Source organism: Polypterus senegalus, chromosome 9 (assembly GCF_016835505.1).
Source record: "Polypterus senegalus isolate Bchr_013 chromosome 9, ASM1683550v1, whole genome shotgun sequence".
In the NCBI taxonomy this organism is placed as follows: Eukaryota; Metazoa; Chordata; class Cladistia; order Polypteriformes; family Polypteridae; genus Polypterus; species Polypterus senegalus.
In genome coordinates this window covers 169,677,461-169,787,870 of record NC_053162.1, presented here as the reverse complement: position 1 = coordinate 169,787,870, position 110,410 = coordinate 169,677,461, and the positions used below count along the sequence as shown (strand labels likewise).

Sequence of the window (110,410 nt, the reverse complement as noted above, 5' to 3'; positions counted from 1 at the left end):
TATATGGCCAAAAGTATTTTGACACCCCTCTAAATGACTGAGTTGGGCGCTTCATTGTTAACAGGTGCATAAGCACAAGCACACAGCCATGCATCCTCCATTGTCAAACATTGGCAGCAGAATGAAGCTCTCAGTGACTTTAAATGTGTCCCTTTCATAAGATGCCAGCTTTGCCACAGGTCAATACATTAAATTTCTACTCTGCTAGATCTACCCTGTTCAATTCTAAGTGCCATTATTATGAAGTGAAAACATTGACGAGCAACAGAAACTCAGCTGTGAAGAGGCAGACCATGCAGACTCGCAGAGTGGGGTTTCTGAGTGCATAAAACTGGTCAATCCTCTGTGGCATCACTCACAACAGAGCTCCAAACTGCCTCTGGAAGTAACACTGGCACAAGAATTGTGTGTCGCGGACTTCATGGAATGGGTTTTCATGGTTGAGCAGCTGCACCCAAGCCTAAAATAACTATGCACAATGGCAAGCATTGACTAGAGTGGTGTAAAGCATGCCGCCATTGGAGTCTGGATCTGTGACAACATGTGGAGTGAAGAATCATGCTTCATTATCTGGCAGTCTAATGGATGAATCTGGGTTTGATGGATGCTACTTCTGGACTGCATAGCCTTCTGTAGAGTTTGGTAGAGGACACATAATGGGCTATCTGTCAGGGTCTGAGGGAGGCCTATTGGTTTTGATAAAGGGTATTTCTAACACTACAGCATACAAAGACATTTTACACAATTGTGTGCTTACCAGCTTGGTGGCAACAGTTTGTTGAAGGCCCTTGTATGTGCCAGGATGACTGAGCCCCTGTGCACAAAGCCAGTCCCATAAAGACATGGAGGAACTCAAGTGGCCTGCACAAAGCCCTGACCTGACCCCTACTGACCACCTCTGAGATTATTTGGAACACCAATCATGTGCCAGGTCTTCTCGTCCAACATCAGCACTTGACCTCACAAATACTCTTCGGGCTTAACGGGCACAAATTCAAATGGATAACATTCCAAACCCTGTGGAACGCCTTCCCTGTTATAGAGGTGACCAACTCCATATTAAACATCAATGGTTTTGGATTTAAATGTCCAACAAGTACATATAGATGTGGTGTCCACCAACCTTTGGCCATATAGTATACTCTCCACAACATGAGTGTAGTCTTTGAGTCACCAGCGTTAGTCTGTGGTATGCCTGCTCTCGTAACTTTACTTAAGCCATGCCTCTCTTGCACAACAAGAGAACCTTCACCCTGGGGTGGGTTTGTACAAATCTCACCTAAAATGGACCAGCCATGCCCAAAAACGTATTAACTAAGAAATTGTACTGTTATCCACACAATGACCATTTTAAGACCCAGTGTGTGATGGACGGATGGATTGCCTTCAGTTTTTAGGTCTCATACTTTACTAATATAGAGTGTAGCCTGTTGATTAGCACATTCAAGTAATAACTGAACTCTGTAAGTGACAATGACTCAATGAACCTCTCTGTCTAGTTGGATCTTTTGGGTGGTGTGGCCCCCTAGTGGCTAAAGCGATGCACTGCAGATAACAAGGTTTGCTGATCTAGTCAACAGAGTGTAATTGCAGACAACAGTACCTATGAGGTCAGTCTTGTAATGCCCCAACGTCATGAAACGCCCTCAACGTTAGTCACGTAACACCCATCAAGTTAGACTATGATTAGCATTAGGGCCCTGTTACACTATGGTTAAGATCAGGGATGTGGGAAGGTTATCCGAGTCAATGGGCATTTTGTGACTGACGTTGTGGGCATTACCTGATCTATGTCATAGGTATTGCAAGCTGCAGCTATGCCCTTCTCAATCTAGTGCTCACTTTGCAGAAATGTTGAAAGAGCTGCTCCTTTGTGGTCTTAAAGTCACTTTAATATATAGCATGGCCCAGGAATCAAAGTGTAAAATACAAAGGGGTACATTCAAAATGCTGATTGACTGGTGGACTCATCTTGAACATTTTCAGTGGCAAGGGTTTTTTAGTTACTCTAATTTGAAAATAATGAAATCATTAGAGTATGAAAAGCAGAGGTGAGGGAACCTGGGTGCTTACTGCATGCAAGTGGTCCATGTGAGAGCCTCGTCCCACATCCAGAGAGCAGAGTTCTGCCTGGATGGGCCATGACCCTGAATGATATTAAAGAGATTAAATGCTTAAGGACAGTGGGCTGATGAAACAGTGAGTAACAGTGCGCTACATGCTGGGGTTTTCCTTCATTTTCCCTCTCATGGTTTTTGAAGACATGCAGTTTAGGTTAACTAGCATTCCTGAAATGGTCAGAGTGAGTGCGGATGTATGCATGAGCCTGGCCAGGGCCGTCTCCTGCCTTGTGCCCAGTGCTGCTCGGTCAGACCCTGGTCCCCAATGACCCAGAATTGGATTAAGTGGGTTTGGAAATGCTGTGCTACTTTGGTAGACCTTGAGGCCTCCTATTGGCTAAAGCACTGAACTTTAAACCACAAAACTGCAGGCTCTCTGTGCAAAATACAATGGATTCATTTTCTGCACAATTTATTGTGTTGTTGATTTAGCTTTCAAGGGATACATTTACTATTTTTGACCAAAATCTGTACTTAATAATCCATAATGTCAAAGAGAAAAACAGTTTTAAAAAGGTTTTCAAATTTATTTAAATAAATAAATAACTGGAATCCATTAATTCAGTATTTTGTACAGAGCATTTGGATGCACTTACATCTTTTTGTCTAAGTCTCTATAAGCTTTGCACACCTGGATTTTGGTAGTTTCCCCATCTTTCTTCCTGACACATCATTTCAAATGCCATTAGATTGGATGGGACACATCGTTAAACTGCCACCTTCAGGTCTCACCACAGGTGTTTAATGAGGTTTAAATCTGGGCCACTCATAGACAGCCAGTGACTTGTCCAGAGGCCACTCGAGTGTATGCTTCTGGTCATTTTTATACCTAAATGTGAACTGTCACCCCAGTTGGAGGTGGTGTGCACTCTGGAGGAGGTTTTCTTAAAGGACCTTTCTGTATTTGGCTGCATTCATCTCTCCTTCAATTCTGACCAGTCTCCCTATTCCTGCACCCTCATAGAATGATGATGCCACCACCAGAGATGGTATTAAGCAGGTGATGAGCAGTACCTGGTCTTCACCAGACATAGTGCTTGGAGGTCTGCCCAAAGAGTAAATGTGTTGTCTCAATGGACCAGAGACTCTTTTCTTCATGCTCCCAGAGTCCTTTAAACTGTCTGTTACTTAAGGGTGGCTTCCATCTAGCCAAGCTACCGTAAACACCTGATTGATGGAGTGCTGCTGATGTGGTCGTCCTTCCGACAGGTTCTCCGATCTCAGCAGGAGACCTCCTGAAGCTCTGTTAGAGTGACCATTGGGTTCCTGATCACCTCCCTCACCAAAGCCCTGCTTGCCTGGTTGCTCAGTTTAGCCACACAGTCAACACTAGGAAGAGTCTTTGTGGCTCCAAACATCTTCAGTTTCACAATTCTTGAAGCTTCTGGGAACACTCCAAGTTTTAGAAATGGTTTTATCTCATTGCCCTGAGGTTTGTCTCACCACAGTTTGCTCATGGAGACGTAGAGTCCCTTGGAGTTCATGTTTTGAATATATCCCAACATTCAGTGTGAATTGTGGACCTTCTATACACCGGTAAACGTGTGCCTTGCTAAATGATGACCAATCAATTCAGTTTACCAAAAGTGGACTCCCATCAAATTTTCGACACATCTCAGGAAGAATTAAAGCAAACAGGAGGCACTTGAGCCCAACTTGGAGTGTCACAACCAAGGGTCTGAATGCTTACATGTAGCAGAGATTTCAGTATTTGCTTCTTAATAAATTTGCAAGCCTTTCTGAAAACCGGCTTTCAGTGTGTCAATTATGAAGTGTAGATTGATGGGCAAAAATGGCTAATACATCCATTTAAAAGGAGACCTACAACACAAGTGAGCCCACTGTAGACAAATAATTCTGTCAATGTGTTTTGCAGGTCACTTTGAAAGAAGGGTCTGCTCTCCATGTGTAGGGTGCAAGACTGTCAAGCTGAAGGGTCACAGGTTTAGCACCACTAGTGACCCTATTGACTCACTCACCGACTCTGACCAATCTGTGAGAGAAATATGTCGTTTTCTATCTCGATTAACCCAGACAAGGGTTGGGGTTTGGGGGGCTGGCATCCCAGCTAGCATAGGGGGCAAGGCAGGAACAAGCTAGCTGAACACACACACACGCCAATTTAGCACCACCAGTTCACCTAATTTGCCCATCTTTGGACAGTGGGAAGAAACCAAAGTACCCTGAGGAAACCCATGCAGACATGGGGAGAACATACAAGTTTTACGCAGGATGCCACTGTGACAGAAATATGAACACAATTAAACCTTTGCTGTCTGAATGTCATTTTTCTCAAGAGGGTGGCATTGTGGTTAGCATTATCAGCCACATAGCTTTAGGGTGATGGATCCTAATTCCGCACCAGTCCTGCTCTGTTTGAATTTCTCCATTATTTAAGCCCCCACATAGGATTGGTTTCTGCAGTTTCCTTCCATAAGAAGGTTAGGTTAGGTTAGGTTAACTGCCACTCAAGGCTGTTATGGACTGCAGTCGTGTTCAGGTTGGTTTGTTTTTTGGCAGCTGATCAGTAAGCCTTCTTATTCCGTATAGGGCAGTTGCAGGCTAAGTAGGTGACATTGAGTTTAAGGATGGTGCACACTCATGCAGCTGTCTACGTCTATGGTGGGTCCATGCTGAGCTTTTATTTGAGCCTTGTGGACAAAGCAAGACCCAAACAGTGTCGAAGCTTGGATTTGAACCTCCAAAAGGACTTTGCACCTGTAAGGCAGTCATGCTGACAACTGCATCAATCTTTCTACAACCATGAAACAAAAAAGGCATGTTCAGAAAATAGCTGAGAATTTGCAAACTGTATGCACCTACTGTGGTACAGGCACAGGACTAGAAAAATAATAAAACAAAAATCACAGGCTGGCCATCACAGACTCACTATCCTGTTAGTGATCGCTTTATCAGCGTATGCAATTGTGGTTTGAAAGCTGGTTTGGCAAACTGGGGAGCCCCCTAGTGGCAAACACATTAAGCAGTAAACAGCTGAAGCTTCTTGTCGTATAACAATGCTTAGACATGCATTAAGTTCTTGTTAGCTTATTGAATTCAGGTTGGCAAGGAAGGAGGCAACAATACCAGAATTGCTGTGTGCCAAGGCAGGAGGAAATGGATGGCACACCAGCCCATTACAGGCTTACTAATACACTCACACAATTTCAAATTGCCAATCAAGTTAACGTGCTCATCTTTGGGAGTACGCAGGGTAAGGCGCACACACAGGCATTGCACGAGCCAGAACTCTGGAGCTGTGGCAACCAAAAGGGCGGATGAATGGCTGAAATTACATGGAGCTTTCTAAGCCAGATAAGCTGCTCGCTCCTATGACTAGACAGGCCTCTTCACAGAGTTAATATAGCGGGCTGAACGAGCGATTTTGCCTAATCAGGTTCCAGTTTTTAAAAACATTTATGGTTTCGCGTTTTAATAACTGCTTGGAATAAATGGTTGCTTATTATTTAATACCAGTAACGGTGTGAATACACTTGACTTGACCATTCCTAGTTTTCACACTCTTTCTCAGTCTGTGTTTACCATTCGTTTGCTCAGAGGTTGATGCGCTTGCCACTTCCTGAGCAGCTCTTCTTTTCTCCACCCTAGCGGCCCGCTGCTTCTCTTCTTTCATGGGCATCTTTTCGCGTTAAAACGGGTTAAGTCAGTGTTTGTGTTGCAAATGCTTAGTACGTTTTCTTTCATTTTTCACTTAAGCTGGAACTTGAGGCAGATTGAAGACTTTGGAATGATTTAAGATATGAAGAGGTAGGAGAAGTGACGGCGAAGGCGGTAGGGAATGAGCATGGCGCCCGTACACATGCGATGCACGGCTGCCATGCTGGCCACTGCTGAGAGTTGATTCTACAATAAAATAAAATAAGAATAAAAAGAGGAATAACCTTGGAGGTCAATCCTCACCCTGAAAGCGGATAGTAGACGTCACGTAGTATATGTGTGCCAAATTTCAGGTCAATAGGTCAAACGGTTTGTGAGCTACAGGTGATTTAAAATCTGGGACAGACAACCGAACAGCCACGGTAGCGTATTATATAAGAAGATTTGGTGATTTGCGCACATTTTCCGCCCTCTGGCAAAGTGGGCACCACCTCTCATTGTTCCTGACTGAATTAGCATTAAAGATCAAAAACTTGACACTACTTGAATTAAACGACTTTGCCAGAACCTGAAAGAATGTGGGATGTGCAGCTTACCAAATATCTGTTGGCAGCGGGCTCTGAAATCTGCAGGCTTCATGGAGTTGCCCACGACAGCTGAGCTCTCAGAGCTATGGGGTCAACCGTAGTGCCTTCAGAAAGAATTCAGACCCCTTTGACTTCTTTCCCATTTTGCTAAGCTGCAGGCGTGTGCTAAAACCATTTAAAGTTATTTTTCCCCCTTTGTTAAATCACACACTTAACCTTTGAAAGTTTATTAAAAATAAATAAAATATACTGACACAAGTATTCAGACCCAATGCCATGTCACTTGAAATATGGCTCAGGTGCATCCCATTCCACAGTTAATCATGGAGATATTTCTACACCTTTGGAGTTCACCTCAAAATCGGTCAATTCAATTTACGGCGCAGTGGGTAGCGCTGCTGCCTCGCAGTTAGGAGACCCGGGTTCGCTTCCTGGGTCCTCCCTGCGTGTAGTTTGCATGGAGCTTGCATGTTCTCCCTGTGTCTGCGTGGATTTCCTGCATTGATGATTCTAAATTGTCCCTAGTGTGTGCTTGGTGTGTGGGTGTGCGCCCTGCTTGGGGTTTGTTTCCTACCTTGTGCTCTGTGTTGGCTGGGATTGGCTCCAGCAGACCCCCGTGACCCTGTAGTTAGGATGTAGCGAGTTGGATAATGGATGGATGGACTAGGAAATGCACACCACCAATCTATACAGAATCTAAGCCACAAGGTCAAAGGAACTGCCTGCTGAGCTTAGAGACAGAACTATGGTGAGTCACAGATCTTGGGAAGGTGACCAAAAGGTTTGTGCACCACTGAAGGTGCCCAGGAGCGCAGTGGTCCCCATAAGTCTATAATGAAAGAAGTTTAGAACAACCACGACTCCTCCTTTGCCTGCTCAACCAAACTGAGCAGCTGATAGAGAAGGACCTTAGTAAGGGAAGTGACCAACACTCCAATAGTCACTCTGGCTGAGCTCCTGAGAACCATTGTGGTAACGGGAAAAAAAAATTCCAGGAGGACAACCAGCATTGCAACACTCCACGAGTTTTGGGCTTTATGGTATCTACAGGACTCTCAGACTACGAGAAACTATTCTCTGGTCTGATGAAACCAATACAGAACCGAGACCGAGCAGTTCATAGTGTCATGTCTGGAGGAAACCAGGTACTGTCCATCTCCTGTCCAAGGCAATACCATTCCAACAATGAAACACAGTAGTGGCAGAATCAGGGACTAAGAGACTACCAGGGGTGGGCAAAGTCAGTCCTGGAGGGCTGCAGTGGCTGGAGGTTTTTGACCCAACCCAGTTGCTTAATTAGAAAACAATTCTTGCCAATAATTCAATTTTATGGCTTCTTGGTGCTTTAACTCTGCCATGTCTGTTCATCCGAGATTTTTTTTTCCTTTCTTCTTTTTGAAGTCTAAAATGGAGGAGTAATTCTCAGTCCTTCACCTTTTTCTCTACAGTCTCCTTCCAAGTATTTAATTAAACCAAATAGCGCAAGATAAATACACACAGGTGTAAATGGTAACAAGCTAAATGGAGAAACACTGCTTTCCTTTGTCATTTGCATCTTATTGCTAATAAGCAGCCATTAAAAACCAAGAATCCAGCTGTTTAAGACTAAAATAAGAAATAAGGGTTCAAAATCTTAACAAGCGAGACAACTAAAATGAAGCAGAAGTGTCACTTGAGCAATAAGTACTTCTTATTAAGTAACTGGGTTGGGTCAAAAACGTGCAGCCACTGCGGCCCCCCAGGAATAACTTTGCCCACCCCTGGGAGTCGAAGGAAAGCTGAATGGAGCAAAAGGACAGAGATGTACTTAACGGATATCTGCTCCAGGTTTCCACTCTGGACTTCAGACTACACCAATGGTTCACCTTTCAATTTGGCAAAACTAAGACAACACAGGAATGGCAGTGGCAATGTGGCATAGTGGTTAATGCTTTGGCCACCAAACCCTGAGGCTGTGGGTTCAGATCCCACTAGTGATACGGTGTGTGATCATGAGCAAGTCATTTCACTTGCCTGTGCTCCAGTGGGAATACCAAAAGAAATGTTAAATGAAATTATATCTCAGATATTGCAAGTCACCAGCCAAACAAGTGTGTGTTATATATCTCTCTATACATAAAATCCAATGTCTGTCTGTATGTCTGTCCACTTGTCACGAGAGAACTACTTAACGGATTTAGATTGGGTGTTTTCTAGAATTTGCTTGAACATTCTGGTTGATTTTGCTAAGTATCATAGTTCACTTGCTGTACCGGTTTATTTGCACGAATCTGAGAAAGACGCAGCAGACAGAGGAGAAGAGGGACGGGACCCTCCTCAATCACGTGCCAGCCTCGGGGTGTATCTTACATCCGCTTAATGGATTTAGATCGGGTTTATTTCTAGCATTTGCTTGCACATTCCAGTTGATTTTGTGACTGCTCTTATCACGCTAAGAATCATAGTTCACTTCCATCCATCCATTATCCAACCCGCTATATCCTAACTACAGGGTCACAGGGGTCTGCTGGAGCCAATCCCAGCTAGCACATGGTGCAAGGCAGGAAACAAACCCCGGGCAGGGTGCCAGCCCACCTCAGGGCACACACACACACACATTAGGGACAATTTAGGATTGCCAATACACCTAATCAGCATGTCTTTGGACTGTGGGAGGAAATCCATGCAGACACGGGGAGAACATGCAAACTCCACGTAGGGAGGACCCGGGAAGCGAATCCACGTCTCCTTACTGCGAGGGAGCAGCGTTACCTACTGTGGCACCGTGCCACCCATAGTTCACTTGCACGAGTGATATATTCACGCAAATCCGAGACAGAGGCTGTACACCAAGGGGAGGGGGAAACGTGATGTCAGGAGTGGGGAGCCACTCCTTCACTAATTTCACTAATACGCGGGCCGAGCCACAGGGGACAGCTAGTATATAATGTAAATATAGTGGCTTAGAGCAATCTATGTGAATGTCCTTCAACTGCCAAGCCTGGACTTGCACCCAATCGAGCATCTCTGGAGAGACCTGAAGACAGCTGTCTGCCGAGGGTCTCCATCCAACGTAGCACAGTCCAAAAGGATCCACAGAATAGAATGGCAGAAAATCCTCAAATCCAGATGTGTGAAGCTTATTGTGTCAAACTCATGAAAACTCCAGGCTGGCACCACTGCCAGAGGTGCTCAAATGAAGTCCTGAGTAAAGGGTCTCAATGGGATATTTCAGTTTTCTTACTTTAAAAAAAAAGAAAACTAAATATTTTCTAAAATGTTATTTTTGATTTGCCATTCTTGGGAATTGAGTGTTGCTTCATGAGCGAAAACAATGAACTTCAACGATTTTTAGCACAAAGGCTGAAATACAATAAAATATGTAAAAAGTAAAAGCATGGTATGTTATTGAAACAAAATGCTGTTTAATAATATATATGAAATATAAATACACATGTTCCCATTAATACAGTGTAGCAAACAAATCTGTAAATATATCGAGCATAAGGAATGCAAGCTAGTGTGATCTCGCCAAGACCGTTTATTCATGTCCAATCTTTTTACCTGGAAAAAGTGAAGGCCAGCCTTCTCAATAAGTTCAGCTTATTTTGAACTCCTTGTGACTCACAATAAGAAGAAGTTCAAGCAGGTAACTGCACAGGCTTGCATGGCCTTCAATTTCCATTCAGATGACTTACATATTAGTACTGTGCTGGTAATCAGTTCGTAACTTGTACGGTTTGGTCTATAAAAGAAAAAAACAAAACTTTAGAAACACCCAAGAGATGTCTACTGGGCAACACTTTCAATGGCAGGTTAACGTATCATTAAAATATACTGCAATACACAAAATTGACAAATATCATTGTAACTTAAACTAAAATATGTTGTAAAATATATTAGAACTCGAATTTACAGTACAGGTGAGGTTTTCTAAATTGTATCTTATAGTATATCCCTGCTAGAATTTTAAAAGATATTAAGAAGTATATGTTTTTGGAAAATGTGTTGCAATATTCAAAAATGGCCAATAATTTAGATTTCAGTATATTGCAAGATATTTTAATATATTTATTCTTGACATACTTAACAGCATCATTTAAAATGTTTTCACAGTAGCAATATATTTAAAAAGAATCAATTTTAACATGCATTTCAGTTTTCTAAGGACCACCAACATAAAACCACTAGCAAAGCTCTGAAGGCAAAAACCTCCTAAACAGTCTAACATGTCTAACAATGGCTAACACAATCCTAAAGGGTGGTCCAGATCTAATAATGCAATTTTCATTACGTTATAACTTATTAAGTTTATTATATAGAAAATCATCCAAAAAAATCCCGGACCATCGAGAAGTGTGTGAACTGACGACATAAAGAATCGTCTTCGCGCCGAACTGGAATCATCCTCGCTTAAATCAAAGTCATCCAGACGATGTGGTTCTGCATAATTAGATCTGGACCACCCAGGGATGCTCAACTCTGGTCCAGGAGGTCCACAGTGGCTACAGGTTTCCATTCTAAGAAGTTTTGTAATTAGAAGTCGGGCCTATCAGGTAATGAGACTTGATATTTAATTCTATGGTGGTTTGCGCTCTCGTTCTTCCAAGACAAATCTGTCTCGCAGAGTAGACTGTCCTTTTCCGAGGCTCATTATCCATACGTCTTGTGGTTCTCGGCAGATTTGTACCTCTTGGTCCATCCCAACTCTCTCATTTATTTCTAAACATTATATAAACAATACATACTGTGACAGATAGGGTGCGCTGTCGTCCCCTTGAACCCTCAGACCAGACACCAGATAAAAGTCCAATAATTTGATTTATTAGGACAATAAAGTGCACAAAGCACCCTACACTCCACAATACTCATACAATAACCAATCAATACAATAACAATAAATCCTCCACTCCCCAGACACGCTGCCACCCTTCCTCCCGACTCAGCTCGTCTGTCTGGGATTTCCCATAGTCCTTTATACTCCATGACCCAGAAGTGCTTCTGAACCTTCAGTCCATGTGACTTCCTAGCACTTCCGGGTTTTATCAAAACTCTTCTTTTTCATCCCGGAAGTACGTCATTTCCTACGTTCCTGTGACCAAGACGTACTTCCGGGTTATAGGGCAAATAAAAGTCTCAGAGCCTCCCTGCAGTGTCCCCATGGCATCCAGCAGGGCTGTGAAGGAAAACTCCAATGTCCATGATGCCCTGCTGGAATTCGGGGCACCTCCATGCTACCGGAAGGGCTCCATCTAGCGGCGTGGGGTTATTGGCCGGAATAAACGGCTGGCCATATCTCTCAATACATTATATAAATATCAGATACTTCATGATGCACATACACAGGTTTAAATGGAAGCAGATTCACTGGAGAGCTGGTGGCCCTTTTGTCATTTGCACCTCATTATTAGCTGATGGCTGATGAAGAAAGCAGGCAATTAAACCCCAAATGAAGCCGTTTGAAACTATAATAGGCAATTCAATTAATATGCAATAAAACAAAAATTTGTTGTATGTTAATTCTTGTGAACCTTTACTTAACTGACAAAAATGCAAATAAATATTTTCAATAGTTTAACTGACTAACTTAATTGTATTTTGTAAATACACACAAATTAAGAATTTGATGGCTGCAACAAACTCAACAAAAGTTAGGGCCGAGGCCTGTTTACCATTGTAATACATTACCTTTCCTTTTAATAATACTTTACAATCATTTTGGAACGCAGGATACTAGCTGTAGTAGTTTTGCTGCTAAATTCTAACAAAGAGACTGAGGTCCAAGTCCTGAGTGCTTAATGCCTGGAGTTTGCATATTCACCGCATGTCCATGTGGGTTTCTTCCCAAAGTCTAAAGACATGCAGATCAGGTGGACTGGCATTGCTAAACTGTTCCCCTATTGCGCGAGTATTCACCCTTGTGAAGGGTTGGCACCTGGTCCAGGGATTGTTCCTGCCTGGTGTCCAATGCTTACTGGGAATGGTTGAAGCTTCCCCATGACCCTGCTCCAGATAAGCTGGTTTAGAAAGTGGATGGATCGAGATGCATATTGTATGTTGGGGGTATTTTCAGGGCTCTTCTGAAAGCATTATTGCCAAGTCCTTCTCTCTTTCATCTATAACAACATGAACCACCACCAGAAGATGACTGACATCACTTCCTGTTCCAGCCTGTAAGCCCCACCTCTTCTGCCTCCACCAGCATATAAATACAAGACAACTTAGAATTTGCTATTCAGTTAAGAACCTGCATCTGTAAGAGAGACACTACTCATTGACAGACCCCCGACAGTCCACTACTTCTTCTGCTCTCTTTCATTTCTTTGAATTTTGCATCTTTTTACCCTCCTTGGCAGTAACACCGAGTGTCTCTCAGGCTTGGAGTTCTGTGTAAATATGGGTAATCCAGAGCAGGACTTTTATTATATTTTGTGGTTCTCTATAAGCCACAGCTGTACTTTAAGTTGCTAGTTGTGTGAGATTTAGCTCTTATTAGAGTCTTTCCCTTACACATGTCTGTTTCCTTCATAATCTGCGTCTGCACTGCTTCCCCAATGTCCAACACCAACTATCAGCGCTGTAACTTTTTAAATATGCTCTTTACCTTCCTCATACTGCCAATGCTCATTGGCTTGCATGAAATGTACCAGAGTTCACTAGTATTCCTTTACTTCTTTCCTTCCTGAGAAACCCACTCATTTATTTACCATTAAAGCAGATGTCATGTTATGTGACTTCCAGTCATTGGCTACATCATATTTGTCAACTGCAGTTGCTGATCTTGTCGCCAAACCATGTTAATTTATCCATCCATCCATTATCCAATCCACTATATCCTAACTACAGGGTCATGGGGGTCTCGTTCTGAGCCAATCTCAGCCAACACAAGGCACAAGGCAGGAAACAAACCCCGGGCAGGGTGCCAGCCCACCGCAGAGCGCGCACACACACACACACTCACCAAGCACACACTAGGGACAATTTAGAATCGCCAATGCACTGAACCTGCATGTCTTTGGACTGTGGGAGGAAACTGGAGTACCTGGAGACATGGGGAGAACTTGTAAAGTCCACACAGGGCGGACCCGGGAAGCGTACACAGGTCTCCTAACTACGAGGCAGCAGCGCTACCCACTGCACCACCGTGCCGCCCATGTTAATTTACTTGATGCAAAAATAAATAAATAAATAAATCATTGGCTGCGGTGGGTTGGCGCCCTGCCCGGGGTTTGTTTTCTGCCTTGCACCCTGTGATGGCTGGGATTGGCTGCAGCAGACCCCTGTGACCCTGTACTTAGGATCTAGCGGGTTGGATAATGGATGGATGGATGGATAAATCATTGGGCATGTCACATTTAGCAACAGTGCGTCAGCCTTTCAGCGCAGTCGGTCTCACCCCTTTTTGTGAAAGCCAATAGCATGCTGCCTGATGGAGCCGTTGCTGTAAGAAGGGTTAACAGATTCAGCCCTCTTTTTCCAATCTGTTGTGATGCATAGAACATCAGACAGATGAGTTTCTTTTCCGTTTGCGAAGTCCAAAACACCTGCATTCCTTATTCCTTGTCACTGCATTTCATGAATTGTACTTCTGGAAGAGCATTTATTGGTTATCAGCTCTCATGCGCACACAGCATGTGCCTATGACTAAAGACAAAAACCAAACCAGTTTGATTTTGTCGCGGACTAGTTTGAATGAGCTGCTGGGCAATTCAACTGGTTTCACGGGAGAATGCCACCGCGTGACTCTGACTTGCAACAATTATGTAAATGAAGAATATGACCGTGGGGGAGACAAAAACAAATCGTTGGAAAAGTCACCAGATGTGACATAGTCTTAACGGATACAGTGCCAGCTAATAATTTACTTCCTGTCCAACTTCTGATCTGCACTATGCCAAAATAAAATTTTAAAGGGAACACTGCTGTAAAAAGCCCTGCCTGGCTCTTTAGTGAAAACCAAATGCAAAGCTTTAGGAGCAAATGTATTTTAATAAAAGTTTCACACACAAGCCACACACAGAACCCAGCTCTCTCAATACAGTCCACCAGTAAGGATGACATCAGCATGCAGCACTTGCTCTGGACCTCAGCAAAACTCCAACCAATTTTAAGTGAGCCTCTTATAGATTTATTCCTTAAAATCTGAACAGGTGACACACACCTCTACCATCTAAACCCTAACCCAGCTAAGTACCAGTGCCCCATGGCTATTGACCTAATCGTTTAACCTTAACAGATCTTAATTCTTTGGTCCCCTGGGATTCTTTATCTGATCAGAGTTGAGCCTCATAAGAGCTTTTCGTCCTCCTTGCAGGCTGATGCTGCCAGATTTCCGAATCCTGCAGTGCTGCTGCTTCTGATCTGCTCAAACCATGTGACCTTATCTAGTCAAATATTTTAATTGTTGTGTCTGTCCCCTTATAATTTGACTGAGCGCAGCATTCAGTTCTACCCTCTAGAGCCTAATTCAGCCTGGAGTCTGTGTAATTTGCCACATTCCATTTGAAGTGGGAAGTTGGAATTTCTGAGTTCCTAGTCGGAATGTTAACTGGAACAGGCGCTTAAGTCAGATTTTCAACTCAGAAATTCAGGGCTGGTCTTTCACGTCCAAGTTGGTCCAACTTCATATAATGACGTCAATCCAAAATGGTGATGTACGCCACAGACTTTATTGAAAGCCGTAGTATTATATGGTTTATTAGCACTTCTGTCTTTTTGTATCTCATTAAATCAGCCCTTCACACAATACTGTCCAACTTCGATCTGTGGAGATATTGCTACGGTGTTTGGATGCATAAAATACAGTGTAAAGCGTTGTTATCATCTGCTATCTATTCCGATGGAGCAACCACACCAAAGGTTTTCCTGAACGTGTCCATATTGGTTTTCTAAATGTTTTACTGGAATGCAGTCAACTCAAGTGCAATGTCATTAACGGCTCCGACATCCAGCTTCTGAGTTAAATAAAATACAGCATTTAATTTGGGGTTCCTTATCTGGTTTAATTTCATTGTCATATTTTTTTCCCCGTTGGATTGATCCAGTCGGATTTCCATCCCCTACACTTAATCTCTTATGACGAGATCCTACCGGATCTCAGTAGTATTTCTAACCTATGAATTATTATCTATTCAGAGTCTGCTCTCAATTAGATTTACTCTTTACTATCTGTATTACTCATCTAAGATGGGTTGAAATCTAAGCAATTAACATAGAAATCAGTATTAACATTTGCTGGCCACTATCCAATGCATGTGTCTCTGTTATATGCTATTTGGTATGTGGTATTCATAAAAGAAGTGTTCATGTTTGTGAAGCGCCATCTGTTGGAATGACAAATGCAGTGCCTTTTATTACTAAAAATGTGAGGTGCCATCTTTTGGCATGACAGACACATAGCAACAGAATGAACACACAGACACTTATCCTTTTATTAAGGTGGATAGTCTGAACTTTCGTCTCACATGCCTAAAGCCTGCACAAGCCAGATGCTGGTGTCCTAGGACCTTAGGCCCGGCAGTCAGATACAAACAGATATTTGTAGCATTTTCTTTGGCTGGTTACTTTTCAGTATTACGTAACTTTTCTCCCTCTTTGTAGGCTGATGCCAGTTCTCTATATCCTACAGCTTTACTCCTTGTGATCCAACCCAAAACCAAAATCTGTTATCTTGAACCCTTTGGGACATCACCAAGTCAAGTTTCTTCTCTGGTCAGATTTTGGCCTTCTGCAGTTTTGTAGAAGTTTTAGTTCAATCAGCACAACTGCTATTAAGAGCCTGTTTCAGGCAGATGACCTTAACCCCTGCAGGTTGGCCCAACTACAACTCCGTAAATCCAAATTTGATTTGGCTGTCAGACTCCAGTGGTCTTATTTTGAGAAACTATAATGGCCTGCCTCTCTGTGACTTGTGCCTGTCAGATGTCATGTCTAGTGGAGCTTTTGTCATTCTTTGTGATCCTGTCTCAGTGTCTTGTAGGCACCAACCATGCAGTCCCAGGCTGGATGTCCAGGATCCTGGTAAAGCATATGGAGATGTGGTGCCTGTAAACCTTTTCTTTGCCTCATTTAGGACCAGTTAGACTCATGCTACTTATGAACTCTGCTGGAAATCAGGAATACAACCGCAGACAGTTTCTGAAGGTTCATAGTGTAATGGCAGAAAGCAAAAGGAATGAAGGCAGATTGACGTTTTGAAGTGATGGACACTATTTCAGCTCTGCAGCCGTTAGGAGAACGTAATATTTGCCTTATTTTTAGGCACTTGATTTAGTCCAGGAAGAAATGAATCATCACCCAGTGGAGAGAAACTGTTAAAACGTCCGGGCTTCTTACCTGTGGGCCTTGTACTAATATATTGAGACCCTAATTGTAAATGCATTCCCTTCAAATCGGACAGCAAGCTCGGCCCCATCAAGGGTTGTGTAAAAGGAGGCTTCCACGGTGTTTGGGAAGAGCTGGGAAGCTCGCCCACTGTCCGATCAAGAAAATGAAATTCTGGCAGGTTGTTGACACACCCTGTTCTGTCGCCATCAATCAACCTCAGGGCAGGCTGCCCATGCAAACAGGGCTGATTTGCATACAGAGCCTCGGAGGAGCAAGTGGTAGCAGACAGGGATGGAGTCACCGACAATGCTGTCACACTGGTTGAATTTGCATGGCCTACAGCCCTTGTTAGCCTTCGGGGCCTTTGAGCAGCACTTGGCAATGCCAGCCCTCCAGAAGATGGTGCAATGTACACACTTACAGAAGAGTGCACGGTTTTCTTTTTAAATTGGAGATCTTTCATCTTTGTGTTGTATTACATGTTAATGTAATTATTTATCTGAAAAAGTGAGTTCTGCTGACATTTCAGTATGAGGGTCATAACAAGTACACCGCTGCTGCTCCCCCACTCTGACTATACTGCCAAACGATCAGGCCGAGCTCCTCAACACAGAGGTGTGTATGGCTAGAAACCAGCAGGAGGCAGTCTAGAGTTACATCCAAATATATAAAACTCTGTCAGAATACAAGATGGGTCTAAATACAGCCTGTAATATCTATGGTGTAGGTCAAGTAGTGCCCACAATGTCAGTCACAAATTGACCTTTGCATCAGATAACCCTCACACAACCCTAAACTTAACCACAGTGTTAAGGGGCATGCGTTTTGTGACTGACGTTGAGGGCATTTCTTGATGATGGGCCATTATGTGACTGACCTCATAGGTGCTGCTGTCTGCAATTGCACTGTGCTGCAAAATACTGGGCCTGTAAAAAGTCTTCACCCCCCCCTTTGGAAGTCTCCACATTTTCTTGTTATGCAACATTGAATCACAGTTTGGCATTTTTGACAGCAATCAACAGAAAAAAAAAAAGTTTAATGTCAAAGTGACAACAGATCTCTGCAAACTGGTCTACCATTAACTGCAAATATAAAACACAAAAGAACTGACCACAAAATTATTTGTTCTTTTTAACAGGAAACCTCTAAATTCTCACTAGAGAATTATTTCAGTGGAGGTCACCTGTCTGGGTTCTCATATGCTTGTCATCTAAATGCTCCTGTATGTGACAGGACCAACCTGTGGTAAGCGAGGATGGTGGGCTAACCAGCACAATAAAGGCAAAAGACCACTTCAAACAACTTCATGAAAAGCACAAGTCAAGTTATGGAGATGAGAAAATATCCAAGTCACTGAATATCTATAGGGTGGTCCAGATCTAATTACACAATTTTCATTACGCTATAACTTATTAAGTTTATTACATAGGAAATCACCCCGAAAAATCCCGGACCATCGAGAAGTATGCAAACTGACGACATGAAGAATCGTCTTCACGCCAAAATGAAATCATCCCTGCATAAATCAATGTGATCTAGACAATCTGGACCTGCATAATTAGATCTGGACCACCCTGTAGTTAAATTGACCATTAAGAAATGGAGACCATGGCACATCTGAAATTCTGCCAGAGGAGGCTTCAGTGTGCGATCTGCTGTTCCTCAGCATCAAGATCCTTTCATGTGGCTCCCTTCGCCACCATAGCTTTGTGTCTTTCTTATTTAAACACACCCAGTCATAAGTGAACATCCCTCCTGAACCCAAATCAGTTAAAGACAACACCTCCAGACTAAAAAGAGATCAGTACTGATGGGCAAAAAGATTCACATGAAAGTGAATTATCAGCAAAACCTAGGGTTTGCTACAAAAAAAATCATTTGTCAAAGAAGTGGTGCTTTGCAACCAGCCAAATGTATCTTATCCTCCTTAGAACTCCGGCCTTCACTAACAGAACGTGTAATAGTTTCTTCCCACAAGCCATAAGACTCCTAAACACTCAGACTGATAACACATACACACCTTCCACTCAACTGCATCATGTCTTTATATTGATTATTACACTGTTACCTTGTTCCTACTTCCAGTGTCATGTTCTATTAAGATATTGTCACATTTTGGAACAACCTGCTGATATTTTGTACTTGTAGATCTCATCAATGTGAACTGGTCGGTGCTGCACTGTCTTTGTACTGTCCTGTAACGTTTGCACATACATACACTTTATGTTAAAAGGTGTAGATTTTCTGTAGTCCCGTGTTCTGTGTAGCATGGTGGTCCCGGAGGAGCATTGTTTCATTTCACTTTGGAGTGTACTAACTGTATATGGTTGAAATGACAATAAAAAACTACTACTAGAATGGCATAAGGTGGGATGTGGATGGGTTCCTTTCTCTCTTATTGTTTATGGTTATACAGGATACAATATTTTGTATATAATAAAGTTGTAATATTTTGTTGTTGATTTAATACTAATTAATTTAATTTTAGGAGGCCCAGGCCCCTCATGGACCCCGTGATCATCAGAGGTGACTGTGTGCAGAGGGTGCAGACCTATAAATATCTGGGATTGCAGCTGGATGATCAATCAGACTGGACTGGCAATACTGATGCTCTGTGCAAGAAAGGACAGAGCCGACTATACTTCCTTAGAAGACTGGCGTCCTTCAACATCTGCAATAAGATGCTGCAGATGTTCTACCAGACGGTTGTGGTGAGCGCCCTGTTCTACACGGTGGTGTGCTGGGGAGGCAGCATAAAGATGAAGGACGCCTCACACCTGGACAAACTGATGAAGAAGGCAGGCTCTATTGTAGGCACGGAGCTGGACAGTTTGACATCCATGGCAGAGCGATGGGCGCTGAGCAGACTCCTGTCAATCATGGAGAATCCACTGCTTCCACTGAACAGGATCATCTCCAGACAGAGGAGCAGCTTCAGCGACAGACTGCTGTCACCATCCTGCTCCACTGACAGACTGAGGAGATCATTCCTCCCCCACACTATGTGACTCTTCAGTTCCACCTTAAACGTGAACATTATATAAAGGTATTGTCTGTTCTACCTGCATTTTTATCATTCTTTAATTTAATATTGTTTTTTATCAGTATGATGCTGCTGGAGTATTTAAATTTCCCCTTGGGATTAATAAAGTATCTATCTATCTATCTATCTATCTATCTATCTATCTATCTATCTATCTATCTATCTATCTATCTATCTATCTATCTATCATCTATCTATCTATCTATCTATCTATCTAATACAATATTAATCCCCCAAAAAACACAACACAGTCTCAAAGCACTTTATACACAGAGAGATTTAGTTAGAACTATCTACGTATTTCTTATCTCATCTATCTATCTATCTATCTATCTATCTATCTATCTATCTATCTATCTATCTATCTATCTATCTATCTATCTATCTATCTATCTATCTATCTATCTATCTATCTATCTATCTATCTATCTATCTATCTATCTATCTATCTATCTATCTATCTAATACAATATTAATCCCCCAAAAAACACAACACAGTCTCAAAGCACTTTATACACAGAGAGATTTAGTTAGAACTATCTACGTATTTCTTAACTAGTAGAGCCCACATAGGATAAACAACACAACTTTTAAAAATTGCCTTTTCATAGTTAGCACCATTTCAAAACACTTTTCTTAGAAAGAGTAATGTATTTGTTGTTTTCTGTAAGGAAATATGACCCAGAAACAGGAACAGATGATCACCAACCTTTGTTCTAAAAGAATGCCTTACTTTAGTTAGCACTACCCCAAGGGGTCTTACAAGTACAGAGCTGTTGCACAATTTAAATAGTTCAGTTGTCCTCCCAGATTCCCAAAAAAGTGCTGCTTCGGTTGAATGGCAATTTCAAATTAGCACTGGTATGTGTGTGTGTGTGTGTGTGTGTGTGTGTATGTGTGTGTACGTGTCAGAGTTCGGGCCCTGTGATGAAGTGGCCCTCTGTCCAGGGTTTCTTCCTGCCTAGCACCCACCGCTGCAGGGGTTGACTTTGACCTCTTACACAACCCTTTCTTAGGGTTTTGAAATTCCTAGGACATTTCTGTCCAGGGATTGTTCCTGCCTTTCACCTCTGCTTGCTGGGATAGCCAGCCCCCTTTGGTTCCCGTCAGGATTAGGCAGGCTTAGAACATGGTATGGTTTCAGTTTCCAAAGCCCCGAGATGCTTTGCAAGTCCAAAGCTACAATATAATTTATACAGTTCTTTACAAAAGGAGCACATGTGCACTAAGCAAGTTGCTCAGGGCCACACTATGACACAGATAAGAAGACTTTCGTAGCACTCATGAGGTTTTGAGTCACAGAGTTTAAAGCACTAGTAGGCCACCCTGCCTGTAACACAAAACAGAAGCAAACTGTTGATGGGGTGCCATTGCCACATAGACAGAACTCACTTAGTCAAACTAACCTGCATGTCTAAGATGTGGCAGAAAAGCCAGGGTCTTGTGAAAAGCCAACCCATACATGTGCACAGGAGGAATGTGCCAACCCCACGCAGACAGCTACCAGCACAGCAATCAAATCACGAGGCAGTGAGGCTGATGACTACAGTGTAGTGCCATCCACGTGTTAATGACGTCATTTCAAAACAAGAAGAACTAGACTATAGAAAATATTAACCTTTCACGTTCCATCTTGGAGGACTGTCTCCAGGTTTTTCAATTTGTTATTCTTCAATCCTTACTCCACCCTTGGCAAAGATATTTTTTAGTGTATTGTTTCCATTCAAATGTAGCAGACAGAATAAAAATGTAAGCTGTTATAAATTCACTTTGCATTTTAAATTATACAGCTTGAGAGGCTTCACTCTCTTTAACTTACAGCTACTTGTGACTGAAGCCATTTTATTTAGGATGCAGTCAGTTCAGTTTTTGACACAGAGTGGCTAATAATATGACAATGTGACTTCCATTTCTTCACAGATAACACACTGCCATTTACTGTATATGCTTCTCTCTTTCTGATAGGATTATCTGTTTCTAGAACTATAGCTAGTCTTGTTTTTGACAAACCGTTTAAACAGATGGTATAAAACAGGGGTTCCCAATGCGTCGATCGCGATCGACCGGTAGATCGCAAAGATAGTGCAGGCAGATCGCGTCGCATTAAAAAAAAAAATAAATGTAAACGTTAGTCTATCATATATCTTCCCTGTGGCATTTGTCACTTGATTAACATACAGGGCGGCAGTCTGAGATCTCTTTTCTTCTGTCATCCCGCACGCACGATCAAACACGCGATCTTCTGCAAAACTCCGGCTATCTCAGTGATTTAGTTAACCTTCCAATTTATATCGACTAAAGGAGGGATTTAAAAAAAAATGTTTGGGGAGGGTATGGGCTGGATGTGGAGTTGGAAGAGGATTTTTTTTTCTCACAATGTCACAATCAAAGTGCGTTTGTCTGATCTGGCAATCTATCATGGCCATGCCAAAGACGGAAAATGTGGAAAGGCACTTTCGAACTGTTCATAAAAACTACGAAACTGACGTCCTTCCAAAAAGTGATCTGAGAAAGAGAAAGGAGAGGAAACTAAAATTGCAGTTAATTGGACATCATTTTTCACTCGGCTGAATACAAAAGCTTCCTGGCTGCATTATTCGGCTCTACTTATTTTTGCGAGTCAGCCTTTTCCCACATGACGATTATTAAATCCAAATACTGTAGTGACCATAAATGTATTGAATTGTTATTGTGCCATGAAGGTTATTCAGTTATGCAAGGTACGACAGCATACATTTATTGTATAAAGTATACTCTCTCTCTCTCTCTCTCTATGTATATATATATATATATATATATATATATATATATATATATATATATATATATATATATATATATATATATATATATATATATATATATATGTAATTTTAATGTAGGTACATGATTTCGACCTGGTCATTTTAAAAGTAGCTCGCAAGCCGAAAAAGTGTGTGCACCCCTGGTATAAAACAATAAAACACAAGTCAGATCCTAAAGGACACGGATGTCAAACTCCGGTCCTGGAGGGCCCAAGTGGCTGCAGGTTTTCATTCTAACCATCTTCTTAATTAGTGATCTGTTCTTGCTGCTAATTAACTTCTTTTGCCTTAATTTTAATTAACTTGACTCAGGCCCCTTAGTTGTTTCTTATTTACTTAATCCGCAGCCAAACAATAATGAGACACAAAACAAGCCGCCACATGGCCAGCTCACCCGTACCCATCACACAATATCTGAATATAAAGAAAGGTGGTGGTCTCGGCAAGGCTGATCTCTCAGTCTCTCGGGTCACCAAAACATTTTGATGGTGTTCTTAGTAAAAACAGTTTTGGAAATATCTGCTGTGGGAAAATGAGAGCAGCAACGAGCCATGGAATTAAATAACAAGTTTAATTAACGGCAAGATTAGGCTTCTCATTAATAAAGTGGTTGGAGTGAAATTAGTTAAGAGTTTGACGTTCCAATTTAGTTGGTAAACTGTTGGCTTGTTTCACGTCTCATTTCTGTCTGAATCAATTCAGAGCACTGAATCCTTAAAAACAGGGCTCTTAAAATGAAAGGAAAAAGAAGTTAATTAGCAGTGAAATCTGGTCACTGATTAGGAAAAGAGTTAGAATGAAAACCTGCAGCCACTGGGTGTGTCCAGAGCCTATTTTGGCAGTACTGGGTGCAAGACAAGAAATAGCCCTGTACATAGTGCCAATCCATGGCAGGAATGAGGCCAATTTAGAGTGGTCAAGTAAGCTAACTTGCATGTCTTTGGGGAAATGGGAGAAAAAACAGACTGTTCAAAGCCGAATTAAGACCCCCATATGCCCCTTGTCAATTTAATGAATACAGCTCCCTAACGGGGACTTGATTTCACTTTTAGAAATTCATTTCAGCGCACAGTCCCCTCTTGATGTTAGCATGTAGATCGTTATTTCAACAAATGGGGACCTTGGGGGTTGGGGGCTCCCTTGGTGATTTAGACACGGGGCACTACTGGACCATTTCATAGAGCTCAGGGTGGAGTTAAGTTGAAAAGGCCCTTAAGCATCCACCCGAAATGCCCTGATGGTATGTCTGCCCCTGAGAGTACCCAAAGGAAATCCCACAGAGAAACAGGTCAGAACATGAAAAACATGGAATTTGAACTCGGGCACTGGATCCGTGAAGCGGGAGTGCAATGCACTGTACCACCATGCTGCCACTTCTCCCTCTTTAGTAATTTTACTCAGTGTTACTGTCAGAATCCATTAGGCACAAAACATTAGCTACTGTGCTACCCCAAATCAAATCAGTGTTATATTTAGAATCATATCACATCCCACTTTCAGCTCCTACTACAGCATAGAAATCTCAAAAAGAAAATAATGTATTTATAAAAGACACACTTTTAGACGCAGGATAAACAATAAACTACAGCTACTGTGGAGCTCCACAAGCAAACCCAGAGTAACATGTAGAGGCCACACAAAAAAGAGGCTAACAGCCTTCAAATGACACAGAGGTCTTATGAGTTACGAGGTTCTGCAAGCACAGAATAAGATGATACTGTGTAAAATGAGACCATGCTGGAATGAATACTTTATAGGCTGCTTATGTCATAAAACACACACACACCAGATTAATAACTCTTTGAATCCCCACTAAGTGTTTTGTTATCTAAAGGGATTACGTGTGGGACAAGGTTTATTTGTAAAATAATCTTTTACTAAGGATCTCAGAAACAAGATCATTAGTAGACAGGCGTGGACTCCTAAATAACGCCACCTGTCACCAGTGGAATATGAGAGAATTGAAATAAAGAGGAACGTGTAAGTAGTGTAATGTAACAAGACATTTAAGTAGATTATAAGATTTTATATTTGCTTTTACATATAGAGATGCAACAAGCTATACTAGCAATTAAAAAAAAATGAATCAAAAAGCATTCGTTATTACGTACCCAACTGATGACTCAATTTACGGGCAGGTTTCACTTAACATCGTACAAACATTAAATGCATTTAAAGATGAATTTGTATTTTAGAAGTGAAAAACTAAAATAAATTCAAGATTATTATAAAGATTATCACGTTGAAAAAAAAAAGAATAACGGATCCTTACGTGCTCCCAAAATCCACGTGTAGAGCCCAGCCTCCTAGAAGATAGAGCAAGTAAGATATCGCGTCTTCCATTTTTCTGAACCCGCCTTTTCCGTTTCGCTAAAGCGGTGAGACAACGACTCGGGCCAGGAGGAAGCGCCAGCTCTAAAAACACCGGGACAACTTACAGTCGTCGATTTTATCAGCATTTCTGAAGAAGGAGATGGGACTAACATGGAACAATGTACGAGTTACTGCTTCGGGCCTGGACTTGAACCCAGGTTTCGCGTTTAAGATGAAAAATGCACCCTTAGAGAGTTTGACTAATACGAAGTAGTGCATTGGGGCATCGTCACTGGGCAAATTAAGACGCGAACGGTAACATAAAAGACACTGCGATCGGATGTCTGTTTCAGTCTCTGTGTCCAGTGCGTGCGGCATAAGCTGCATGGGCTCCACGCGATACAGGATTTAATTTTGTGGGTTTGACAACTAGAGAACAATTATTGAAATGCTTAGCATACATGTTTTCTATATGCATCTAGAGAGAGAGAGAGAGAGAGAGAGAGAGAGAGACGTTAGGAGCACACGCTGATACAGCGCATTGCCGCACATCACATAACAAACCAACTCAGGATCCCCAGATTAGGACCCGACTGCAGCCATGAGGTGACACCTCAGAACCACACAAGTTCAAATTGAGTGGAACAGTTTGAGTTGTTAATAGTGGCTGGAGTGCCAATTTTGCCACCAACCCCCAAGTTTTCCCCTGCAGATTGGAGGACCTACATGCAGGGATGGATGCAGATAAACGTCATACCCAGGACGGAGCAATTGCAGGTTATGGCAGTTTCGTTATTGGGAACTCCACGCAATTGCCCAATACAAAAATATAATTTTTCTCATATTTTTTAAGTGAGATTTAAGACCTGGAGACAGGACCTGGGACACCGAAGTATTTAGGATCTTGAATTCACAATTTGAGGATGTCGAGTTACAGCAACGTCTGTACAAGACTTAGAAAAATAGACGCTTGAGGGGTGCCACATCAGAAAATAAGTAGGAATCGGACGGTATTATTATTTATTGCTTTTAACGTTTTTCTAAACAAAATGGAGACATACTCAGACTATTGCTGAACCTGCAAAATGTTTTCCGTGGTTAACTATTTAAACCACCAGCTAAACGCGTGTTTTGTGATGATGGTGACACACTTTTTTTTTCCACTAAGACTTTGCCGCAACATATACATGTCGTTAATAAAATAATTTGAAAACATAGCCTAATGACAACATTCTGTGAAACTGATAATACAATTACTATCTTTAAATCTGAATCTTTACTCACAATTCCTATATACCGTATGTTCATGTATGCACACAATGCAATCTACCTATCCAAAAAAAAAAACACACAGCTACTTTAGCGCGCACAGAGCGAATCTCACACATGGTGGTGAGCAGCATGGGAGGACCATATTTGCTAAGTTTTTAAATAAGTTCTAATGTATGTGCATTTGGGAGACGATCATAGTTTGGGTTAAATCAGCTTTCAGCAATTCACTCCTGTTGCTGTTTTGATCCTGTCATTTACTTCGCAATATCTGTCTCTTCTATGCTACAGTTTATGGCTTATTGCTATTGGCATAATTATCATTGTTGCTGTTCGTGTTATTGTTGGATTGTGCAAGTCGTCAGACGTCAAGACCAAACATCGCTAGTATGTGAAAATAACAATAAACAATATAATCGGACATATAATCGGAGTGTTCATAGGTCTGTGTGGTTTAAAAAAAATGTCGCGTCGCCTAGGGTTGTTTCATATATCTGCCCAGTCTTCTGAGGCACACAACAAAAACATTTGTGTTCCGGTCCGGGCAATTTTTTCTAATCAAAATAAAGATAGGCATTTCTGCATTGGGCCTCAGTAATGCGCCCTGAGTACTAAAGGGCGTCCTAGCCGCTTACCTAGATCGCCTATGCCCAGAAACTGCCCTGTTCACGGGGTCATTTATAATCAATTGCAACAGTTATGTTGGGCGGCACTGCGGCGCAGTGGTAGCGCTGCTGCCTCGCAGTAAGGAGACCTAGGTTCGCGTGGAGTTTGCATGTTCTCCCCGTGTCTGCATGGGTTTCCACCGTGTCCTCCGGTTTCCTCCCACGGTCCAAAGACATGCAGGTTAGGTGCATTGGCGATCCTAAGTTCTCCCTAGTGTGTGTGAACCTGCGGTGGCGCTTGCCCGGGATTTGTTCCTGCCTTACGCCCTGTGCTGGCTGGGATTGGCTCCAGCAGACCCCTGTGACCCTGTGTTAGGCTATAGCGGGTTGACTGACAGTTAGGGGTTGGGGATGGGTCATTTGTCAGCTAGATTCAGAAGCAAAAAGCGAGCTTCTCTATTCCCAAAAAATCTTGGAGACGACAAGTCAATGGCATAGAAAAATTAAAGTGCATCATATTTATAAAACATTTTATACTGGTTAGACATACTGTACAGATATGAATATCACCGTACTGGGATAATAAACCTGCCCCTAAATTATTTGGATTTCAAAAATATTAAAGGGAAACTAAAAGTTGCTACACATTAACAACTTCATATTACGATGTGGTTTGCTTTGAAAAACAATACCACTTTAAAAGGGTGCGATCGTGAAGAGCGTAGCCATTAAGACAGGTAAAATAAAGGAATAAAACTTATTACCATTCACACCAATCTAAAAAAAAAAATAAACCCAGCAAAGTGGTTCTTTCGAGCAATGCAAGGGACAAAACAACCACATTGTAACTTTTTAATTGTCTTTGGCTCAAATCCTCTTTTGTATTTTGCTTGAACCCTCTCAAAGCAAATTACTTTGTCTTGGTACTCTGAGAGCCAAATTAATTCTTGCACCCGTGTCTATTACTGCGGACAATTGGCAGTCTTTCTTCCACAATTTACTTCTTCTTGATTAATCTGCATTCCGGATTAACGCGTAGCAATTCGATTAAAACGTGGGATGCTCTCTTAAAAATGGCCCCGCTTTCAGAAGGCATTCATGAAATGCGTATACTATGCAGCTTTAAAACGAGCAAGACATTTAAGAAGAAAAAATAGCTGTTAAATCCATTGTAAAACATAAATCTACCAAAGTGGTTCTTTCGAGCGATGACATAAGGGGACCATTTTAATTCCTAGAAGAATCATCCACACGAAGTGGCCAGAAATAACCTTTATTTAGATTTAGAACAGGTTCCAAATAGGAGTTAATAACAGACTTGTGAAAAACGAATTTGTTCGTCATTTTTAAAGGACAATCTCACTAGCTAAATTCAGTTTTTTTTTTTTTACATTGGTTCTATGTTAGGTACCCTTTTATACATTAAAGAGTTTTGTAATCCACATATTAGGAATCTCCTCAGACCTCGAAAAAACAATTTACATACAAAGAGCTCTTCCTGAAATTAAATTGTTCCTTGTCAAGATGGAGCCACATAACCCAGCAAAGTGCCATTACAGAACTGGTGTTTTTTTGAGTTTGTTTGATGCTTGGTTTCCTTATCAGTACTTTATAATAACTTTTTTACATACAAGAAATTCGACAAACTAATAGGGACCCGCTATTATCGTAAAAGACGTCACATCCTCTGCATTGAGAATCACTCTTCAGCAAACATTAAAATGCAAATTAAACAAAGGAATGCGCACAGCGCAACTCCATGAAAATCATTAAAAAACAGAAAAGGTGTCTTCCTAAGTGGAGATGATTAGGAAGCAAAATAGCAGCTGACGGCTTGATTAGTAAGGAGAAATGTCAGCCCTCTGTCACCTGCTTTATTTCGATCACCTATGAGATATTAGCTAGAAATGAAAAACAAGTTAATAAAAATGTTTAAATAATAATTACACATAGTATACACTTTTAATTACACAGCTATAAATTAACTTTAATTAATTCATTTATTTCGCTTTCATTCGGTAGGCATCAAGCCTAAAGGCTGGTTCGGCGACAACAATGACGTCAGACATGGGAGGCTCGCCACCGTGTGAGGCTTGGGCGTGTAGAGTTTGACGCGCACTGCGCACGTACGTTTTTCAATATACGCTGTAGTCATAAAAATTAATTTCGAGCAAAAGCTGGTTACGCGGGTGCCAGAATGATGAACGAAGGGTCTGAATATGACGCAACGGGCCATTAAAACGAAAGGTCACACAACCCACTTACAAGAGTATTATTAAACTTCCTTCACCGATTTCGGGTATTCTACTTTATCTTTTTTCACAAACGCAACTCTTCTGCCATTAGAGTCTCACTTCCTCAGCTGTGGCATTGTTTAGTATGCGACACTGAAGACAAACTGTTTCTTACCAACTAGGAGTATGTCAACACGCTGATCGAACGGACCGCCAACAAGTATGCAGTGTTTCGGTCGCTGACTACGCTCTTAAAAATACTGGTCCTTAAATGGCATTTTATGGGTGTTTACTGGATTGTGTGGTTCTTAGACACTGAGTGGTGCCGTAACTCTAAGAGCCCGTGAATCCCCGGGAAATGAGGAGGACAACTACCCTCCAGCCTCCTACGCCCGATAACACTTTGACTGGCACGACACTCCGCACACAATTAATTCCACATCAGCACGCGTTGATTAAGAGTTTGTCTCTACACAACTTCTAAACTCAAGGGGACGCGCGCTTCAGTCAAAGCTCCAAATCGCTCGCGACAGATTACAAAACGTCATGGAGGCTGTGTTTGGACAAAGGTGACCGGAACATGATCTATAACATCCAGCGGGTCGAATGCCAAGTTAATGTCTCCGTGAGTTATCTCAATGCGGTGCTGCCCCCACGTGTTCTCACTGAGGTGCACTTTTAAAAATCCTGGTTCTTTATTGGCACTGTATGGTTCTTTAATGGGTTGCGTGGTTCCTTGCAAAACTATTGCTTGACAAAGCACCATTTCATTCTGGAAGCGTCTTTATATATGAAGTAAGTTCTTTGTGCTTTAAAAAAAACCAATTAAATATCAAGAAAACATGAGTCTAGCCAGAAGTAGTGTATGAAGCAAAAGTTATTTTAAAGTCGTGACCTATTGGTATTTCAAAAATCTGTTATGAATACATGATTATTTACTATATGGAGCCTGCTAAATTAATAAAGGGTCTCTCTGCAACCATCATGAAGATGGGTATTTTGGCAACCAACCAATGGCATTGCTCTGAAGAACCACTCTGGCAATTTTATTTTTTAGTGTATTTCACATTATTTGAAGTAAATGATCGAGCCGAGACTTTCACTTAAAATGAAGTAAATTGACAAGTATACTGTGAAGTTTTGTGGTATTTTAGCCAGTGGAGTCCGCCATGACCGAGTAGGATTGTGCCCTGCGAAGGACTGGCGTCACATTCAGGGGCTGTTCTTTCTTGTGCCTGCTGCTACCAGGGTGGGTAACACTGACAGTCTCGTAATTTAACATAGCTTCTTGCTACAGTATATATAGAGAAAAGTTAAGCAAAATGACACCTTTTCTTGGCTAACTAAAAAGATTACAATATGCAAGCTTTCGAGGCAACTCAGGCCCCTTCTTCAGGCAAGTAATTGTAATCTTTTTAGTTTGCCAATCAAAGGTATCATTTTGCTTGACCTTTCATTCATACATACATACATATATATATATATATATATACATATATATATATATATATACATAATATATATACAGTGGAGGAAATAATTATTTGACCCCTCACTGATTTTGTAAGTTTGTCCAATGACAAAGAAATGAAAAGTCTCAGAACAGTATCATTTCAATGGTAGGTTTATTTCAACAGTGGCAGATTGCACATCAAAAGGAAAATCGAAAAAATAACTTTAAATAAAAGATAGAAATTGATTTGCATTTCATTGAGGGAAATAAGTTTTGAACCCTCTAACAAAAAAGACTTAATACTTAGTGGAAAAACCCTTGTTTGCAAGCACAGAGGTCAAACGTTTCTTGTAATTGATGACCAAGTTTGCGCACATTTTAGGAGGAATGTTGGTCCACTCCTCTTTGCAGATCATCTCTAAATCCCTAAGGTTTCGAGGCTGTCTCTGTGCTACTCTGAGCTTGAGCTCCCTCCATAGGTTTTCTATTGGATTAAGGTCCGAGACTGACTAGGCCACTCCATGACCTTAATGTGCTTCTTCTTGAGCCACTCCTTTGTTGCCTTTGCTGTATGTTTTGGGTCATTGTCGTGCTGGAACACCCATCCACGACCCATTTTCAGTTTCCTGGCAGAGGGAAGGAGATTGTCGCTCAGGATTTCACGATACATGGCTCCGTCCATTTTCCGTTAATGCGATTAAGTTGTCCTGTGCCCTTAGCAGAAAAACACCCCAAAGCAAAATGTTTCCACCCCCATGCTTGACGGTGGGGACGGTGTTTTGGGGTCATAGGCAGCATTTTTCTTCCTCCAAACACAGCGAGTTGAGTTAATGCCAAAGAGCTCTATTTTGGTCTCATCAGACCACAGCACCTTCTCCCAGTCACTCTCTGAATCATTCAGGTGTTCATTGGCAAACTTCAGACGGGCCTGCACATGTGCCTTCTTGAGCAGGGGGACCTTGCGAGCCCTGCAGGATTTTAATCCATTGCGGTGTAATGTGTTTCCAATGGTTTTCTTGGTGACTGTGGTCCCTGCTAATTTGAGGTCATTAACTAACTCCTCCCGTGTAGTTCTAGGATTCTTTTTCACCTTTCTCAGAACCATTGACACCCCACGAGGTGAGATCTTGCGTGGAGCCCCAGAGCGAGGTCGATTGATGGTCATTTTGTGCTCCTTCCATTTTCGAACAATCGCACCAACAGTTGTCACCTTCTCTCCCAGCTTCTTGCTAATGGTTTTGTAGCCCATTCCAGCCTTGTGCAGGTCTACAATTTTGTCTCTGACATCCTTGGACAGCTCTTTGGTCTTTCCCATGTTGTAGAGTGTGGAGTCTGCTTGATTGATTGATTCTGTGGACAGGTGTCTTTTATACAGGTGACTAGTTAAGACAGGTGTCCTTAATGAGGGTGACTAATTGAGTAGAAGTGTCTAACCACTCTGTGGGAGCCAGAACTCTTAATGGTTGGTAGGGGTTCAAAACTTATTTCCCTCAATGAAATGCAAATCAATTTCTATCTTTTATTTAAAGTTATTTTTTCGATTTTCCTTTTGATGTGCAATCTGCCACTGTTGAAATAAACCTACCATTGAAATGATACTGTTCTGAGACTTTTCATTTCTTTGTCATTGGACAAACTTACAAAATCAGTGAGGGGTCAAATAATTATTTCCTCCACTGTATATATATATCCATCCATCCATCCATCGTCTAACCCGCTGAATCCGAATACAGGGTCACGGGGGTCTGCTGGAGCCAATCCCAGCCAACACAGGGCACACACACAAACACACCCACACCCATACACCAAGCACACACTAGGGCCAATCTAGAAACGCCAATCCACCTAACCTGCATGTCTTTGGATTGTGGGAGGAAACCGGAGCGCCCGGAGGAAACCCACGCAGACACGGGGAGAACATGCAAACTCCACGCAGGGAGGACCCGGGTCTCCTAACTGCGAGGCAGCAGCGCTACCACTGCGCCACCGTGCCGCCCTATATATATATATATATATATATATATATAGTCGGTTGTGCGCAGTTTGAACGTTGTTCACATGTGTGTTTGTGTGTTTTTTTTTTCTTAAGGTACGCCAGTTTTCCTCCCATATCCCCAAATCAGTGTGGCATACTTATTGGCGATTCCAACACTGACCCAGCGTGGTAGCTGTTTGTATACTTGAACTGACATAAATCGCTCAAGTGTCACAATAACACAAAACTTTGAAGCTGTAACAAAGCCATCGGGCTATTTTCTTTTAAACAGAGGCATGCCGTCTCAAGGACTGTTATCTTCATTCACTTATGTCAATTTTATAAATACTCAAAACAAATACGCCCATGTTCGTTTGAATTAATCAGGTTGAATTAAGCTGATTTAACCCAAAATGAACAAGCTTTAAGTACAGGACTATCAATTATTTGCATAAAGTGTGATATTTTGAATAAAGTACCGCCCCCTTTTTGCACTGAGGTCCAATGAATGTACTCCTATGTACAGATGAAAAACAGTTAAAGACTTCAAACGAGTTCTTTACTGAATGCCATGGATTTTGTGTGGCTGTATGTGGAAGATAATTTACGATATACTTTTTTTTTTATACTGGCAAACTTGTACCCCTGGACATCACAAAAGAATATTAATTTTGTTCCAATACAACGACCGGTAATTGTAAAATTATACAGAAAGTGCGATCAGTGAGTGCAAATTATAATCCCCTTACGCAGTAAAGCGTGAACTGGTTCACAGTTCTAATAAGACATTATAACTATTTGTGTTGATAGAATTCGTGTGTCACGTTTTAATGGAGTTATTGTAGTTGAACGTAAACATTTTCAGTTATCAAAGATTAACTATTTTCTTTAGATCTGAGTAAATCAAAGCAGGTTGCAGCTTCACAACAACACAAACTTGGGCTAACATGAGTTTATGTGTAAACCTGCAACAAAACCGTTGTTACAGAATAATTATGCTAGTTACGTGGAAACTGTTTGCAAAACTAAACTAAGTAATTCCAGCATTTTATTTTTATTGTTTAGTGTGTATCCAGACACACAAAGAAATGTGCTTAATTATCAATGTCAGTTCGGGACAGTGCCGCTCGAAGCCCATGTAAAGTTCTAGGCCGGGTGGACGTCGCCCCTCGTTATTCTTTTCGGGTAGTCGGTATTATTAGACATCAACAACCCTTCCTTGGGGGGGGAAGGGGGCTCACCCTCTGTGTTAGAAGACAAGGAGAAGAGCTGCGGCGTGCCTGATATGCTGAAGTCACGCATTAGTAACAACATGATTCGCTAAAATGGAATATGATTGAAATTTATCTCGCTCCCCCACAGATGCGCCCATTTTACTCCGGGCTGCAGCAATATCTAGTTGTGCCTCTGTGAGTATACACTGCGGACTAAGGAGTGCGCACCCATGGTCTACGGAGCATGCGCGCTTTTACTTTCATAAATGGCACCCTGCGGGTAACATCGCCCAGCCGCTGTTTTTAGAGCAGGGGCGCCCACACTTTTTCGGCTTGCGAGCTACTTTTAAAATGACCAAGTCGAAATGGTCTACCTACATTAAAAATGCTATATATAGACTGCAGTATACTTTATACATATAATATATGTTGTCGTACCTTGTATAACTGAATAACCTTTATGGCACAATAACAATTCAAGACATCACTGTCACTACAGTATTTAGATTTAATAATCTTCATGTGGGAAAAGGCTGACTCACATAAATAAGTAGAGCCGAATAATTCAGTCAAGGAGGCAGCACATTTCCTCATGTTTGGGTACTTTTCCTCATAAGTTCTAAAACTGTCCATGAGCCCCAGACTTCAGCTGAATGTCATCCTGTAGTGTCAAAATCTCATCCTCCACTGTAAAGGAGTTTTAGGTGAAACAGTGTTGCAATTTTTGATGTGGGTGAATCACTCTCAACATCTTCCCTAAATGGATAGCACTTAAATGTAGCGATTGGCTCAAGTAAAGCTGAATCTTGAAACCGTCTGTCAAAGTCTGATAGAAAGTTTTTAAATCTGCTCTGTAGCGGATGCTGTCAAGTTGCGCACACGCCTTCCATTGCGTCTCCAGCTCTGACGGGAATTTTTGCATGTTCCCCAAATCAAGGCGCTGCAGCTTTGAGGACAGATGTTGCATTTTTCGTTTGAAAGCATTAACTGAGCTAATCCTATTGACCATGGTTGTCTCTTTTCCTTGCAGCTGTAAATTAAGCTCATTCAACATGTTGGTCAGATCGGAAAAAAATGACAAGTCTAGCGGCCATTGATCGTTATTAAGTTGCTTGTATTCTGCATGTTTAATGACAAGGAGAAACTCCTTTTTCTCCGGTCAGGGCTCTTGAAATCCCAGCAGGAATTTATCCCTGGCCATCTGTCTCAAGGAAGGCATGTTTTATCATTTCTCCATCGTTGAAGGACGTCTTATGCTTAATGATCGAGTGACTCACCCGGAACGATGCTTCGGTGTTTCTGCCTTTGCTTTTGAATTCAGCCGAGTGAAAAATGTCCGACAACTGTCCGATTAACTGCGATTTTAGTTCCCTCTCCTTTGTCTTTCTCAGATCGATTTTCGGAAGGAATTCAGTTTTGAAGTTTTTATGAACAGTTTGAAAATGCCTTTCCACATTTTCCTTCTTTGGAAGAGCAATGATAGATTGACAGATCAGACAAACGCACTTCGATTGTGACATTGTGAGAGAGAAAAAACCCTCTTCCAACTCCACATCCAAATCAAAATTAAATCCTTTCTTTAGTCGATATAAATTGGAAGGCTAACTAGATCACAGCCGGAGGTCTGCAGTAGCTCGCGCGTTTGACCAGTGTGTTAGAAGAGAAGAGACCTCAGACTGGCCGTCCTGTATGTCAATCAAGTGGCAAATGCCATAGGAAGGATATATGATAGACTAACGTTTAAAAAAATTATTTGAATGCAACGCGATCTACCTGCACTACCTTTCCGATCTACCGGTCGATCGCGATCGATGGCTTGGGCACCCCTGCTTTATTAGAGTTTGACGAAAGTTGTTGAAAGTTAGGGTACCCTTCAGTGTCCGGAGTGCTCGCCCCTTAACTTTCATACACGTCACCCGTTAGAAACCAGTGCCCTAAGCGCATGTCTTCTAATGGATTGGCCGGCTCTGGTCCGGAAAAAATCGAGATGGACAATTTACGCTTTCATTTTCATCACTAGCTGCAAGTTCATCTTTCTCATGTCATTGCAGTTTTCCTCTGCATTCGTCACACAGTTTTCTGTGTTTTTAGTGCGGATGATCTCCTTCTCACTGTCCGTCGTTGCTTTACTCTTCTTTGTCCTTGTAGCTTGTGTGAACGGAACTGAACTTGAACTGTTTTTGCTGTTTTGTGCGCTCCCGCGCGGTTGGTGTGTGTTTAGCATGATAGCTCGATGTAACAGCCTTGTGGCGACGCGATGTGTCAAACTTCAGAACTGCAGTCAGCAATGCACAGTGCTTACAGAAGGTATAGTCCGACGCCTACTACGGTGTTCATTTCAGGACACTCCTCCAACTCATCAAACATCAGCATCGTCCTTCATTAAGCAACAATATTCCAGATTGACAAAGCTAAAACAGAAGTTTGGTATTTTTCAAACTGTATTAAAAGTATCACACTGACACAAGTACTCCAACCCTTTGCTATGACACTTGAAATTTGGCTGAGGTGCATGTCATTCTATTAATCATGGCTGAGATGTTTGTACAACCTGTTTGGAGTCCACCTGTGGTCATCTCAATTAACTGGACCTGATTAGGATGGGAAAGGAACACAGCTGTCTATCGAATGTCCCACAGTCGAACACAAACCAAGCCATTGTGTCAAATGAATTGCTTACAGAACTTACAGACAGGATTGTCAGAGGCACAGATCTGGGGAAGTTTACAAAAATTCTGCCGCATTGATGCTTCCCAAGAACACAGTGGTCTCCATAATTCTTAAATGGACAAAGTCTAAGTTGGAATGAAAACCTGCTCCCCGGACCAACTTTGCCGACCTCTGGTCTAAATGAATACCCCACATGCCTATGTTTGAGATGTATAATTTTTAACCTGCTTGATAGTGGTTCTTAGAGGGTTAGGACCACCAATAAATAATCAAATATCAAAACATTTTTATTTGTGATCATCCATCCATCCATTATCCAACCCGCTTTATCCTAACTACAAGGTCACAGGGGTCTGCTGGAGCCAATCCCAGTCAACACAGGGCGCAAGGCAGGAACAAAACCCGGGCAGGGTGCCAGCCACCGCAGGGCACACACACACACACCAAACACACACTAGGGCAGTGGTTCTCAACCTTTGGGGCGGGCCCCCCTAGGGGTGCGTGAAGTAGCAAAAAGGGGGGCGTGAAGATGTGAAAAAAGAAAACAAGAATTAAAAATATGAAAAAAAAACATCTGTTGAAACCAAAACAAATTAACTTAAACTACATTCTGATACTAGAACAATAAATATAGAGTTAGATAAATGCTGATAAAAGTTAAGTAGGTATGATAAAATTTTAAAAAATGTTAGTGGGGGCGCGATTAAAACTGTTATGAAAACTCGGGTTGCAAATACTTAAAGGTTGAGAAACGCTGCACTAGGGACAATTTAGAATCCAATGCACCTAACCTGCATGTCTTTGGACTGTGGGAGGAAACCCACGCAGACACGGGGAGAACATGCAAACTCCACGCAGGGAGGACCCGGGAAGTGAACCTGGGTCTCCTAACTGTGAGGCAGCAGCGCCACACTCTGCGCCACCCTATTTGTGATCAGGAACCCCAAAATATTATAAAATGAAACTGAGATGATTTGGTGTCCTGTTGCTAGGATGGACTCCATCTCCCTGCTTCTAAATAGAAATAGGCTTTTTTGGGAGAAAATTAAGGATTATAGCTGCTCCAGATACGAGGGTTCAAATCCGACCCTGTGCACAATCACTGCACAGTCTGGGCCTTTTCAAGTGTCCACATCTCAAAGAGTGTTGGGTGGTGACTTTAAATGTGAGTGTGTGTGTGTGTGTAATAGTGTGATAGTTACAGTTTAATGTCCTTTATAAATTGCATTAAGTAGGTTTGAGAATGTTAGATTGTTTTGCTTAAACAACAAAGTCATCTTAAGGTACATTACAATAAAAAACATACTTATAAAATACAATTTTTAATTTATATATATATATATATATATATATATATATATATATATATATATATATATATATATATATATATATATATATATATATATATATATATAAACAATGTATCTGCTATATAATAAGCTGCTGCTGTCTGTGTGTGTGTGTGTATGCATGTCCTGGTCCTTCTGATCAATCTAATTGGTCAGTTTATCTTTGGTCTGATTGGTCAGTTTGACTTTGACAAGAGCCATTGAGACACATAAGGAGGAGTAAAGGCGTAGGAGGCCCACTGATAGTCACCTTTAAAGATGGGAAGTATTCACAAGAAAATGAATGATGGTGCTTTCACAATGCGTAATGGGGCCCATGTCTACCATTGATGGTAGTCAAAAAGTGAACAGGAGGTGAGCAAAGCATTTTAAAATGACAGAGTCCTGACTCAGCAGGAAGCAGATAATTAATTTTTTGAGCTGAACCAAGAGATTCATGCAAAAAGGCAAAACAAAACAAATAAAATATAAATAAATCAAATGAAACATAGACAAAAAGCAAGAATAACATTCAAAACTCAGGCATGAAGTCAAAAACCAGGGAAGACATGAAAATCAATAGCAAAGAGAAAATTTCTATGAGTTTTAAAGCATTCATCCGGAGATCTTATACAGCTTAGTACAACTGCTGACATTTTATCCTGTCTTACTGATGAACTCGAGGTCATGACCCCAAAGACCACACCCCCTATAACTGCAAGATGGAACCCTAATGACAGTTACACAAAATGACATCTACAGAAAAAGGCTATAAGACCTCAAAATTCAGCCCTGATCACGACACGGGGTCTAAGAAGCAGGAACACAATTGAGAGAACAAGCGGGGACAAGAGAGGATGAGACACACAAGGATACTGAGGACAGATAGAAAGGTACGAGAGACTCTCTAAGGCAGGAGATATCAGATATCAAATATTTTGAAATATATTGTATCACCTGTCTTTGACAGGTAACATGACTAGTATATAAATAAAACAGAAAAATACTAACAATGGATATCATTATGAATTGTCAGATGCACGGCCATAAAATTGTTTCTCTAAAATTCTGTTCCATAGGTGGAGACCAGCAGAGCAAAGCACAGCTGCCCCTGTAGCTTCATCTAGGATGTAACAAACTGGCCGAAGATCCAGAATGGTCCAATCTTTTGGTGTATTTGTAGTGAGTAGGTTCTGGTGAATGGTGTCAAAACATTTTGTAAATAGGAAGAAGAGTCTAGGAATTGATCCACACACCTTATGGTTTCGGGATGAAAGTAACTGGTGGAAAAAAATATAGAATAACCTTGTAGATCCCGGAATGGTGGAGTTTGCCCTCTAATTGGATGGAGCCCAAAATGAATGAACCACCGGCCCATCACATGGCACCCCCAACACACAAATTCATTTTCAAATTGCCATTCAAAATAGGAAACAAACACATGGGGAATATGTAAGGAAAACCAAAGTACCCCAAAAAAATAAGAAAAGTACAAACTCCGAACAGGCATTTATTTACCTGGTTGAGATTTGAATCCTAGAAGTGTCATTATTTAAAAAAAAAAAAACTGTATACATTTCCGCTACCAGCAGATGGCAGAAGTGGACTAGGAGACTTCATACTTTGTGCACTTACCGGTTATTTTCAGGCTGTAATTGGCTTACATCTTCTTTTTCTTTCGGCTGCTCCTGTTAGCGGCTGCCACAGCGGATCAGCTTTTTCTATAATTTGCTGTCTTTGTCATTTTGCTCTGTCACACCCATCACCTGCATGTCCTCTCTCACCACATTCATAAACCTTCGCTTAGGCCTTCCTCTGCTCCTCTTACCTGGTAGCTCTATCCTTAGCATTCTTCTCCCAATATACCCAGCATCTCTCCTCTGCACATGTCCAAACCAACGCAATCTCACCTCTCTGACTTTGTCTTCCAACCATCTAACCTGAGCTGACCCTCTAATGTCCTCATTTCTAATCCTGTCCAGCCTCATCACACCCAGTGCAAACCCTAGCATCTTTAACTCTGCCACCTCCAGCTCTGTCCCTACATTCCAGATAGATTAACAACGGTCTTATCAGTGAAATACTGTGTAATGAATAATTAACACCAGAAGTTTCAGGTTATCAAATTTGTAGAAAGGTATTAGGTTAGAGTGGTGAAGAGGATGCCTTTGTTCAATCGAGTGGTAAAATCTGCCTATATGACGTCAGCTCCGTTATTGTGAAGTGAATCTGTGGAGGAGTTTACCAATAGGACTTCAATTCCCAGCAGCCAGCAGGAGATTGAAGGGGTTGATGGGAAGAAGCCTTCAGTGTGCAATTAATCAGCGTCCAGTTGGAGGAATGCATTCATGTGGAGCTGCTTTGCTCTTTCACACACATTTATCATAAAAAAGCAGAGGATCTGCTTGACGGTCACAAGTACAAGGTGTTATTGCTTTTGTTTGAAGAGTGCACATCCTGGTATGATGTGATTCATCTACTTAAGCATATCCTATGTAATAATTTTTACAGCTGATGTTTTTGTAAACTCTCTCAAATTCTTAGGGCTGCTGTCTTAATATTGGGTAGGGTCTCCTTTCACTCCTTTTTGTGGTGTGGATTCCACAACGTATCGTAAACATTCCTTTGAGATTCTGGTCCTTGTTGACATGATTACATCATGTGGATTGTACAGATCTGTCAAGTGCATATTCATGCTGGGAATCATCCATTCTACTTCATCCCAAAGGTGTTCTGTTGGACTGGAAAGGCCACCAAGGATCACTGAGCTCAATGTCCGGTTCATGAAGCCCGTTTGAGACAACATTTGCTTTGCGACATGGTGCATGACCATGCTGAAAGTAGCCATTAGAAGATTGGTAAATTTTTACCATGAAGGAATGTGTCTGGTCAGCAGTCATACCCAGATAGACTGTGGCATTCAAGTAATGATTGATTGGTGTTAACAGGCCCAAAGGGTGCAAGAAAACATCCACACTACCAAGTCTGGACTGTTGACACAAGACAAGTAGGGTGTATGGATTCATGCGGTCTGTGACCTACCATCTGGGTGTCTCAGCAGAAATCGAGACTCATCAGACCTGGCTACTTTTTTCCAGTTTTCAGCTGTCCAATTTTGGTGACTGTCCATTGCAGCCTCAGGTTTCTGTTCTTGGATGATAGGAGTAGAACCCAATGAGGTCTTCTGCTGTCGTTGCCCATGAGATTCAACATGTTGTGCAATCTGAGATGTGTTTCTGCTCACCACATTTGCACAGAGTGGTTATCTGAGTTACCATAGTCTTTCTATCAGCTTGAGCCAGTCTGGCCATTCTCCTCTGACCTCTTTAATCAACAATTCTAGAGACTATGGTGCATGAAAATCCCAGGAGATCAGTAGATGCAGAAATACTCAATACAGGCCTGCCTGGCACTACCAATCACACCATCGTTGAAATCACTTGGAATTTTATGCACTTTGCTGCTGCCACATGATTGGCCGATTAGATAATTGCATTGATAAGCAGGTGTTCCTACTATTTTGGTCAGTGAGTGTACATTCCACAGTAATAGAGTAATATCACAGTGTTAATTAAGCAATAACAGGACCCACTGATTACCATGGGGTATCATTGAAACTGCTCAGAATCCCATCATTTTAGGTATAATAAAGGAAATCATTGGATACACATTGCATTACCTGTATGGCTCCACCTCATAGTGTGAGGAAACCACACCCCTCCGCTGGCATCATTCATTCATCATTTGTGCATTTCACAGCAGCTTATTCCAGTTCAGCACAAACCCCCCCAGACTGGGCACAAGCAGCTCATCAGAGGGTCCACTGATACATGCCAGGCCAGAGATGTGCCATCAGCTGCTCTAGTTGGCTTGCCTATGATATTTGCTATTGTATATTAAATGGTCCTTCTTTAAGGTACATCAAGTAGGCTCCCTTGTGAGGATTTGCGCAATCCACCCACATCACAATGCAAAAGCACCATCTTGCAGTGCAAAACAATAGCTTTCTTTTTATTCTGGTTATAAATGATATACATATATATTTATATTTTACAAATTACTTCATTCTTTGAAATAAACCTTTTAATATATTTCACAATTTTTTGTACAAAAATAGTTCAGTTTGCAATCTGCTTTGTATCCAAGGCACTTTGCACAAAGACTGGTGCGAAGAGGCATGTGGGTGGGCAGGGGGAGGAATCCCATTACTGTTTACCTGTACAATATGGCGGACTGTGCGAGGGAGAAATCTTAGACATTGACGCTTTTGGGGGGCTTTATTCTAATCCTCCTTGTGGTGATCCTCTCCTCTATGCAGGCTGACTACAGAAGATGTCCAGATGTGGTGGAAGTGTTGGCACGTAGATGACAGTAATGTGGCGATCTGCACTGGAGCTCAAATCCATTGTGTGCTTCTGCTCTTTGTCATTTCCTTCCAAGTGAAAGGCACTTTATAGCATTTAAATGGTTACTTACTAAGGCACAATAAGGGCAGCTTTGGTCAGTTATTCAACACCCCCACAGGATCCAGAAATCGGTATCAGCAGACAGGTTGAGTATGACGGTGGTGTGTGAGAGCAACACGTAGTGAGTTGCATGAAGGCATCTAGGAAGGGGGTCTTATTATACTGTGAAGCATTATGGGGGCTATAAGTATCATGAGAACAGTAAGAGGTATTGTTGATATGGACACTCATACAAGTTCCTCATCTCCTCGCTTTCAGGAATACATCATGAAATCAAGAAGGTTACAAATTGATGACAAACATGAGACTGGCGTGCTGCTTAATGAGAGAGCAAACTTGAGGTCTGCCAGTGTGGTGACAGAAGGGAGCCTGAATAGATCATGACTGTGCTGAGGATGAGCCTAAACTGGTAATTGTCACATGAGAACAGGACACGCCCGATGGACCAAGAGGAAAGGGCCTCACATTGAGATGTGAGGGATTAAGACCAACGATCAGTTTTCTCATTTGACCTTTTGAGTATTTCACCCTAAGGGAAAGAGGATTACATATTTTAATATTAATATGAGGGGTCGCCCACATACTTAATGAGGAACTGCAGCAGGGGGCATGCTTATGTCATGAAGGGACAGAGGACTGGATAAACACAAAATAAGGGTGAAAAGGGTGGGGTTAAACATAAAATGGGGGAAAGGGAGGGGCCAAATATAACAAAGGAACACAGCCGGGGTAAAGGATAGGCTGCACATCACAGAATGGAACAAAGATGGGACAAATGAGAGGCCAAAGTGGGGCAAAGGATGGCTACTGTACCTAACACAGGGGTTGGTACAGACTTAAAAAAAAAAAAAAAAGGAAAACATGAACAGAGATTAAATGTGAGATATTGCAGGGGTAGGTGAGAGACATATTTGCTTTCATCATTTGTCCCTTCTTTACAGTCCTATCTACTCAAGCTGGAGAAGATCACATATATAAAAAAAAATCAGCAGAAGGCATGGCCGCTATACACTTAATAAGGGTGCAGAGGTGGAACTTCCTGTTGTCACGAGGGAGTGAAAGCGGAGCCAACTATCACAAACGGAAACAGGGTGGGACCTACTTTTGTAAAACTAGAGCACAGGTTACGTCACGATGCATCAGACAGGAACAGGCTGGCTAAAGTTATGCAAGAAGATCCTCAGATGAAGACAGGCACTTGCATTCGGTTTTTGTTCCTAGTTTCCAGTATTTCAACCCGTGGCAGCAAAACTGCGTCTATATAATTAGTTATAGATACACATATATATTGTGTATATATAAAAGTTGGCAGTAGAACTCCAGTTTCTTGCAATGCTTCCCCCATGCTAACTGCCGCCTTATTGTATAAGGTATGGTCTCCATACTGAATTAGGAAGAAGAAGAAGAGGAGCTTCCTGATATCATGAGGAAGCAAAGGCTGTGCTAAAAAATTACAAAAGAGTATACTGAAGGGGCCTAAAAAAAAAAAAAAAAATGTCCTGCATACTTACTGAGGGAGCAGATCTGGGGCTTCCTAATGTCATCAGAGAAAAAGAGGAAATGTTATAAAGAACAAAAGCGGAAAGAAGTCACTAAATGCATCACGAAGGAGCCAGAGAACCAGAGGAAGGGCCTACATTTGTACAACAGAACTACAGATAAGCTCATGATTTTTGACAAAGGGTGGCTACACAAAGAGGGCGACAGCCCAGTTGTGGAATGGACACTTGCTACATCTCATCATCTGCCCTTCCCTTCATGTAATATAACCTGAACTGGGGAAAATGTATAGTTGCTAAAATAAAATAATATAAGTAATTATGAGGAAAGGAATATCATTATGAGGGGGATCTGGATGGGTTAAATTGATCAAAATTGAGCAAAAGGAGAGGCACATCCATGAGAAGGAGCAGAGAAGAGCCTACATTGTAACATGGGAGCAGTGGCTAGCTCTACACATGGCGTCAGAAACTTGAGGACAACCCCAATTATATTAAGTGAAGGGGTCAGCATGGCCTGATGAAGTGGAGGAGGCTGGCAGAATTGCATTTTCAATTGCTAGGTGTCCTAACAGTCATGCACAGAGAAGTGGGATCAGCACCCAGTTCCATTTTCCCTGGTTTTCCAAAATGCTACTTTTGTGCTTATTGGCCAACCTTGGATCCTTTAAACTGTAAATAAAAAAAAAAAAATCAAAAAGAATCCTCAGGTAAAACCAGTTGTTCCCAAAGAGCTGTTATAGATGGCTGTTCCTGTTGGCTTGAAGCGGGAATTAAATAAAAAAAAAAAACAAATAAAATAATAAAAATAAAATTCCTCACATGTCACCTTTGGGATTTTGGACGTTTGAAAGTCTTGTGGCCAGTTAGCAAAAATAAGTTAAAAAAAAAAAAAGTAAAAACACAAGAATGAAAAATAGAGAGACAGATAAAGACAGAGGCACTTCATAAGAAATCACTGCCCAGCAGCAGTGAGGGTCACTCTTAAGTTTCCCCATCCCAGAAGCACAGCTGCTTCTGCGGTACATAATAGTCAAACTGGTAGCCCTTGCGGCAGCTTTTAATTCCACATTTGTACGGGCTGACCTTGCCCGAGTTGTCCCGACTGCGGCAGAACTTCAGGAGACAGGGGTACCACTCTAGTCTTAGGCTGTACTGGCAGGTGCACGGCCTCCAGAAGTCCTCGCTCGCCTGGCAGCTCTGTAGGCCAGGGAAGTCACTGGCCTTTGGTAGGATCTCAAACATGGAGCCATCAGCACCTGTGGAAGGCAATGACAGGAGAGTCAGAAAGAAAACTGGAGAACATCTGACATTAGACATTAACTTACATGTAGGAAAGAAAACAGAGCAGGGGCTTTGAAAATCTAAATTAGGCATCACAAATCTAGCCTCTGTAGTCAAGAAAGCTCACCAAAAGCTGTACTACTACCTAGTTGATGGAGACATCCGGGCTTTCCTTAATGCTCACCAACCTTTCACTACACAGTGCAGTCCATTCTGATTGGCAGCATTACACCTGGTGTGGCACCTGCTCTGCGGAGGACTGCAGTGCAGCAAAGCTGGCCTAGAATATCACTGGCACACGGATGCCATTTGCTCAGGACATACTGTACATAAGACCAGAGGCATAGTCAGGGAGGGATTTAGACTTTGGATGCCTCTAAAAATACAGTATATTTTATGACAGTTCAAATATGTGGTGGGCATTTCAGTTCACTTTACAGATTAGACTATTTTGAACCTCCTGATTAAGTAAATTGATCCAACTGATTCACCCATAATAAAAATTTTTAAAAATTCCTTTACTCCTTAAATGAATCTCAAATTAAGGATTTATTTAATGACATTTTTCAATTCTATTAAATTAAACATACTGGTAATTCAATAAAATAATTGAAAGGACAAAGCCTGACAATAAAGTAAAAATGCATAAAGTTTTGCTGTGTGACTCATTCTTGGGTAATGTTCTATGGATTCAGTTTGTGACTCATGAACTTGAATCGTGTGCTCCGCTCACAGCTAAATCGACATGAATAGCAACCCTGTTTGCAGCTCAAAAAGATGAGAATCGCGCCCACCCCAGGTGTGCAGCTCAAATCAATTAGATTCCTAACCCCGTTCTCGGCTCAATGGGTGAAAGCATTAAATGAGCCATAAAAAGTATAAGCTAAAGTAAAGTTGAAAGAAAATAATTGTTAGAAATTAAAATACTATTTAGGTTTGATTTTGTATGACTAAGTTATTGAATATAAATAGGGACATAAACATTGGCTGGTGAGCGCACAAACATGATATAAAACCAATTTATTAGGTACATCTGTTCAACTGCTTGTTAATGCAAATATCTAATCGGCCAATCCCATGGCAGCATCCATCCATCCATTATCCAACCCGCTATATCCTAACTACAGGTTCACGGGGGTCTGCCGGAAGCCAATCCCAGCCAACACAGGGTGCGAATCAGGAAACAAACCTCAGGCAGGGCACACGCACACATGCCAAGCAAACACTAGGGACGATTTTGAATCGCCAATGCACCTAACCAACTCAATGCAATTCGGCATGTAGACATTGTTGAGACGACCTGCTGAAGTTCAAACAGAATGGGGAGGAAGGGGGATTTAAGTGACTTTGAAGGTGGTGTGGTTGTTGGTGTCCAACAGGCTGGTCTGAGTATCTCAGAAACTGCTGATATACTAGGATTTTCACTCTCAACCATCTTTACTCTTTAAAGACAATAGTCAGAGAAAGGAAAATATCAAGTGAGTGGCAGTTATCTGGGCAAAAATGCCTTATGAATGCCACAGGAGAATGACCAGACTGGTTTGAGCTGAGAGAAAGGCAACGGTAACTCAAATTAGCACTCATTACAACTGAGGCGTGCAGAAGAGCATCTCTGAACAATCAACACTTTGAACCTTGAAGCAGATGGGTTACAGCAGCAGGAGACCACAGCAGGTGCCACTCTTGTTAATGAGACTACAATTCACACTGGCTCACCAAAATTGAATAACAGAAGATTGGAAAATTGTTGCCTGGTCTGATGAGTTTTGATTTCTGCTGCGACATTTGGATGGTGGGGTCAGAATGTGGCATCAACACCATGAAATCATGGATCCATCCAATAGACCACACCTTTGGGATGTGGTGGATGTGCAGCAGACAGATCTGCTGACACACAGATGGACACACATGCAGTGAGATGCTATCATGTCAATATGGACCAGAATCCCGGAGGAAAACTTCCAGCACCTTGTGGAATCTACCTGTATGCCATGAAGAATTAAGGCAGTTCTGAAGGCAAAAGGGGGTCCAATCTGGTACTAGCAAAGGTGTACCTAATAAAGTGGCTGGTGAGCATATATTGTGTTTAAAACAATTGTAACAATGAATTGTACAAAACAATGAAAACATTCTTCTATAAATGTGTTGTTACAGTATTGTACCTATATGATGTAACAAGAGAACGATCAATGATAATTCTTGTTTGACAATAATGATTTAGTTTTAACTACTGTCGCACACGTGCGAGTAGGAGGCAGCTAAAGGGTCTGAGTAAGTGTAATAAAACATCTGACTGGGGGGTGGCGGAGTGCGCTGACTGTCCATCTTTCTCAGGTCCCTACAGACCTTTCCCGGGAAACCCTGCAAGGTTTCAGAAGATGTCTCTTCCGAAGCCGGCCCCTTTGCTGACGTCACTTCCGAAGCCGGCCCCTTTGCTGAAGTCACTTCCTCTCCAGACCTTTAAAGCCTCCATCTTGGGCTACTATAGTCAGTTCTGTTTTGGACTCTGTGATATGCACATCGTGTTTTTGATACAAAAAACCCTTTTGCTGCTGGGAAAAACAATATATGGGTGGCTGCCCCAAACCTTTATCATGTCTTGGACTCTTAATTATGACACTACTAAGAATCATAAATGAAGAGAATGAAAATCAAGAATCAGGCAGGACTAGCACTTGCGTTTTAAACATTTAAACAAAAGAAGCCGACAGTTTCACGCATGCGCTTTAACACTCCTGTTGAGTTTTTCTGAATCGACTTGTTCGTACTCATGAACTGATTCAAGGATTCACTGAAAAGAGTTGTTCAAAAACAAGAAGTCGCCCATCACTAGCTCCAACTGTTAGATCATTAATAGATTTAGGGTTCACATACAGTACCTTCAAATCTGTCTTGAAATTAACTCCTGGCTCCACCGCTCTATAAGACACGCTGGACTAGAAAGGCCTTGTGTGTTATTAAAGACCCTCTGCTATCCTGCAGTCACTTTTCTCCCTCATCCATTCAAGGCCATTAGCACTCTGACCAGTAGATTTTATCTTTAGGTCAGTGAGGTTTAAACTAAACAACCACTGCATGAGAGTGCATGATGTGGGTTCTTGTATCTATCTGCTATAGTCTTTAGTGTATGATGTTGTATTCATTGCCTGTTGTTAGTATTGCACTACCATCACAAGTGTGTGGGAGTCATGAAAGGAAGATATGGACAGACGACAAACTTGAGCAACCACCGGGTGGAGCAGCAGTAACACCATTAAAAGGAACGATGCCTCAAGGTGTGTTTGTGGTTGCCGTAAATCTACTATTTTATTTAGTGTTCATTTTCTTTTCTTCATTTTCAACCAAATTACTCACAGGTTTTGTGAATCACCAGTACTACTCCTCCGCTTTCCTTGCCAGTCCCACTTTTCTTTTATATAGTGCCATGATCTTGATAGTAGAACATGCTATACTTAACTGCAGTGCCAGTGAACTCAAACAGAATGTAGTAATGCCCTCTTGAGCCAATTTGAGTTGGTCAGACTTTATGGTAAATGTATGAGTAGTTCAAGTAGAGACCTCCAGGGGGCAGCACAACACAGAGGCCGGAGAGGACCTTTGTTTACTCACTGGCTCTGAAAAGTCAAGTTTACTGGTAGCCCTGCTGGTAAAGACAGCCTTAGACCGGCTCAGCTTGGCTGTCAAGAATTTTCAAGCATAAAAAGGGACTTTCTAAAGCAATGCTTCCTCAGAAAAGAAAAAAAACACACCTTCCATTCAGCTAGGTATCTATACAAATAATCCGCAAGGAATTTCTTACACACATGTTGACAGATAATAGATGGAAACAAACACACAGAAAAGTGTACATGCCGGGAATGGACGGGCAGGCAGATGTGCAGATACACACACATTAAATCAGACAGACAGGCACATGAGCATACACACAGAAAAAATGGAGACACACTACAGGCTTAGCACAGTCACACACAGAATGACAGACAGATGCAGTCATGACACAAACACACTCACACCAAATCATAATGAATACAGAGAGACCAACATACGATCACAGTGAAGACAAACTGGCAGACTTGCAACCACAATTGAAACAGACAGATGAACAGACTACAGAGGACAGGCATTACACAAATACGCTGAGTGACACACAGATGGACACACATGCAGTCACATTACAGACACGCACAAACACAATAACAATGGAGACACACTGGCATACATACTGCCACAATGGAGACACACGGACAGATTACAGACAGACAGACAGACACACATGCAGTCACAGTGCAGACAAACACCTACACACACCCCAAATCACAACGAAGACAAACTGTCATGCACATAGCCACAATGGAGACAGACAGACTGATAGACTGACAGACCACAGATACCAGGCATTGCTCAAACATGCAGAGTAACAGACTGACACACAAACCAAACTACAATGGAGACAGACTGGCATACATGCATCCACAATTGAGACAGACAGATGGACACTGCACAAACACTGAGCGACATGCAGACACACACAAACAGACGCATATACATGTTTAAGTCCAACTTAAAAGTGTAAGAAACGCTTACAGATACCAAGAGCTACACTGATATTACACACAAACCAGTGTGTTTCTTCGTGCCGGTCCCAAGCCCAGATAAATGGGGAGGGTTACTTCAGGAAGGGCATCTGGTGTAAAATTTTGCCAAAGCAATATGCGGACAACAATATAAATTTCCATACTGGATCGGTCGAGACCCGGGTTAACAACAACCACCACCAGAACTGTTAGCCAACAGGGTGCTGGCGGAAATAAGCTACTGTTGGCCGAAGAAGAAGAAGGGGGAGACATGTCCGGAGCCAGGAGGAGAGGAGGAAAGTAAAGAGAGTGGAACTGAGGGTAGGAACTTTAAGTGTTGGCAGTATGACTGGTAAGTGGAGAGAGTTAGCAGATATGATGGAGAGAAGGAAGGTTGATATATTGTGTGCAAGAGACTAAATGGAAGGGGAAGTAAGGCCAGGTGGATTGGAGGTGGATTCAAATTGTTCTATCATGGTGTGGATGGGAGGAGAAATGGGGTAGGAGTTATTCTGAAGGAATAGTATGTCAAGAGTGTTTTGGAGGTGAAAAGAGTGTCAGGCACAGTAATGACTATGAAGCTGGAAACTGGAGATGTGATGATGAATGTTGTTATTGCACATGCGCAAGTTGGGTGTGCAATGGGTGAGAAAGAAGATTTTTGGAGTGAGTTGGATGAAGTGATGAACAGTGCCCAAGGGGCAGAAAGGAGCGGATTTCAATGGGCATGTTGGTGAAGGGAACAGTGGAGACAGGAGGTGATGGGTAGGTATGGTGTCAAGGAGAGGAATGAAGAAGGTCAGAGGATAGTGGATTTTGCCAAAAGGATGGACATGGCTGTGGTGAATACGTATTTTAAGAAGAGGGAGGAACATAGGGTTACGTACAAGAGTGGAGGAAGATGCACACAGGTAGATTACATCCTATGCAGAAGAGTTGATCTGAAGGAGATTGAAGACTGCAAAGTGGTGGCAGAAGAAAGTGTAGTTAAGCAGCATAGGATGGTGGTCTGTAGGATGACGTTGGAGATCAAGAAGAGGAAGAGAGTGAGGGCAGAGCCAAGGATCAAATGGTGGAAGTTGAAAAAGGAAGACTGCAAGGTTGAGTTTAGGGAGGAGGTGAGACAGGCACTGGGTGGCAGTGAAGAGTTGCCAGACAGCTGGGAAACTACAGCAGATGTAGTAAGGGTGACAGCAAGAAGGGTGCTTGGTGTGACATCTGGAAAGATGGAGGAAAAGGAAACCTGGAGGTGGAATGAGGAAATACAGGAGAGTATACAGAGGAAGAGGATGGCAAAGAAGAAGTGGGATAGTCAGAGAGATGCAGAAAGTAGACAAGAGTACAAGGAGATAAGGCAAGGTGAAGAGAGAGGTGGCAAGGCTAAAGAAAAGGCATATGATGAGTTGTATGAGAGGTTGGACACTAAGGAGGGAGAAAAGAACCAATTGGCTAGTCAGAGGGACCGAGCTGAGAAAGATGTGCAGCAGGTTAGGGTGATAAAGATGGAAACGTACTCATAAGCGAGAAGAGTGTGTTGAGCAGATGGAAAGAGTACTTTTAGAGGCTGATGAATGAAGAGAACGAGAGAGAAGAGGTTGGATGATGTGGAGATAGTGAATCAGGAAGTGCAATGGATTAGCAAGGAGGAAGTAAGGACAGCTATGAAGAGGATGAAAAATGGAAAGGCTGTTGGTCCAGATGACATACCTATGGAAGCATGGAGGTGTTTAGGAGAGATGGCAGTGGAGTTTTTAACCAGATTGTTTAATGGAATCTTGGAAAGTGAGAGGATGCCTGAGGAGTGGAGAAAAGTGTACTGGTGCCAATATTTAAGAATAAGGGGATGTGCAGGACTGCAGTAACTACAGTGGAATAAAATTGTTATGAGTCACAGCATGAAGTTATGGGAAAGAGTAGTGGAAGCTAGGTTAAGAAGTGAGGTGATGATTAGTGAGCAGCAGTATGGTTTCATGCCAAGAAAGAGCAACACAGATGCAATGTTTGCTCTGAGGATGTTGATGGAGAAGTTTAGAGAAGGCCAGAAGAGGTTGCATTGTGTCTTTGTGGACCTGGAGAAAGCACATGACAGGGTGCCTCAAGAGGAGCTGTGGTATTGTATGAAGTCGGGAGTGGCAGAGAAGTATGTAAGAGTTGTACAGGATATGTACGAGGGAAGTGTGACAGTGGTGAGGTCTGCGGTAGGAGTGACGGATGCATTCGAAGTAGAGGTGGGATTACATCAGGGATCAGCTCTGAGCCCTTTCTTATTTGCAATGGTGATGGACAGGTTGACAGACGAGATTAGACAGGAGTCCCCATGGACTATGATGTTTGCTGATGACATTGTGATCTGTAGATAGTAGGGAGCAGGTTGAGGAGACCCTGGAGAGGTGGAGATATGCTCTAGAGAGGAGAGGAATGAAGGTCAGTAGGAACAAGACAGAATACATGTGTGTAAATGAGAGGGAGGTCAGTGGAATGGTGAGGATGTAGGGAGTAGAGTTGGTGAAAGTGGATGAGATTAAATACTTGGGATCAGAGTAATGGGGCTTGTAGAAGAGAGGTGAAGAAGAGAGTACAGGCAGGGTGGAATGGGTGGAAAAGAGTGTCAGGAGTGATTTGTGACAGATGGGTATCAGCAAGAGTGAAAGGGAAGGTCTACAGGATGGTAGTGAGACCAGCTATGTTATATGGGTTGGAGATGGTGGCACTGACCAGAAAGCAGGAGACAGAGCTGGAGGTGGCAGAGTTAAAGATGCTAAGATTTGCATTGGGTGTGACGAGGATGAATAGGATTAGAAATGAGGACATTAGAGGGTCAGCTCAAGTTGGATGGTTGGAAGACAAAGTCAGAGAGGTGAGATTGTGTTGGTTTGGACATGTGCAGAGGAGGGATGCTGGGTATATTGGGAGAAGGATGCTAAGGATAGAGCTGCCAGGGAAGAGGAAAAGAGGAAGGCCTAAGCGAAGGTTTATGGATGTGGTGAGAGAGGACATGCAGGTGATGGGTGTAACAGAACAAGATGGAGAGGACAGAAAGATATGGAAGAAGATGATCCGCTGTGGCAACCCCTAACGGGTGCAGCCGAAAGAAGAAGGAGGCAGACAGACAGATTGAAATACACACACTCATTAACAAAGAGCTGCTCTGATACACACACACACACAAACACACTTAGACTGACAAACAACAGTGCAGTCACAGACACAAAAAACACACATGCAGACAGGCAGACAAAAAGAGACACAGTCTGTTCAAACAGAATAAATGACAGACACACACCCATGGAGAGACACACCTGTAATCACACACACCCTTAATTCAAACATGAAGAGACTGACAGACACAGAGCTACAAACACACACACAAATGGAGGTGGACAGATTCATATTCATGTGAAGCGTATGAGCCCATCAACCAGGTGCCCAGATGTTTACAGGCACAAAGATCATCAGGAGCAGAGACAGAGCAATTAAACACCCACTGACAACACACACACACTATAATATAGATATACAAATTATTATATATCATTATGTTATAGTCCTGCTGTCCACCACACTTCTTGGTCATTTATTCCATGTGTCTGAGGTTCTTTGCATGAAGAAAGTTAAAACAAACATTCTGTAAGGCTGCCTGTCTTTGCTCCTGATCATCATTGTGGCTATCAGCATCTCTGGACACCTGGTTGTTGGGCTCACTTACACTGTGTACCTCATCAGTCCATTTAAGTGTTCATCTCTGTGTGTTTGTGTGTGTTTATAGCTTTGCTATGACTGTCTGCAGAGGGGATATTTGTAGCTCTCTGTGTACGTGTGACACCAATGTTGTCTTTGTGTGGAGATCTGAAGGTCTCTATTTTGGACAATCTCAATGAATAGGATTGATGAGCTTTGCTGGGTTAATTGGTAAGTTCTCATATTAATTGTTCTAATGTTTAGGTCCTCACAAGGACAGAAGGACAGCCATACACACACACACACACACACACAAACGTAAACATGGATGTAAACACAGACAACCAAAACAATACAAACTTTTAACTGATTCAATGAAAGACAGCCATGGAGCGTGGAGAGCTACAGAGAGACACCATGACACATACAAAGCTACAACCAGCCTCTGCAAAGGACAAGAGACAGACAGATGAAAGTGCAGAGCTACAGAACATACAGATATGGAAGTGGACAGACTGTGTTTAAAAAGTATCAGCCCACCAAACAGGTGCCATCGACATTGACATGTGGAATAAATGACCAAGTAGTGTGGTGGAGTGTAGGACTTTAAGAAGGACCTTCATACATTGACTTGGCTATTTCTGAGAATGTTGGTGAACAGGATGGATGAGCTTGTTGGGTTGAATGGCCTGTTCACAGCCCCTCACATACACCTATACCAACATGGATTCAACACAACACAGACAATCAAGACAACACAAACTGTTAACTCAGAAACAAACAATGAGACACTCATGGAGAGTGGCAGTGAGACACACAGACACAAATGTGCAGCAACACACACAAAGCTACAACTATCCTCTGGAAAGGGGACAGACAGGTGATGGTGCAGAGCTGCAAACACACTCCACTCTCAGACAGACAAACAGACAGTCAGTCTCTCACAAACACACACACATACACACTCTTAGGCTTTTAGATTTGCCTGACACACAAGGCACATGTAGATACAAATACAGACAACCCGACAGACACAGCCAGCGCCTCTGACCGCCCTGATGGTGCCATTACCTCTGTCCAGCCAGTACTTGACATCCACCTCCCGGGTGTAGATAGCCTCCTGTGCCTCGGCACACACGTTGTGGATGTGGGCACTGAGCTGCGAGGCCTTGCTGAAGTTTACTGCCACATCCATGGTGAGAGGCTCCACTCCCCGCTGCTCCTCAGCGATTCGCACTGCTTGGGGATTTTTCTTTCAGTAGAAGAAAGAAAACACAAGTGAGATTCAAACAAACTGCTCATAAACTTCATGAAATGAAACAAGTTATGAAGGGACCACAGATGGTTTTAGGATGCCATTAGATTCACAAGTTTAGAAATTAGATTTACCTGCCGGAGCTTGGCCATGGACTCGCTGGGAATGATCTCATTGGGAAGGAGTCTTGTGAGGAAGCACAGCGCCTGGTACTGGTTCTGTCCTCGCTCCAGCTCCCCGAGGATCAATGCACGGAACAGCTTCACGTTCTGCAGAGAAAAAAAAAAAAAGAGAAAGGAAACATGAAGAAAGGGCCATCTAAATGAACGAGAAACAACAGTCAGAGGGCACAGACTGAGGAATTCCAGCAGACCAGACCACCTAGGGCTCAAGGATCACCTAACTGTCTTCCTTACTGGACCTAGCATGATACACTATCAGCACCCTTTCAAGTTTTCACGGACAGAAAGTGCCTGAGGCCACACCTGGCATCACAAGTGCCTCTGCCACCATATTAATGGCCACACTTAAATCAAAGCCACACCTGCAGCAAGGCTGCCTGCTAAGTATTACACATGCCAGCCTCCTCAGCTGGAATTCTGACCCACCCCTATGATCAGCGATGACAGGCAAGGAGATGACTGACACGGCTTATCTCCCTGGGTGCCACCAATTATGGCTGGAGAGCTTAGTGACAGACGCAAGCTTAGGCAAGTGCCGCGCTGACAGCCATGGGAACACAAGCCACCATTCACCTCAGTGGCTCATGAAGAAGTAACCCCAAGACGGCACCAGACCACTGTGGGGAAGTGACACTTTCTTTATCACACATAGACGCCATCCAGCCGCACAAACCACTGCGGTGCCAACCTCGCTTCCTGTGGCATCTGGCTTCTGCTCTCCAGAGGAAGCCCTCAGCCTATCAACTGTAACGGGTGGAGCTTTACAGTAAGGTGATTGTGCAGGTGTGCTGCACAGGCCAGTGTGTGAACACCCAACACAATATGTCACAAAGGGATGCACAATGCAGCACTCCCTCCCACTCGAACAAAAGGGCAACAGCGGGGCTTAAGATGTCCACAGACTGAGTGGGAGCAAAGTTAAGTGACGCCGACACCACAGCCCAAGAGCCGGCCTGATGAAAGCAGGAGCTCAATGAAAGGCCTGTTCTGCAAAACTCCCGGAGATGGGGCGTGAAAAAGCACACAAGAGCGAGCAGGAGAGCGGAAGCAAAATGAAAGGCTGGAGCCCATCCAAATCAACTCGCAGCGTGTCTACCAGGTAACTCGACTGCTGGTACAAAATGCGATAAGCAGCGGCAACCCGCAGATCCTGCGCCACTGGGATGGTGTCACGCACCACTGATTTCCATAATAAACTGCACCTGGCAGGTCTGCCTGATAGGAAATGGAATTCTCCAAAACAGCATCTTGGGGCAGGAATATTATAACAGCCTCAGCTGCCGCTGTCAAAATATGCCAGTCTTAGACTGAACCTCTGGGCCTAACCTACTGTTCAAAAAAACAAAAATAATAATAAACTCATCACGGCAGCATGAGACAATCAGACGTGTAGAAGGAAAAGGAGAAGACTGTCACGATATGACAGGATTAGACACCGGACAGGAGTGGTGGCTCTGAGGCTAGCGATCTGCACTGGCAATCAGAAGGTTGCTGGTTCGAATCCCGTAAAATGCCAATAGGGACTCTGCTCTGTTGGGCCCTTCAGCAAGGCCCTTAACCTGTTTTTGCTGAGCGCTTTGAGTAGTGAGAAAAACGCTATATAAATGCAAAGAATTATTATTATTATTATTATTATTAAAGGTTTAGAATTACTGACTCCCGGCCGAGGTGACAGAATGCAGATGACTGATATCTGACAGGATCAGAGTCTCACGAGGCAGAATGGGAGGATTTAAAGTCCAAACTGCCTCATTGATACAAAGGATAAATCTTGCAGGATATCATCTAAAATGTTGTAGGAACAGATTAACAAAAACCCAAACTATGAATTAAAGGGTAGCTGTGTATGTTATCAAGAACTTAAAAAAAGACATCTACAAAGATGAGAAATATAAATGAGTAGAAGGATGACATTCACCGACAGGAAAATTAACAACAGCTGTGCAAAAAATAATGCAGAGACGCCCCAAAACTCCAGGTACAAGTCACAAGGTGAAAAGACTGTGTTATTCGAAGGGAAATACGAGGGATGTTCAAAAAGTTTCCACACTATTAAGAATTTCAAAAACAAATGACATCACTTTTCTACCATGTCCCCTTCGTTTGGAATGCAAATTTTCCCAGCGTTGTACCAACCTTTTAAATGTCCAATTACTACTCCTCCCGCCATCACTGTTTCCAACAAAAATATAAAAGTGCGGAAACTTTTTGAACGTCCCTCGTACCTTCAATCAGCCTTCTATCTTCCATAAACAATACAATTCCTTTCTTTGCTGTTCTTTTCTCCTCCTCAGATGAGGCAGAGAAGCTCTTTTTCAGCTTGGGTCTGGAACTTCACTCACGGCAGCTACCCACGATGGCACCCACGTATCCCAAAAGGGCCACCCTTTGGTCCTGTTGGTGTACACATGGGAGTCCCACCAGAAGTTTTGTTTGAAATGTCACAATTAAGAAAAGGGATAGAATGAAAACCTGCAGCCACTGCGGCCCTCCAGGACTGGAGTTTGAGACCACTGTCCTAAATCCTTTTCAGAGGTTCCTTCCTGTATGACATGTTTTTCCCCCCATCTTGTATTTATAATTGGTGTTCCTTTCCACCATGTAGCACACTTCTGCACTAAACTCTATATCCCACGTGTTCATTCAGTTCTGAAGCTTGTCTTTCTTTGCTGCCTCCTCAGTGTCTGCCATTCCCCCAAGTTTAGTGCCGTCTGTGAATTTCACAAGCTTGCTAGCTGTAATGAAATGTATATCATTAATATTAAAGTAACAGACCATGGCCAGACCCCGAGGAATGCCACCTATGACCTTACTCCATGTGAGGTTTACATCACGAAGATTTGAAGGTTGCCCAAGATCTGCCTGGGTTAGTCTCACGGGGCTAAGGCTGTAAATGAGTGACATCTGAGAGCAATGAACTCCCATGAGGCAAAAGGTCAAATTACCAAGATCTGGTAGCTTCTTTATTTCCTGGCATTCTGCTGATCCTAATTGCCAGAATGAGACTCCCAGTATCTAATGGTATGGACCACCAAAGTATGTCAGGAACAGAGGTAAATATTGAGTTTTTCAAGGTCTCACACAAATAACAAAATACGTCAACCTAATGCAAGGTCTTTGAGATGTAGTAAGAAAACTGGACTACTGGAGAAGACCAACAAAGAAATGTTGATAGTGAAACTGATAGAATTCTAACTAAAGAAAACCTAACTTTGAGGTAAGGTTGTTATTTCAGATAAGGAGAACAGAAGTTTCAAGATAAGGTTGTTCTCCTCACTGATCATGGTGCCATGTAGATTACCACATGAAATAGAATTTCACTTGACCCCGGACACGTGACAGTAATGGCCCTGTGCTAAGAAGGAATGTCAAAAGTAACCAACATCTGAAAGGATCAAACTTGTAGGAGGTAAAGAAGCAGACTTCTGATATCCAACTGGATTGTGTTACAAAGTGGTAAACATGAGGACGACTGGAGATCTGACAGAACCAGATTCCACAGGAAGTAAATCAGTAGATCAGGTCTTATTACGGAGACGTGACAAGATTACAAGAATGCCAGAGTGTTAAGGGCACGTTAGCAGGATCTGAGTGCGCGAGACTCTCAAAAGTCACAGGTGGAGATTATCAAAAATGAAAACAGCAGGTAGAGCCCAGAGTAGTAAAGGAGCAAATGACGAAGATCTGACAGGATCAGACACCTAACAGATAAAGGTACAAATTACTGGCAGGACATAAATAAGTTCAGATTTCTTAATGGTCTCAGGCTCTGAAGAGGAAATCTGAAAGGAAAGAGATATGTGACATGATCAGACTCCCTTATAGTAAAGATGCTGATTACAGAGATCTGGCTGGAAGGTAAACTGATACTCTGGAAAGATCTAGCTGACGGAGAGCACAGAAGTCAAGGAGTGACAGGACTGACTTGCTTACAGTTCACGGAGAGGTCTCTACTCAAAGATTAAATCTACAGATGACCAAAATCTAACAGGATCACCCCTGAAAATGTAAATAGACCATGACTGGGAAGACAAGTCTCTCAAAAGGCAGAGCCGTACACCTACTGTAACCCGAGGCAAAACAACAGGAAACAGTAATGATTTGGGGGATTAACCTTACAGAAAGACAGCTAGACGTTATGGAGGTCTGGTGAGATCAGACTGAAAGGAGGCCTAAGATGAAAGACGGGGAATTTTGGACTGAAATCATTTAAGACTTAAAGATGCAGATTACCAAAACTGGACAGTTGCAGATTCTCAAACAGAATCTCTTTAGATTGTAAGGATCTCTCAGGATATAAAAATGGAAGGACACGGATGACCCATGAGTTCAGACGGTAATGCTTCAGGGTATTTACTCCTGATAAAAACCACAAACGGAGAGTAAATTTAAGGGAGGCCAAAGTAACACTGAATGGTTAAAATGGAAGGCTTGAAGAAAAAGCTGCAAACCCATCAAGATCAGCCTGCTCAAAAGAACACTGAAAAATACTAAGCTCAGGAGATTGCAAAGATCTCACCATTTTCCACAAACAACACAGATGGACAACATGACCTAACAGTATTGCGGTTCTTGGTGTTTAAGGTGCAGGAAACTGCAGTGTGATGGGATACATGTTTCACAACTGGAAGGTTCCACGTACAGAGATTCAGTTTTAAGGGAACAAAGCGCAGTTCTTCTTCCTGATCTCTCAGACTATCGTGGAAGGAAAGTCTGGCATAGAGCCCCGTGGGAAAACATAAGCTTTCAGAATCACACACCTACAAGTGAGCAGAGACACCTTGTTTGGCAACTCTATACTTTCTGCGGTTTGGACAGCATTGATGTGTAAGTGTTTATAGAGAAGAGATGGAGCCGCCACTTGTTTCTGCACTTCTGCGCCCTGATGGCTTGAGCGCATGACGAGAGAGGGCGAACAGTTGACAAGTTGCTAGGCCTACTCACAAAGACTCGAGTTTATTCAAGGAGTGACCAGCCAAAGAACTGAGCATCTACAAAATGAGGCACTTTGTCCCCTACAATACTTTTAATGCTGGATGAACCATCAGGCACCAGTGGCCATAAATGGGAAGCTGCTGAACTGGGTGTGAGACAGCACACCTTCAAATGCAAGTCCATGACTTACCACAGTGAGGCGCATTTCCATCTCTAGAGTATGCTGCTCCTGGTGGTACATTACACGACTTCTAGTCAAGAGGGGGTGCCAAACTTGATGACTGCAGTTGTTAACCTTGTTGTTGGAGTAGGTCAGATGACTCTGCGAGGTCTCCTCAGCACAGTTCCACATTTCCAAAGTATCGCAGGCTCACTCATTTTTCTGATCGCCAATAATGTATGGCCTAATGATGCCAGTGCTATACAAATGGTTTCTGGGCATGGTGAATTTAGCTGCAGTCTCCACATTTTTTTTTTTCCATTTTGTTGTTGTAGGTAAAACACAAGACATCAGATAGACGAGGGTCCAAAACACTCACATTTCTTATTCATCATACTGCATTATGTGCATTGTACGTCCATCTGAGTGCTCATTGGTTGTCAGTCCCCCAAACCTACGACTAAAGACAATATGGGCTGAGTCACAGACTGGTTGGAGCGAGTCACTGCATTGTTATGGGAGCATACGCGGACTGTTCATGACTCGCTAAAATTATATGAATAAAGTCTGCGACTGTCTGGAAAAGTCATGTGATGTGACAGGCCCTTTCCCCACTCAATCTAACATAAAGACATCTCAGGACTGAAGCTCTCAGCATGCTGTATATAATTGAAAAATGAAAGATTTCGCTCACAAATTGTTAGGTAAGGAAATCTCCCAATACAGTCTCTTACTCAGCCTGTGTGGTGTGAAGAGATCTCCGGTACAAGACTCTCATCTTCTCTGTACGTGTAAATGAGCACCTCTCTTACTTCTGCCCTATCAGCTTAACAAATCAATTTACGGGAGCAGGAGTTTCACCTTCAGATGGACACAAATCAAGGTTTTACTGCACTGACAAAAAATACATTTGAAAGGGTGTTAACTGCTCGGTTTGACTTGGAGTTCGAGGTTAACACAGAAGTGACATGACTGATGCATTAAAAATCATGATGAGAATTATTCAAGTGAATTGAGACAGTTACTTTAAAATGAGTTTAACAAAAACACAGGGGCACAGTTGGAAATTTGTTAACAGTACATTTTGCACAAACATTAGGATGTATTTCTTCACACAGAGAACTACGTCACCAAGAAGTGTGGTAGACAGTAGGACTTTAGGGGCCTTCAAAATAAGTAAATAGGACTGGTGAGCTTTGTTGGTCTGAATGGCCAGTTACCATCAAGAGTTTTCATGTTCTAAAATCAAAAACTTGTATCCAACAATGAATTCCAATAACCCATAATAACTAATGCAAAACTCTGCTCTAAAAAAGAGCATCACACAATTTGGAGACATCCACCTTAATAAAAGGACAAGTCTCACTGTGTGCATTTGGTTGCTATGTCTCTGTTATTCCAACAAATATTGCATCACAAACATGAACACTGCTTTTACAAATCCCATACCAAATGGCACAAGAGAGACATATGCATTGCATTTGTCATTCCAACAGATGGTACATCACAAACACGAACATTGCTTTTACAAATCTCATAGCAAAAGGCGTATAACAGAGATTTATGCATTGCATTTGTCATTCTAACAGACGACACATCACAAACATGAATACTGCTTTTACAAATCCCATACCAAATGGCATAACAGAGACATATGCATTTCAGCAGATTTTATATATTATATATACACACACATATATATCATATATATATACTGTACATATATCATTCCAACAGATGGTGTATCACAAACAGTAACACTGCTTGTAGAACTCCCATACCAAATGGCATATAACAGAGTCATCAGCATTTTCATTCCAAAAGATATGCAATGCATTTTAGTACTACAAATGTTTGTGATGTACCATCTGTTGGAATAACAAATGCAATGCATTTCATTACTAAATGCGTTATAAAAACACATTCCAATAGATGGTGCACTGCAAACGTTAATGTTGAAATCTACGTTGAACAGTGTAGCCAGTTTAGTAAATAAATGCGCACTGATGGATGGTTTTTTGTGTTTTTAGTGGCTGCAAAACAGAGTAGTGTGCAGAGCTGGTCCCTCACCCAGGCTAGTGATTGTCACTCAAAGCACCTGGGATGTAATCCAGCTCCAGAGAATTAAGACTAAATTACTTTGGCCAACAAATAGTTAGAAGTCCTCGAAAGAGTTTTCCAAGTCAAATTTCACCCAAAGTAAGATGAGGTGATTAAGTCCATTCTGTGCCACTGCCAACCGCATATTTAAATATGATGAATATCTTCTGGTAATTGAGCTCCAGGAATGTCAAGTGAATCTCCGGTTCGGTAAAGACATTTTATAATCCAGTTTGTAAACTTTGTGTGAAGATTTACAATCCAGAGAACTGCTTTCTTAACAGCCAAGCTAATGTTAATAAATGACACCTGAATTAAAGGAACAGCATTCACCGTAAAGCGTTTTATTTAATAGTCCATGTAACACATAATGGAGCGCCTTCACTCTAAACCAATAAGCTCCCCACTGAGCCATTTATATGATTCTGCACCACAAGACGGCTGGGCAGCACTTTGGTTGTCTGCCTTTTATGTTTTGGACAGGAACTGTCATTTGAATATGAAAATAATTCTATTACCTTACTTCGGTGATAGGGAGCACAGTGGCGCAGTGGTAGTGCTGTTGTCTTGTAGTAAGGAGGAAAACACTTCAGCGGATCGTAAAGACTGCCCAGCAGATCATCGGCTGTTCTTTACCCTCTCTGGATGAACTGCACAGCTCTCGCTGCCTCAGGAAAGCGGAAAGCATTTTAAAAGACTCCTCACACCCCACTCACGACATGTTCTAACTGTTGCCATCAGGCACAAGCTATAGGAGCATCAAAACAATGACTAATAGACTGAATAAGTTTCTACCCTGTTGCTATTCGGGCACTGAATGCCATCTAATCACCTCCAATGCAGCTTGTGCAATAGTGTTCACGTGCAATTAAGGTCTCATGTTGAATGTTCGTGTTCTACCTTATTTCTTCTTATCCTATTGTAATTATATTTATTTATATTTTGACACCGCAGGGACTGCACCTAATTTCGTTGTATTTGTTACAATGACAATAAAGATGTTCTGATTCGGACTGTGTGAAGGTTGCACAGTGTGCTCCAGTTTCTCCCACAGTGCAAAGACAGGCAGGTTTGGTGATCTGGTGATACTAAATTGTCCCAAGTGTGTGCGAGTGTGTTCATTGTGAAGATTTATTCCTGCCTTGTATTCTATCCTTTCTAAGATAGGATCCAGACCCCTGTAACCCTGCTCAGGATGACACAGGTTTAGAAAATGGTATGGGTATGGTATGGTACTCCGGTTAGTGGGCCTGGCACACAGACACATGAAGAATGTGCAAACTCCACAGAGGCAGCATCGCTAACCACTGACCCACTATATTACCCCCTTTTTTCCCCTTAGTGAAATCTGGTAAGGTGATGACATCTCCAGAAAGAGACCATCTCACCACTACCTTTACAGTCACGGTATTTCAAGAGGATGTACTTTGTTGAACAGCCTGTAGGGTGATGAAACATTCAGGCCAAGTCCTTCACACTACCAAATCTTGATTTGTGCATCTCACTGCCTGGTTTATCCTTATATATAATTTGATACTATTCGTATGTATGGTGTTCACGTCAATACCCCGTACGTATGGTGTTCGCATCCTCAATACCCCGTACGTATGGTGTTCGGATCAATTTGATACTATCCATATGTAAAGTGTTTGCGTCAATACCTCAATAACTCAATACAAGTTAGAACCATGCAATGGGACTCTGCCTCTGTAGTTAGAACATAACGTGGCAAACGCGGACGCAGTATTGCATGATTGGCTAAGAATGTTCGAATGCTTCAGTGACGCCGCTGGAAAGCCGAGTATAGTAAGTCGGTGTGGGTTCGAGCAGATAATAGTAAGTTCGATTGGTTTTTGGAATGTTGGTTTGGTGGGGCGTACTTTCCAGGACTAACATCATCGACTGACTTAAACCCTTCGACAGCTCCGGAACCGTAAGTAATTTAAAACGTATCGCCATTTGCTTGGTACGTCGAAATCTATCTTTGGGCCGTAGGGTTTTGGCATCCGTCCTTTTGACATGTATTGGCAAACTAAGTAATGACGGCTGGGTATTAACAACGGTCACTGTTTAAATTTTAGCCGATTTCAGATCTAAAATGACCACGCCAACATAATTATTACTCCGACTCTGATTAGAGGTGTAAAATCCGGTTTGTTTCGAAAATTTGTTTGCCAGAAAAAAATCAAATGAGGTGCGCTGAAGAGCCGAGTTCATGTCTCGCAGCCCCGTTTAAACAGCAAGCTCTTCATTACATCGGCCGAAAAAGGTCCATTTTAAGCACAAATCAGTGCCACGATAACAAAATCATTTCAAGGACTTAAAAAAACAAATTCTTTGCAGAGAATGTGTGGATTTCACAAACGTAGAATTTGCAGCCAGATTCGATCAGGCTCCCAGTCGCTAGTATAGTAAAGGAATATTAGTACAAATTTTATTTACCCACTCAGTCGTAGAGTAACACAAGCTGGACATTGCCTCTTGGCCAAACTGTTCTACTTTACGAGAACTATGACAACAAATGTCTCAGCTCAGACCGCTTGCAGAAATGGGAACTTAAGAACAAGCCTTGCTGGCAAAATCTAGGATAACAAAAATCTTCACAGATCGCATTCTTACCCTAACAAAATCTAAGCCTCTCTTCTAAAATCCACAGGATAATGACATCTTGACAGTCCCGTATGTATAGTAAATGTCCTTTATGAGCAGATTTGTGACAGGGTAGAAGAATCCTGACAGAACCTTTCATTTGATCTCTGGTGGGCGACGGGAATTTTAAGGACACATCTTATCTCAGGCCTGTCAGGGTTAGACAGAGAGAGAGGGAGAAAAAGGGGGGAAATTGAACAGTAAACCTCTCACCTCGGGCCTGTGAGGTAAAGCAATGATGACAAGAAGCACATCTTTAATCGAGCTCTTGATAAAAGCAAATCTTTCCCCATTTTTACTTGGAAGTCATTTGGGAAACTGGATCCTCCTTTTGCTTTCCAGTCGAGTTGTCTGGTAGAGATGAAGAGGTGTTGGAGAGGCCAGCAGGAGTCACTGACCCTGTGGCTGAACGTGGATCTCAATGCCCCAGTGGAGTGATAGGGACACAGTGTTGTAAATATAGAGCCGTCCTTCGGATGAGACATAAAACTGAGGTCTTGACACTCTGTGGTCATTAAAGAGATCTGAGCATCCTTTGTAAAGCGCAAGGTGTACCCCGATGCCCTGGCTCAACTGCCCGCCACGACCCAGTCATTCTGGCCCCCCAATCAACCCCTGTCTATAATTGTCTCTCTCTCTCTCTCACACCTTCACCCCTAACAGCTAATGTGTGGCGAGCATACCGGTGCTAAAACGTCCGCCGTCGCATCAGGTGGATGCTGCACATTGGTGGTGGTTGAAATGGCTCCTCACTCACTAAGTAAAGCGCTTTGAGTAGCGAGGAAAGCATTTTATATAAATGGAAAGAATTATTATTTTTATTATACCAGTACTGAAAAAGTACCAGAAAATGCACATTTTAAAACAGTACTGGTGCTGTTCCAGGATTTTCGGTACTGGAAGTAAACCTCAGCTTTCCTCTTAATCCACCTGCGTCTATTGGAGTTTTGAAAAAAAAAAAAATCTGTTTCATAGCCTTCACAAAAGTACACACTTTAACACAATCGGAAATTTACAGGGGACCCCCACCACCTTCCTTGCTTTCTCACAATTGGGACAGCACAGCTATCAAGAGGTAATCTATGCAGCACAATGGCGTGGCACACCAGGGAGGTTGGAGTAAGAAGGTAAGAAGGGGCAGTCACTTGCTTCAGAAACGTTTTGCTATGCTACCGGTACTGAGGCTCAAATCTGGTAACAATAGCAAAGTCAAAATTTTAACAGAATATCAAGATAGAGATTCACTCAGGTTTTTACAGGATTGACATTGAGAGTTAGTAAGGCATTAAGAATAATAAATATTAACAATGCAGCCTAGTAGTATTCTAGTCGGATTGACTACTGCAATGCGGTGTTCACTGGATGTTCAAACTGTTCTTTCTACAGCCTCCAGTTAATCCAAAATGTTGCTGTAAGAATTATTACAAGAACAAGAAAATACGAACACATAACTCCAGTTCTTAAATCCTTACACTGGCTCCCGGTTAAATTTAGGGCAGATTTCAAAATCCTCCTTTTAACATATAAAGCATTAAATGGCCAAGGGCCAGCTTACTTGTCTGAACTTATCATGACTTACAAACCTGAGCACACATTAAGATCTCAAGATGCCGGTCTGCTTTTGATTCCAAGGCTTAATAAAATAACTGTGGGAGGTCGAGCTTTTAGTTACAGGACCCCCTAAACCGTGAAATGGTCTGCCTGCTACTATAAGAGATGCCCCTTCGGTCTCAGCTTTTAAATCCCGGCTAAAGACTCACTACTTCAGTTTAACACACCCTGACTAGAGCTGCTGATTAACTGTACAGACTGTATCTCTGTTGTTAGTCATTAGCACTAAAACATAAGTAACATGGTAGTTAGAATTTGTTACTAACACTCACCTATTCCGTTTCTCTTATCAGTACTCAAATGTGGCACTTGGTGCCATGGCCAACCTGCCAAGTTGTTTTGCCTGCCTAAAGATAAAATCATCTCTGATGGAGGATCGCAGGAATAATGGGGTAGAGGGGTCCTTTCATCGGATTGGCTGGCCCAGCGCTGTTTCAGCTGTGGAATGGCCAATAGGCCGAGGCAGCTTGACGGCCGAGGTCTCCAGGACTCTGAACAAATCCAAATCATATTATGTGATATCATCTACTGTTAAATTCTCCTCCATACTTGTAATATTTTTATTTTTATATTGTATTGAGGATTACTTGTGTTATGGTCGATGTATTGTATTGACCCCCTTCTTTTTGACACCCACTGCATGGCCAACCTACCTGGAAAGGGGTCTCTCTTTGAACTGCGTTTCCCAAGGTTTCTTCCATTTTTTTTCCCTACAAGGGGGCCTGGCAAGAGGCAGGCTCTATAAAGCCCATTGTGGCACTACTTGTGTGATTTTGGGCGATGCAAAAATAAATTGTATTGTAAGTGGAGTCTTTCCCTTTCCCACTAAAATCGCAGTACGTGAACTTTACTCTTACAGTAATGGAAGGTGGGAGTCCTCACCCTCACCACCACATTGTTGAATGCCACCGTAAAGGGTGATGGGATGAGTAAGAGAGTTCCCAGGTAAATGCTTTCACAAGTTGGTCTGCAGCCAACAGGGGGCCTGTCCCGTCTTGAATATACCCATTTTCGAGCTCACTGCCTTCATCAAAACAAAGTTCCGCAAAGACTGATAAACGTAATCCATCATGAACAGATAAAGAGCAGTGGGACAGTTAAGAGGAACTGATCTCTCCCCAAAAAAAAAAAAAAAAATATCTCTAAAGTGGGTGTGGAGGTCCAAAGTCTGTTGAGGAAAGTTTATTGCAGAAGTTGGCAGGAGCCCAAGGCGACTTTATTTACATGGAAGAGGAAGACCTACAGCCGGCCATAAATTGAAATGACAAAGAGAGTACTATGTTAGCTGCTAATAAGGACAGACCTGCGCCTTCAAAGAGTCAACCTGTGCTTCGATTCAAAGCTATAAGAGCACAGCAGGGAGCGGACCTCCGTTTGATATGAGGGGTCATCCAGCTGGTAGAGAGTCATTAGGAGTGATGGCCCCACTTAAATGGTGATGAGCAGGACCTCCAGATATAGAACAGCAACACATATGTATTGTATTGACCCCCCCTTCTTTTGACACCCACTGCACGCCCAACCTACCCGGAAAGGGGTCTCTCTCTTTGAACTGCCGTTCCCAAGGTTTCTTCCATTTTTCCCTACAAAGTTTTTTTTTGGGAGTTTTTCCTTGTCTTCTCAGAGAGTCAAGGCTGGGGGGCTGTCAAGAGGCAGGGCCTGTTAAAGCCCATTGCGGAACTTCCTGTGCGATTTTGGGCGTTACAAAAATAAACTGTATTGTATATGACATGGTGTGGGAACGCCTGGACCACTAGGGGGTGCTATAACTTGTGCTTCAGAGAGACGGTGTGTCTTTAAGCTGCCGTTTTGTAAAAAGAAAAAAAAAAAAAAAAGCATGTGTCTTGCTAATTTCAGCAACAGTGGCCGGCTATTTCTATTTGACCACTCCATGGCACAGGTTTTGACCTTAACATTAAACTCTTGTGGTGTTTGGACCCCGGTGTCTTCAAGGGTACAGTAGTTTTGTCCTGGAATTGAAACACTGGATGCTGTTGCTTCACACCCCATGTCGAATACACACACACATACAAAGTGTGACCCTGGACAAGTCCTACGCTGCAGTCTCCTAGGAAAGCACAAAAAGAGCACAATCCCTGAACAAAGTTATCAGGAAAGCCTGGATGAACCCTGGACACATGCAAGCGGTTGTGTAAAAGAGAATGATGGAGAAATTGGATGCCAGCATGAAAATCACCACCAATCGCCTCCAGGAGGCGCTCTCCCTTTATTCACTTTTAGCTACAGGCTCATTCCGTTTGTGCCAAAGAGAGAGAAAGGCGGCCTGAATGGAAGATTGCAATGCTCCACAGGAGGTTAGTGGGAAGGATCCTGGGTTGTCTACTGAGAAAAAAAAAAAAATCAAAAAAAACACTGAGGCCTGGACTGAAGTGCCAGATGTGTCACAAACTTGATCATGAGCCATAGCAAGGTTTGGGGCAGCCACCATTATATTATTTGCAAGCAAAAAAAGATAGCACTGGTGTGAACTGAAGAACTGAAGGAGCAGGGGACATCAAAGGGGGCGGGATCGGAAGGGTCTTCAACCATAGGCTCGAGCCCGGACATGACATCAACGGGCTGGAAACGGAAAGTTCTTCATCTATAGCAGTGTTTCCCAAACTCGGTCCTGGGGACCCCCTGTGGCTGCAGGTTTTTGTTCCAACCGGATTCCTAATCAGTGACAACACCTGATAACACGGAGCTCATTTAATTAGCAGATATTTGTTTTTCTTTTATTTGACATTCAGAAAAGCATAGCAGCATGATTTTTACATTTAGGAGACATTTATAAATATTTCTGCTTTTGCTATAGAATTAAATGCTCAACTCTCTTTTGTTGATTTCATTATATTTTGCCCTTTCTCTGTGCAGTTTTCCCCTTCGTTGTATCTTAATAATGACAATTTAAAACGAGCACATCAGACATGCAGGCAAACAATAGTGAACAATCAAAGGCTGCAACTACTTTAGAGTCAGACCCACTAATTAGTAAATTATGGATTAAACAAACAATTAGAACACCTTGAAAAGTAGAATGCAAATCAAGGAGAAAATACTGTTAGAAAGAAAAAGAAATACATTATTCCTATATAACTGCTTGGTACATTTTTATTTATATATATATATATATATATATATATATATATATATATATATATATATATATATATATATAAGCAAACTTAGTTTACTAATTTCTATATTGTTCCCTAAACACAGAACTTGGGAAATATCAGTTCACTTAATTACCCAGGGGTTCAATTAAAATCAGAAGCTGGTTGGAACAAAAACCTGCAGCCACAGGGGGTCCGAGTTTGGGAAACACTGATCTATAGGTTTGCACCCGGAAGTGACGTCACCAGGGCCAGGTGGAATTTCCCTTGAATGGTCTGCAGGGATGCGAGAAAAAGAATCGGTGCACTCTGCCACATCCCGGTCTGCTTCGCCCTCACTGACGCCCTTTAGCTGCCTCCCATGCGCACGTGTGTGACAGCTGTTACAGTGCCTGAATGGCACCTATGGGACAGAGTGGTCTTGAAGGGCAACTGAAGGGTCATGAGATCTGACAAACCAGAAGATACTAAAGGTGAAAATCTTAACTGGAGTACTCAAAGCCAATGCAAGGCTGCCTCTCACACTGGATGTGATACTCTGGCTTGGTATGAAGTGACTCCATTACAGTTTCAAAGCCACCTCATGAGGAGGAGGAGGAGGAGGATAAATTGAGGACAACATGAAGAAGAGTGCAGGTGAACACTGAGCTGGCAGGCCGCAGAGAGAACAGGCTCTGGATAAGGAGAGAGCGTGAGATGGCGGGTGAGAGGGGTAGTGCTTCGGTGTGGTATTGTCATAGTGGACAAGCTGACCCTCCAGAAAGACAAAGGTTCTAAAGCCATGCAGGCAGCAATTTTGTCATCTCCCTTTTCACTTTTGTCCTCTCCCCGTAGTCAACCCTTCTGATGGTTTCTTTTCTATAATAAGGACACAGTGTTAATTGTTTACCTCTCTGGTGCTTTTCCACCAATCAGAGCACCTAACTGTTTGCTGCCAGGTAAGGAGAGGCCTTCTAGTGTCTTCACAGGCCTCAGGAAACAAAACCAGACAGACAGCAAAAGAGGCAGTCAGATGCTATAAAATGTAACTGCAGACTTCAACTGTGCGTGAAATCTGTCTGGGACCCACAGCACCACGCATATCCGCCCCCAATCCCCAACACTGCTGCCCCCATGCCTCCATGTAAGAAGACCGCAATTGGCTCAGATAATGGAAATAGCAAATCATTCAGAGCCAACATCTGCTTCATGTCTGTGGCCGAGCGCTAGGAATTCTGTGGAGAGCCAGGCGCCACGTTCTCACCCCCGAGACATGTGGAGGAGGCATGCTCAGTGCTTCAAGAAGAGACTTGAGCAAGCGCAACAATCTGTATGCCAAGCCAGTGAGAAAAACCTCATGGCAGCACGCCAACCCAGCACACTCAATCCTTGTCAGGGTCTTGGACCTGATCCCACAGTGTGGTGACAAACCAGTTCACAGAGGAATTCACAGTGACAAACCAGTGGATCAGCCCCAAGGCACCGTGACAGTACCATGCCAATGCACGGATCTCAAGTGCCCAGGCATGCCATTCACTTGTTTCTCATCCTGAAGCAAACCAACATTCAGACCCCTTCACTTTTTACACATTTGGTTATTTGCAACCTTGTGCTAAAATGATTTAAATTCACTTTCCCCCCTCATCCAGCAGCACTCAATAACCCAAAAACCAGGATTTTTATCATTATTTGCCAATTTATAAAAAAAGATAAACTGAACTGTCACATTGACACAATTGGACCCTTTGCTTAGCTGAGGTGCATCCCATTCGATTGACCATCACAGAGACGTTTGAAGTCCACCTGAATGGACCAGATTGGGGAGACACAAACCTGACTACAGAAGGCCCCACAGATGAGGTAAAACCAAGTCATGAGGTCAAAGGAACTGCTTGCAAAGCTGGAAGCCAGGATGGTGTCAAAGCACAAATCTAGGGAACGCTACACAAAAAAAAAAAACAATTCTACAGCATTAAAGGTTCCCCAAGAACACAGTGGTCCCCATAATTCTTAAAAGGAAGAGGTTTGGAACAACCATGACTGTTCCTGGAGCTGGCTAATATTAAACAATTGTGGCAGAGGGATCTTAATAAGAGATATGACCAAAAACTCAATGCACACTCAGGCTGAGATTCAGCAAACCTGTGTGGAGATAGAAGAAACTTCCAGAAGGGCAACCATCACAAACCTTGGCTTTACATCTGAGGGGGTCAGACAGAAGCCCTTCCTCAGTAAAAGACACGTGAAAGTAGTTTGGAACAACCACGACTCTTCCTAGCACTGGCTCAAACTGAGCAATGGTGGCTGAAGGGCCTTAACAAGAGGGTTGACTAAGAACCCAATGCTCATCTGACAGAGCTCCCGAAAACCTGCGCAGGAGAAACTTCCAGAAGGACAACCATCACTGCAACTCCACTGATCTCAGCTTTACGGCTGAGTGGACAGACGGAAGCCCCTCACCAGTAAAGGACACATGAATGGCTGCTTGGAGTTTGCAGAACTTCCATACTGTGAGAAACAAGACTGTCTGGTCTCATGAAACCAGGATTGGGCTATTTGGCCTCATTTCTAAATGTCATGTGTGGAGGAAGCCTGGCATCACTCATTTACCTGTGCAGTGCCACTGCAATTACAAAGCATGGTGCTGCCAGCATTAGGGACCGGGAGAATCGTCCAAGTCCAGGGAAAGCTGAATGAAGCAAATTACAGAGATATCCTTAATAAAAACCTTCCCCAGAGCACTCTGGACCTTACGCTGGGCAGAAGGTTCATCTTCCAACAGGACAAAGCAAAGACAACACAGGAGTGGCTTAGGGACAACTCGGGGAATGTCCTTGAGCAGCCCAGCCAGAGTTCAGACATAAACCCAATTGAACATGTCTGAAGAGGCCTGAAGACAGCAGTCTACTGATGGCGTCCATCTAACCCGGAGGGGATGTGCAGAGAAGAATGGCAGAAAATCCCCAAATCCAGGTGTGAGAAGCTTGTCCCATAAAATCAAGAAAACTCCAGGTTGGAATTGCTGCCACAGGGGCTTCAACAAAATACTGAGGAAAACCTCTGGATACTTGTGTAATTTTTTTATCGTTAATAAATTGGCATGAATGTCTAAAATCTTAATTTTTTTTTGCTTCGTAATTCACGGGTACCAAGTCTTTATTGATGAAAGTAAAAGAAATTAAACAAATTTAGCACAAGGCTGAAACATCACAAAATACAAACAAAGTGAAGGGTCTGAATGCTTCTGAATGTGCTGTGTGTGAACCTCACATCACCACACAAGTCCAGTAAACCAGCAGCATGCCTGCGTGAGGATCCAAATGTCCAAACCATTCAAGCATGCCATCTAGTCGCAAGTGTGCTGATGCCAGCCTAGTTCAGCTAGAGGTTTATAGGATTAAACCATGACATGAGCCCCATGTAACAGTGCATGCCAGTAAATGCATTCAATGCAGAGGCCTTACTTGCCAACATTCCAGTCTCTTGTTAGCTTGCTGGCTCATTGTGAGCCCCAGTTGTCTAGTGCCCCGGCAGTATGCCATCCTAATGTCTTTGTACCAGACGTGTAAACCCACTACAGTACTTTGGTGCCAAGACAATCGTAGTGCATCACACCCATGGCAGTACTCTAACACAGCACAACAAATCCATGCCATCATACCAGCCTTGACAGTACAACCACCTACTGCCAACCAATTGGACCCTTGCCACCACTCCAATCTCTTGGGGTCCATCAATGCTCTTTTTGAATCGTCAAGGCACCAGAAATAGCTGAATTAGAGGCAAGGCAGTAACTGGCACTGGATATTCCAGAAATGAAGCACCTAAACAAAATGAAGAACATGGCACTATACCCTCAGCACTTTAGGACCCAGCAGATGGCGGATCGAGAAGTCAGGGGGTCACAAGCAGCAAACAGTGCATGTGATAAGGTGGGCAGAAATGTCCACTGCAGAGCACAGTGACGGTTTGGACTGCAGCTGTCACAGGTCCTCAAACTAAACAAGCGAGACAGCCACTAAATGACAGGACACGGGCACTTCCTGCTGCCTGCGCACTCCAGTGCTGGGCAGAGTTGGTGCCAAGCAAAGCCATTCAATGCTCGCACAGTTTTGGACAACCAACTCATTAGGAAAATCCCAAAAACAAAGCTTGTGTAAAATGCCATGTCTGCTAAATCTCTGATCTAAAAGTAACAGAATGAGCCGTAAATGAAGAGGAACCTGCGGGGCATTAGACACGGAGGCTCATATCACAGGGAGAGCAGGCAGGATCGGGGCAATCACTGGTTATATAGCGCCTTTTTATTGTGGATACAAATGAAGCAAGACAGGTCAAGTCACTTAGATTTGATAAACTTTATTACTCCTATGGGGAAATTCAAATGCATACAGCAGCAGAAACACAGGCTTTGGGTGGAAGCACTGAATTGCCTGATCGCAGAGGGCAGTAAAAACCCCCAGAGGTTCTTCTTAACACATCATGGAGGAATGAGCCTGTAAGCAAAAAGTTCTCCAAGAGAGAGCACCTCCTGGAAAGGGTGAAGGAGATTCTTCCAATTTTGCCATCATTCTCTTTTCCAGACCAGCTTTGCGTGTGTCCAGGGTTCGTCCAGGCTTTCCTGATAATTTTGTTCAGGCATTGCACTCTTTGTGTTCAGGACACCACACTGGCTACTGTGGACTTGTCCAGGGTCACACGTCATGTCCGACATGGGGTATGAAGCAGCAGCATCCAATTTTTCAACCCCAGGGCGCAACTACTGTACCCTTGGAAACACAGAGGTCTAAACGCCACAAGATTGCAATATTAAGGACAAAACCTGGGCCATGAGGTGACCAGCATGCTGGTCAAATAGGAACAGCCAGCTACTGTGGGCGAAACTAGAAAGACACATGCTTTTTTTTAATTTTCATTTTGGAAAACAGCAGCTTAAAGACACAGAGTCTCCATCAGAACGTAAAACTCAAGCGAACAAGCACAATCGAACAGACTCAACGTCCTTTATTTATGTGGTGCCTTTCTTAGGCTAGCAGAAGACACTAAACAAGGACAACATGAACGCCAGGAATCGTACATAGCATGAGAATCCATCGATCCCGTTTAAATTTCGGGGGCCTTACAGGATATTCTAGTGGGTTCAAGACAGAATATGTGACTGCTCATTGTGGGGAACAACTGCTCCTTCTAGTCCAACATCGAGACTAGGGCTGCGCAGTATACTAGCACTTGACAGATTTTACAACAGTATCGTACCAGCATTTCCGGGTTTTCAGGACCAGAAGGAAGCGTCAGGTTTCTTTTCAATCCCTCCACACTCACCACTGCAGTTGTGGAAAAAACATCCATCTCGTAGACTTCACAAAATTAACTGATGGGACTGGAACTTCACAGGGGACCCCAATTACTGCTTCAACACAATCAGAACTTCGTGACTATCAAGAGGGAAGCGTTGCATAAAGTGTATTTTTACATTGCTGGTCTTTAAAGTTTTCTCTTGACAAGTTGGTTTTAACTTTGGAGCTTAATAGACTGCAGTTGTTTGTTCTTTTTTAATGTTGTCCCGTTTGCTGTAATACTGCATTGCTCTACACGGTACTATACTTCTGTTTCAGTGATGGTAAAGCTAGTAGATATGAACTGTTATACTGTAGTCTGCACTATGCAAGGAGCTATAAAGATGGCACACGAAGAGCACTCCGATATTTTCTACAGCTCCGTCCCATTCGTTTGCGATCTCAACAATCTGGCAATTGACGACCACTAAAAACTCAAAAGCTGCCAAGACCCTGTGCATTACCCTTGGCGACCATGTCACCTGCACCTAGTGTGCCAGGGGGCTCCACCCCTCCTTGACCATCCATGTTCAAGTGTGCCGTTCATCTCTCGACTGGACTGCCGCAGCTCCCTCCTGGCCGGCGTCCCAGACCGTGTTGTCAGGCAGTCCCAGCTCATTCAAATTTCAGCAGCCCATTTGATTTACAACGTTCCATCACCTTCTCGAGTTACACCACTCATCCCCCTGGCCAGCTACCAGCGTTAGTCTGCATCAAATTCACAGCCTTGGCAGTGGCTTATTAGGATATGAGCGGATTGGAAACCGGTGCACCTTTAAGGCCACAGCTACCCTGCACATGCTCTGCCTGCCAGGTCTCTGTGGTCAGCCTCCATTGGGAAGCCGTTGTTGAATGAATGCAATTCAACTGCTGGCCATTTCCCAGCATGCACTGCTGGCACAGCTTCATGTCATAAGCGGGACGGCTTACTTCAAATAACCAAGAAGAATGAAAAATCCACATGTAGCTGTTCAGACCTAACTTCTCAAGTTCATTTCCTAAATGTGGTGCATGTCGTGGGGAAGCTGGAGCCGATCTGAACAAGCATCGGGGGCAAGGTAGGAACGATCCCTGGACATCGCAGGGTGAACAAAACACACAGATCAGGGGCAAATTCACTTAACCTGCATCTTATCATTCATTATTGCTGTTCACTTATTTGGCTGACGCCTTCATCCAAGTGGACTTAGAACATCTGAGATACAATAGGAATACAGGCAGGTGACTCGGGTCACACAGTGTCAGTGGCGGGATTTAAACCCATGACCTCACTACGTCACAATGCCTCCGTGTCTTTGGACTGTGGGAGGAAACTGGAGCACCTGAAGCAAACCCACTGGAACACGGGGAGAACATGCAAACTCCAGACAGGGAGTACCTGAGACATGAACCCAGGCCTCTTAGTTGCCTGGCAGTCGCTCTACTACTGTGGCACTGTGCCACCGTGCCTCTTAAGTGCATCACCCTCACTGCTCCCAATCTTGTTCTCTTGTTTATCAGCGGCTTTGCCTTTTCATTTTTTCTTTCACTCAGGGCATCTCTTGTGCTTTTGCCCTGTGTTAGTAAGACTTAAAAAATTTTGATCTTACATAACAAATCGTGCGTTTTATGACCTGCTAGTCCAGGACAGGGAGGTCATGTCCAAGACGATATAAGAAAGCAAGATGGCAACAAACTCTGGACTGGCAGTTAGCACATTGTATGATGGCTTATGTGCGCCTGTGTCCCAAGGTTGTCAGGTAAGCAAACACTCAAGTCTTTGTTACGGTAGAGGGGGGGGCATGGGGGTCCCCCTCTAAAGAATAAACAAATCATCTACACCGCCACCGTGTAACTCCACACATCAGTTATTGACTAACGCACCGAGGTTTACTGCTTATTTGTACAGTTTGTTCCATCACGTTTGTCTCATCTTCATACACCCATCATTTATAAAAGCGTCCGCCAAATGACACAAAAAAATCTTGAAATTGCCAAGGAGGTCATTTGTCAAAACCCAGACATCTCTCAAAATGGGCACAAGTGAAGTATGAAAGAAACGGCCTCGCCAAGGGCAGCTCAGTCAGTCCACGCCACAGCTCTGACATTAAGAAGCCACTGTGAGTGTGGAAGGATTGGTGGAAAAAAGACTAAACGAGAATGCCAAATAATAGATTAAAGCATAACATGAAATCCGGTCTCGGAATCGGTCAAATCCAAGTGTGGAGCAGAGGAGTGAATGAAACACCACCTGCTCGCCTGTCTGGGTGTCAAGTTATAACACCACACTACACTTTGGAAAGCTCATGAACTGCTCAAGCAGGATCTGTTCAGTCACGGAAAAGAGAATGATACGATGAGGAAAAACCCGCCAACAGCCCCATGCTGCATCAGTGTCTTTAGGATGAGTTTGGCAAAGTACAACGTAGACAGACATCACTCTGCTCCACAGCGCCATGGTGCCATTCTGGGCTCGGTACTCCTGGGTGCTCAGACTCTGCTAAAGATGACAGATCTTTAATGGCAACATACAGCGTCATGTGGCGACTCACAGCAACCACTCCTCGACAATGAACCACTTCATACTGAGCAGGGGTCCTAGCTTTTGAAATGGTTTATGTGGGCTTTGGAAAGGCAGCTAAAACGTGGACAAAACAGAAACCAGGAAGGTCTTGAAGGCTACCTAACAGAATGTGACAGATCAAGACCACCTGAACTTCATTTGTGTGGCTGCATGCACCAGGTGGTCTTCTCATATCAGGAAGCCACTATTTAATTATCATTTATTCATGGGTATTTATGGAACCTGTTCTGGATATAAATAAATAAAAAGGTGTTTTTGGAACCTTCATGTGGATGGCTTCTTCTTTGGTTCCCCTATGGCATCACTCTGAAGAACCGCTTACAGCCCACACACAGACTGACCCATTGCCAGTTTGCATGCGGTGTGAATCTGCCGTGCAGTGGACCGAAGTTCTGGTCAGGATGTTTCACAATGCATGGGTGATGCGTGGGCAATGCCCACCCAATTAATAATAAAAAAAAAAGTCAGTAAAAATAAAGTTTCATGTTACTTTGACACTTAGTCGCTCTCCTTGGGTACCAAATACCCACCCAGGATGTCATCCTAGTAACACAACTGTGCTTCTACACCAACTGAATTATCACTTGGTGGGCATTTTCAAGTCTTACACTCTTAAAAGTAAACGTGTCAAAATGGTTCTCCACATGGATGTTATAGGAGAGCCTTCCCCATGAAGGTTTCAGAAAGATCTGTTTGTTTATTTAGAGGTTCCATAAATAACCATGGATGGGTGGCAACAAATTTGGGAAACGCCAGTGGGTTTACAATTTTAAATGGACTCTCGCTGCACACAGTCACACAGGCTGCATTCAGGTGTGCTTGATCTGCTGTATCCTGCCAGTCTAATACATATTACAGATTTTTATTTTCTCTCCTTATAAGGAAGCTTCCTAAATCCCAAAGGAGCCATTTTGATAGGGAAAGATCCCTTTCAGAGAATTAAAATGATTCAATAAGGAACAAAACTACCCAATGAAAAGTAATATTAAAGAGCCAGGATTTTTAAGAGTGCACTCAAGTCCTTGTGGTTCTCCTCAAATGTTTTAAAAGAAAAGAATATGCTGCTGGATTGAAGCACTGCTTAGATGTCCTCCAAACTGGGATGGCTCCTGCCTTTGTCCTATTTACTGCCAGGACAGGCTTAGCACCCTGCACCCCTGCAATGGACAAACGAGTTCGGTAAGCAAACTGATAGAACAATACAGCAAAAGCGAGTGAACTAAAATGTGGCCTATCATCCTGACTTGTGACCTCTGCTGTTGGAATCAAGAATTTTCCAAACCCTTTGCCGAATAAAGCAGGTCTTTTTTTTTTTTTAAAGGCAGATCAATACAGTGTATTTGCGCCCCATGATGAACCAACTGGTGAACTATGGACCTTGCAGAGCTGAAATGGATAAAACTGGCATGAGCTGATGATGGTGCAAGTAAGGCGTATGACGGGATGGCATGCATAACAGGGATGGTTCCGTTTTGTGTCCATGGCTGTCGGAAAACCTACAAGTGCCACAGTGTTCCTTCCGTGTGATACCAAAGGGACATCATTTTTGGTTCCCAAAAATAATCATCCCCATGAAGGCTCCAGAAAGAACCTTTACTTAAGTAGATCTACAGCATGCTCCAAAACTAATCATGTATAGACAACAGATTTGTGAAATATCAAAGATTTCATGATTTACTGCAGGCAGTCACAAAGGCTAAGTTCAGATTTTCTCAATCAGTTAGTATTCCCTTCTCAGAATTAAATGGTTCTTTATCAAGGAATGGATCTACAATAATAAGTTACATTTATAGAGTGCCTTTCACAAACCCAAGGTCGCTTTACATTCTAACTAAAAAAAAAAATTACACAGAAGACAAAAGTTTGTAGAAGAGGAAAGTTTTCAGTTGAGATTTAACGGTGCAGAGAGAGGAGCAATCTCGGAGGGACTGAGAAAGTGAGTGCCAGAGTTGAGGGGCCATAGCACTGAAGGAGCTGCCTGCCCACGGTACACAGTCTGGTGCGGGGGACCACTGAAAGTGACAAGGAGTGTAAGGGCTACCTTATACTTCACGCTCAGAATGCGAACGCACCCACATCGTGGCTGCCACGCGTTCCCAGCGTTCATTTGACGCGTCCTCTGAGCAGGTCTTCAGAAATTAACGTGACGCGTGCGTGAGTTGCAGTACCAGCAAAACGTTGGGGGGCGCAGTGTGCTAAAAGTTGGAATGTGACGTCAGGGTCTCGGTTTGCTATCTACATGTGACAGAAAGCTTTGCGTAACCCATGAGATCGGTGTGCACCCTTCGATGTTTGATGAATGGTTTAATATGGTGAAGCAAAATGCCGACATACAGATGTATTCGTGGTGCTTTTATATTCAAGCATCGCATATTCCCGATGGTAATGATACGATACGTTTTAAAAGTCTCACATACCATCTTCTGTGCCATCTTTTTTTTTCCCTGGGGCTTCCTGACAGTAGCAGCAAAACAGCAATAGATCGCCACACTGAGCACATTAAATGTATGATATTCCAACTCTCTGGACGTTTAGAATCCTTGCATTTATACCCGATATCACTTTCATGATGAAATGCATTCAAGTATTATGTTACACTTTACGGATAAATCGATAATTTCGTTTAAATAATGAATGCTGTTAATAATTACACACATCGGGGTGACACGGTGGCGGAGCGGTAGCGCTGCTGTCTCTCAGGGAGTCACGTTGCTGATATTCTCTGTCTGGAGTTTGCATGTTTTCCTGCTGGGTTTCCTTCCAAAAATATGCAGATTTGGTGACACTAAAATGACACTAGTGTATGTGCGTGCTTGTATTCATTCACCTTGTGACGAGCTGATGGATTGTTTCTGCCTCGTGCCCAACGCTTGCTGGAAAGGACACATCCCTGGGATTGATGGATTTAATCATTAAACATCCTTCTCAGGGATATTGCGGTAATGTGTCCTCGGAATTTAATGGATGTTCCAGGCAATTTTCAATACAGGGAAGCCGAACCTGTTTTCACCATGATAATATCTCGCACTGCCACCTGGTGGATTCCTCCAGATGTACGTAAAGAATTCGCGCAAGTATAAACAGTACAACACTTGCGTAGCAGGAGCGTCCGCTGGAGCATGCGTCGTGTCGCGTGAAGTATAAACCCGGCCTAAGGAGCGGAGTAATGTAGAGGGGGCAAAGTTAAGTAAGGCCTTGAAGGTGAGAAGCAGAATCTAGAATTTAATCTTTGATGGAACCCATAAACAGTGAAGCTGGGAGAGAACAGGGGAGATGTGAGCAAAACGCTTGTGTGGGTGAGGACTCTGGCTGCAGAGTTCTGAATGTACTGTAGCTCCTGTACAGATTTTGCAGGGAGGCCAATGAAGAGGGAATTACAATCAATGAGACATTATTAAACAATGAACCAGAGTTTGAGCATCATTAAAGGACAGAAATGGATGGAGGTGGGTGAAGTTATGGAGATGATAGAAATACATTATAGAAAGAGTCCTAATGTATAGGTCAAAGTTAAGTGATGAATCAAACAAAACACCAAGATTTCTGACAACAGGAGCAGGTTTGACAAGTGTACCATCAACAAAAACAGAGAAATTGGATGCCTTAGAAAGCTGGGATTTTTGACCTACTAGTAACACTTCAGTTTTATTGGCATCAAGTTTGAGAAAGTTATTCTCCATCCATAGCTTAAGATCTGTTATGCAGTCAGTTCCTCTACAAGGAACTCCACTAACCAGTAAAGTGCCGTTTTGGAACCAGCACTTTAAAGAATGTACACAAAGAATATTAAGAGTACAAAAAGGAATGACTGCAGTTAAAGCTTATTATATTTACCTCCCAGCTTTTTCAATGCTTGTGACATCGTGCTGACGCCAGCTAAACGAGGCGTGGCCGTTTCCAAACGCGTAGAAGGCGGGGCGTCACGCCCAGCTGTGATTGTTCCGTTTCAGCCTCAAGGTCTCATAAGGTGAGATTTAACGGACTTTACCAAAGCCACGCCCATATGAAGTTTAAAGACCTTCCCCTTTGGAAACGATCCATCTGGTCACACAAGGAAGGATTATTTTGGTTTCGACTCGCTTAGCTGGCACAAGAAATTGTATATTCCCGCACTATCGACGGGTGTCGGGAAACAACGAAATACAAAGTATTCCCTGTATTGTCACCATTCCTTAATTTCATTTATTTGCATATGGAAGGAAAAAAAACTGGCTTCTCAACACCCACGGCCAAATTCAGTGATTTAAAATAATCGGCCGCTTTCTCCTATCTGATAAGGTGATGAAGCGAAGCAGGCAAACAGCAGCCGCCGACTCGCTGAATTTGTAGGAATTCTATTTTCAATTTCAAAAGATTACGTGAAGCACTGCGCCGCCGCGTTTTGTTCGGCAGGAATTCATTCGTGAAGGAATTCTTTTTATAAAAAGGGAAAGAATTAACATAGGGGAGAAACAAAAAAGGTATTTTGACACATTTCTGGCAGCAGCAAAAAGGATGTTAAATATGAAAATGGCTGGTGCGCTCCCCATTTCCATAAAATGTTAATCACCATGGACTTTTAAGCAATTCCAGATCCCTTCCATTCGAGCTCACACGGATAACATTCTACGTTCATTAGCCGTAACCGTCTGCTGTCAATTGCGAAGTAACGGGTTCTGCTAGTCTGAGGTGCTCGCAGAGAACATCTTTCAACTCAAGCACACCCCGTGCCACATACAAGTCGGTCATCTGTAAACCAGTTTGTTTTGGTAGTACAGTCTCCCCACCATTAAATAAACCCCATATAAGCAGCATCAACATCAGACCAGACAGCATCATCTGCTTCAAGGCGATTGATTGCAAAATCATTTCACGCTCCGGCCTTGTTTCGACAGCCCTGACCACAACGACTTTTTAACGGGGTTTTACGCGCGTGCACTGCTAACCCACTGGGAATTTGAAGACAATGCCGCTGCTAATCCCCGCTCCTGTTGGAATTCAGAAAACTGCTGCGCTCTCATTCCTCGTTCAGACGCTCGCAGTGCCAAGAGACCATTGTCCAGTGCAAGCTGAACTTTGATAAGTTCTTTCCACTCTGGATTTCTACCAAATACCTTTGTACCAAACAGCAAACTTTCGTCATTCTGTCAACGTATTAATTTTCGCAATACACCGATTGTCTCACAAAGCAGAATCAATCCCGGGGAGGACGAACAAATACGTGTATAGAAGAACACTTAAAATATATCAGAAGATTACATGGGCACGGTAGACGTTTGGGTGTTTCTTTAATAACGACTCGCCACTCGAGTTATCTTCCAAACCATTCAGACAAACAAATGAACCGTCCTGACAATAACTGTCACTTTTTCACGCTAAAAAATGTGCCAGAGTGTTTCTTACAGAGCGATGCCATAAGGGAACCATTTTTTGGTTCCCAAAAGAGCCATCCACGTGAAGGATCCTGGAATAAGAATAATTTACAGTAGATCCGTAATAGATTATACATAATCAAGAATAAGATGTGTGAAATACTAGTGGCTGGTGATTTTAAGAGTCCACGTTTTCTTAATCTGGTGTTCTGCTGTAGCCTACCATACATTAAAGATTTTTTTTTCTTTATATTAGAACGTTTTCAAAACACAAAGAATCAGCTTCATACAGTGTAAAGAACCCGTCCCACTATGAAACGGTCTTTCTCAAGTCATAGTTCTAAGGAACCACGTATCCCAGTATAGAACCAGAAAATGCCACTAAAGAACTTGTGTACTTTTTAGGGTGTTCTTTTTCTTTTTCTTTGTCGGAAGGTTTGGAATTCTGAATAAAAGCCAAACCGCTGCGGGAAAATGACGCATATGTGTGGCTGACTGACAGACTGCAATCCATTGTAATAACTCTTTTCTTCTCGGTTTAAGTTGAGCATTTTGCTCTCATGCTGGAACAATTCAAAGGATTGGGCAAGAGCAGAAACGCGCTTCTATGCCGTTTGTCAGCTTTATTTTCATTCATTCATCATACTCGCTACCGGGAATTTTACGTGTCTGGGTATTCGTCAAGCTCTGCCAAACCCTCATTTACTCGGAAGGGCGCCTCGTCGGGGAGGCAATGGAGTGGGCGTCCCGGTCGGCATTGGTGCTTCATAATGTTCTCCAAATGCACTTCATAATGAAGACCTGAACTTGGCCCGTGTGACGCAGATGCTTTTGGGTGTCTGCAGCCAGGACTGGCTCAGCACCCTGGCTCTCTTGATAATAAATAATCTAAGATGGCACTTCGTTGCGCTTTCCCCCTAGAAATCTTTCTTGTCAAAGACACCGTTTAATTCTGGGAAAGAGTTTTTGCATAAAGTTGTGACCTGTTGGGGGCGCACCCAGAAGCAAGCAAACCACACAGTCACGGGTTCAAGGAAAGAACTTTTTATTCAAACAGAATGCCCTTTGCAGGTTTTGTTTTTGATCACCTAATAAATTAGTCACAACTCCATTTTGGTCCTTTCCTTTCCCACCTCCGCTCTCCTCCATGTAAACCTTGTCCACCTCCTTCCAGTTCTGACTGCTGGATGAGACAACGCGGCTGCTTTTCAATACGAACCCCAGAGTACTTCCAGTGCAACAGGATTACCCCCGTACTTCCAGGTCTGGTATCTCCTAGCAGCACCCCCTAGTGGCTCCTGGGGACCCCAACAGGGCTGTTTAGCAAAACTACAACTCCCATGCAGCCCTGCAGGTGTCCAAATGGATCAGAAGGCGACTGCCACCCGGCGTACTGAGGGAACACAAAGCCTTGGGAGGAAGTCACCCTCTGTCCTTAAGAACATCAGAACACTCGAGACGAGAACAGGCCATCCAGCCCAACAAAGCTCGCCAGTCCTATCCATTTATTTCTTCAAAAAAGAAAAAAAAAAACAAAACATCGAGTTGAGTTTTGAAAGTCCCTAAAGTCTTAGTGTCTACCACACTACTTGTTCTCTTATTCCAAGTGTCTATCATTCTTTGTGTAAAGAAAAACTTCCTAATGTTTGTGTGAAATTTACCCTTAACAAGCTTTCAACTGTGTCCCCATGTTCTTGATGAACTCATTTTAAAATACAAGTCTCGATCCACTGGACTCATTCCCTTCCTAATTTTAAACACTTCAGTCATGTCACCTTTTAATCTTCTTTTGTTTAAACTGTGAAGGCTCAGCTCTTTTCATCTTTCCTCAAACTCATCCCCTGTAGCCCCTCAATCAGCCCAGTCGCTCTTCTCTGGACCTTTTCTAGTGCTATTATGTCCTTTTTGTAGCCTGGAGACCAAAACTGCCACCAGTACTCCAGATGAGTCCTCACCAGTGTGTTATAAACCTTGAGCGTCACCTCCTGTGACTTGTACTCCACACATCAAGGCGCTATATAACCTGATATTCTGTTAGCCTTCTTAATGGCTTCTGAACACTGTTGGGAAGTCGATAGCTTAGAGTCCACAACGACTCCTAAATCCTTCTCATAAGGTGGACTCTCGATTTTCTGACCGCCCATTGTGTATTCAGACCTCACATTTTTACTTCCTATCTGTAATTCTTTACATTTACTGATATTAAATTTCATCTTCCACAAAACAAAACATCAGCCCTTCTGTCATGATGGCCTCCTAACCAGGACAGGTACCACTAACCAGCCTGGTTGGGATGCCCGTCCATCCACATCCTTAGTTATCACGGCTTCCTGACCAGTTTGGGGTGTCAGTCAGCCCATACCTTCTATGACAATCTCTAGTAGACTCCTGAACAGGATATGACAGATAAAGAACAAAACTTGGCCTTTGTGATCGCATGCAGTGAGTCATTTTAAAATCATGAAGCCATTGTTACCTCACAAATCTGTCATCATCTGTTCATGGTTATTTATCAAGCCTGTTAAAGATCTAAATAAAAGTTCCTTCTGGAATCTTCACGTGGAGGACCCTTTGGGAAAATCAAAGATGGCTCCCCTATGGCAAGGGGGTCAAACTCTAACCCTGGAGGGACGCAGTGGCTTTTTTTTTTCTTTTTTTTTTAAATAGTAAACTTCTTGGTTTTTTTTCTATGTAATTGAATTGCGCTTTAATTTTCAGAATTCTGATTGATTGTTGATTCCTTAACCAGCAGCCAAACAGAAATGAGACGTAAAGTGAGACATCAGGTGATCAGCTAAATGAACTTCATTTGCATCAGCGTGCTCAAACAGTACGTTTCAATAATATAATCAACCTAAAACACGCAAAGGTCTGGGAAATAGTAACTAAATCATTAATTACATCTCATCTGAGGGGTGGCACCATTGTTAACAGCACACAGTGCCCCCATCACTGCACTCAGACCACAGGGTAAGCGCCCCCCTGCTGGCCTCACCAACTCCCACCCTGGCTTTTTCTAGGTGGTCTCCCATCCAAGTACTGGCCATTCCTGAACATGCTTGTGAAGTGCAGTTGGTATATTGGCATGTCCTGGACAACAAAATAGTCAGAATGACGCCCTGAAAGTAAAGAACATGAACAGTCAGGCGTGGTGGAAAGACGTCACTTAGGAGCCACTGAATGAAATACTGTGTTTCATTAACAGAACTATGGTCTTCTAATAAAGAAATTGATTAGAGTGGAAATGGTGGCCCTCCTGAGTTAGCTGGTCACTTGTTGGCTCTCTTTCCTTCCAATTGTTGTTGGGCTGCAAGTTACGAAAGAAACTAAACAATGAAACGTTCCGAATCTTAAAAAGCCAATCTTTGAAAATGAAGAGAGAGAACGTCGGCACATGTGGTCACTAATGAAGACACTGCCTGGAAACACAACACAAAAAAAAAAAAAAAACCTGGACCCTTAAAAGTAAAAATGCCAAAGTGATCCTTTACAGTGATGCCATAGTAGAGGGGACCGTTTTGGGCTCTCACCATCCACCCAAAGGTTCCAGTAAGAACCCGTTCATCTGAATAACCAGGAATAGTTAACTGATTTGTGAAAAACTGCTGGGATCCCAATTTTGAAAGGACACTTAATGCATACAATCACACAGAATCAGTTCAGGTCGTCTTGATCTGGTGTATCCTGCTAGGTAGCCTACTGGACATTAAAGATTTGTACTTTGTCCACATATGAGGAACCAATCCAAAGCTCAACTTCATATGCACAAAACCCTTCCCAGAATGAATTGGTTCTTGATAACTCAATAAAGAGCCATCACAGAACCAGGATTTTTAACAGTGAACTGCAGCCCCGGTGGCACAGTGGTAGTGCTGCTGCCTCGCGGTAAGGAGACCTGGGTTCACTGCCAGTGTGGAGTTTGAATGTTCTCCTCTTGTCTGCGTGGGTTTCCTCCCACATGCAGGTTGGGTGCATTGGTGATCCTAAATTGTCCCTAGTGTGTGCGGACTGGCGCCCTACCTGGGGTTTGTTCCTGCCTTGCACCCTGTGTTGGCTGGGATTGGCTCCAGACCCCCGTGACCCTGTGTTAGGATGTAGCGAGTTGGAGAATGACTGACTGACTGAACTGCAGCCCTCCAGTATCGGAGAGTTTAACGGCCCCGCCCTGCCTTTATTTTTAAGAGGGCGTGGTTGGTGATCTGTTCAGTGCCGTTTCATGCCTTGTGCCCAGTGCTGTCAGGGTGGGCTCCACACCACTCCTAGTCCACCACCCTAAATTAGAATCCTGCTAGGTCATCTACTGTATATTAAAGATGTAAATGTTCCTAATATGTGGACAAAACAGACAAGGGCCATCTTAACAGCATCATAGGTCCCAGTAAAAGTACTGCGCTGGGGCCCCTGTTGTGATAGCAAAACAGAAACATACATGGGCATCAGAAACATTGTGAGTCCCAGGTCAGAGCCCATTGTGTGCCCACACGCTGAGACGACCAATGTCATATGCATAGTACACTTCACAGAATGAAATTGCTCTACTGGAAGCCACACATTCCATTAAGTTACGAGCATTTAAGAGTGGTGGCCAATTTGCAATCAGCGCTAATCTTTGACTTCCTATATGCGTTTATTCCAAGGAAAAATCAAATTCGATTAATAAAAAATAAAAAAAGCTACAGACCAGGTGTAGTCAACTCTGAACGTATGAAAGTAGTGGTTAATAGGAGAGTCTGTCTGCTTAATGAATTCCTTCTTATGGCAGTCTGACCATAAAAAAAAAAAACGTAATCAATCGTTTGGAAAAAAAGAAAAAAAAAAAAAAAAATCACTGCGCATCGGCCAAAGTCTAACGACATGCAGATCGACCTCTGGCTCGGGCGCCGCGTCGGGACTTTTAGACAAATAGTGTCAGGAGTTAAGCGAGTATTCAAAATTCATTTATTCACACTCTTTACATTTCTTTAATATGAAAATCATTAAAAACTCAACCACTTGTAAAAAACGAAAGGAATTTCAAAAAGAGACAGCAGTAATAAAGCTTCGCTTCGGCTCGTCAGCGAGACGCTAGCAGGTTGCTTTACTAGTTTAGGAAGCCCAAATTGCGAAGCAAAAAAATCAATTTCTGCAAAACTCTCTAACTAGCAGATAAGAAGCAGGGTGCCGAGTGTTTTTTGTTTTATTTTTCTGGATTGTGAATAGCACCGTTTCCTTTATTTGTGCCAATTCTGCTGGAATATGAGGAGAGGCAAGGTGGCGCAGGAGTTGGCACAGCCGCCTCTCAAAAACTGGACCCGGAGCGCTACTGAAATATCCGTGCGCATGCTCCCTGTTCATTCCAACAAATCCTGGTTCTTTAATGGCACTTTACTGGGTTAGTAGATCCATTGCTTAATAAGGTGCACGTTCATTCAGGGAAGAGTTCTTTCAGCTTTGAAATGGTTTCTCTATATGACATTACTCCTTGACCAAACCCCCCTTCAAGTGTGCACAAAGGATTGAGGGGTTACACATTACCAAAATCTACCTTTTATATTAAATGTAGGGTTGCTCCTACACTGAAGTGGAATTGCCGAATGTTCCTATATGTGTGTGTTCACCACGCGATGGCCTTTCCAACTGTTGTTACTGTCATGCGCCCCATGCCAGGGTGGGCACCAGCTGCTTTGTCACCCTACTCGGTTACAAGCGGGTTAAGAAGGAGGATGGATGAATGGGCAACATTTCGATAATGGTGCGCCAAAGTGTACTCCGATATGCAGTCTTAAAATGCTAATTCTTTAATGGCAGTTTATGGTTCTTTACTGGATTGTGTGGTTCTTCGTAGTGCCATCACTTGACCCTGCACCATTTGATTCTGGGACGGGTTCATTATATGAAGTTGGTTCTTTTGGTTTTTTTTTAATTTCTTACAAAAAAAGAAGAAATGTATAATGTATGGTAGGATTCCTAGAAGAACCCGAACGTAGTCTGTGTGCAGCGAAAATCCTTTCACGACATGACCCACAGAGATCTAAATTAATAAAGGTTTCGTCTGTAACCTTCATGAGGGTCTGGTCTTTTGGGAACCAAAGGTGGTTTCCCGTTCGGCATCGTTCTCAAGACCCACTCTGGCACCTTCATTTTTAAGACAGGACTTTTAATTATGAATCAGACCATCAGAAAACGCAGGGACGAGTGTGATGACGTATCCATAAGCGAGTAATTACCTCTATTGGGACTTCACCTTCATTTTTTTTTTTTTAAAGTTACACCAGAGAGGTTTTACATGTCTTTAGGAATGGCGATACTCGTGAATGGCGTCCCGTCCAAGAATAAGTGGCTCCCTTGCGGTCGCAACTGTCGAGCAGGTGTCTTCTCCTCGCACCCAAAAATTAGATGATAGAAAATGGACAGAAATGTGAATGAAAAAGACGAAATGAGACAAGGAGATGTACAGTGCATGAAGCATAACCAAAAAAAAAAGTTTAAAAACGAGGTTGAGCATTAAGGTACATTAACACCTTCTTCTTCGTTAGCTATTCACATAAATATAAACAGATTTAACTTGACTTGTTATTCTTTGAAATTCTATCCCTAATACACGGCTGCCTTTTATTTAACTCGAGTATAAATAAACAGAGAACAACTAATGGCCACTTTTTAAAACCTTTTAGAGTAACAAGCACGTTTTAAAAAGCCACAAACGCGCAGTTCAAGTCCGACACAACACCACAGCTCAGCTCAGCGCACTTTAAACACTTTATGGCCCCTAGACACACATCTTCTGAAAAGGACAGACGAGAAGGCAGACAAATAAAAGAGTCTGACTGACCCCCCCTTACAATCTTCTGTTGACGAGGCGGCTTGATTAACTGCTGCTAAAGTTTGTTGACTCCAAAAACCCCTGGACTAGCCGGGGTGGGGGGGCTAAGCCGCCCACCTTCTCGGCCCTTTTAAACGCTTACCTGTTTAAAATCTGCGATGAAAGTGATTAAGGTGCCGTCCCCTTCTTTGAACTCCAGACTGATAAAGTCCTTCTCGCTGTCCGCCTCCAGTATCTCCTCGGTGACCTGTCCATTGGTCAGCCGGACCCGCACTCTCAGTTCAGAACAATTCGCAGCCCAATTCAGGAGGCAAAACGCAGCCAAAAAGTAAACGAGCTGAACTGAAGGGGGTCGAGTCCGGGCAGTAGACATTCCGGGAATAAATTAAAAGAAAAGAAAAGAAAAAAGTGATGGTGGGGGGAAAAAATCTATGGGGGGAGGGCGAGCGAGAGCGTGAAAAGAGCGAGTCCTAGAGACACAAAGGGGGGCTGCGCGACTCCTAACTTCGTGGCCGTCTCCCACCAGCCGGGCCGCTCCGCTTCACGGCATGAACAAGAGGCTCCCACGCGTCCATCCCACCTCTGTGTGAGCGCACGGCGCTGCTTTCAGACAGGTCGTATCGCGCACAACACCCCCAAAGTTTTCACTCTTTGTGCCTCTCCGGAGGCTCGTCCCGGCGAAGCATTGAGGCTACCTCCACGTTGGACTTTTCTTCCTCGGGAGCTGATGCGCGACTCGCGGTGGTATCGCAGGTCCGCCGTTCTCACGTTCAGTTTCGATCTTTCTTGTTTCTCTCCTTTTTAATTCAATCCCGTCACTTCCTTCAGAAACACATCACAGCCCGCAGCTCCGACTTCCCAAGTTACAGGCGACAGCAGGACAGGCAGCGCTGCGCTTTTCTTAAAGGGACCGCGCATGTGAAGAAGACGCGGCGCCCGCGGCAACAGTGGGAACGGCGAGACCCTCGAGGGCACAGGCTAGTGGTCAGCGATAACGTGTTGTTAACACTGCCGGTTCAAAAAGACAATTTTAGGTGGGGAATGTGGTAACATTTTTAAGACGAGAAACTATTATTATATACATTTTATGCAGAAAGTACGGAGACCCCTTCGCTTAGTGCACGTTATTGTGCTGGAGATTTCATTTTAAATATGCCATCTACACTCAGTAATCCATAATGACGAAATGAAAACAGGCTTTCAGAAAAGTTTGCAAATAAAACATAAATCTCATTCCTATAAATATACACACCCTTTGCAGTGGCACTTTACATTCTTGTGTCAGAGTTGCTCTTTAAAAAATGACCCATCCGAATGAAGGTTCCAGAAAAAACCATTTATTTAGATCTGTAACCGGCTCCCTACAGTAAAAAACATGACCAGAAGGTAACAGATTTATGAAGTACAAATGGGTACTGATTTTTATTTTTGAATTTTCATTTTAAATGGATTCTCGCTGCATACAATAACACAGGCTAAAGTTTTCTTACTCCAATAGTGTCCTGCAGCCTACCATACATTAGATAGATAGATAGATAGATAGATAGATAGATAGATGTGAATGGCACTATATGATAGATAGATAGATAGATATGAAATGCACTATATGATCGATAGATAGATAGATAGATAGATAGATAGATAAATAGATAGATAGATTGATAGATAGATAGATGTGAAAGGCAATATAATAGATAGATAGATAGATAGATACTTTATTAATCCCAAGGGGAAATTTACATACTCCAGCAGCAGCATATTGATAAAAAAACAATTTAAAATTAAAGAGTGGTAACAATGCAGGTATAACAGACAATAACTTTGTATAATGTTAACGTTTATCCTCCCGGGTGGAACTGAAGAGTCACATAGTGTGGGGTCTCCTCAGTCTGTCAGTGGAGCAGGATGGTGGCAGCAGTCTGTCGCTGAAGCTGCTCCTCTGTCTGGAGATGATCCTGTTCAGTGGATGCAGTGGATTCTTCATGATTGACAGGAGCCTTCTCAGCGCCCGTCGCTCTGCCACAGATGTCAAACTGTCCAGCTCCATGCCTACAGTAGAGCCTGCCTTCCTCACCAGTTTGTCCAGGCGTGAGGCGTCCCTCTTCTTTATGCTGCCTCCCCAGCACATCACCGTGTAGAAGAGGGCGCTCACCACAACCGTCTGATAGAACATCTGTGGCATCTTATTGCAGATATTGAAGAACGGCAGTCTTCTAAGGAAGTATAGTCGGCTCTGTCCTCTCTTGCACAGAGCATCAGTATTGCCAGTCCAGTCCAATTTACCATCCAGCTGCACTCCCAGGTATTTATAGGTCTGTACCCTCTGCACACAGTCACCTCTCATAATCACGGGGTCCATGAGGGGCCTGGGCCTCCTAAAATCCACCACCAGCTCCTTGGTCTTGATGATGTTCAGCTGTAAGTGGTTTGAGTCGCACCATTTAACAAAGTCCTTGATTAGGTTCCTATACTCCTCCTCCTGCCCACTCCTGATGCAGCCCACGATAGCAGTGTCGTCAATGAACTTTTGCACATGGCAGGACTCCGAGTTGTATTGGAAGTCCGATGTATGTTGGCTGAACAGGACCGGAGAAAGTACAGTCCCCTGCGGCGCTCCTGTGTTGCCGACCACAATGTCAGACCTGTAGTTCCCAAGACGCACATATTGAGGTCTGTCTGTAAGATAGTCCACGATCCATGCCAGCAGGTGTGAATCTACTCCCATCTCAGTCAGCTTGTCTCTAGGGAGCAGAGGTTGGATGGTGTTGAAGGTGCTAGAGAAGTCCAGAAACATCATTCTTACAGCACCACTGCCTAAACATTTCAGTTTTTTTTCCTCTACATATAAGCATAAAGAACCTGTCCCAGAATGGAATGGTGCTCTGTCAATAAATGGTTCAATGAGGAACCACACAGCCCAATAAAGTACCCGTATGTGTGCAGATTGTGCTCTGGTGCATCCTGTTGGCTTTAATTCTCCTTGAAATGTGTCTAGAACGTGAATGGAGTCCACCTGTGGCAAACTGAATTGGTCATGGTTTAGAAACAAACACACACTTACTGTATGGAAGGAAGGTCCACAAATCACACGTCAGGACAAAAACCAAGTCATGTAGTCCAAGGAAGTGTCTCAAACTGTGGTGAGACATTGATCAGGGCAAGGAGATAAAACCTAAGCTCGGACTGTTCCCTGGAGCATAGAGGTCTCAATAATCAGGAAATGAAAGAGGTTTGGAACCCAACGGGACTCTTTCTAGAGCTGGCTGCTTGGCCAAGCTAAGTAACCAGGCAAGAAGGGACTTGGTCAGGGAAGGGAGGGAGGAAGATGTGGGGCCCTTTCTGTTTGGTATGTCGGATTCGCTGATCTCATCGGCAGACCCTGTTAATTTAAGGAACTGAAATTCACAGGTCATGTCACATTTAGTAACTGACCTTCCAGAAGAGTCGTGCTCGTTCCTTTTTGTGACAGCCAAACAGCGTGCTGCCTGACGGAGCCGGTGCTGTACGAAGGGTTAACAGGTACAGTGAGTTCAGTTGTAATCTCGGCCCTTGTCTCCATTCTGCTGTGGTACGTAAAACACGATAAATCAGACAGGCAGACAAGCTTCTCTTCTGTTTGTGAGGTCCACAACACCTGCGTTTCTAATTCTTCTTGCATTCTACACTTCCAAAGAAGCATTTATTGGTTGTCAGCTGCCAGGCCCACAGAGCCCATCTCTACGACTAAAGACAGAATCAATCCTACTAGAGGGGCGAGTCATGGATGATTTGGAGCGGATCACTGAGTGGGTCACATTAAGGGACCGGCTTCATGTGAGCACACCACCGACTGCCCGCAGCTCTGTAAGATTACGTAAATGAAGGTTATGACTGCATGAAAATCTCTGGAAAAGTCACATAATGTGACCTGGCGTTAAGCGGAGTCTGAATACTGTCACCATCTTGGGGGGCTCCTCTGGTGCAGCTCATTTTCTCAACCTTAGCCCGCAGGCACAATGTCAGATTGATTGTCTTGGCCCGCTGTACGAGAGTGCGGATGTGCGTTTGCCTGTGTCCTGTGACGGAATGGCCTTCCTCCCTACTGAGGCCTGAATTAAAGCTCTTCAACTCTCTGAAGGAAATTCATTTCTCCTCCTTGCACTTCAGTTTTCTTCGCACGTTTCAAAGCCGTGCCTTTCAGGTTCATTGGTGACACAGCACTGGCTGCAAATGCCTGAATGTGCCCTGTGCCACCCTGGCACTCCAATGTGACTGTGAACTGGATTACTCTGGATCAATAATGGACGGCGAAGACCTTGGGGAACACTTCACTTATTAAACCCCCCAAATGGAAGTAGCATTCCAGTCTTCTTGGATTCTGGTTCACTAATGACATTGATTGGAAAACATCTGCCATTTTTATTAATTATTTGCCCGTGTGTGTCTTTACGCTGTGATGGGCAGGCTTCTCCTCCTGGGGTTGTTCCTGCCTTGCACCTAATGCTTGCTGGACAGGCTCCAGCTGCCTCTCAACCCTGCCCTGGATCAGCAGGTTTAGAAAATGGATTGAAGGATTTCTTTTGGAAATGAATTTTAGCAAATTAACATTAAAACTAATATTGAAGCTGAAGCAGTAAATTCATAAGTTCACAAAAACCAAAACTTCAGCCTCCAGAGCATAGACTGAGGAACATGGGAATGGGACAGCCATCCATCCTTTATCTAACCCAATTATCCAGTTGAGAGTCACACCTGAACACAGTTTTCAGATCATTTAAAAGATCTTATATCGCGCCTTGCTGGCTGAAGAGTTTCGTACTTCCTAACTCCTATAAATCGGCTTGTTTACCCGGCAGGACTGTGATTTGAGGTCTTACAGGTGTCTGGTCAAGCCTCACTGATTGCAGCTTTCGGTGGGACCGCCATGTTTCTCAGCGGTTAATTAATGTCTTTCAATGACCCGTTTGGAGTAATTAGCCTTCCTTTTTTCCAGTTTCTTCATTCAGAAGGCCCCAGCGGAGTGAGTTCTTTTTTTCTGAACATGTTAGCGCAGATTGGCTTTGCTTTCCTTTCTTTTATTTTGGATCTCGGAATTGTGTGACCACTCACAGTTAATCTCCAATGCTGAAAAGACACAGAAACCGAACACAATGCACACTTCTTGGGAACAGACAGCGCATTGTTGTTGTCGCTTAACAGCCGGTCACTAAAAGTTGGCCACTTCTGTCTAAGAAAATTCAAAACAAGTCATCAGCCTGAAACTGAAGGAACTGAACAACGCCCTGCATGCGAGAGAAGCGCTGGAATCTGCGTCTGAGGAGGGTGTTTGTCGGACGAGCCCACTTCACGCCTACAGGTGTCTTGGAACTCGGAAAGAAGGCAAACCGAGTGAAGCAAATGATTTGATTAGTCATCCATCCACATGCCCATCCACTTTCTGAACTTGCTACTTCTATAAGGGGATGGGGGTCCCACAGGCGCCCACCCTGGATGGAATATCATGATGCATGGACACTCATTAACACTCAGCCGATTAAGATGGTGCATCAACCGGGCCCACTGCTGCACATATGTCCTATATAGCACCTTTCATATTGGGCACCAGCTAACATCTCGTACAATATTATACTTCACATATCTGCAAAAATGGTGGCAGGCAGATAATGTGACTGGAAAGCTTGGACTGGAGTAGTTGCTATAATCTGCAATATTCATTTTGGATAATAGGGGGCAAACCCCAAACTGAGACCACAACCACACCATCACAAGTCCTGGGCTCAAAAAAGATTTCTTATACCTTTTCACAGGCGTCTTCTTCACAAAGCAATCCACTACTAAATCCTCTGCCTTTTTCTCCTCCACTCCTCCACCAGCTCCCCTTCCAGGTCAGACTTGTCTGGTCGAGGAGGACAGGCTTCTTTTAATACTGGACTCACAGTGATGTTCTCATGATTAGGACCATCTGTCCACCTGCTCATCCTTGCCATTATCTAATCAGCCAATCATGTGGCAGCAATGCAGTGCATCAAATCCTGCAGATTCAGGTCAGGAGTTTCTGTTAATGTTCACATCAAACACCAGAATGTGTTCTCAATAATTTCAAATATGTCACGATTGTTGGTGCCAGACGGGCACCTATGTTCTATAGTTTACTCAGAATTGTTCAAAAACCAGAAAATATCCAGTGAGTGGCAGTTCTGTGGACAGAAATACCTTATTAATGAGAAAGATCAAATGGCCAGACTGTTTCAGGATGACAGAGAGGCGACAGTAACTCAGATCACCACTCTGAAAAACTTCTCAGAATGCACAACACATTGAACTTTGGGGTGGATGGGCTACAACAGCAGAAGACCACATTGGGTAACACTCACCAGCCAAGAACAAAAAAATCTGAGGCTACAGTAGTCACAGGCTCAACTGAAAACTGAATAGCTGAAGACCAGAAAAATGTAACCTGGTCTAAGAATCACAGTTTCTGCTGAGGCACTCAGAATTTGATGCCAACAGCAGGAATCCATGAACCCAGCCTGCCAGTTTAGTGTCACTGATAAATGTGACACACAAGTCTTTGAGTGTGAGAGGAAACTTGGAGAGCCATAAGAAAAAGTCATCTGGATAGTAGGATAGGGTACAAACTCCACATGGATTGTGACTGAGGCGGCACCCTAACCATGTGCCACTGTGCCCAAATTATGGAGCATAAATTTACTCTTCGTACATGCATACAGCTCTGTCAGCTCCTCACGTACACATTATTGATACAACATCACGGCTTTTTTTTGGGAAGTGATTATTTGCAAGTCATCTGCAGGAAGACTGCACGATCACTGCTTTAATAGTTATTTAAACACCTTAAAAATGCCCTTTGTTATCCATCCATTCCATCCATTCTCTTCCGCTTATCCGAGGTCGGTTCGCGGGGCAGCAGCAAGCAGAGGGCCCAGACTTCCCTCTCCCGGCCACTTCTTCCAGCTCTTCGGGAGAATCCCAAAGGCGTTCCCAGGCCAGCCGGGAGACATAGTCCCTCCAGCGTGTCCTGGGTCTTCCCGGGGCCTCCTCCCGGTTGGGCGTGCCGGAACCCCTCACCAGGGAGGCGTCCAGGAGTCATCCTGATCAGATGCCCGAGCCACCTCATCTGACTCCTCTCGATGCGGAGGAGCAGCGGCTCTACTCTGAGCCCCTCCCGGATGACTGAGCTTCTCACCCTATCTTTAAGGGAAAGCCCAGACACCCTGCGGAGGAAACTCATTTCAGCCGCTTGTATTACGCGATCTCGTTCTTTGGTCACTACCCATAGCTCATGACCATAGGTGAGGGTAGGAGGTAGATCGACTGGTAAATTGAGAGCTTTGCCTTACGGCTCAGCTCCTTTTCACCACGACAGACCGATGCAGAGCCCGCATCACTGCGGATGCCGCACCGATCCGCCTGTCGATCTCACGCTCCATTCTTCCCTCACTCGTGAACAAGACCCGAGATACTTGAACTCCTCCACTTGGGGCAGGATCTCTCCCCCAACCCTGAGAGGGCACTCCACCCTTTTCCGGCTGAGGACCATGCTCTCGGATTTGGAGGTGCTGATTCTCATCCCAGCCGCTTCACACTCAGCTGCGAACCGATCCAGAGAGCTGAAGATCACGGCCTGATGAAGCAAACAGGACAACATCATCTGCAAAAGCAGTGACCCAATCCTGAGTCCACCAAACCGGACCCCTTCAACACCCTGGCTGCGCCTAGAAATTCTGTCCATAAAAGTTATGAACAGAATGGTGACAAAGGGCAGCCCTGGCGAGTCCAACTCTCACTGGAAGCGGGCTCGACTTACTGCGGCAATGCGGACCAAGCTCTGACACGGTTGTACAGAGACCGAACAGCTCTTATCAGGGGTCCGGTACCCCATACTCCCGAGCACCCCCACAGGATTCCCGAGGGACACGGTCGAATGCCTTTTCCAAGTCCACAAAACACATGTAGACCGGTCGGGCAAACTCCCATGCACCCTCAGGACTCTGCTAAGGGTGAAGAGCTGGTCCACTGTTCGCGACCAGGGCCGAAAACCACACTGTTCCTCCTGAATCCGAGGTTCGACTATCCGGCGGACCCTCCTCTCCAGAACCCCGAATAGACTTTTCCAGGGAGGCTGAGGTGTGATCCCTCTATAGTTGGAACACACCCTCCGGTCCCCTTTTAAAGAGGGGACCACCACCCCGTCTGCCAATCCAGAGGCACTGTCCCGATGTCCATGCGATGTTGCAGAGGCGTGTCAACCAAGACAGTCCTACAACATCCAGAGCCTTAAGGAACTCGGTATCTCATCCACCCGGGGCCCTGCCACCAAGGAGTTTTGACCACCTCGGTGACTTCAGTCCCAGAGATGGGAGAGCCCACCTCAGAGTCCCCAGGCTCTGCTTCCTCGTGGAAGGCATGTTAGTGGGATTGAGGAGGTCTTGAAGTACTCCTCCCACCGACCCTAGCGTCAGTGAGGTCAGCAGCGCACCATCCCACCATATACGGTGTTGACACTGCACTGCTTCCCCTCCTGAGGCGCGGACGGTGGACCAGAATCTCCTCGAAGCCGTCCGAAGTGGTTCTCCATGGCCTCTCCAAACTCCTCCCATGCCCGAGTTTTGCCTCAGCAACAACGAAGCCGTTCGCTTGGCCTGCGGTACCTATCAGCTGCCTCCAGAGACCCACAGGACAAAAAGTCCTATAGGACTCCTTCTTCAGCTTGACGGCATCCCTCACGCGGTGTCCACCAGCGGGTTGGGGATTGCCGCCACGACAGGCACCGACCACCTTGCGGCCACAGCTCCGGTCAGCCGCCTCAACAATAGAGCGCGGAACATGGCCCATTGGACTCAATGTCCCCACCTCCCTCGGGGCGTGGTTGAAGTTCTGCGGAGGTGGGAGTTGAAGCTACTTCTGACAGGGGACTCTGCCAGCCGTTCCCAGCAGACCCTCACAACACGTTTGGGCCTACCAGGTCTGACCGGCATCTTCCCCACCATGAAGCCAACTCACCACCAGGTGGTGATCAGTTGACAGCTCCGCCCCTCTCTTCACCCGAGTGTCCAAGACATATGGCGCAAGTCCGGCGACACGACCACAAAGTCGATCATCGACCTGAGGCCTAGGGTGTCCTGGTGCCAAGTGCACATATGAACACCCTTATGCTTGAACATGGTGTTCGTTATGGACAATCCGTGGCGAGCACAGAAGTCCAATAACAAAACACGCTCGGGTTCAGATCGGGGCCATTCCTCCCAATCACGCCCTTCCAGGTCTCACTGTCATTGCCCACGTGAGCATTGAAGTCTCCCAGCAAAGCGAGGGAATCCCAGAAGGTATGCCCTCTAGCAACCCCTCAGAGACTCCAAAAGGGTGGATACTCCAAACTGCTGTTAGCATACGCACAAACAACAGTCAGGACCCTTCCCCACCCGAGGCGGAGGGAGGCCACCCTCTCGTCCACGGGGTAAACCCCAATGCACAGGCTCCAGTGGGGGCAATAAGTATGCCCACACCTGCTCGGCGCCTCTCACCGGGGGCAACTCCAGAGTGGTAGAGAGTCCAGCCCCTCTCAAGGAGATTGGTTCCAGAGTCCAAGCTGTGCGTCGAGGTGAGTCCGACTATATCTAGCCGGAACCTCTCGACCTCGCGCACTAGCTCAGGCTCCTTCCCCTTCAGAGAGTGACATTCCCGTCCCAAGAGCCAGTTTCTGTAGCCGAGGATCAGACCGCCAAGGTCCCCGCCTTCGGCCACCACCCAACTCACATTGCACCCAACCTCCTTGGCCCCTCCCATAGGTGGTGAGCCCATGGGGAGGGGGACCCACGTTACCTCTTGGGCTGTGCCCGGCAGCCCATGGGTGCAGGCCCGGCCACCAGGCGCTCGCCATCGAGCCCCACCTCCAGGCCTGGCTCCCGAGGGGGGCCCCGGTGACCCGCGTCGGGCAAGGGAAAGCGTTGTCCAGTTTTATTTTCATTGGAGGTTTATTGAACCGCTCTTTGTCTCATCCCTCACCTAGGACCAGTTTGCCTTGGGTGGCCCTACCAGGGGCATAAAGCCCCGGACAACATAGCTCCTAGGATCATTGGGACACGCAAACCCCTCCACCACGATAAGGTGACGGTTCAAGGAGGAGGCCCTTTGTTATGTGCGTCTTTATTCCTGTTACTAGCTGTATTACCCATCTAAGATGTGTTGTAACAGAAGTCATCACCGTAGACTTCAGCATTAATGTTTGCAGTACACAATGCAATGTGTTATTCTCTGTTATGGTTCTCCGTTATTTGGTATAAGACTCCTAAAAGCAGTGTTCAAAGTTTGTGATGCGCCATCTGTTGGAATGGAAAAAGCAATGCATTTTATTACTACAAATGTTTGTGGGGCACTATTTTTTTGGAATGACAGAGAAATGGCAACTGGACATACAAACAGACAGACACGCAGATGCTTGTCTTTTTATTAGGGTGGATTTGGGTCACCGTGCTGGTTGTGGGTTAAGTTGTCTCTTCTGACTGACTGTGTGGTCCTAAAAAAAGTCAAAGATATGCAAGGGATCTCACCTTAGCTCCGTACTCGTAATGTCCCTCAAGATGGTGTTCAGCATTCCAAGGCACTACATTAAAACATGGCTTGTTTTTAATTTATTTATCTTTTCACACGGGGCTGTCAGGTCATCAGCTCAGGTCCTGATCCCAACATGGCTTCTAGCTGCAGGGGATGTCAGACCTGACAAGTGTAATTGCTGATCTTGTTGATGGAGGATGTCAGATTGCACGACTAGAAATCACACAGCATGGCAAATGAGATGACTCTGCAATGACTTTCCAGCACAGCTTCACATTCCTAAAGTATCCCCCCGTGCTCCCCCTTTTCTTCTTACGGCCAGTAACGTGCTTTCTGACAGAGATGGTGCTATACAAAAGCATTTCAGTTATGGCAACTTCATTATCTTGGCCTTTTTTTTTATATCCAATGTGTTATGAACACGACGCATCACACAGATGAGCCGCTCTTCTTTATGCCAGGTCCAAAACACTCACATTCCTTATCCATCTTTGCGGCAGCGTACCTCTGGCCGAGCGCTCATTGGCTGTCAGCTCTCGTACGCACACAAGTCCACCCTTCGGCAAAATCTATCTTGTTTGATTCTGTTGGGGGTGAGCCTCAGACTGGTTGGTCTGAATCAATGGGCATGCCAGACTACAGTACATGACTGCTGGTCACAGGAGAGCACTGCCGACCGCCTCCGACCGGTTAAGATTATGTAAATGAAGTCAGTGACTGAAAATTGCTGGAAAAGTCGTGTAACGTGACAGAGCTGTTAGCTAGCGAAGTCAAAGCAGAGCTCCAGGCGCCCACGTGAGTAACCAGCCTCTGACTGTGAAGGGGGTCTCTTCTTCAAAGCAAACTTGTTCTTTTTGAGACCTTCACAACATCCATCCAATGGCAAAGAAGATAATCTTACAGGGATTTGGGCGAGGAGATTGAACAGAGAGTAGCACTACACAGGCAGGAAGAACAAAAGGACATAATCAACTGACAGCCACGACGCCGGCAAAGAGTCAAATCTGAAAGCTAAAAGCAGAATGAAGTCACTTGAGAAACTGGTTTTCTGTGGCCGTTGACATTTTCCTTTATGTGCAAAAATGTGCAGACAATCAAGAGAGTATGCGGCTAGCCCTTAAATACGATTTCCTCTACCCTTGCACACCTTCACGACGTCACCCAGCAGGGTGGATCCTCTTACCCCGAGGGGTTCCTCCATAGTGCCGTCAGCAGGTTCTTCAAGTGTTTATGTTGCTTGGCATTTCGATGTCTCCTTCTTCTTTTATCTTTTATCAGTTGGGTAACTGGCTAAGATGGGTAGGGTGTTCAGAAAGGTCTCCTTGGTCAACACTGTTTTCCTCAACTGTTAGGCAGAACATCAAAGACAACAGCAGACTGCTTACCGAAAACCTTCATTAAGTTTACCAACCCTCGGACATAAAGAACATTATATTTTATTTCCAAAGCTTCTACTCTTTATTATTTACCCGGTGTATGTTTGTAGAACGAGTTAAGGAAAGAAAGCAAAAACTGATGTGTTTTAAAAATGGTGACCCTGCTGTTAATGCTAGCTGTCCCACCCATCATCCACCCGGCCTCTCTATCAAAAGTCAGGGCTCTTGTGAGTCAAGGATTTGTTGTTTTTGGGTCGGATTGAATTCCAGAATTGCAGTAACTCCTCGTTGCGTTGTGACCTTGAAGGCTGTCATGTCTGACTCATCCTCTTAGTTCAAGGTGGACGGTTCGTAATGCTTAAATTAGGAAGAAAAGCCGGCAAAGTAGGAGTGAAAAAACAACCCTTTGATTCTCCCTCGTGTTACTCTGCACTTCGGCTCTTGATCAGGCCTCACCCAACAGCCCCCTACAAAAAGCACACGATACCCCTCTTTATATTACAGTAGATAGAAGCAGCATGTGGTGTTGTCCGGGTAAGTTAAATGAGAAGCTCTGGTCATTTGGTCTGCTAGTTTGGCTTTGGTCTGTTCAGATGTCTGAGCCAGTAGGAGCTACTGATGAGCAGACAGAAAAAAAAAAAAAAAAAAATACTGGGACCCCCAGAGTCAAAGTTTTTGGTTCCAAATAAATTACAGAGAGCCACTAGGCAAGATTTGGTGCAGGTCAGTCAAAGGGTGTAGCATTGAATAGAGAACACATAGACAAACAGACATTTCACTTCATATACTCTTCTTCTTCCTCCTCATCATCATTTGCCACTTCTATGTGCCTGATTAATCTTTTCCATACAGCTCAGGGCTACATCTCCTCCTTGGTCAGACCCTAACCCTTCTAATCTTCTTTTACTTTATCCATCCTGCTCCACTTTGGCCTTCCTCACTCTCTCATCGCCCATTCCCATCCCTCTCTTGTCCACATACAGTATCCATTGCCTCTCCTCCTCACATATCCATACCACTTTCCTCTACTTTCTTAACTATCTCTCCCATTGTTTTTGTACCTCTGATGGTCTCATTTCTTACTCTGTCCTTCTTCATAACTCCACACACCCATCTTCACCTTCTCATTTCTGCCACATCGAACTTCTCATGGATTATTATTGCTGTAACTTTATTGTTAACTCCCTTACCTTAAGTTATTTATTTATTATTTATTACAACCACATATTTAAAATTCTATTGATGATTATTGCTATTTCTAAAGTCATGTATTATTGTTATTGTCCTTTTATTCTTCTTCAAAGCACAATCAGTGGAGTTGAGCAACTAAGCATTTCACTGCACATTGCACTGCACATATAATTTGTATGTGATAAATGAAATTTGATTTATAACTGGACTCCAAAATTACAATTTTTGGTATCAGACAAAGTCTTAAAAATTAAAATGTCCATGAAACCGTAATGTCTTCCATACTGCAATATGAAGGCATCCTAGTTTCAGCACCATCATGTCCTTCTGATCGACGTGTTTCAGGATCTCCCCGTTCTCAGTGCCAAACATTGTTATAAAACAGATCTGCCAACTAATGAAGTGAAATATATGGCCAGGATATTTAACAGGCACTGCCATTTGACACTTACTATACACCGAGTCTGTGACACCGTGTCTCTTAGACTTGAAAAGTCAAGTTCTAATGCAGTTTTTTTTTTCCAGAATGCCACTTATATACTACTGGAGCTCTTAATGGGAGATCCCATTATCAACAGAAGTGACTTGACCTCAATTTATCAATCATTAACTATGTTAGATCTTTAATTTTTAAATCTTGCATGCTGTTATCTTATGAAAATACACCTTGAAAGTACTGAACTCATCACTACCAACTGCCAGACAGTGCGTAGAAGCCATTAAGAAGGCTAACAGAATGTTAGGTTATATAGCGCCTTGATCTGCTCAACCTTTATAATGCACTGGTGAGGCCTCATCTGGAGTACTGGGTGCAGTTTTGTTCTCCGGCCTACAAAAAGGACATAGCAGTGCTAGAAAATGTCCTGAGAAGAGCGATTGGGCTGATTGAGGAGCTACAGGGGATGAGTTATGAGGAAAGATGAAAAGAGCTGAGCCTTTACAGGAGATGAAGAGGAGACATGATTGAAGTGTTTAAAATTATGACATTATCAACTGCCAGACAGTGTTCATAAGCCTTTAAGAAGGCTAACAGAATGTCAGGTTATATAGCACCTTGATGTGTGGAGTACAAGTCACAGGAGGTGACGCTCAAGCCTTATGAAAAACTGGTGAGGCCTCATCTGGAGTACTGAGTACTGAGTTTTGATCTCCAGGCTACAAAAAGGACATAACAGCACCAGAAAAGGACCAGAGAAGAGCGACTGGGCTGATTGAGGGGCTACAGGGGATGAGTTATGAGGAAAGATTAAAAGAGCTGAGCCTTCACAGTTTAGGAAAAAGAAGATTAAGAGGTGACATGAGTGAATAGTTTAAAATTATGACACTATCAACATCCAGACAGCATTCAGAAGACATTAAGAAGGCTAACAGAATGTCAGGTTATATAGTGCCTTGATGTGTGGAGTTAAAGTCACAGGAGGTGATGTTCAAGTCTTTATAACACACTGGTGAGGCCTCATCTACAAAAAGGACATAACAGCACAAGAAAAGGCCCAGAGAAGAGTGACTGGGCTGATTGAGGGGCTACAGGGAATGAGTTATGAGGAAAAATTAAAAGAGCTGATCCTTTACAGTTTAAACAAAAGACGATTAAGAGGAGACATGAATAAAGTGTTTAAAGTTATGAAGGGAAATAGTCCAGTGGATTGAGACTGTGACTTTAAAATGAGTGCAACAAGAACTGCAGCCATCCCACTAGATAAGAAACGGTGTGACCTGAAGACATTCATTCATTACAATTTATCAGGCTGTCCAGAGAAGCAACTCAAATGAAACCCTCCTACACAGCTTTGTGTTCTTATTCCTTTTTCAGTTTTGTAGGTTTGCTGCTATTAAATGTGGATTTTGTTATGAAACCCAATGCTTATTTTTGTCCTGTGTCCTTTAGTTTCACAATATATAAACTAGTGGTGAAAAGTTTGGAATCACTCCAAACTTTTCATGTTTTCGATAGATGTTGACACGTTTTTATCAAGGTAACATTAAATAAATTCTATTTAATTTACTAGTGCTTCTAATGACCATTGCTGGTTGAAGTAACACATTTTTACTTTATTATTCGCATAAGACTGCAAAGCGCCATTTTCAGCAGCCATTCCTTCAGTGTCCTAATGGTCAGCTCCCTTAGCTTATCTTTAACTCGTCATACAGTATATAAATGCTGCTTGGTTATTAGAGAAACCTTTGTCACTGTGTGAAAACCTGATATTCTGTTCAATAAAGCGAGTCTCTTGTCTTTCCTTAGGTTGGAAGGTCCTGGCATTCCTAAAGTTCAAGTCTGGATTCAAAAATGGGCAACACCTAAAATCCCCACTTATTCCACTTTGCTGCCCCCTTACAAAACCCCTTTCGACCCTTGATCCCTCCAGGGTCCAGCTTTGTGCATATTGGAGGACTGCAGGATCCTCGTCACTCCACTTTAAAATCTAATACCTCCAGCAAACCACTTTGTTGTGTATTGGGGGGGGGCTGCAGGGTCCTCATCATTGCTCATTGAATCTCACACATCCAGTACCCTTCATTTCTTTCAGTAGGGGGTGAAGCACCCTCATCATCATCACCTCTCTTTAATGCCTGGCACTGTCCAGAGTCCACCTGAGGTTTGATGCCACACCGAACTTATTTACAGCTCTGCTGTACAAATATCCCCCCCGGGTTAAAGGGTCATGGAGTTACAGTCACTGAGATGAACCAGCAATTCCCAATAAAACTCTCAGCGCCTGTGAGATGACGGCCTATAAACCAACTCATGAGGTCTGACAGGAAACAAATGAGCCTTCAGAGGGTCCGGCCAGCACTTCCAGCTCCCCTTCAACACAATCCCCATACAAAGGAACACCTATTGAAGTTGTAACAGCCTTGCTTCCTGTTCAGGATGAGGGGGCTGCATGCTCCCGTGTGCCTCGTGACCCTGAATGGACAGAGCACTCAGTGTCTGATTGCTCCCACCAGCCTGTAAACGGCTGTAGCTCACTGTGTGGGATGCCACATACCTTTTCACATTCAAAGTGCCGCCTTCCTCGTGACGCACATTTAAAGCGAGGTGATGTTTGCCATTGTTATGTTGAGGCAGAGGGGGATCATGGCCAAGACCGCGTCATGTGTCCTCTCCGGCAATCAGAGGAAACCCTCCAGCTCACTGGCCAGCCGCACTCCTGAACAATGGACACTCTGGTCTGATGTGTTTTCCCACGATGTGACCCCCGCCTCACCACTCCAGGAGGCATTTCCTGCGCACAGATGGCTTTGTATTTACTTTTTTGTGTACCGTTGCTGCTCAGAGGTAGACTGGCCATCCAGGACCTGCCATTCAGTTTCCTCAAAATGTTTTTTAGGCAGTCTGGCGTAGTGGATAAGAAACTGGCTTGCAAAGCACAAGGCTGCTGGGTCAGTTCCTTGCCTCCCACCCAATGTGTGACCCCGAAGTAACCCAGATCTGTCCTAACTGTGACACAAACTTGTGCTAAGCATTTATACTTTGAGATGGTGCGAAGGCACTATATAGTTCTGAGTAGGGCCCTCTTTTGCTTCTAGAACTGCTGGATTCAACAATTAGCTCAATTTATTTTCAGAGATTTTGATTTTTTTAGTCTTACATTCACTCTGTTGACCTCCTGCTCTATTTAATTTGAGATATGGTGACTGTGCAGGTTGACAAAGTAGACTGAAGTCAACATCAGGTTTGTGGAACCATCTTGAGATGATGTGTGTTTGGTGACATGACAAGTTATCCCTCTGAGGAAGAGTGGACTGTGAAAATAAAGATGGTGGGACGTGGTCCGCACCAGTGCTTTAGTAGACTGTGGCATTAAAATGATACTTAATGGGTGTAAAAAGGCCTAATGTACAGTCACTGAGCAAGTTCTTAGGACCACTATACTATATAAGGAGGGCCTCCTTAAGCTCTCAGGTCCTCGTGGCATGGATTCCACAAGATGTTGGAAACCTTCTTTTGAGATTTTGGTCCAGGCTAACCTGATTGCATTTCATAGTTTCTGAGTTGTCAGCCACGCATTCATGTTCTACCACATCTCAAAGGTGTTCTATTGGCAGGGACGTTCTTAGGCATATGTGAACTATGCATCTGCGCAGGGCCCTGACCCAGCCCCGACTTACAATTTTTTTTTTTTTGTCAGGCTATGGGCCTGGGGCCCCTGTCATGCCGCTGGCACTGTAGCCGTCTGTGCCAGTCCCTCACGTCGTGTGTCACAATACCCTCCTCATCCTAAATTTTATCGTTCTGAGTCGAATTTGGAGGGGAAGGGTAGGAGCAGGGGGCAGCAGGCTGGGAATCGGGGGCATGGCCCTGGGACTGGGAATGTATAAATAGCGATCGCTCGGTGTGGAATGTGCATCTCTTAATCTTATTAACAATGGTAATGTATTATCCAAATTGCAATCTTCACCTAAATCCCTAATAATATTGTCACGCCGTCGTAACTTTGCCAAATGTACTATAGCAAACGTTAATTTTAGAGATTCGTTTCGGATTCATTCAGAGAGATCCCCATAAAATCATGAAATATCCCTATATTACAGGCCTTTACCAGATCCAGAACAAAATCAATATTTTACCACTCTGCATACACACAAGCATACATGTAGGCCTTCTGGTCATCTAAGGCCTTTTCCGGATGTTTTATTAGAACACCTTCCTGAGCTAAAGGGGGACTCCACCCCCACCAGACCCCCCCCAATCCAGGGCCTGCACACTTCTGAATCGCGTAGGGCCCCCAAACTGCTAAGAACGGACCTGCTATTGGATTCAGATCTGGTGATTGGAAAGACCACTGAAGAACTCATTGTTCCACATGTGTGAAAAACTCATGATCTTTGTATTTTCTGACTTCTCCTACCTGAGACTGAGACTTTCACGTCATCTTGAATGGCTACTCGATGAATAGACACTGCCTCTTGCTATGTCTTGCTCATACCATTTATCAGACACTGGGAGGCCAAGATCATGGAGCATTGACCAGTTAGGGTAGCTAGCTATCTGATTGTGTCGATGAGTATATTCTTCTGCTTCTAGCAAAAATATGACTGACATGCTCACCCTGTTGCTGGCGTATCCTGGGATATCCCATATTGATCATATTCTACTGATGACAGGAAGTGCCCAATCCTGAGCTTCCACGAGGAGACACGCTTTCTGGCTTTTCATCCCAGACCCTCACAACTACCCAAAGGTCAGTTTCTTGATGACAAAGTGGTTTGATGTCTGTCTGTAGAACTGACCATGGAGTCATTTCAATGAGAGATTGATGACTTTTTCATTAATCAGTGAAGTTTTCATCCTGCTTTGGATGGGCTCAAGACTAGATGCTGTTCTTTGGGGACAAGTATCTGGCTTGAAGTATTGACGCTCGATTTCTTCACACTTTTTGATGAGAGAGTACTTCCTCTTCTGTTTTTCATGTCTCTTTATGTGTCTGGTACATTTTTTCAGTTCCAAGCCTGATGTTCAGGAGATCACACGGGATTAGTAGCTTTCTGGTCTTCCTGTCCATCTCCTGGATTTCCTGCTCATCTCTGGTCGATGATCCTGTAGCTGTACTGCGACACTGGCACTGCTAAGCTGTAGATAGTTTGCATTTTGTTCTTTGAGTTGAGCTCAGTGCAGAAGATGAGTCTGACTCAGCAATAGCATTCATGTTGGATTCGTTCTTTTATTTTTCTGTGCTGAACACCATTGCTCTTATCTTCTCGTAGATATTGGTAAACCTCATCCTGATGAAGATTCTAAAGCTTGGTTTCACTGTTCAGCCTAATCCTGAACTTACCTCGTTTGATGGTCACTTTGGTGCTCTCATCTAGTCTGAATTCCATGGATATGTCGTTGCTAAACATCTTGACTATGCCGAGCTCCTGATCCAGTTGACTGTGGGTGATTTATAGAGAGCTTCAGGTCATCTATGCTTAGCAGGTTGCACACCCTGGGCTCCTTCTGCAGGACAATCCCTAGATTGTTGCTGTTGAGCATGATGGTGAGTGGAATCACAGTGACACACAGAACAGCAGGGGTGACAAGCAGTTCCTTGTTTGATGGCGATTCTATCAGACTTGATGCTTCCTCCGGTGTAATGGAGTTGCATCTCAGTTTTCTGCTCTCTCATTGCAATCCCAAGTTTATGATGAAGGGGGTCAGCGATTATCCCTGCTACCATTCATCTGTCTGTGTGGAGTTTGCATTGGGAAAAGTGGCTTCAGGACATAGATAGGCAGATGAAGTATCAATAATAATCAGCCAGGAAATTAAATGAAAGGGCAAATAAAAAAGAGAACACAAAATTGAATTATTTAATAATTACATCTTAGAAATCTTATTGTGATTGGGTGGGTGGAGGGGGTGCTTGCACCTGCAGAAGTGTTTCCTCTTCATGGGTCTTCTCTGTTTGAGTAAATGACAGCCAAGCCAGGTTGGCAATGAGCCTGAGGGACTCATTATGCCGACCACCAAAACTGCAGATGGTTCCTTTTGAGCCCCTCCACATCCTACTCCTTCTGTAAATCACAGTCTCACCCTCACCCCCTTCTATTCACTTGACGGGGCGTCCTTTCTCTACCATTGTCTATTCCTTGTCTCTCTCCTCTCCTGCTCTTTTCAACCTTTGTCATGTTCTTGAGAGGAGGCGCTATATAAAGCAGGCCGACTGAGGAGGTCAAGTGTGCTCCTGCTTGGACCGGCTCGGCCTTAGTAATGTCGTTGGCTGACTGGCTGTCAATGCGCCCGTCTGCAGTGCTTTTTTTCCCCCATTTTTATTGCTTTGTAAACGCTGCAGTTTTTTTTTTTTAGCATTCCATTCCACAGCTGCTGCTTCTTCTTTTAATGGCTCTGCAAACTGTTTTCTGTGCCCAGCAGAAGGTCATTAATGAGAGCCTGGATCAGTGCCTCAGCCCAAAGGAAGTTAGTTACTGTGTAATCTTAATTGAGAGGAAGAAAATGAGAGAGAGCAAGGCTAAGCCATCACTCCTGCCATCAAGAATCACGGTCATTTATAGTGACTACCAAAAGTATATGTGCCATGTGAAAGATGAACCCAAATTGAGCCCCAGCTATGACGTACAGCAAATATTACTGAGAAACCAGTAACAGACATGGCTCCACCTAACAGAATCATCATCAAGCTTAAAGTTCTGATTGGATCAAAGCATAAAATGCAGACTGATTTAGGGTTACAGGCAGTGCAGGCCCCTAGTGGTTAGGAATTGGAAAACTCAAGGGCCTGTACCTCTCAGTTTTTTTGCTTTCTAATGTACTGGCTCTTATCATAGTTATTCATTGTGTTCCATCTACCACCAGCCCCCAGAAGCAGTACTGATGTAGTTACTCCAAAGGGGACTCATAAGAACATAACATGGTCAATCTGACAAATGAGAGGGGACCACTCAGTCTATCAAGCCTGATAGTTTAGCTATTAGTTATGCTGTCCCAATTATCTCATCCATCTCATTCAAGGTTTCTGCTTCAACTCCATGTCTTGGTAGTTTGTTCCAGAATCCTGCAACTCTTTGCGTAATGAAGTGCCTCCTGTCTTCAATTTAAAATGCGCTTCCCCTTCATTTCCACAGATGTCTTAATTTCTATCTATCTATCTATCTATCTATCGATCATATAGTGCCTTTCACATCAATCTTTCTATCTATCTATTATATAGTGTTTTTCATATCTATCTATCTATTATATAGTGCCTTTCATATCTGTATATCTATCTATTATATAGTGGCTTTCATATCTATCTATCTTATCTATTGTAACAGAAGCCCAGACCACAGACAGACACCACGACTTTGCCACACAACACACCTTTTATTTGCAACTGAGGAGTGTTTCACCCTGCTCCCCACAGCACAGTACAGTACATAAGCACCAGCACACAATGCTCAGTCCCTTCTTCCTCTTCCTCAGCTGCCTCCACTCCTCTCCCAGCAAGCTCAGTCTTCCTTTCTCCCGACTCTGGCCTTGTGGAGTGAAGTGGCTCCTTTTTATAGGGCACCTGGACAGACTCCAGGTGCCTAATGAGCTTCTTCTGGCCACACTTCCGGGTGTGGTGGAAGTGTGACCAAATAAGGCCCTGTAATGGTCCATGCGCCCCCTGGCGGTGGCCACAGGTTCCAACAGGGTTGAGCTCCTATGTTTATAACCCATGGCCCCACTGGAAAACAAGGGGGCTGCCCTCTTTCAGTCGGGGGGAGAAACTGTCCCAC

At 43.5% G+C, this 110,410-nt stretch overlaps 1 protein-coding gene across 1 annotated transcript; it reads right to left on the bottom strand.

Moving 5' to 3' along the window:
• Positions 1–41,606: 41,606 nt before the first annotated feature.
• On the bottom strand, positions 41,607–89,965 carry LOC120535971 (out at first protein homolog). Its single transcript, XM_039764217.1, has 4 exons — positions 89,224–89,965; positions 54,432–54,566; positions 54,114–54,294; positions 41,607–44,765 (listed from the first exon to the last, which is right to left on the bottom strand). Exons 1-4 carry the CDS (start codon positions 89,452–89,454, stop codon positions 44,491–44,493), a joined length of 822 nt encoding a protein of 273 aa, XP_039620151.1. The 5' UTR covers positions 89,455–89,965; the 3' UTR covers positions 41,607–44,490.
• Positions 89,966–110,410: the final 20,445 nt, after the last annotated feature.

Bases quoted from the DNA above. Each gene is read 5' to 3' on its own strand.
- LOC120535971 (XM_039764217.1), bottom strand. From the start codon at position 89,454: ATGTCTACTGCCCGGACTCGACCCCCTTCAGTTCAGCTCGTTTACTTT. The intron at 54,295-54,431 runs GTAAATCTAATT...TTCTACTGAAAG, and splicing joins CCATGGCCAAGCTCCGGCAG to AAAAATCCCCAAGCAGTGCG. The intron at 44,766-54,113 runs GTAATGGCACCA...TGCCTTCCACAG, and splicing joins CAAGTACTGGCTGGACAGAG to GTGCTGATGGCTCCATGTTT.